The 144,179-nt window shown below is 41.9% G+C and overlaps 1 protein-coding gene across 1 annotated transcript; it reads left to right on the top strand.

Moving 5' to 3' along the window:
- Positions 1-72,176: 72,176 nt before the first annotated feature.
- DET1 (DET1 partner of COP1 E3 ubiquitin ligase) lies at positions 72,177-142,155 on the top strand. The gene is made up of 4 exons (XM_089687667.1): positions 72,177-73,277; positions 97,036-97,226; positions 100,164-100,355; positions 139,410-142,155. The coding sequence occupies exons 1-4, from the start codon at positions 72,180-72,182 to the stop codon at positions 139,597-139,599; spliced, it is 1,671 nt and encodes a 556-aa protein (XP_089543793.1). The 5' UTR covers positions 72,177-72,179; the 3' UTR covers positions 139,600-142,155.
- Positions 142,156-144,179: the final 2,024 nt, after the last annotated feature.

The following is a 144,179-nucleotide window of genomic DNA, read 5'->3' as shown; positions in this document are numbered from 1 at the left end:
CTGTACCTAGTGTAGTTCCCAGCCAACCTGTACCTAGTGTACCTTCCAGCCAACCTGTACCTAGTGTACCTCTAAGCCTACCTGTACTTAGTGTACTTCCAGCCAACCTGTACCTAGTGTAACTCCCAGCCAACCTGTACCTAGTGTATCTTCCAGCCTACCTGTACCTAGTAAATCTTCCAGCCTACCTGTACCTAGTGTACTTCCCAGCCAACCTGTACCTAGTGTACCTTCCAGCCAACCTGTACCAGTGTACCTCTAAGCCAACCTGTACCCAGTGTACCTCTAAGCCAACCTGTACCCAGTGTACCTCTAAGCCAACCTGTACCTAGTGTACCTCTAAGCCAACCTGTACCTAGTGTAACTCCCAGCCAACCTGTACCTAGTGTACCTCTAAGACAACCTGTACCTAGTGTACCTCTAAGCCAACCTGTACCTAGTGTAGTTCCCAGCCAACCTGTACCTAGTGTACCTTCCAGCCAACCTGTACCTAGTGTAACTCCCAGCCAACCTGTACCTAGTGTACCTCTAAGCCAACCTGTACCTAGTGTAGTTCCCAGCCAACCTGTACCTAGTGTACCTTCCAGCCAACCTGTACCTAGTGTACCTCTAAGCCAACCTGTACCCAGTGTACCTTTAAGCCAACCTGTACCTAGTGTACCTCTAAGCCAACCTGTACCTAGTGTAGCTCCAAGCCAACCTGTAACTAGTGTACCTCTAAGCCAACCTGTACCTAGTGTACCTCCCAGCCAACCTCTACCTATTGTACCTCCCAGCCAACCTGTACCTAGTGTACCTCCCAACCAACCTGTACCTAGTGTACTTCCAGCCAACCTGTACCTAGTGTAACTCCCAGCCAACCTGTACCTAGTGTATCTTCCAGTCTACATGTACCTAGTAAATCTTCCAGCCATCCTGTACCTAGTGTACTTCCCAGCCAACCTGTACCTAGTGTACTTCCAGCCAACCTGTATCTAGTGTACTTCCAGCCAACCTGTACCTAGTGTTCCTTCCAGCCAACCTGTACCCAGTGTACCTCTAAGCCAACCTGTACCCAGTGTACCTCTAAGCCAACCTGTACCTAGTGTACCTCTAAGCCAACCTGTACGTAGTGTAGCTCCCAGCCAACCTGTACCTAGTGTACCTTCTAGCCAACCTGTACCTAGTGTAGTTCCCAGCCAAACTGTACCTAGTGTTCCTTCCAGCCAACCTGTACCTAGTGTACCTCCCAGCCAACCTGTACCTAGTGTACCTCCCAGCCAACCTGTACCTAGTGTAGCTCCCAGCCAACCTGTACCTAGTGTAGCTCCCAGCCAACCTGTAGCTATTGTACCTTCCTGCCAACCTGTACCTAGTGTACCTCCCAGCCAACCTGTACCTAGTGTACTTCCAGCCAACTTGTACCTAGTGTAACTCCCAACCAACCTGTACCTAGTGTACCTCCCAGCCAACCTGTACCTAGTGTACCTTCCAACCAACCTGTACCTAGTGTACTTCCAGCCAACCTGTACCTAGTGTAACTCCCAGCCAACCTGTACCTAGTGTATCTTCCAGTCTACATGTACCTAGTAAATCTTCCAGCCAACCTGTACCTAGTGTACTTCCAGCCAACCTGTACCTAGTGTACTTCCAGCCAACCTGTACCTAGTGTTCCTTCCAGCCAACCTGTACCCAGTGTACCTCTAAGCCAACCTGTACCCAGTGTACCTTTAAGCCAACCTGTACCTAGTGTACCTCTAAGCCAACCTGTACCTAGTGTAGCTCCAAGCCAACCTGTACCTAGTGTACCTCTAAGCCAACCTGTACCTAGTGTACCTCCCAGCCAACCTCTACCTATTGTACCTCCCAGCCAACCTCTACCTATTGTACCTCCCAACCAACCTGTACCTAGTGTACTTCCAGCCAACCTGTACCTAGTGTAACTCCCAGCCAACCTGTACCTAGTGTATCTTCCAGTCTACATGTACCTAGTAAATCTTCCAGCCAACCTGTACCTAGTGTACTTCCCAGCCAACCTGTACCTAGTGTACTTCCAGCCAACCTGTATCTAGTGTACTTCCAGCCAACCTGTACCTAGTGTTCCTTCCAGCCAACCTGTACCCAGTGTACCTCTAAGCCAACCTGTACCCAGTGTACCTCTAAGCCAACCTGTACCTAGTGTACCTCTAAGCCAACCTGTACGTAGTGTAGCTCCCAGCCAACCTGTACCTAGTGTACCTTCTAGCCAACCTGTACCTAGTGTAGTTCCCAGCCAAACTGTACCTAGTGTTCCTTCCAGCCAACCTGTACCCAGTGTACCTCTAAGCCAACCTGTACCTAGTGTACCTCTAAGCCAACCTGTACCTAGTGTACCTCTAAGCCAACCTGTACCTAGTGTACCTTCTAGCCAACCTGTACCTAGTGTAGTTCCCAGCCAACCTGTACGTAGTGTAACTCCCAGCCAACCTGTACCTAGTGTACCTCTAAGCCAGTGTTTCTCAACTCCAGTCCTCATGGACCCCCAACATGTCATGTTTTCAGGATTTCCATTATTTTGCACAGGTGATTTGATCAGTTTCACTGCCTTAGTAATTACCACAGCTGTTTCATCTGAGGGAAATCCTGAAAACATGACCTGTTGGGGGTCCATGAGGACTGGAGTTGAGAAACACTGCTCTAAGCCAACCTGTACCTAGTGTAGTTCCCAGCCAACCTGTACCTAGTGTACTTCCCAGCCAACCTGTACCTAGTGTACCTTCCAGCCAACCTGTACCTAGTGTACCTCTAAGCCTACCTGTACCTAGTGTACTTCCAGCCAACCTGTACCTAGTGTAACTCCCAGCCAACCTGTACCTAGTGTATCTTCCAGCCTACCTGTACCTAGTAAATCTTCCAGCCAACCTGTACCTAGTGTACTTCCCAGCCAACCTGTACCTAGTGTACTTCCAGCCAACCTGTACCTAGTGTACCTTCCAGCCAACCTGTACCCAGTGTACCTCTAAGCCAACCTGTACCTAGTGTACCTCTAAGCCAACCTGTACCTAGTGTACCTCTAAGCCAACCTGTACCTAGTGTAGTTCCCAGCCAACCTGTACCTAGTGTAGTTCCCAGCCAACCTGTACCTAGTGTACCTTACAGCCAACCTGTACCTAGTGTAACTCCCAGCCAACCTGTACCTAGTGTACCTCTAAGCCAACCTGTACCTAGTGTAGTTCCCAGCCAACCTGTACCTAGTGTACCTTCCAGCCAACCTGTACCTAGTGTACCTCTAAGCCTACCTGTACCTAGTGTACTTCCAGCCAACCTGTACCTAGTGTAACTCCCAGCCAACCTGTACCTAGTGTACCTTCCAGCCTACCTGTACCTAGTATATCTTCCAGCCAACCTGTACCTAGTGTATCTTCCAGCCAACCTGTACCTAGTGTACTTCCCAGCCAACCTGTACCTAGTGTACTTCCCAGCCAACCTGTACCTAGTGTACTTCCAGCCAACCTGTACCTAGTGTACCTTCCAGCCAACCTGTACCCAGTGTACCTCTAAGCCAACCTGTACCTAGTGTACTTCCAGCCAACCTGTACCTAGTGTACCTTCCAGCCAACCTGTACCTAGTATATCTTCCAGCCAACCTGTACCTAGTGTATCTTCCAGCCAACCTGTACCTAGTGTACTTCCCAGCCAACCTGTACCTAGTGTACTTCCAGCCAACCTGTACCCAGTGTACCTCTAAGCCAACCTGTACCTAGTGTACTTCCAGCCATCCTGTACCTAGTGTACCTTCTAGCCAACCTGTATCTAGTGTAGTTCCCAACCAACCTGTACCTAGTGTAGCTCCCAGCCAATCTGTACCTAGTGTAGCTCCCAGCCAATCTGTACCTAGTGTAGCTCCCAGCCAATCTGTACCTAGTGTAGTTCCCAGCCAACCTGTACCTAGTGTACTTTCCAGCCAACCTGTACCTAGTGTACATTCCAGCCAACCTGTACCTAGTGTACCTTCCAGTCAACCTGTACCTAGTGTAGTTCCCAGCCAACCTGTACCTAGTGTAGCTCCCAGCCAACCTGTACCTAGTGTACCTTCTAGCCAACCTGCACCTAGTGTAGTTCCCAGCCAACCTGTACCTAGTGTACTTTCCAGCCAACCTGTACCTAGTGTACTTTCCAGCCAACCTGTACCTAGTGTACCTTCCAGCCAACCTGTACCTAGTGTACCTTCCAGTCAACCTGTACCTAGTGTACCTTCCAGCAAACCTGTACCTAGTGTACCTCTAAGCCAACCTGTACCTAGTGTACCTCCCAGCCAACCTGTACCTAGTGTACCTTCCAGCCATCCTGTACCTAGTGTAGCTCCCAGCCAACCTGTACCTAGTGTAGCTCCCAGCCAACCTGTACCTAGTGTTCCTTCCAGCCAACCTGTAACTAGTGTACCTCTAAGCCAACCTGTACCTAGTGTACCTCTAAGCCAACCTGTACCTAGTGTAGCTCCCAGCCAACCTGTACCTAGTGTACCTCTAAGCCAACCTGTACCTAGTGTAGCTCCCAGCCAACCTGTACCTAGTGTACCTTCCAGCCAACCTGTACCTAGTGTACCTCTAAGCCAACCTGTACCTAATGTACCTCCCAGACAGCATCAGTTACTGTCACTACCACAGTCCAACAATCTTGCAGATGGTACTGATTTGAGCAGCAGCATTTTAGACATAATTTCAGACATTTGTTTTGTGCGTATTTGCATGTATTTATGTGCGTATGCACAATCACGCGTATAATACAGTCCCGTGCAAAATCCATTAACATTTCTGCTCATATGCACATACTGGTGCAAAATTCTGATGAAGAACGCAAATGTTTCTATATTTTTTTAAACTCAAGAATACGCAGCACTTGTATATGCACCTGTGTGTACATGCACATTGTAAACAATGGGCTGCATTTTAGAGCAGTAACAAAAACACTATACTGAGCCTTTTCAAGCTGCAGTGTGCAAGAGGCCTAAGTCACTGATCACCATCATTACTAGCATAATAAATAAATACAAATCCAGGATATATACCATAGTTGGTAGACACTGACTTTCACACAAGCTAATTAATGTGCAATTATTAGGTTTTTGTTTACCAAAGACATGTAGCAGAATACATTTTGTTCTAAATTTATTAAGAAATTATTATTTTTTTAAATGTTTTATTGGATATGTTTTATAGGAGAAAGTGGAAAATATTGTTTTTTCCCAAAAATTGTTGTATTTTATTTTTAGTTTATATAATAAAAAACAAACAACCCAGTGGTGATCAAATACCACCAAAAGAAAGCTCTATTTGTGTGAAAAAATGATATAAATTTTATTTGGGTACAGTGTTGCATGACTGAGCAATTACCAGATAAAGTAGCACAGTGCTAAATAGCAAAACATGGCCTGGTCATGAAGAGGTTAAAAGCTTCCAGAGGTCAAGTGGTTAAGGTGCACTTAGCCTTGAAAAGTCGCCCCCTGATGACAAGTGCATTTCTTCTGGAGGATGAAATCTTTGTGTCATGACTCATGAATGAACCCAAAACACTTTAAAATAATGCTATAAACGTTGGTGGTCCGTAGCTCTTTAAACACCCTCCTTCCCAAAAACCTTTCCTATAACCATTGGTGGCCAATGGCAAATACAGAATAAAAACCAATAAACTAAGAAAATATACTGTAATTTTATTTAATTGCATATTTTATTCAGTGTTTTTGTTTATTTGCATTATGGGAATCTGAAATCTTCCTTGCTCTTGCCTACAGGAAACATAGCTAAAAACTACCTACTTGCTGTATTAATGTGTAATGTCCTGTATACTTTTATGCCCTTCAGGTCATGAACAAATACATATTCTCCAGGACTTTTTTGGCGAACTCGATACTCAAAAATGCAATCACAAAAAAATCGATTTGTTTATTATACATTTAAAAAACATTATTGTGGGCAGCACAGTGGCTAAGTGGTTAGCACTTCTGCCTGGCAGTACTAGGGTCATTGGTTCAAATCCCAACCACAGCACCTGGAGCTTGCATGTTCTCCCTGTGCCTGCAGACATGCTGGTAGGGTAGCCTCCTTGGAGGTATTCCCGAGTGTAGCTCGGGGTAAAGTTTCAGTACCAACAGCGGTAACCCCGAGCTACACTCGGGCTTACCATGCGGCGCTGCTCCGGCATCTGTTCTTCTCTTACCTTGTCCTGCGCTTCCGCAATGTCCCTCCTGCAGTGTCCCCTGTAATGTCCTCCGGCGGATGCCGACATCTGTCATCTGGGTTCCGTCCCCTGCGATGTTGGGACGTACGGGGGATGGAACTGGCGGGAAATTTGAAAATGACAAAAAGTGACATTCACTAAATTTACTAAAATCACATAGTATAACATTCCTGTATCAAACCATTTCACATACATTTTGTCCCGAGTGCTTTGTCCTGCGCCCTGCCTGCATTTTACTGTTCTTTCTGCCTGGAAACTGAGAAATGTCCATGGCGTCCAAAAAGCGCCCCTTTAGGTCAAAAGCGGTTTTAGACCGGCTAGAGAACAGTGATAGTAAATCAGAACCACTTGCAGAATTGAGTGATAATGATTCGTGGGGGAAATTTGTCATCAGACACTGAAAACGATTTTGAGACTTTGCTCAGTGATGTGCAAACTTGGCGCTATATTTCAAATTTCAGTGTTTTTGGTTTGATTATATTATTGAATTACATTTATTATTATTATTTTTTATGATTATTTATTAAATTATCATTTATGATTTTGTGTTTCAAATTTTAACATACCCGGGATGTTTACTAGACTCTTGTTTGGACAGATTTCAGTGAGTTATTCCTAAAAATTACAGGCCTACAATAAAAAAAAATACATATTTCCATGCAAAAAAATGTACCGCTTTGAGCACAGAAATATGGACATAATCAGACCGCTAGGGAGGTTAATTGGCTTCCGTCTAAATTGGCCCTAGTATGTGTATGTATGAATGTGAGTTAGGGACCTTAGATTGTACGTCCCTTGAGGGTTAGGGACTGATGTGAATGTACAATATACTGTAGATGTAAAAGCACTGCATAAATTGACAGCACTATAAAAGTACCTGAAATAAATAAAATAAATTATTGTATTAAAAAAAATATAAAGAAGCCCAGCTTGGTATATAGACAAAATATGCATATACCGTACTTAGACATGCTTTTTAAGCAGTATCAACTACGCTTTCCTAGCCATTGGTAAACCATATACATATTCTGAGTACAGAATGATGTAAAATTTCCAGGATTTTTTAAGCCATGCGAAAAAAAAATTTCCGTTTGTATCCAGAAAAAAAAGTTAATTTTCAGAAACATTTTTTAAAAATTCAGTGTGGATTTAGATTTACAAATTAAAAGTAATCTTGTTACACTGGAAAGGTGAAAGGCAGTAAATATAAAAGTATTATGCTTGACAGAAAAGAACAGAATATTCCTTTAATAAACTAAACTTTCTTTTTTAAAATTGTATTTTTTATTACAAAAGGAATAACAAGGATTGTATATGTTAACCACTTGAGCCCCAGAGGATTTACCCCCCTTAATGACCAGGCCTTTTTTTGCTGTTTGGCGCTGCACTAATTCAAATGATAATTGTGCGGTCATGCAATGCTGTACCCAAACAAAATTTACGTCCTTTTTTTCACACAAATAGAGCTTTCTTTTGGTGGTATTTGATCACCTGTGCGCTTTTTATTTTTTGCGCTATAAACAAAAAAAACACGAAAATTTTGAAAAAAAACAATATTTTCTACTTTCAGCTATAAAAAATATATCGTAAACTCAAAGTTAGTCATAAATTTAAGCCAAAATGTATTCTGCTACATGTTTTTGGTAAAAAAAATCCCAATAAGTGTATATTGATTGCTTTGTGTGAAAGTTATAGCGTCTACAAACTATCGTATAGATGCTGTAATTTATGCCTTTTTTTGCTATACAGCGCTGCACTAACTCAAATGATAATTGCGCGGTCATGCAATGCTGCACCCAAACGAAAATTACGTCCTTTTTTTCACACAAATAGAGCTTTCTTTTGGTGGTATTTTATCACCTGTGCGCTTTTTATTTTTTGTGCTATAAACAAAAAAACCACAAAAATTTTGAAAAAAAACAATATTTCTACTTTCAGCTATAAAAAATATATCGTAAACTCAAAGTTAGTCATAAATTTAAGCCAAAATGTATTCTGCTACATGTTTTTGGTAAAAAAAATCCCGTGCATTAGCGGGCAAACTGGCGCTATCTAGGAGGGGCGCTAACACTATCGGAAGTCACCAGTGACACTAATACAGTGATCAGTAAAAATCTGTTCACTGTAATCAATGACACTGGTGACAGGGCAGTGAAGGGGTTAACTGGGGGGGGAGATTAAGGGGTTAAATGGGATTACTGGTGTACTAGCGGGCAATCTGGCGCTATCTGGGATGGGCGCTAACACTATCGGAAGTCGCCAGCGACACTGATGTAGTGATCAGTAAAAATTGGTTCACTGATCAGTGACACTGGTGACAGGGCAGTGAAGGGGTTAACTGGGGGGGCAATCAAGGGGTTATTACTGGTGTACTGGCGGGCAAACTGGCGCTATCTGGGAGGGGCGCTAACTCTATCGGAAGTCGCCAGCGACACTGATACAGTGATCAATAAAAATTGGTTCACTGATCAGTGACACTGGTGATAGGGCAGTGAATGGGTTAACTGGGGGGGGCGATCAAGGGGTTAAACGGGATTACTGGTGTACTGGCGGGCAATCTGGCGCTATCTGGGAGGGGCGCTAACACTATCGGAAGTCGCCAGCGACACTGATACAGTGATCAGTAAAAATTGGTTCACTGATCAGTGACACTGGTGACAGGGCAGTGAAGGGGTTAACTAGGGGGGGCGATCAAGGGGTTAAACAGGATTACTGGTGTACTGGCGGGCAAACTGGCGCTATCTGGGAGGGGCGCTAACTCTATCGGAAGTCGCCAGCGACACTGATACAGTGATCAGTAAAAATTGGTTCACTTATCAGTGACACTGGTGACAGGGCAGTGAAGGGGTTAACTGGAGGGGGGCGATCAAGGGGTTAAACGGGATTACTGGTGTACTGGCGGGCAATCTGGCGCTATCTGGGAGGGGCGCTAACTCTATCGGAAGTCGCCAGCGACACTGATACAGTGATCAGTAAAAATTGGTTCACTGATCAGTGACACTGGGTGACAGGGCAGTGAAGGGTTTAACTGGAGGGGGGGGGGGCGATCAAGGGGTTAAACGGGATTACTGGTGTACTGGCGGGCAATCTGGCGCTATCTGGGAGGGGCGCTAACTCTATCGAAAGTCGCCAGCGACACTGATACAGTGATCAGTAAAAATTGGTTCACTGATCAGTGACACTGGTGACAGGGCAGTGCAGGGGTTAACTGGGGGGGGGGGCGATCAAGGGGTTAAACGGGATTACTGGTGTACTGGCGGGCAAACTGGCACTATCTGGGAGGGGCGCTAACTCTATCGGAAGTCGCCAGCGACACTGATACAGTGATCAGTAAAAATCGCTTCACTGATCAGTGACACTGGTGACAGGGCAGTGAAGGGTTAACTGGGGGGGAGGGGGGGCGATCAGAGGGTTAAATGTGTCCTAGAGTGTTCTAACTGTAGTGTAGTGCTTGTGTACTCACTTTTTGGATGTCTTCTTCTCTGTCTGGAACGGAATGTGTCCAGGCAGAGAAGAATGACATCATATCCTGCCCTGTGTGTATGTCAACACAGGACAGGATAGGACAGGGACCGATCATATGATTTCAGCCAGAAATCACTGGCTGAAATCTAATGATTGATCCCTCCTGGATCAAATCGTGTTGCCCTGCCGGCGAAAGTGTCGGGAGCGCGGAACCCGTTTTTAAACATGGTTTTGCGCTCCACTGCCGCCCTGCACACGTATATACACAGTGGCAGGGCGGCAAGCGGTTAAGGACATTTCACTTTCTGCCAATATGTATTTTCAGCCAATGACAACGATGATCCAGAAGCATATATTGCTCTTGTAAGAGCTTGATCAATGTTCTTCTGATTTCCAAGTGTAATTTGATCTATGAATGAAAGGATTGTGTATTTTTGGCAGGCTGTGGTGTGCAACACTTCCTTACTTGAAGATGCTGCTGGTGAAGAAACACTTTGTGATGACCCAGAAGCAAGAATGAGAACTCTGGAGAGAAAAGCTACTTGCACTTTCATTATGGTTCTCATCGTTGAATTCCATGAAATAATTTTTAATGTCTTTAGGTCAGCTCTGGCAATCCAGGATGTGTTTTGTCATCCTTGTAGCATTTGTAAAATAATTTTTCTTCTCACAATATTTACAAATTGCAGCTTTGTTCTCAGCAGAAATTGCACTGTGGAAATGTTTCCAAACTCTAGATGTTGGCCTCATCATTTTACTGAGAGGAGGAAAAGAAAAACGGATTTACTGAGCAGACTATAAAGAAATACTATGCTGTCATGGAGGAGAACATTAACCGTTTCCACGCTGCCCTATAGCAGAACTACTGCTACAGGGTGGCACGGTTGCGTAAAATCACGTATATTGCGCACTCCCGGCCTCGGCTGTCAGTCACCGGGTCCTGGTCAGTGATTCCCTGCCGGCACCCGGCGATCTCCGAGTATTACTGATGGGGAAGAGACCTGAGCAGGGGTGGACTGACCATTTGGAAACTCAGGCACTGCCCGAGGGCCCGGGGTCAGTAGGGGGCCCCATGAGATGCCCCTGGTACCTTTTCCATAGGCTTTTTTGAGTTTGGGCAAGGACACAGGGGCCCCATGATCCCCTATTGCCCGGGGGCCCCTCGAGTTGTCAGTCCGCCCCTGGACCTGAGTATAAACAACACAGATCTCTCCCCTGTCAGCTCCTGCACACTGCTTTGTATGGCTCTGTATAGCACAGTGTAAAGCACACACAGTGTAAAGCACACAGTAAAACAGCACACAGTTAACTCTTTGATCGCTCCACATGTTAACCCCTTCCTGCCCAGTGCCATTAGTACAGTGTCAGTGCTTTTTATTAGCACTGATCACTGCTGTATTGGTGTCACTGGGGATGTCAGTGACACCAGGTCATTTCTCCCCAGTGTCAGAATGCCCGCCGCAGTCCTGCAGTCCCGCTATAAGTCGCATTACTAGCAAAAAAAACATTCCACTATGTATACCACCATTTGTAAATGCTATAACTTTCACGTAAAACAATTAATGTACACGTATTGGGATTTTTTTTTAGCGAAGACATGGAGCAGAATACATTTTGGCCTAAATTTATGCCGGTATTTGATTTTTAAAACTTTTTTTTACTGGACATGTTTAAAAGCAAAAATATTTTTTGTTTTTCAAAATTGTTGGTTTTTTTTGTTCATAGCGCAAAAAAATAAAAAAACACAGATGTGATCAAATACCACCGAAAGAAATCTCCATTTGTGGGGAAAAAAGGACATACATTTCATTTGGATGCAGTATTACATGACCGCACAATTGTGAGCTACAGTAATGCAACACCGTATCACAAAAAATGGCCTGGTCAGGAAGGGGGGTAAATCATCTGGAGGGCAAGTGGTTAATAGGAATCATTTAAAGGGTTAATTGACAACTTCAATACTGGGCCTCTACTATTACAAGTTTTGGCTGTGGTATACACAGGGTAGTGGGTAACATTTGACATATTGTAAGCAACATTACCATCGAAGGAAGATAGAACCTTCCTGACATTCCTATAGTATGAAGTCATCTAAGGTAAGGTAAAGGTGTATGTTCTTGTACAGCCCTTTAATCGTGTTTAGAATTCATTGTTAGATATTGTGAGCCAATGTTAATAAGGAAATATGAACTTTCCCCATCAGCATCCAGCATCTCTGGCTGTGCAGAGATCTGTGTATAAGTGCATTCACCAGTGACCTGTCATTATAGTGAACAAGGCTGGTGACCACACCTACCCACTGACAGCTGCAGGAAGAACTGCCTGCACAATTTTCGCCAGCCCTAAGCGTTGGTGTGAATGTACTCTTACACATAAATACAACATGTAGGTACAGTATTTAGCTATATTTCATGTAGACCAGAGCAGGGAACATTTCAGGTGCTGATAATGCCCACAAATAACAAAAACACTGAATAAAATATAAAATAGAATTACAATTTATTTTCTTTGCTCTTTGAGATTTTTTTCTGAATATGATTTTTACACCGTAATGTTTTTATACTGTAAATGTATAATAAACAAGGAGTTTTTTTTATGACTGGATTTTTTAGTAATAAGTTCAAATGCGATAACTAAAAAGACCCATAAAATATGTATTTGTTCATGAACCTGTAATAAATAGATTGTAAGCTCGAAAGAGCAGGGCCCTCGATCCCCTCATGTTTTGCATTGTATTGGTATTGTTCTGTTGCATGTTCTGTCCCCCTTTGTAATGTGCAGCGCTGAGGGAACCATTGGCGCTTTATAAATACTGTATAATAATAATAATAATAATAATAAATACATAATAAATAAACTAAAAGGCAAAAACAATTCGGCATTACCAGGGGCGGACTGACCATTTGGAAACTTGGCACTGCCCGAGGGCCTGGGGTCAATAGGGGGCCCCATGAGATGCCCCTGGTCTCTTTTTGATAGGCTTTTTTGAGTTTGGGCAAGGACACAGGGGCCCCATGATCCCCTATTGCCCAGGAGCCCCATGAGTTGTCAGTCCGCCCCTGGGCATTACACATCAATACAACATGTAGGTACAGTATTTAGCTATGCTTTTTAACCACTTCCCGACCGACCGTTGCATATAAACGGCCGGACAGTGGCAGTGCAGGGTTGGGTGGCCGTCTATAAACGGCCTCCCCGCACCCTGCTTGTGCGCGCTCCCTGGGATCCGGTGCCCGCGATCCGGTGCCCGCTGTGTCCTCCGGACACAGTGAAACACCCATCGTCGGACGGGACCTCTGTACGAGGTCCCGATCATGTGATCACTGATTGGCCAATCAGTGATCACATGCAAAGTAGTAAGCAAGATGTCACTTGTGACATCATTGCTTACTATGTGTGAAATCTGTGAATGATCACAGAGGTCACATGGTACAAGGCTATTCACAACAGGCTTGTACCATGTGACAAGCTGTGACCAATCACAGCTCACTCAGTACTTCTCACAGAGAGAAAGAGAAATGATTGCTTTTACATCCTATATGGATGTAAAAGCAATGTGTAAAAAAAAAAAAAATCCTCATCACCCCCCACAAGTAGTACAGTGTCACCATGGTGACACTGTACTGCTAGGGTGACAGTATGTAAAAAAAATAAAAATAAAAAATATTATACAAAAATAAAATAAAAATGTAAAAAAAAAATGTTTAAAAATTATAATTTTTGGTTATAAACTAATTTGGATTTTTTTTTTTACTAAAAAGATAACGGAATAAATTTTGGCAAATATTTATGATGAAATATTATTTATTTACGAAATTTTATTAAAAAAAACACTTTTTTTCAAAATTTTTGGACTTTTCATTTACATAGCAAAAAAAATAAAAATCCCAGCGGTGAATAAATACCACCAAAATAAAGCTTTATCTGTCTCAAAAAAATGGTAAAAAATTCATTTGGGTACAGTGTTGCATGACCGCGCAATTGTCATTCAAAGCGTGATAGCGCTGAAAGCTGAAAATTGCCCTGGTCAGGAAGGGGGTAAAAGTGTCCGGTCTGGAAGTGGTTAACTAATGACATAGCAGAATATTTGGCCTAAACTTATGAACAAATTAGATTTTATTGGATATGTTTTATAGCTGAAAGTAAAAAATGTTGTTTTTTGTTCAACATTTTTGGTATTTTTTCATGTATATAATAAAGAATAAAAAGCCAGTGGAGATCAAATACCACCATAACTTTCTATTAATGTGCTTTGATACAGCACTTTGGGAACATCCAACTTCTTTTGCAATTACCTTTTGAGGCTTTCCCTCCTTATGGACCAAATATCACCATCTATTTGTGTGAAAAACAATTATATAAATTGCATTTGCATGACCGCACAATGGCCAGTTAAAGTAGAGCAGTGCAGAATAGCAAAAAATACCCTGGTCATGAAGAGGGTAAAATCTTAATGGATATTATTCCTATTCCTATTTCTTTTTTTTCTGAATGAACATTTAAGATTGTCAGATCCTTTTATAATTCTGTAGTAGAAAGATGCCGATTATTACACAGCAGACATTATTGCATTGTGTCAGTTCAGCTAACATTACTTCAAGAATATGCTTCCTATGAATTCACATCTCTTTTCAAGACATGCCCTCTTTATTTTCCCAGCTGTTACCAGCTTCGTTCGCTGCCTTATTACGTGGGTGTCAAAGTAACAGTCAAAAATAAGCTTCAAAATGGAAAAAGAATAGTTTTTTTTAATAGCTCCCATTATATGATTATCCTATTTTCAGATTATAGCATTTAATAAGTGCCATATTATATAAAGTGTAATTGTTTGTGATGTTTTTCTTTCATTTTTTTTCAGATACCAATAAACAGGTCACATTATATGAAATCTAACTATTAATATATAAATTAAAAGGTTTGTTGAGTATACAGGAAGACAGATAACATTGAAATCAATGCTGCTGTAAATATGAAAGTGGGTAATACAGACAGACATGTAACACAATGCAGTCATGAATAATACAGGTAAAGCTAAGTTCCCAGTCAAATGTATTCTTTCTTCATGTGTTGCCAGCAATTTATTGTTCCATATTTATATCCTGCTGTGTTCAAAGGCAGTTAAGTTGAGTAACCTGAGAATTATCCCTAAATGCATTTAATATATGTATTTCACCACCGCCTGTTCTAAGAAATTCTGAATATGCTCATGAGCAAACTGACATTATTTTTTTTTCGGGTGCTCAGATGTGGACCAGGTTGTAGCCTTCTGATTGCTTTAGCCCAGCAAAAAACAATTTAGATTTTATGGTGCAGTTCATCGACAGCTATCAAAATGGTGAAAACTTTACAAGAATAATTAAGGCTGGTCACTATATTCATTTGATTTCAGTTCCATGTTATTTCCTACCTGGGATTGTCATAAAGCAGGTTTACCCTAAGTTCACATCTGTGCGGGTGGTGCCGCTGCGGATCCGCACGAAAATCCGTGCAGCCGCACCACCCGCACAGTAAAATGCGGACCCGCGGGCGGGTGCCATTAGTTGTAATGGACGCCGCCCGCACTGGAAAATGCAACCGTACTGGGAGCCGAGGTTCACGTGCGGGTTGCGTTTTCAAAAGAAGTGCAGGCACTTCTTCCCTTCGTGTCACAGGCACGGGAGTCCATTCAAATGAATGGGCTCTCGTGCCGTGCAAAACGCAGCCAATATGACCGCATCAGGGGTGGACTGACAACTCATGGGGCCCCCGGGCAATAGGGGAACATGGGGCCCCTGTGTACTTGCGCAAACTCAAAAAAGCCTATGAAAAAGGTAACAGGGGCATCTCATGGAGCCCCCTACTGACCCCGGGCCCTCGGGCAGTGCCCGAGTTTCCAAATGGTCAGTCCCCCCTGCAGGAGAGGGACCTCCAGTAGACTGACAGTCTCAGCTCTGTTCTTTGGAACTTCATTGGAACTGACTGAGCATTTGGAAACTCGGGCACTGCCCGAGGGCCTGGGGTCAGTAGGGGGCCCCATGAGATGCCCCTGGTACCTTTTTCATAGGCTTTTTGGAGTTTGGGCAAAGACACAGGGGCCCCATGATCCCCTATTGCCCGGGGGCCCCATGAGTTGTCAGTCCGTCCCTGGTCAGAGCACCACAAACCAAAAACTATCTCTAATTTGTGTTTAATATTCAAAGCAAACTCCCCCATCCAACCGTGTCTCCATGTTTTATTTTGCTGAGAAATCACTTAGAAAAATGCCTCTCTTATATTTCTAGCCACGGTCATCTTAAAGCGGAGTTCCACCCGTTTTTTAACCACTTGCTTACCAGACACATTCACCCCCTTCCTGCCCAGGCCAATTTTCAGCTTTCAGTGGTGTCACACTTTGAATGACAATTGCGCGGTCCTGCAACACTGTACCCATATGACATTTTTTATCATTTTTTTGAGACAGATAGAGCTTTCTTTTGGTGGTATTGTGCACAAAAACACATTATATTGGCCAATTGTTTGATAAAATATAAAAGATTATGTTACGCTGAGTAAATAGATACCAAACATGGCATGCTTTAAAATTGTGCATGCCCGTGCAATGGCAACAAAGTACATACATTTTTATTATCGATAGGTGATGCTTTACAAGCCTTTACAGGTCATCAATTTATATTTACACAGGAGGTCTAGTGCAAGAATTACTGCCCTCAATCTGACGTTCGCGCTGATACCTCACATGCATGGTGCAACTGCTGTTCACATACCGACACGGGGTCAACGCTTGCGCATGCAGGGGGACCAGGGTGCCTTTTTTTCTTTTTTTTAGTTCTTTTGATTTTTTTAATTATTTTTCCATTGTCCCTTTCATTTTTTGGATCACTTTTAATGCTATCACAGAGAATGCAAATATCTCCTATAACTTCAATGGGCATTGTCAGATTTTTTGAGAAATCTGGGGTCTGTCAGACTCTAGATATCTCCTCTGCCCTTATCTATTCTCACCAAGATTGGTGTGATCAGATGCTTTCCCAATTTACAAATGGAGCTGTTTATATCCTGCGAAACTGAAGTGATGAAATGCTTATAGCTTCTGATTTCTTAGACCATAGAGATGATTGGAGCCATTCTGGTCTCTGACCAGCTCTATGGTAAGCTAGTGGAACTGTCTGCTGCATTCTTGGATTCCCCAGCAGAAGAGAGGGGGGGTGTCCCTTCCCGCTGCTCGTAAAAACAATTCAGCAGCTAATTGGCCACTAGGATTCCTTTACATGAAAGCCGACCACCAGCTGAAAAAAACGATACCAGGATAATGCCTTTAGCTGCAGACATCATCCCGGTATAACCACTCAAAGTTTAGCAACATACCAGTACATTGCTGGTCCATGTTGGTCATATATGTACAGTAACAGCAGAGAACACGGCATATGATGAATTGGCTCTGTGGATCAATATGACCGCTATTCATTCTTTTCTGTAATGCCCATGTTGACGGTTAGGCCCAAAAGAGTTTTCAATTCAGAAACCGTGATAGATTTCCATGTGAATTGTCTGGCAAGAGCGAAATTTGGGTGGGCCGCCATGTATTATTGTGTGTATAAATTGCCTTGGTCCACAATCAATTGGTACAAATCTTTCGTGAAGAACAGCGGAGAGGCTAAACGCTAGTGCTGGCAGTGAACGGGGCCAATCCTGCCAACACTGCGATTCTGGGGACACTATACAAAGGAGGCACTAGTATAGTTCTGTACGTGATCAATATTTTGATCCGTACAAACACTGTACTAGTAATGGCGGTGATCAGCGACCTATAACGTGAGTGCAATAGTGTGCGGGCAAACTAACACTAGCTGACCCTGGCTGGGAGAGACTCTTACTGACCCTGACGTTATCTGTCGCTAGCATCAGGAATACAATGATCAGTGAAAAATTCTAAATTTACTGACACTGTACTAATGGCACTGGCTGGGTGATCAAAGGGTTAAATGTACTAATCTAACGTGTGTGTGTAAAATGTAGAGCTTTTACTCGGTGCCGTGTTCTCTCTTCTTTCCCTGGACGGACCGGGGGGGCGCAGGTGCGTCTCCACCCCAAAATAAGAAGTGACACAAGATTACGCCAAGAGCTGCTGCTCGCCCGCACAATGTGGGTAAGTGGTTGGCAAGTAGTTAAAAAAAAAGAAAAAACTCTTAAAAAATATTTTAAAAAAAATTCTCAATATGGTATTTTTTTTTTTACTTTTTTTTTAAATAATTTTATCAGAATAGTACAATGTAATAGTACCACAGTAATTACATGATCACCGGGTTCCGTTCACTGGGATCTTCATTCTGCTGTGTCCGCTGGACACAGCAGTTGTAAGGGGGAGCGTCTCCTGTGTTAGTACAGCCAGAGCAACGTATGGGTACATTGTATGCAGTACATAGTGGGCAGGAAGCGGTTAATCTGAAGCCACTGCGATTTTCTGTAAAATTCAGTGCAAGCATACTCCTCCCATTGATGTATCGAACACCCCCCAGAAATGTCATTTCCTGCTTGTGTGATTGGCTCACTGATATTCTTTCACTTGATAGTAGAAGTCAAATTTTAGGCATCCTCTGCAGTAGGAATTTCAGTTTTTGTGAGATACTTCCCAAGTGTTAAACTTCCCAAGGGATACAGACACTGTAGTTTTTTCTCATCAGAACACTGAAAGCACACCAGCTTATTATCGTGAACCAGACCGTCCCATTCAGAATCAGTCTGCAAAGAACATGTTGAAGATAGCTATTTCTTCAGAGTAGCAACAGGTAGGACCTGCAATAAAGTTTGTTATAAGTCCTGTAATGTGCATTGATTATCCAGAGGGGATTGTTTCATAACAAAATGGAATTCCATTTTAAAGTGTTACTAAACCCAGGACCCTGCATTCACTATATCTGGTCTCCCTGGACCCTTCATTCACTACATCTGATCTCCCTGGACCCTGCATTCACTTTATCTGGTCTCCCAGGACCCTGCATTCACTATATCTGGTCTCCCCGGACCCTGCATTCACTATATCTGGTCTCCCCGGACCCTGCATTCACTATATCTGATCTCCCTGGACCCTGTATTCACTATATCTGGTCTCCCAGGAATCTGCATTCACTTTATCTGGTCTCCCAGGACCCTGCATTCCCTATATCTGGTCTCCCAACACCCTGCATTCCCTATATCTGGTCTCCCAAGACCCTGCATTTACTACATCTGGTCTCCCAGGAACCTGCATTCACTTTATCTGGTCTCCCAGGACCCTGCATTCCCTATATCTGGTCTCCCAAGACCCTGCATTCCCTATATCTGGTCTCCCATTACCCTGCATTCCCTATATCTGGTCTCCCCGGACCCTGCATTCACTATATCCGGTCTCTGCGGAAACTGCATTCACTATATTTGGTCTCCCTGGGCCCTGCATTCACTATATCTGGTCTCCCACAGTACACAGAACATGGAAATGCAATTATTTTAGTAAATATAAACTGCTAAATACCTTTTCTCATCAGCAGTTAGAGCAGTCTTGTCACTTCTATCAGTGTCCAGCAGAGCACATATTAAAGCTTGTAGGAGGAGTTTTCTCTAGGAGGATGCAGAGCCCCTGACCTCTGTCTGGACAGCGCTGATTGGCCCTGTGCTGATCACATGCACTTTCCCAGAAAAAAAAAAATCTTTCTAGCAATACACACCAAACTGAGCATGTGCAGTGTCTTCACACGATATGTTTTATCAGGAAATAAGAGGGGTGCACTGGAAGAAGGGGAGGATCAGAGAAGTCAGGGTCAAACATCCTTTTTCCACAATGCAGAGGATTATCCCCTTAGGTTCCGCAGTGAGTATAACAAGCATGCTCTACTGTATAGACAAATTGGTTTTACTGCTGTGGGTTTTGTAACACTTTAAGTGTCAAGCTCCATTACTTTCAAGTCTTCTAGCACACTGCTTTTTTTGGTGCTTCTGGTGTAAGAGATGGTTCACATCACAATTTTTGCATTCCAGGTGCACTTTCTGATGCTTTTATGATGCATTTAGTGTGTTTTCTCCCCTCTTTTATCATCATCTCAACTCTGGACATATGCGTTCTGGTGTGATTTTGATATGTTCCAGTGTGGTCTTTATGCATTTTGCTGCACTCTAGATGCATTCCATACAGAAAAAATGCAGCATGTTCTAATTTTGTCTACCATTCTGGAACACACTGAACTGGTATACAATTGGAATACATGGAAAACACTGTGCATGCATTTGTTGATGCAGATTAAAATGCACTGGACTGCATCTAGTGTGAACTGACTCTTAAATGTTTGAGGGCAGGTCCACAATGGAAATCACACATATTATTGAACAGAATGAAATTACAATTTGATAGACACAAAGTTTGATATAAATCAGATGTATAGCAGAGATGTAAAGTGTTCTATTTGCATGCCGGGCATTGTAGTATAGGAGTGTTTGGTGTCTGATTTGCCATCTTCACCTACCTCAGTGTAATTATTTTTTAAGAATGTAACTACCTCACAGTATAATTTATGAAACATGAATAGAGCTGGGTGTTGAGCTGTATGAAAGTGCTGCTTTTTGTAAAAAAAACTGGACTTACAGATGTGTATGCTACTAGATAGTTCTACGGCATGGCTGTGTCAAAGGATATGTTTACGTTATAAAAAGGACATCCATACTCACCTCTGTGCTGTAGCACTGGTATAATGCTGCAGCTGTCCCACATCATCTCTAAGCCTGAGAACTGAGTGATTACATGACTACTGACCACTCAGTGCCCGGTCTTCTGGGATTGGAGAGCAGTTACTGTCATTCAGTGCTCTCCGTGCTCACTCCAGAGCACTAAACAGGAGAGGGGATTGGTGGAGCTAACTCTGGCTCTCAGCTGTTCACTGACAACCAACTGTCAATTGGGCAGCTGGGTGAATCCCAACAATATGATCATGATCCTTTCACAGCCTGGACCAATTCTGTGACTTCAGATGACAGCAGTCTTTAGCCTGTTGTTGGCTGATTCTATGGAAGACCAGGATGCTTCAATAGCGGCCTTAAGCTCTTTTGCATTGTTCATGTCTCTCATCTTTCTCTTGGCAATGCCCATAGATTCTCTATGGGGTGCAGATCAGGCGAGTTTGCTGGCCAATCAAGCACAATATTCCCACGGTCATTGAACCAGGTTTTGGTGCTTTTGGCAGTGTGGACAGGTGCCAAGTCCTGCTGGAAAATGAAGTCAGCATCCCCATAAAGCTCATCTGCGGAAGGAAGCATGAAGTGCTCCAAAATCTCCTGGTAGACGGCTGCGTTGACCCTGAACTTAATGAAGCACAGTGGACCAACACCAGCAGATGACATGGCTCCGCAAATCAACACAGACTGTGGAAACTTCACACTGGACTTCAAGCACCTTGCAGTGTGTGCCTCTCCATTCTTCCTCCATACTCTGGATCCTTGGTTTCCAAATGAGATGCAGAAGTTGCTCTCATTAGAAAAGAGGACTTTGGACCACTGAGCAACAGACCAGGTCTGTTTTTCTTTAGCCCAGGTAAGACGCTTCTGACGTTGTTTGTTGTTCAGGAGCGGCTTGACAAGAGGAATACGACATTTGAAGCCCATGTCCAAGATCCATCTGTGTGGTGGCTCTTGATGCACTGACTCCAGCCTCAGTCCACTCCTTGTGAAAGTCCCCAACACTTTTGAATGGCCTTTTCCTGACCATCCTCTCCAGGCTGCGGTCATCCCTGCTGCTTGTGCACCTTTTTCTTCCACACTTTTCCCTTCCACATAACTTTCTATTAATGTGCTTTGATACAGCACTTTGGGAACATCCAACTTCTTCTGCAATTACCTTTTGAGTCTTTCCCTCCTTATGGAGGGTGTCAATGATGGTTTTCTGCACAACTGTCAGGTCAGTAGTCTTTCCCATGATTGTGATTCCTATTGAACCAGACTGAGAGACCATTTAAAGGCTCAGGAACCCTTTGCAGGTGTTATGGCTTAATTCGCTGATTAGAGTGGGACACTTTGAGCCGAGAATATTGCACCTTTTCACAATATTCTCATTTTCTGAGATTGTGGATTTGGGGTTTTCATGAGCTGTAAGCCATAATCATCACAACTATGACAAATCACAGCTTGAACTATCTTGCTTTGCATGTAATGAGTCTATCTCATACTGTATATTATTTTCACCTTTTAAGTTGCATTACTGAAATAAATGAACTTTTGCATGATATTCTAATTTTCCGAGTTTCACCTGTAAGTGCATTCCTTTGCCCCAGAAGAGAAGTGTGGCCAAAGCAGTTTTGTCCATACTTGTCTTTTAAGAGTCTCTGGCTGAATGGAGGTTTATGACAGCCATTTATGACTAAGTTCAGGCTTTTGAAGATCCTGGCTAAGAAGTTTATACATTCCATTTAAGCGTATCTACCTTGTGCCAATGTACCTTCTCAATATGTACCTTCTCTGCTTCCCAACACAGACATGAGATTTAAATCTTAACTTCCCTGCCACTGACTTGTGTATTTTGGAAAACATGAGGGTGGCATCGTGTGCAATATGACTTCCCTATTCGCTCCACACAATGAAGAGTTCATCAGACCTAATTAAAATTATACGTGGTTTCCCATAGCAATACATTGAAAACCAATTAATCCGTTCTGGAGATTAAAAAAAATATTTTATCTGTTCAAAACCCTTTATAAGGTGCACTTTAAAGGCATAAATACTGTACAGGGACATGATCAAAAATTAATTCATAAATGCATTGAAAACCAATTAATCCGTTCTGGAGGTCAGAAAAAAATAAAAAAAAATGTATCTGTTCAAAACTCTTTTTAAAGTGCACTTTAAAGGCATAAATACTGTACAGGGACATGATAAAAAAATGAATAAATGCACTGAAAACCAATTAATCCATTTCGGAGGTCAGAAAAAAAGTAAAAAATAGTGTTATCTGTTTATAACTCTCTATAAAGGCATAGTACTATACAGGGACATGATTAAAAAACAATTAATCAATGCACTGAAAACCAATTAATCCGTTCGTATTGAGAAAAAAATTTGTAAACCGAGGCATTATTTTCAATGGATTTTTATTCGTAAACCGAAAATTATGTTAACCGAGGCATTCGTAAACAGGTATGCCTGTATGGGCTTTAGAAAAAATAAAAACATTGTACTCATCTAGGAGGATGCAGCATCGATCTGACCTGAGAACAGAGCAAACAAACACCGCTGATCACTCAGTTCTCTCCCTCCGCTCTAAGCAGAGGGTCATAACTGTCAGTCTTCTGCTCTCTGCTCCTCCGGCTCTCACTGGAGTGCTGGGCTGCGGAGGGGGTGGGAGGGTTTGACTCAGGCTCTCAGTGGGAGGCTTCAGTCCCACCAAAGGCTTCAGGGTGGATCACGACCATATAGTTGGGATCTTTTCAGAGCCTGGACCAGCTCTATGATGTCAGCCCACAGCGGGCTTCGGCTGTCGGCTGTGTATGCTAGGTACATTTAGTACTTGAGCGTTAATTAATTTCAACGGCCAGAATAAATTATTGTTCTGGAAAATTAAATGAATTAAAGTGGTTGTGAACGTTAGAAATTAAAAATAAACAAAACATATCCCTCTATAGTGTGTACTTGTGTCAATTAAGAGCACTAAGTGCCATTTCTGTCTGCTGCTTCGTTCCTCTGCTATCAGCATGATAGCAAGTTTTCCTGACACCAAGAGAAAAAAGTTGACAGGGGAGGGAACTCCAACAGATTGACAGGCTCAGCTCTGTTCCTGTGTGCTGTGTTCAGGGAGTGTGTCTCTTTCTTCCAATCAGCTCTCAAAGCTCTCCTCACTGAGCTCTGCAGTGTGTAATTACAGCTCTCCACCCCCCTTTTTTTCTTAACTCTCAGAAACGCTTTATAAATTCAGCATTTTGAGCAGATGTAGAGAAGAGAATACTACAGATAAACAGGTACAATATATGTAGGAGGATTTGTTTCATCTCTGTGTATCACCTGAGGCCAGTCACTTCACTGGGTAAAGGTAAGGGTTTGCAACCACTTTAACCTCTTTAAAACCCACGCACTTGATGTACCTAAATGCAATATACACATTTACAAGCGTCAAGTGTTTTTTTTTGCCAAAACGCTGCTGCCAGGAGGGAAGGCATGTAGGAGAGAAGGTCAAAGCATCCAGTCTGCATGAAGCCTAAAATTAAAAAAATGTAGCTCACATATTACTGCCTCTGATATAGAACATAGTACAGGTGTACCTCGGTTTACGAACACCTCAGTTAACATAATTTTCGGTTTACGAATGAAAATCCATTGAAAGTAATGCCTTGGTTTACAAATTTTTTTCACAACACGAAGCATTTATAGCGCCGACCCCGTGCCTTTAAAGTGCACTTTATAAAGGTTTTGAACAGATAAGACTTTTTTTGCCTTTTTTCTGACCGTTTTTACTTTTTTTTTATTTTTTGACCTCTGGAACGGATTAATTGGTTTTCAATGCATATACAATTTTTTTTTAATCATGTCCCTGTACAGTATTTATGCTTTTAAAGTGCACATTATAAAGAGTTTTGAACAGATAAAATACATCTTTTTTTCATTTTTCTGACCTTCGGAAAGGACTAATTGGTTTTCGATGCATTTACAAATTGTTTTTAATCATGTCCCTGTACAGTATTTATGCCTTTAACCGCTAGCCTACAGGGCACTTATACCCCCTTCCTGCCAAGGCCAATTTCCAGCTTTCAGCGCTGTCGCACTTTAATGACAATTGCGCGGTCAAACAACCCATATGAAATTTGGATCATTTTTTTGTGACAGATAGAGCTTTATTTTTGTCGTATTTAATCACCTCTGGGATTTTTATTTTTTCTTAAACAAACCAAAAACCACTGAAAATGTTGAAAAAAAAATGTTTTTTCTTAGTTTTTGTTATAAGATTTTGTAAATAAGTTATTTCTCTCCTTCACTGATGTGAGCTAATGAGGCTGCAGTGATGGGCACTGGTAGGCTGCACTGATGGACACTGATAGGTGGCACTGGTGGGCACTGATGAGGAGGCACTGGTAGGTGGCACTGATGGGCATTGACAGGCATCGCTGATGGGCACTGAAAGGCAGCACTGATACATGGCACTGATATATGGCACTGATAGGCAGCACTGATAGGCGGCACTGACTGGCACTAATAGGCGGCAGTGACTGGCACTGAAAGGTGGCACTGACTGGCACTGTTAGGCGGGACTGACTGGCGCTGATGGGCGGCACTGATGCGCACTGATAGGCAGCACTGACTGGCACTGATAGGTGGCACTGATTGGCAGCACTGATAGGTGGCACTGATAGGTGGCACTGAAAGGCAGCTCAGGTGGACACTGATATGTGACATTGATGTGCACTGGTAGGCACTGAGATGTGGTATTGATGTGGCACTGATGGGCACTGGCATGAGGCACTGATGAGCACTGACATAAGGCACTGATGGACACTGACAGGTGGCACTGCTGGGGCTACACTGATCATCAGGGCACACTGATCATCAGTGCCCTGATGATCAGTGTACATGTCCCCTAAGCGGAAAGCCGATTACCGGCTCTCCTCTCCTCTGTTCTCCTCTGTCAGCGTGACAGCTCGAGAGGAGAGAAATGCCGATACCCGCATTTCTCTGTTTACATGTGATCAGCTGTGATTGGACACAGCTGATCACATGACTGAGCCGACATCTTCAGCTCTTTCCGTGATCGGTGATCCGCTGTGTGCTCCCTGAGCCATGCATGCACAGTGAGAATGGGAGGACGTCATATGACGTCCTCCCAGAACGAGAGAACCACCTTGCGCTCATCATATTACTATATGGTGGGTGGGAGGTGGTTAAAGTGCACTTTATAAAGAGTTTTGAACAGATAAAGACATCTTTTTTTCTTTTTTCTGACCTCTCCTCTCCTCTGTCAGCGTGATAGCTCGAGAGGAGAGAAATGCCGATAACCGACATTTCCCTGTTTACATGTGATCAGCTGTGATTGGACACAGCTGATCACATGACCGAGCCAACATCTTCGGCTCTTTCCGTGGATCGGTGATCCGCCGATCACCACGCTGCACGCTCCGGGAGGACGTTGTATGACATCCTCCCAGAACGAGAGAACCACCTTGCGCCCGTTGTATTACTATATGGCGGGTGGGAGGTGGTAAAGTGCACTTTATAAAGAGTTTTGAACAGATAAAGACATCTTTTTTTCTTTTTTCTGACCTTCGGAATGGATTAAGTGATTTTCAATGCATTTCATTTTTTTTATAATCATGTCCCTGTACAGTATTTATGCCTTTAAAGTGCACTTTATAAAGAGTTTTGAACAGATAAAATACTTTTTTTAAACTTTTTTGTGACCTAAGGAACGGATTAATTGGTTTTCAATGCATTCCTATGGGAAACTGCATTTCAGTTTTCGATTTTTTCACAATACGAAACGTCCCGCAGAATGCATTAAATTTGTACACCAAGGTACGCCTGTACCTCAGTTATCCCTCACTTAGCAAGCCACCAAGATAACTCCAACATCTGTGTCATCCGCTCAAAGTTCAGTACTCTGGGAAGCTTGCACTTCCTTCATAGCAATTACTAACACGCAAAAAGAAATGTGATGTAATAGAGATGGTCATATTGCCCAATTATCACAGCTGCAACTAAAAAGGTATTACAAAAATAGCAGCATGATGTCAATACGAAGTCACCCGCTTTCCATGTAAAATTGGCTATATATACTATATATACACATTGAACGACCGCTTGACAGCTGTTCCAGAAGAGCTGGAAAATCTTTGTGAGCGACATAATATAGGTAGCAGAAGAATGACACAGTGAAGATTAAATTTGTAGCAACAGCTTGGAAAGAAAATACAATATAATTGCGTATGTAATAAAAATATAATTGGCATATACCTGCACCCCCTCAAGCTGCTCTATAGAGATCTCATGAAACATGACCTGCAGCCAACACCATCATGTATCTCTATGCCCAATTAGATCTGTATTAAAGCCAAAAGCAAACATTTATTATATTGCAGCTTTCCAGTTCTTAGATGTGATGGCTGCATTAGTTTTCTTTTTTTAGGCTTTCTTTCTTCTATTTTCATCTGGTGATCCAGACAGTGCGTCTGTTGTTTTTCAAAAAACAAGGTTTCCAGCGGGATGTATCAGTTACAGAGATCAGACAAACCATTTAAAGCGATTCTATAGGTTCTTTTTTTTTGGGGGGGTGGCCAACTCAATAGGGGATCATGGTGCCCCTGTGTCCTTGCCCAAACTCAAAAAAGCCTATGAAAAAGGTACCAGGGGCATCTCATGGGGCCCCTGACTGACCCCAGGCCCTCGGGCAGTGCCCGAGTTTCCAAATGATCAGTCCACCCCTGGGGGTGGCGAATAACAAACATGTTATACTTACCTACTGTGTACTGTGGTTCTGCACAGACCAGCCTGGATCCTCCTCTTCTTGGGTCCCCCACAGGCTCTCCTCCCTCCTCCCTCCTGTCAGGTGCCCCCACAGTCAGGGCTTCTAGGTAAAACAGGCAGCCGCCTAGAGCGCACTACCACCTAGGCGGGCCAGCACCCTCTATGCGTAGGACGCCGCAACATCTTCAGTTGAGGGAAGGGGCAGCAGAGGGGGGAAGACAGGACAGAGGAAGATGCCGGGTGTCTGGAGCCAGCGTAGCAGCTGAGCTGCGGCTCCTTCCAGTGTTCCTCTCAGACCCAGTCCCTTACTGCAAGCCGGCTGGCGGCTCTTGATCACTATAGATTTCCAGCCCTTTTCTTTCCATTCATCAGTGGAGGCGGAGCTGTGCCTGCGGAGGAAGGTAATGTCTGATGTCTTGTGTCTGTGAGTGTGACCCGGCCGGCCATCCATCACTTGTACAATGTGTCAGTGAGTGATGACATCATCACGATCCCACAGCCTACTCTTCTAGTGCCTGCTGGGCCTGCTGGTCTGAGTCAGTGTTGGTGGTGGTGTGTTGTGTCAGATCTGTCAGCTCAGTTCAGCTGCCTGCTTTCATAGCATTTTATCTCCCCCATTGCTTGGGGAATTCCAGCCTGGGATCTGTCAGAGTGTGGATCCATCCTCCTCCACTCACTGCAACTGTCACTCAGCCACTGCCAGCCACAGATACAGTCCGTCCGTAACACTAACTTTGTCTTTAACATTGGTGGTGGTGGCATCTTATGGCACTTATTTTTGCAAATTAAAAGAAATTTGGCAATTTCATGTTTTATTGATTTAATAGTTTCTGCTGGTAATTTTTTTTTTGGGGGGAGGGGGCACAAGTAGCTGGTCTTGCCTTGGGCCCAGAGCAGGGGTGGACTGACAACTCATGGGGTCCCTGGGCAATAGGGGATCATGGGGCCCCTGTGTCCTTGCCCAAACTCAAAAGAGTCTATGAAAAAGGTACCAGGGGCATCTCATGGGGCCCCCTACTGACCCCGGCCCTTGGGCAGTGCCCGAGTTTCCAAATGGTCAGTCCGCCCCTGGACCAGAGTAGTCTATCACTGGCCCTGCCCACAGCAAGCAGCTTGCTATGATGGCACCCATTGCTCCATGTGTTCATTCACACACGGAGATGCAGCTTGGCTCTGCCCCCTCTCTCTCCTCATTGGGGTGTTTGTGGCGTTTCCTTATATACGAATGGGTTATGTTTGGCAGGCTTGCTACCCACCAAATGCAACAGGATGTAAGAACATGTTCCTCCTTGCTGTGTACATCTCAGGCTAGACAGAAACACAAAAATACCTCCCTTGAACACCTGCCTACAGGGCACTTACTGTATACCCCCTTCCTGCCCAGGCCAATTTTCAGCTTTCAGTGCTGTCACACTTTGAATGACAATTGCGCAGTCATGCAACACTGTACCCATATGACATTTTTATCATTTTGTTCACACAAATAGAGCTTTCTTTTGGTGGTATTTAATCACCACTGGGTGTTTTATTTTTTGCACTATAAACTAAAAAATAGAAAAACACTTGAAGAAAAACATTTTTTTCTTTGTTTCTATTATAAAATTTTTTAAACAGGTAATTTTACTCCTTCATTGATGTCTGTTGATGAGGCTGCACTGATAAGCAGCACTGATGAAGTGGCATGGATAGGCAGCACTGATGAGGTGGCATGGATAGGCAGCACTGATGAGCACTGATAGGCAGCACTGATGAGGTGGCACAGATAGGCAGCACTGATGAGCACTGATAGGTAGCACTGATGAGACGGCACTGATGATGCTGCACTGATATGGAGCAGTGATGGGCACTGATAGGCGGCACTGATGGGCACTGATAGGTGGCACTGATGGGAGACATTGATGGGCACTGATGGGAGACACTGACTGGTGCCACTGACTGACGACACTGATGGGCAGCACTGATGGGGGCATTGATGGGTTGCACTGCTGGGCACTGATGGGGGGGGCACTGCTGGGCACTGATGGATGGCACTTCTGGGCACTGGTGGGAGGTACTGCTGGGCACTGGTGAGAGACACTGCTGGGCACTGGTGGGTGATGATCAGTGCCGATCTGTTGTCTGATAATTGTTGGTTACACTGTTCAACAAATTTTTATTTTTTGCCAGTTTTGGAAACAAAAGGATCCATTTCTTAATGAATTTCACATTCTGAGTTCAAATATAACAATGAAATTTGTCAATTGGCTCTAGTTTTTCTGTAAACGGAAAGTTTTCTACTATAGGCGTAATGACTACATAATGCACAATAATTATATAGATAGATGTCTTTCCACAAATATAAAGCAAGTGATATTGACTACATAACAAAGCCTAAATGGCATAATATATTGCATAGGATTACCAAGAAAAATTATAGCCATAAGCTAAGTTGAATCATTTTAATACTTAGGATTCTCACTAGTTTTGTCTTCAGTTTGTGTCGGTTTTGCTTCTCTTGGCTTTTCTCTTGTATTCGAGGAAAGGGCTATCTCTTACAACTGTCCAGCAATAGTCAGCAAGCATTGATGGGCTCCATTTACCTTGATATCTTCTTTCCATAGCTGCAATGTCTTGATGGAAGCTCTCTCCGTGTTCATCACTCACTGCTCCACAGTTTGGTGGGAAAAAATCCAGATGCGAATATAGAAAATGAATTTTTAGAGACATGTTGCAACCCAGATTTCTGTAAGTCTGGATGAGTTTTTCTACCACTTTCTTGTAGTCTGGTGTTTTATTGTTTCCAAGAAAATTTGATGTCACTGATACAAATGCTGTCCAGGCAGCCTTTTCCTTTCCACGCAACAGAGAAAGAAACTCATCATCATGAATAAGTTTACGAATCTGTGGCCCAACAAAGACTCCTTCATTTATTTTTGCAGCACTAAGTGCTGGAAATTTGCTAATCAGGTACTTGAAACCTGCTTTATTCTTGTCCATTGCCTTAACAAAATTTTTCATTAATCCCAACTTGATGTGTAATGGAGGTAATAAGATCTTATTGCTGTCTACAAGTGCTGGATAGTTAACATTTTTTTCTCCAGGCTGCATTGACTGGCGTAATGGCCAGTCTCTTTTGGCATAGTGCATTTCTCTCGCACGACTGTCCCACTCACAGAGGAAGCAGCAGTACTTAGTATATCCACCTTGAAGTCCAAGTAGAATAGCAATCACCTTCAGGTCACCACAAATCGACCATTGATGTTCATCATAGTTGATGCACCTTAAAAGCTCTTTCAAGTTTTCATACGTTTCTGTCATTGAAACTGCGTAAGCAACTGGAACTGACGGCAGCTGATTGCCATTATGGAGCAAAACAGCTTTAAGACTCGCCTTTGAAGCATCAATGAACAGCCTCCACTCATCAGGATCATAGCATACGCCGATGGCTGAGATTAAACCATGAACATTGTTACATACAGCAATATCACCTTCCTGGATGAAGAATGGGATCAGATCTTTCTGACGATGACGGTAGAAAGACGTACGAACATCACTTGCTAGGAGATTCCACTGTTGTAGTCTTGACCCCAAAAGCTCTGCCTTGTTCTTCGGAAGATCCAGGTCTCTGATAAGATCGCTCAATTCCACTTGTGTAATGAGGTGTGGTTCAGTGGGTGTGGATGGAAGAAAGTCTGGGTCATGTGAGGTTGACGGTTGATGACTACACGCTTCAGGTTCTTCCTCACTTGACTCAACCACGAAGGATTCTGGTGCTTTAGGAATTGGTAGCCCCTCTCCATGAGGAACTGGACGTATTGCCGATGAAATATTTGGATAGTGCACAGATAACTTTTTCTTCTTATTTAGCCCTTTTGTTGGAGGCACCATACAAAATAAACAATTACTAACATGATCTGTTGGCTCTCTCCAAATCATTGGCACAGCGAAAGGCATAGATGCCTTTTTTCCATTCAACCATTGCTCCAGTGCCGTCCCACAAGAATTGCAGCATATATGTGGTGCCCAGCTCTTGTCCTGGTCTCCTATCTTGCAGCCAAAATGCAAGTTGTAGGCTTTCTTAATCATTCCTGTTATCCTCCTTTTTTGTGAGATAAAAGTTTTATTTCACCGCAGATATAGCAGAAATTATCTGCTTTATTCACACAAGTTCGAGGCATTACTGAGTAGCCTATATAAGCATAAAACGAAATGTAAAGACGCTGTCGAACTACAATCAGCTACAGATACTGCAGCTTTTATGCAGTGAAGTGATGCAATTAAAGGCTAATATTGCATCATCTCAGTATACATGCAATTTTCTATTGGTCACCAGTATCAATTGCGCAATATGCAGCTGAAGTTGCATCATAATTTTGAATGGCTTACGTCATTAGATGGGTGAATATATCATGGAAACTAGAGCCAATCAACATTTTTTAGGGTCATTTTCGTTTTCAGCACCCCAAAATTATGTAAGATTAGCTAATTTTATGCCCAAAACTTTTTACCTGTTGAACAGTGTTATCAGCAGTACTTTCCTCATGCTGTGACAGTGTGAGGAAAGTGCTGCCGATAACCAGCAACTGTATTTACATTGTGATCTGCTGTGTCATTGGACATTTCGTGTGATTGGCCTTTTACCACATTATGTGATCAGCTGTGTCTGTAGAACACAGCGGTCACAGAGAACGTCAGGTGTGTGCCGCTGGGGGCGAGCAGGAGGGCGTGTTCTGGGAGGACATCATATGACGCCCTCCCAGAACTGGACAGCTGCGATGTAGCCATCATTCAGCGATAGTGCGGTTGCCAAGTGGTTACACTGATACTAAACACACACTGTTTAATTTACATTGTCCCTTCCATTTCTGTATGTGGATGATGGACTGTAATTATTTTAATACAGAAAAAAAAAATCTAAGTACCTTTTTCCTAATCGATATACAGATGTCACCTGACCCAGCTCTCTCCCAGCCTATCTGCAGGGAAACATAAGCAGGAAGAGCTTCTAGTCCTCTGCTGCTGGTCACATGTTAAAAAAACAAACAAAAAAAAAACAACTTTTGGAATACAGACTAAAAATAAATAATATCAATAACATTTTTAAAAGTGTCATACATATATATATATTTGAAATCAAATCGTTATTATTTTTGTCAATAACATGGCATGAGCAGATTTCTGCTAGTTACAGGCCGTGTCACCCCCTCCAGCCTGTGTCTTAGAATAACATGGAGGCAAAGCCTCCAGCAATCAAGATTTAATATCCCATCCCCATTGTGTTTAGCTAGTTAGTGGGCATGGAGGGAGGGAGTGGGCTGCCATTTACCACTCTGTATACGCTCACATGTGTGACTCTATAGTCACATGGGCTGCTCAGATGTGTTAGGCAGGAAATGCTCAGCATAGAAACTCATTAAAAACTGAGCATGTGCACTACCTGCCAACACTGCTCTGCTAAATCCCCAACTGCATTGGGGACATGGACAGAAGGGGGAGACAGAGAACAACAGGATCAACCAGGTTTTTCATAGAATACAGAAAACGAATCCCATAGTGACTGATTGAGTATGAACAGCATGTAATACAACATTTATTTATAGTTTATTATGATGTGGGTTTAATAACATTTTAAATGTATTCCGTGCAATTAATGTACATTAGTTGTGGTCATGTACTCTGCTCTATCACACAACAAATCTCATAGTCCATCTCAGGAGGGAGCGAGAGAGGATGGCTACATTCCTACATACAGTGGGACCATGGAGAATGAATATAGCCACCCTCTAGGCTGAGGAGGCTGAGAATAATAGAAGGGACTTTTTTGAGTTAAAGGGGAAATAAACCCCAAACCAAAAACATAATATATTGCAGCTTAACAATCATTAAATTAGAGATGTGCCCAACAGAAAAATGTTTTTTGGTTTGGATTTCTTTGTTAACTTAATCATTTTGTTTTAGAAGGATTCATTTTCGGAATTCATTTCATATATTAATTATTTTTAATTCGATTCATAGTTACAGTGGTGACAATAATTATTTGATCCCCTGCAGATTTTGTACGTTTGTCAACTTGCAAAGAAATGAAGGGTTTATAATTTTTATCATAGGTGTATTTCAAATGATAAAGACAGAATATCAAGCAAAAATCCAGAAAAAACACGATACAAATGTTATCAATTGAGTTGCAGTTCAGTGAGTAAAATAAGTATTTGATCCCCAAGCAAAACATTGTACTTGGTGGAGTAATCCTTGTTGGCAAGCACAGAGGTAAAACGTTTGTTGCCAGGTTTACACACAACTCAGGAGGGATTTTAGTCCACTCTTCTTTACAGATCTTCTCTAAATCCTTAAGGTTCCTTGACTGTTGCTTGGCAACTCAAAGTTTCATCTGCCTCCACAAATTTTCTATGGATTAAGGTCTGAAGACTGGCTAGGTCACTCCATGACTTTAATGTGCTTCTTCTTGAGCCAGCCCTTTGTTGCCTTGGCGGTATGTTTTGGATCATTGTCATATTGGAAGAATCATCCAAGACCCATCTTCAGTGTTCTGGCTGAGGGAAGAAGGTTCTCATCCAAGATTTTACAATACATGGCCCTGTCCATTGGCCCCTAAATGCGGCAAAGTCGGCCTGTACCTTTAGCAGAGAAACAGCCCCAAAGCATAATGTTTCCACCTCCATGTTTGACTGAAGGGATGGTGTTCTTATGGTCATAGTCAGCATTTTTCTTCCTCCAAACACGGCACGTCGAGCTAATGCCAAAGAGCTCGATTTTGGTCTCATCTGACCACAACACTTTCTCATAATCCTTCACTGAATCATTTAGATGTTCATTGGCAAACTTCAGACAAGGCTGTACATGTTCCTTCTTGGAGAGGGGGACCTTGTGGGCGCTGCAGGCTTTCAATTCATGGCTGCGTATTGTATTACCAATGGTTTGTTTGGTGATTGTGGTCCCAACGGCCTTGAGATCATTCACAAGCTCCTCCCATGTAGTTATAAGCTGATCCCTCACTTTTCTCATGATCATCCTTACCCCATGAGGTGAAATATTGCATGGAGTTCCAGGCCGAGGGCAATTGATGGGTATTTCTTCCATTTGCAAACAATCACTCCAGCAGTTGTCTCCTTCTCACCAAGCTTCTTGCTGATGGTCTTGTAACTCATTCCAGCCTTGTGTAGGTCTACAATCTTGTCTGCGATGTCCTTTGACAGCTCTTTGGTCTTGCCCATGGTGGTGAGGTTTAAATGGAAGAAAGATTCTGTGGACAAGTGTCTTTTATACAGATAACGAGTTGTCATTAGGAGCACCTTCTTAAATTGACAGGACTAATCTGTGTACCACATGAGCCAGACTCTGGGAGCCAGAATTATTGTTGGTTGGTAGGGGATCAAATGCTTATTTTACTGAACTGAAATTCAATTTATAACATTTGTATCGTGTTTTTTTCTGGATTTCAGGTTGATATCCTGTCTCTATCATTTAAAATACACCTATGATGGCTCTGTGAGGCTGCATGTAGCAGGAGCTGCAGGCGCCTGCTGATGGATGGAGTGAATGCTGCCTAGGTCCCATGCTATATGGATTCAGTGCAGATAGACTCTTACCTTTGAAGTTGGTGGGCTTCCATGGCTCCTTGCATGGTTCCTCCTGGGATTGCAGGATCGCACTGAGAGGGATGGAGGCAGCAGACCCTGGCTAGAGGAGTGAGGCACCGGGGTGCCGGTGATGGAGCTTAGCCAGGGGCCAGAGCTGACCTAGTGGTGGACTGGAGGGTTGGCGGTAGGAGATGAAACCCTGAGACCAGTGGACTGGAAGCAGGAGGCAGCGGTGTACGAGGAGAGTGCTGGGATGCCCAGGTGACCTCCCATGTGACAGTACCAGGAAGCCTGGGAGAGCAGTGGGGCCCTGTGGACGAGGAGGGAGCTGAGCATTAGAGGATAGTCTCCTTTCCACCCCAGGACAGCATTACTGGGAGACCTGAGACCCTAAATGTACCCACAGAGACCCAATTAAAAGCCCCCCACAATAATAATTACAAATATCATGAAGCTGAAACTGAGACCCTGGTGAGGACAGGAGAGCTTACTGAGATGGACGTCTCTGTACCTGGAGCTCGGTTGGGGATGGTGAGTTGCCGTGGATCACAGTGGGACATTTGAAGTTTGTGTTGGAGCTTAGGATCCCGGTTTGAAATATTGAATATTGGAGCAGTGGGGGGTCAGGAAAATGATATACAGTTAGGTCCATATATATTTGGACACAGGCGCAATTTTAGTTTTTTTTCAGGTATTTACCAAAATATATTCAAGCTATAGTTATATAATGATTATGGGCTGAAAATGCACATTCTCAGGTTTAATTGGAGGGTATGTACTGTACATCCAAACTGGAGGAAGGGTTTAGGAAATACAGCTCTTAAGAGTAGCCTTCCCCTTTTCCAAGGGACCAAAAGTAATTGGACAATTGAATATAATCATAAAAAAAATGTTCATTTGTAATATTGTGTTGAGAATCCTTTACTGGCAATGACTGCCTGAAGTCTGGAATCCATGGACATTACCATAGACTGTAATAAATCAATTGATGCAGCGCTGGACAAGAGATATGAATAAATAGATAAAAACAAATAGTTCATATGGTGATATCAAGGTGACTTCAGGTGCTCTCATCTATTCCTATTCTCCAGGTGACAAGATACTGTGCGATATAGTGCAGAAGGAATGCACACTCACCAGAACGCACAGTTTAATGAGCGTTTGTATATATATATATACTCTGATCCCTTGAGGTCATCAGCTGGTCAAGGTGGGGTTTAAAATCCAATGATCTCCCTCCAGTACTACTGAGTATTGCTGTTAAAACATCAGGATGATCCCTCGGATATTTGCCTGTGTATTCCTCCTCAGGTGATAAGGACACTCCTTCACCAGCAGTGAACGGATGGCTGTAAATTAATACTCCCCAAGGGAGTCAAAGCAGAGACATCTCCATAGTGTAGTAATTTGGTATTTATTTGTATAAAACGAAGATGAACATCGATGTGTGAATCAAATAAAAACAAGAGAAATCATGGACTGACCGTCCAATGTTAAAGATGGCCGCCGGAGCTCCACGATGCTCCGGCGGCGTGACGTCACGGCGTTCCTGGCTCCTCCTACGCGTTTCGTGCACACGCACGTCGTCTGGGGGGATTTGCCAATAACGCCGAGCCGTGTGACGCCAATATATATGCTAGGCGCATGCGCATTAGGAAGGCGCCATTTTTTAGAAGTCTGACCCTTAGGCGACCGAACGTTCGTGCGGGCGCCATTTTCCATTGGTTTATTTTATATATACATTGTTGTAATATGTTTTACTGACCAGCATACGTTATCTAATAGACATACTGGAAGCCTCTAGCATTCTTAATCCAGATTTATCTCTTAAGAACTACTCAATTTGTAGTTTCTTAATGCTAATAAGAGGAAAAAGGATCTTAAAACGATATGATAAGATCATATTACGATCAGCCAAATTAAAAAAAGCCAATTCATCCCAAATAGAATGTAGCACTAGCATATAGACTAGGTATACTAATGAGGATATATATAGGGATACATTACAGTATATTAGCATAGGTTACAATCAATATTATCTATGTCAAGTTAATAATCCCAATACTTAAAATATTTAAAATATGCTTAATGTTATCCATGATTAGTGTCATAAAGATACAATTAAGATTATGAATAGCTCATATAAATTACTAACATGATTTTCACCAATATCAATAGATTTCAAATAAAAGTATATTAAAACTAACGCAAAACTAAGCACAAAAATAAAGCACAAAAATAAACATGAAACATAAAATTAGATGAGACAAGAGAACAGCAAAAATAGCACCATCTAATTCCCTGTTCTATTCTCTTAAGGTTACAACTGGAACATATGGCCAAAATTTGTGTTAGCTATTATTGATGAAACAATTCAAATCTATATCTATATTGTGGCCTTTTGGATGCAAGGTCTGAAGCTCATGTATCCAGCGTGTTTCGAGTTGTGAGACTGCTCGCAATTTGTTGATCCCTCTCCAATGGGGTTGCACCACATCTACTCCAACAAATTGTAAGGATGATGGGTCATTATTATGTTTCCGTTTAAAATGATAGGACAAAGAGTGATCCTTATAGCCCTTTTTGATGTTATTGATATGTTCTCTCAATCTATCACGTAAACGTCTAGTAGTACGTCCCACATACTGGAGTTTGCATGAGCATTCGAGGAGATATACCACGTTTTTACTATAACAAGTTATACATTTATCTATATTATATATTCTACCCGTAGTGCATGAGGTAAAAGAATATTGTTTATGTTTTCTTACGTTGTTAACTGTGCAAATAATGCACTTATTACAGGGAAAAAATCCTTTTATATTTGGTGCAAAAGAAATTATCTCTGGGGGGTTAATAACATTTGGAGCTAGTCGGTGTCTTAGAGCCATAGCCTTTTTATATATGACTTCTGGTTTATCTGGTAAGATCTTGGAAAGGATAGGATCCGTCATCAGGACATTCCAATTTTTATTGATTATACGTTTAATTGCTTTATGTTGTGTCGAATATGTAGTTATAAAAGGACAGATTAATGATTTCTTTTCCATTTTTTTTATTTTTTTGTTCTCTAATAACGTGCTTCTGTTAGTATTCGCTACTTGTTGAATTGTGTCATCAATATTTTGTTGGGAATATCCTTTCTCCAGGAATTTCTTCTTTAGAGTTTCTGATTGTGTATAGTATGTTTCAAGTTTAGTGCAGTTCCTGCGAATTCTTAAAAATTGGCCTTTCGGAATATTTGCCAACCATGTAGGGTGGTGGCAGCTTTCAAGCGGGATGAAACTAGATGTAGATGGGATGGAAGCAACTAAATATTTCTTGGACACTCATAGCACTTTATCCCCTCCACATATTGAATATATTTTATCATTGTTACAGTTTGCTATGCAAAACAACTATTTTTGGTTTGATCGTAATTACTTTTTGCAGACCAAAGGTGTAGCGATGGGGGCAAAGTTTGCCCCCAGTCTAGCAAATCTTTTTATGGCTTATTGGGAGGAGTTTTTAATCTATGCCAGAGAGTGGCCGGAATTAATATTTTACAAAAGGTTTATAGATGATGTGTTTTTATTATGGAACGGAGAGGAGGACTCCTTAAAAAACTTTTTTAAAACATTAAATGACAATAAACTTAACATAGAATTAAGTTATTCATATAGCACCACAGAAATACATTTTTTAGATTTAACATTACTAAATGCTAATGGTATGATCGTCACTAAGTCCTTTTTTAAAAAAACTGATAGGAATAGTTTCATCCCGCTTGAAAGCTGCCACCACCCTACATGGTTGGCAAATATTCCGAAAGGCCAATTTTTAAGAATTCGCAGGAACTGCACTAAACTTGAAACATACTATACACAATCAGAAACTCTAAAGAAGAAATTCCTGGAGAAAGGATATTCCCAACAAAATATTGATGACACAATTCAACAAGTAGCGAATACTAACAGAAGCACGTTATTAGAGAACAAAAAAATAAAAAAAATGGAAAAGAAATCATTAATCTGTCCTTTTATAACTACATATTCGACACAACATAAAGCAATTAAACGTATAATCAATAAAAATTGGAATGTCCTGATGACGGATCCTATCCTTTCCAAGATCTTACCAGATAAACCAGAAGTCATATATAAAAAGGCTATGGCTCTAAGACACCGACTAGCTCCAAATGTTATTAACCCCCCAGAGATAATTTCTTTTGCACCAAATATAAAAGGATTTTTTCCCTGTAATAAGTGCATTATTTGCACAGTTAACAACGTAAGAAAACATAAACAATATTCTTTTACCTCATGCACTACGGGTAGAATATATAATATAGATAAATGTATAACTTGTTATAGTAAAAACGTGGTATATCTCCTCGAATGCTCATGCAAACTCCAGTATGTGGGACGTACTACTAGACGTTTACGTGATAGATTGAGAGAACATATCAATAACATCAAAAAGGGCTATAAGGATCACTCTTTGTCCTATCATTTTAAACGGAAACATAATAATGACCCATCATCCTTACAATTTGTTGGAGTAGATGTGGTGCAACCCCATTGGAGAGGGATCAACAAATTGCGAGCAGTCTCACAACTCGAAACACGCTGGATACATGAGCTTCAGACCTTGCATCCAAAAGGCCACAATATAGATATAGATTTGAATTGTTTCATCAATAATAGCTAACACAAATTTTGGCCATATGTTCCAGTTGTAACCTTAAGAGAATAGAACAGGGAATTAGATGGTGCTATTTTTGCTGTTCTCTTGTCTCATCTAATTTTATGTTTCATGTTTATTTTTGTGCTTTATTTTTGTGCTTAGTTTTGCGTTAGTTTTAATATACTTTTATTTGAAATCTATTGATATTGGTGAAAATCATGTTAGTAATTTATATGAGCTATTCATAATCTTAATTGTATCTTTATGACACTAATCATGGATAACATTAAGCATATTTTAAATATTTTAAGTATTGGGATTATTAACTTGACATAGATAATATTGATTGTAACCTATGCTAATATACTGTAATGTATCCCTATATATATCCTCATTAGTATACCTAGTCTATATGCTAGTGCTACATTCTATTTGGGATGAATTGGCTTTTTTTAATTTGGCTGATCGTAATATGATCTTATCATATCGTTTTAAGATCCTTTTTCCTCTTATTAGCATTAAGAAACTACAAATTGAGTAGTTCTTAAGAGATAAATCTGGATTAAGAATGCTAGAGGCTTCCAGTATGTCTATTAGATAACGTATGCTGGTCAGTAAAACATATTACAACAATGAATATATAAAATAAACCAATGGAAAATGGCGCCCGCACGAATGTTCGGTCGCCTAAGGGTCAGACTTCTAAAAAATGGCGCCTTCCTAATGCGCATGCGCCTAGCATATATATTGGCGTCACACGGCTCGGCGTTATTGGCAAATCCCCCCAGACGACGTGCGTGTGCACGAAACGCGTAGGAGGAGCCAGGAACGCCGTGACGTCACGCCGCCGGAGCATCGTGGAGCTCCGGCGGCCATCTTTAACATTGGACGGTCAGTCCATGATTTCTCTTGTTTTTATTTGATTCACACATCGATGTTCATCTTCGTTTTATACAAATAAATACCAAATTACTACACTATGGAGATGTCTCTGCTTTGACTCCCTTGGGGAGTATTAATTTACAGCCATCCGTTCACTGCTGGTGAAGGAGTGTCCTTATCACCTGAGGAGGAATACACAGGCAAATATCCGAGGGATCATCCTGATGTTTTAACAGCAATACTCAGTACTACTGGAGGGAGATCATTGGATTTTAAACCCCACCTTGACCAGCTGATGACCTCAAGGGATCAGAGTATATATATATATACAAACGCTCATTAAACTGTGCGTTCTGGTGAGTGTGCATTCCTTCTGCACTATATCGCACAGTATCTTGTCACCTGGAGAATAGGAATAGATGAGAGCACCTGAAGTCACCTTGATATCACCATATGAACTATTTGTTTTTATCTATTTATTCATATCTCTTGTCCAGCGCTGCATCAATTGATTTATTATTGTTTTATTGGGTTTATGGTTACCTGGTGTACAGCTGCTATATTACATTTGTAGGTGCGCTCGTATACATTATTTCCATTACCATAGACTGGGTTTCCTCCTTTCTGATGCTTTGCCAGGCTCTAACTGCAGCTGTCTTCAGTTTTTATTTGTTTTTGGGTCTTTCTGCATTTAGTGTTGCCTTCAGCAAGTGAAATGCTTGCTCAATTGGGTTGAGATCAGGTGATTGACTCAGCCATTGCAGAATATTCCACTTCTTTTCCTTCAAAAGTTACTGGGTTGCTTTTGCAGTGTGTTTTGGATCATTGTCCATCTGTACTGTGAAGCAACGTCCAATCAACTTTGCTGCATTTGGCTGAGTCTGGGCTGACAGTATATCTCTAAACACTGCAGAATTCATCCGCCTGCTTCTGTCTTCTGTCACATCATCAATAAACACCAATGACCCAGCGCCGCTGGAAGCCATGCATGCCCATGCCATCACACTGCCTCCACCATGTTTTACAGATGACGTTGTGTGCTTTGGATAATGAGCTGTTCCAAGCCTTCTCCACACTTTTATCTTTCCGTCATTCTGGTACAGATTAATCTTACTTTCATCCGTCCAAAGTATGCTTTTCCAGGACTGCTCTGGCTTTTTTAGATTTTTTTTGTCAAAGTCTAATCTGGCTTTTCTATTCTTCAGGCTTATGAATGGTTTGCACCTTGTGGTGAAACCTCTGTATTTGCCCTCGTGACGTCTTCTCTTGATTGTAGACTTTGACAATGATACACCCACCACCTGGAGAGTGTTCTTCACTTGTATGGATGTTGTGAATGGGTTCTACTTTACCTTAGAGAGGATCCTGCGATCATCCACCACCGTTGCCTTCCATGGAGATCCATGCCTTTTTATGTTGCTGAGCTCACCAATGCGATCTTCCTTCCTCAGAATGTACCAAACTGTCGATTTGGTCAATCCTAATGTTGCTGCTATCTCTCTGATGGATTTGTTTAATTTTTGAAGCCTTACCATGGCCTGTTTCACTTGCATGGACAGCTCCTTTAAACGCATGATGTAGGTTCACAGCGATAGATTCCAAATGCAAATACCACACTTAGAATCAACTCCAGAACTTTTACCTGCTTAACTGATGAAGAAATAATGAAGGAGTAGCCCACAGTTGTTTCATTCTCCAAGTGTCAGTCAATTGACATTAATATAATATCCTCTTCAACAATTTTAATTTCCTAACGCCCTCTCTCTGCATAGATTAAAATATCCTGCTACAACCAGGCTGCCCTTTTTAAATTCAGTAAGTTTTCTTAACACCCCCTCAAAAAATGTTATTGGGTATTTATTTGGACTATAGATATTAACTAGTGTATATTTAGATTTTTGTAATTTTCCCTCAGGGATAGAAACCGACCCTCTTGGTCCTCCAGTCTCCCCTCCAGGGTGAAATTTACATTTTTTTGAAAACTTGATTGCTACCAGGGCTCCGACTGACACCTCCGGCCCCCCACTGGTCAAGCCGAGGATTGATTTAATATGCTTAATATACTCCTTTCTTTGTGAGTAGCTACTAACTATTGCATTTTAACCACCTCCCACTCGCCATATAGTAATATGACGGACGCAAGGGGGTTCTCTCATTCTGGGAGGATGTCATACAACGTCCTCCCATTCTAACCGCGCATGCGTGGCTCCCGCAGCGCGCAGCGCGGCGATCGGCGGTGCGCTGTGTCCCTCAGACACAGTAGATCACTGATCCACGGAAATAGCCGAAGATGTCGGCTCGGTCATGTGATCAGCTGTGTCCAATCACAGCTGATCACATATAAACAGGGAAATGTCAGTTATCGGCATTTCTCTCCTCTCAATTTTCAGATCTATACCATAGTTTGTGAACTCTATAACTTTCCTACAAACTAAATAATACATCCTAATTTGGGTTATTTTCACCAAAGACATGTAGCAGAATACATCTTGGCCTACATTTATGAAGAACAATTATTTATTTGTAAACGTTTATAACAGAAACAAAGAAAAACATGTTTTTTTTTCAAATTTTTTTTTTTTTTTTGTTAATTTAGCAAAAAATAAAAACCCCAGCGGTGATTAAATACCACCAAAAGAAAGCTCTAGTTGTGTGAAGAAAATAATACAATTTTAGTTTGGGTACAATGTTGTATGACCGCACAATTGTCATTCAAAGTGTGAGAGCGCTGAAACGTGAAAAATGGCCTGGGCAGGAAGGTGTATAATTGCACGGTATTGAAATGGTTAAGTAAGGCACAATTTCGTACTTTAGATGTGAATACTAGTTCTTTGACAAGGAAAGTTTTAAGAGTCTGGGATATAATAAACAAGCAAAAGGGATGGAAATATAACTCAATATTAACTCCTTTGGAGGGTACGGAGTATTTTCCTCCAGGGAAGGATAATATTTCCGGGAAATGAATTAAAGATAAAAATGCACGTTTGAAGGATATATTGGAAGGGGAAATTGCACACTTTCCAAGATTTAAAGAGGAAAAAAGATTTATTTTTCACATTAGATGAGTGGCGGTATTGTCAATTAGGTCATTTTGTCTCAACGTTTCCACAACCACTGAGGACATCGAAGGACCTGTACCCATTTGAAAAATTGTTGAATGTAAAAACAGTTCAAAAACAGGTTACCTCCAGAATTTATAAGATCCTTATTGATATGGATTGAACTGATCCTCCCTTGTTCTTGTAGAAATGGGAAAAAGAGCTGGGAACAGAATTGAATGAGCAATAAAAGAATAAAATATTTAAATGAACACATGAGGTGATGAATATGAGCACAGTTGAAATGAATTACAAATGTTTGGTGAGAAGGTATACTACACCGAGTGTGGCACATAAACAACAATTAGGTGTTTCACCTTTATGTTGGAGAGGTTGTGGGAAAAAGGGGACAATGGGACATATATGGTGGGAATGCCCTAAAATACAGGAGTATTGGCTGGAAATAATCCAACATATTCAAGAGATATTTGGGATCACCATACAGAAAGACCCATGGGTGTTTATTTTACAATTTTGAGTTTTCAAAGAAATTATATAAAAATAGGGTATTATACCATTTAAATAGCACAGCTAAGGGTTTGATTCCTAAGTTCTGGCAAGTTCCAGAGCCCCCAAAAATAGAAGATTGTATAAACAGAATTGAATATATAAACAGGATGGAGGAGTTATATCATATGGAGGAGGATAAAATGGAAAATTTTAGGAAAATGTGGAGAAGACAGTCAGACTTTAAAACATCTAAAAGATTTTTGGAAGTGGTTTGAGTATAAGGTGAAAAGTTTTGGAGAGAGTATGATGCAGTATTTGAGGGGGGTGTGCGAAGGAAAGAGAGAGTGGAGGTATGAAGGAAGGGACATGGATATAGACAGAAACATTATGGGAGGAATTAGAAGTTAGGAATAAGGATATGGACAGGGCTAATCTAGATGGGGGGAGGGCTGGAGGGTTGGTGGAGCAGGGGATAGGATAATTTAAGTGGAATTTGTGTATATGTGAACTGTGTGGGTATAAGCTTGTTTTTCTTTTTGTAATGGAAAAGTTCAATAAAAGATACAATAATTAAAAAAATACAACTGTGATAAAAAGTGTAAACCCTTAATTTTTTCATAAGTGGGCAAACTTACAAAGTCTTCAGGGGATCAAATAATTATTTCCCCATTGTAGACAGTTATTCTGGCTGAAAATTACAAATTTGGAAGATGGCTATATTCTTTTTAATTTATTTTATTCCATTCTATTTCTTTATTTTTTTCTATGCTTTTTAATTCTATGCTGTTTGATTCTACTCTATTCTGTTTTACTCCATTGTATTCCTTTCTATTCTATTCTTTTCTATTCTGTTTTATTCTATGCCAACATTTTCTATTCTATTTTGTTTTTATTAATTCTATTTTTTTGTTCCATTCTAGTCTATTCCTTTGTATTCTATTCTATTTTATTCTTTTTTGTTTTGATCTGTTTTATTCTATGCCAATCTTTTTTATTCTATTTTGTCTTATTCTATTCTATTCTGTTTTATTCTATTCTGCTCTTTCATTTTTGTTTCTATTCTTTTTCATTCTGTTTCATTATATTGTGTAATATTCTTTTCTTTAATATCCTATTCTATAAAGCAGCCTAATGCTGGCCCTACATGTTTAGGTTTTTGGACAGGAATATTTCTACAAACATTCGTATAAAAAATATTTTTACATTCGATGAATGGATGAATGTTGTTTGAAAAACTTTACTTGCTTTTAACATTCAATTTTAAAATGAATGTCATTTCTGAGTTCAATTTTAGTTTATTGAAAAAAATAGATTTTCAATATACCGAATAAAAAAAGTTACAAGAAGTATCCCCACAATCTGGGGAAGGGGGAAATAAAACAATATGACAATCCAGATAGAAACTAATAGTGCAAAAAAATTAAAAATAAAATGGACAAAAAAAAAGAATAGAAAACCTAAATAAATAAACAAACACTACCCTAATATAGTTGTAAGCCATTGGGGCCATAATGGTTGACACATGAAACTACTTTCAGACCAGTGAAATACTTGTACGTCGCTGGACTTCCCGTGGTTGTACCGGAATGATGCAGGCATCACCACAGTACCATTTTTTTAGAGCCAATGGCCAGTTCTCTTGTACAACCAATTGGAGTGGCTACTAGCAGCTCAACTGCTTGTACAAGCAATGGGAAGGGATGTCCCCCCCTGCTGAGCTCTCTCGGTATCTCCCACCCCACCGGGACTCCCAAGCGACCAGCTGGAGCTTCCGCCGGCTGGCCGTACAACCGAACAAAGCCGGAATCAGATTTGATCGGCTCTCCTTTATTGTAAACTGAAAGCAATGATGTGGCATCACTTCCGGTTTACTCTGAAACTTTTGCGCCACTTTTAAAAATCTGAAAGCATTCAAAAACACTGACCTTGGTGTTTTGAATGTTTTCAAGTGCAGAGGAGGGATCTGAGGTCTCATAGACGCCAGATCCCTCCATAAAAATACCTGTCACATGTCTATTGTTGTCACAGGGGATGTTTAGATTCCTTGTGACAGCAATTAAAACGGTAAAAAAAAAAAAATAATTGAAGTGACAGTGTAAAAATGAAAAATAAAAAATGTAATAATTAAAAAAAATGTAAGTGCCTCCGCCCCCCGTGCGTATGCGCAAAGGCAAATGCACACATTGGTCCCACATGCAAACAATGATCACCAGATCAAGGGCAGTAATTCTAGCACTAGACCCCTCTGTAAATCTAAAGTGGTAACCTATAAAGGCTTTTAAAGCGTTGCCTATGAACAGCAAAATGTATACTGTCTGTCGCCGTAGCACGCGCGTGCGCAATTTTAAAGCATGACATGTTTGGTATCTATTTACGCGGTGTAATATCATATTTTATATTTTAATACAAAAATTGGGTTATGTGTTGTGTTTTTTTGCTATTAAAAAAACCTATAAAATTAGATTTTTCCCAAATGTTGCATAAATACCATGTGACGTAAAAAAAATGCAAAAACCACCAATTAATTCTCTAGGGCCTCTGCTTTAAAAAATAAATGGCTTTTGAGCTAAATGTAGGGGTTACATGATTGACAAAGAGACATGGGGAGAATACAACCCGTACATTCTTATCTTGAATCATAATTGCTACTTGCCATATAGAAGAAGTGCAGCCCCAGACCATCCAACCTACAATAATCTGTTGACTGAAGCCGCTTGATGGCATTAAATCAACCACAACCCCAATAAAGTGAAAAGAGAGGAAAAAAAAGGCAGTGCCAACACCGGTTGGAGACTATGGGGTAAATACTGTGAAGCATAGTGGGGCACCTGTACCACCCTGAGAGTACCTTGAAATTAGTCTCCTGCACCTTACTAGCCAGCGACAATCGATGGGTAAAAGCAAATGATTTCTCCCAGTCCTCATTGTAGAGCTGTGCATCAAGGCCAGAGGTCCATTTAGGCTCCGTTCACACCTATGCAGTTTGCTTTTTCTCCATTTTGCAGTGCTTTTCACGGTTTGTTTTGCATTTTTCTACACACGTTTTGACACATTTTTGATGTGTTTTTAGCGCGTTTCGCGTTTTTTCAGCTCTTTTTTATTGTTAAAGTGGAATTTTTTTTGCTGCTGGGCAGAATAAAAATGCAAGATGCAAAACACGGCAAAAACGCACTACCATGCATTTCAGCAGCTTCTCCATTACACTCAATTATAGCAAAAACACTGCTTTTTGCTTTTAAAAAGTCCCTGAAGGTGCAGATGGACCCATGAATGCCATTTCTGAACAAAAACCACAAACACTGTTTGAAAATTAATTTAATCGAGAAAAAATTTTCCTTCCTGCTTCTTTGAATTTTCCAGTCACTATGGTCGAAAAAGAATAGAAATTTGATCCCACTAACGATTAGAAAATCAAAAAATCGTATTTCACTTTTATACCTTATTGTATTTATTGCATTGTTTTCATTTCCAATAATTTGTTTTGTTAGCATCTATTTTTGGATTCTTTGAATTTATTTACTATTGTGAATAGGATATTCGGATACATCCAAACCTCCAAATAATGAAAATTTCGACAGAATTTTGATTCACAGCGAAAGGAATCGCATGTTTACATTAGATGTGGTGGGTGTATTAATTTTGTTTTTTTTTGGATGGGGCTGTATTCGTTTCTTTTTGGATGGGGCCACCTATTTAGATGCCAGGTCTGCTTTAAAGGATAAGCTCACCTTTCGTAACATGTTACATGTTACACCCATATTCAGGATGTAACATGTTACGATCATATAAAAATAGTAACGTGCAGCGCTCATAAAACCAATGATCATATAAAAAAGCATGAGATAAATCAAGTGCTCACATAAATGAATGTGCTAAAATCAAACCCCAAATAAAATAGGTGAAAAATAAGTGTAGTAGTAATATAATCAAAGTGCTTCAGAAATAAACAAATAGTCCTTATGGAAATGAGCAAACTAATTAATGTCCATAAATCTGTGACATTGAGTGAAAATCTGCATTCAAGTGATCATAAATCATATTCCATGTGCCAATTAAATATTCCGTGATGTGCCAGGGATATAGTAATAATACGCACTCACAAGATGCGCATTTTAAATATGCATATATGTGTTTGGTGTGTTTAGCCAAAGGTCCCCTTTAAGGTGGAACGGATGATGTTGCCCGGAAAGGAATCTCCCTCCTCTGGATCCTGAGCTGCTCTGCAGCCATCCTCCATACTGGGCTCTGTAAATTATTTAGCTCGATGTGGAGCCAAAAAAGAGGTTGCCCATACTGTAGTAATTAAAGTATTCATAAAGTAAATAGATATGTAGCCATCCACGTGGGTAATACAGGTATAAAAGCAGTATAAAAGCAGTGTAAAAATCGGTATCAGTTGTATGGAAACACACTGATCATCCAAGAAGCAAGATGGCCGCCGGACCTTAACGAGGCTTCAGCAGCGTGACGTCACGGTGTATGGCTCCTGCTTGACGCGTTTCATGCCATGCAATTCATCAAAAGGGGTGTGCCTATACCGCCAGGCAATCTCCTTATATAATCTAAATGGCGCATGCGCATTTCACGCGTGCCATTTTGCACGGGCGCCATCTTCCCACAGACTAAACAACCACATTGAGATTTATGGGGAACAACATCGCTGGGCATAATGGAGACTGCGAATCTTGCAGATCTATTCAAAAGATATAATGGATAATAGTGATAATTAAGATCACAATTAATGATCGTCTAAATTGTGGGAAATACCTTTTTTTCTGAATTCTTAAATATGCACGCACATGCGCGGCATATTTCTGTAGGTTCAATAACATCCGCATTGCAGCTAATAGAAAAAAACAAAGATATGAATAATGGGGACTGTGAATTCAGCAAAACAGTTCCAAAAAATTGAATGATAGTAATATTTAAGATCTTTAACCCTATCAATGATCATCTTAAACATAGAAAAATCAGATCAAATCTGGTCAAATAATTGACCAAGATAAAGTAATCAAATGACCAATAACTATCTAGGGGTGACCTAATAGAACTTGTCTGCAAGTTGACCAATGTGGCTACTGATATCAATCTGTTACAAGATATAATCAAATAAATGTGCAATCAACAAAAACGTATGCGTAAAAAAAATGATATATATAAAATAATATATATATAAAAGGTAAGTATATATAAAGAGATAAAAAAATATATCGATAAAAAAGAATCATAAAATTACCAAATTGACCAGATGGATTAAGAACACCATAGAGGTAAAACATTAAGATCTACTGAGAACAATCTGAGTAAAATATCATAGGTAAAAATTCCGATAATAAATATAGAATAAGATACCTATGAAAAGTGCACTAGTGTGACTATAAAAATATGGAACATATGCGAATATAAGGGATGTAAGTACACACTCAGGGATATTAAATAAAAAATAAGATAAATGAAATCCAGAGATAATGAATATAGAATAAAATAACTTTGGAAAGTACATTAGTGCAACATAAAATGGGGATCAAATGTCCATACAGGGGATATGTGTGCACATCCAGGGAAACTATAAAAACATATTGTGACAATATACGCAGAAATGGATCTAGAATAGAATAGACAAGAATTATCATTTTCAGTCTATTATCTCTGTGGATTAAATTATTCTTAAAAATTATGTAGATAAATACAAGATACATATCTAGGCATATAAAAGAACTTCTTCAAAAAAGTTCTGTGGACGGGAATCTAAAATGATATAAGTATAAATATCTGTTGGTTTAATAAAAAACAATATGGGATTTTGATCTGCTTGTTCTTAGCTATTATCAATGAAGCAGTTAATGTCAATGTCCACATTATGTTCTGCTGGAAAAAGTGTGCCCATCTCAAAGATCCATTTAGTTTCAAGTTGAGAAACTGATCTGCGTTTATTTGTCCCTCTCCAATTGGCTTGAATTATGTCTACACCCACAAATTTTAAGGTGGTAGGATCTCTATTATGACAGTATCTATAGTGCTTAGAGAGGGAATGTTCTTTAAAACCTCTTTTGATATTATAAACATGCTCGCGTAGCCTGTCTCTAAGTCTTCTAGTGGTGCGGCCTATCTACTGTTTATATACCGTTTCCCCTAAAATAAGACCTACCCCGAAAATAAGACCTATTGCTATTTTTGGGAATTGCTAAAGTATAAGACCTACCCCAAAAATAAGACCTAGTTGTGATCAGGGCTTTTTTTCAGCTGGAACATGGCGGAACGCCATTCCACCACCTCCGACACTGGCCTTGCGCACACCCATATCTACTGTCTCTTATAAACACAGAAGCGTGGCTGAAGTGACAACACCATCCACTCCCACAGAACCTCCCTACCTCTGTACTCACCATCCGCTCCCACAGAACCTCCCTACCTCTGTACTCACCATCAGCTCCCACAGAACCCCCTACCTCTGTACTCACCATCCGCTCCCACAGAACCTCCCTACCTCTGTGCTCACCATCCGCTCCCACAGAACCTCCCTACCTCTGTACTCACCATCCGCTCCCACAGAACCTCCCTACCTATGTGCTCACCATCCGCTCCCACAGATCCTCCCTACCTCTGTACTCACCATCCGCTCCCACAGATCCTCCCTACCTCTGTACTCACCATCCGCTCCCACAGAACCTCCCTACCTCTGTACTCACCATCCGCTCCCACAGAACCTCCCTACCTCTGTGCTCACCATCCGCTCCCACAGAACCTCCCTACCTCTGTGCTCACCATCCGCTCCCACAGAACCTCCCTACCTCTGTGCTCACCATCAGCTCCCACAGATCCTCCCTACCTCTGTGCTCACCATCCGCTCCCACAGAACCTCCCTACCTCTGTGCTCACCATCCGCTCCCACGGAACCTCCCTACTTCTGTGCTCACCATCCGCTCCCACAGAACCTCCCTACCTCTGTGCTCACCATCCGCTCCCACAGAACCTCCCTACCTCTGTACTCACCATCCGCTCCCACAGAAACTCCCTACCTCTGTACCCACCATCCGCTCCCACAGAACCTCCCAACCTCTGTACCCACCATCCGCTCCCACAGAACCTCCCTACCTCTGTACTCACCATCCGCTCCCACAGAACCTCCCTACCTCTGTACTCACCATCCGCTCCCACAGAACCTCCCTACCTCTGTACTCACCATCCGCTCCCACAGAACCTCCCTACCTCTGTACTCACCATCCGCTCCCACAGAACCTCCCAACCTCTGTACTCACCATCCACTCCCACAGAACCTCCCTACCACTGTACTCACCATCCGCTCCCACAGAACCTCCCTACCTCTGTACTCACCATCCGCTCCCACAGAACCTCCCTACCTCTGTACTCACCATCCGCTCCCACAGAACCTCCCTACCTCTGTACTCACCATCCGCTCCCACAGAACCTCCTACCTCTGTACTCACCATTCTCTCCCACAGAACCCCCCTACCTCTGTACTCACCATCCGCTCCCACAGAACCTCCCTACCTCTGTACTCACCATCCGCTCCCACAGAACCTCCTACCTCTGTACTCACCATCCGCTCCCACAGAACCTCCCTACCTCTGTACTCACCATCCGCTCCCACAGAACCTCCCTACCTCTGTACTCACTGTGGGACAGGGAAGGAACAGATATCTGCGGGTGCAGTATGCAGTGTGTTTAGGGGTGGGGCATCTCCTTCTGCAGCCTAATGCATGGAAGCTGATGCCCCAGGGGTGATCACTGGTCAGTGAGGAAGAGGCGGAGCGGTGAGTAAGTGCGCTTGGTGCACTGTGTGGGAAGATAAGACCCGAAACGGGAGTTACTATAGAGAAGGGCCGGCTGCTGACAGCTGTGTTTTGCAAAGCTAGCTAACCATATGAGGGCAGTGGAGGAGGAGGGGGGGATGTGCAAAGGTGAGCTGCAGTCAGGTGTTGCAGAGGTAAAATGAGTCAGGTGAGTGGCAGACAGGGTGCATAGATGAGCTGCGGCTGGGGGGGGTGAAGAGGTGAGCTGAGTTGCAACCCACCTCTGCACCCCCAGGCAACAGCTCAGCTCAGCTCTGCACCCCCCAGCCGCAACTCACCTTTGCATCCCACGTTTGCAACTCACCCCTGCACCCTGTCTGTGGCTCATATCTGCACCCTGTCTGAAACTCAGCTGTCAAGTCACCCCTGCAACACCTGACTGCAGCTCACAACTGTCATCAGCCGGCCCCCTCTATAGTAACCCTCATCCACAACTGCCTACAGCTCACCTCTGCACCCCCTGTCCACACCTGGACATTTAAAAAAATAAGACCTACCCCGAAAATAAGACCTAGTGTGTTTTTTTGAGCCAAAAAAAAAAATATAAGACAGTGTCTTATTTTGGGGGAAACACGGTATATATGTTAATGTGTTTAAAGAGATGGTTCTAAAAGACTTTGGAACAATGAAAGTTAAGCATCCATATAACCATCAATTTTTGGAAAAAGGAGTCAAATCACTCCTGGATAAAAAGGACTTGGTGATCCGACCAGCAGACAAAGGAGGGGGTGTGGTGATCCTTAACCAATTGCCGTCTGGCCGCTGTATATAAACGGCCGGACGGTGGCAGTCCAGGGGCGGGTTGCCGTTCATGAATGGCGCCTGCCATTTTGGATTTTGCGCACTCCCTAGGAGCGCGCGGCACCGCGATTCGGTGCCAGCTGTAACCAATCGCTGTACGGGACCTCTGTGTGAGGTCCTGATGATGTGATCACTGATTGGCCAATCAGTGATCACATGAATAGGTGTAAGCAAGATGTCACTTCTGCATACATAAATTAGTGAAGCGCTAAAAATAACTAAATAAATTCGTACTATAGTGCCATTAACCACTTCCAGTCTGGACACTTTTACCCCCTTCCTGACCAGGGCAATTTTCAGCTTTCAGCGCTATCACACTTTAAATGACAATTGCACGGTCATGCAACACTGTACCCAAATGAATTTTTTACCATTTTTTGAGACAGATAAAGCTTTATTTTGGTGGTATTTATTCACCGCTTGGATTTGTATTTTTTTTGCTACGTAAATGGAAAAGTCCAAAATTTTGAAAAAAAGTGTTTTTTTTATAAAATTTTGCAAATAAATAATATTTCATCATAAATCTTGGCCAAAATTTATTCCGTTATCTTTTTAGCAAAAAAAAAAATCCAAATTAGTTTATAACCAAAAATTATAATTTTTAAATTTTTTTTTACATTTTTATTTTATTTTTTTATATTATTGTTTTTTCTTTATTTTTTTTTTCTTTACATACTGTCACCCTAGCAGTACAGTGTCACCATGGTGACACTGTACTACTTGTGGGGGGTAATGAAGATTTTTTTTTTTTTTTTTTACACTGATTGCTTTTACAACCATATACGATGTAAAAGCAATCATTTCTCTTTCTCTCTGTCTGCATTCTTGCACTCATTGAGAAGTACTGAGTGAGCTGTGATTGGTCACAGCTTGTCACATGGTACAAGGCTGTTGTGAATAGCCTTGTACCATGTGACCTCTGTGATCATTCACAGATTTCACACGTAGTAAAGCAATGATGTCACAAGTGACATCTTGCTTACTACTTTGCATGTGATCACTGATTGGCCAATCAGTGATCACATGATCGGGACCTCGTACAGAGGTCCCGTCCCACGATCGGTGTTTCACTGTGTCCGGAGGTGTCATTACTGCTGCGTGCTTCCAGGGAGCGTGCACAAGCAGGGTGCGGGGAGGCCGTTTATAAACAGCCACCCGACCCTGCAGTGCCACCATCCGGCCATTTATATGCAACGGCCAGTCAGGAAGTGGTTAATAACCGCATAATAGTGCTCTGTGATAAATGACTCATAAACATAAGTGTATCCTTATAGTGAAATGAATACACAAACGTAAAGTGAATAGTGATAACAACTATACCATGTGTATAAATAATATTCAATCTAAATAATTATTCAATAAACTAACATACAGCTGTGAATCACAAATATAAAAAAACATCCATGAGTAATCAATATATAAGAGCAAGTCCATGCAAGTGAAAACTGTGTGAAAAGGTGATCTTCACTTCTAGTGCATAAATCCTCAAATGGCAGCAGTGCCTGCTCACCTCCACAAACTGACCCACACAGGGCCAAAAGGCTATTAATCTCCTTTATACCAGATCCTCATAAGTATGCTGCTCATCCAGAGACCACAGGGTAAATGGAGACTCCTCCCCCAGCGTTTCTATTCCACTCCACCTCCACTCAATAGTATATAGATAAGACACAAAGAAAATCCTTCCATAGTGCAACAATGTTTAATGTGAAAACAAATACAAAACAAGAATTGCAATCACATGTATCTCCCTAGTACATCAGCCTGTCACCCCATCCCATGGGTGTAATGCATGAAGCCTGGGGAAACCAATATGGCCGCTGTGTCCGGACATGCGTCACCTCGTGACTGGAAATGACGTACTTCGTGACCGGAAATGGCGTACTGACGCGTTGTGTCATGTGCGTCGTGACTTCATCAGGGTTAACCCATTTACCCTGTGGTCTCTGGATCTATTTTGTATCTCTGTATATATACTTACCTTTTATATATACAGTTGCAAGAAAAAGTATGTGAACCCCTTGGGATTACGTGGAGTTTTGCATGAATTGGGCATAAAATGTGCTCTGAACGTCATCTAAGTCACAACAATAGAAGAACACAGTCTGCTGAACATAATACTACACAAACATTAGATGTTGCCATGGTTTAATTGCACATAACATGTAAACATTCACAGTGCAGGGAGGAAAAAGTATGTGAGGCCCTAGCTTAATGACTTCTCCCAGAGCTAATTGGAGGCAGGAGTGAGCCAACCTTGACTCCAATCAATGTGATAATATTGGATGTGTTGCTGACAGCTGTCCTGCCCTTAAAAAACACACACCTGTTTTGGGTTTACTGGTTTCAAGAAGCACTGTCTGATGTGAACCATGCCTCACAGAAAAGAGCTCTCAGAAGACCTACGATCAAGAATTGTTGACTTGCATGAAGCTGGAAAGGGTTACAAAAGTATCTCCAAAAGCCTTGATGTTCATGTGTCCACGGTAAGACAGACTGTCCACAAATGGAGAAAGTTTAGCACTGTTGCTATTCTCCCTAGGCGTGGTCGTCCTGTAAAAATGACAGCAAGAGCACAGCGCAGAATGCTGCATGAGGTAAAGAAGAATACCAGAGTGTCAGCTAAAGACCTACAGAAATTTCTGGCACATGCTAACATTTTTGTTGACACATCTACAATAAGGAAAACATTGAACAAGAATGGAGTACATGGGAGGACACCACGGAGGAAGCCATTGCTGTCCAAAAAGAATATTGCAGCACGTCTGAAGTTTGCAAAAGAGCACCTGGATGTTCCACAGCACTACTGGCAAAATATACTGTGGACAGATGAAACCAAGATTGAGTTGTTTGGGAAGAATACACAACACTATGTGTGGAGAAAAAAAGGCACAGCACACCAACATCAAAACCTCATCCCCATTGTAAAACATGGCGGAGGGAGCATCATGGTTTGGGGCTGCTTTGCTGCCTCAGGGCCTGGACGGATTGTTGTCATTGATGGGAAAATGAATTCCAGAGTTTATCAAGACATTTTGCAGGAAAACGTACGACCATCTGTCCGCCAACTGAAGCTCCGCAGAGGATGGGTGATGCAACAGGACAATGACCCAAAGCATACAAGTAATTCAACAAAACAATGACTGCAACAGCACAGAATACGCCTTCTGGAGTGGCCCAGAGTCCTGACCTCAACCCGATTGAAATGCTGTGGCATGACCTTAAGAGAGCGATTCACACCAGACATCCCAAGAATATTGCTACACTGAAACAGTTTTGTGAAGAGGAGTGGTCCAAAATTACTCCAGATCGTTGTGCAGGTCTGATCTGCAACTACAGGAAACGTTTGGTTGAGGTTATTGCTGCCAAAGGATGGTCTACCAGTTATTAAGTCCAAAGGTTCACATACTTTTTCCTCCCTGCACTGTGAATGTTTACATGTTATGTGCAATTAAACCATGGCAACATCTAATGTTTGTGTAGCATTATGTTCAGCAGACTGTGTTCTTCTATTGTTGTGACTTAGATGACATTCAGAGCACATTTTATGCCCAATTCATGCAAAACTCCAAGTAATCCCAAGGGGTTCACATACTTTTTCTTGTAACTGTATATTAGTATCCCCGTACATCCCATACACCCCGTACATCCCATACACTCTGTACACCCCGTACATCCCATACACTCTGTACACCCCATACATCACATACACTCGGTACACCCCGTACATCCCATACACCCTATACACTCTGTTACCCTTTACACCCCGTACATCCATTACATCCTGTACACCCCATATACCCCCTTACATCCCGTACACCCCATACGTCCGTACAACCTTACATCCCGTACTCCCCCTTACATTCTGTACACTCCATACACTCCGTACATTCCATACACCTATACATCCTGTACATCTCGTACTCCCCCTTACATCCTGTACACCCCATACACTCTGTACACCCCATACATCCCGTACATTCTGTTACCCATTATATCCCGTACATCCCATACACCCTGTACATCCATTACATTCCGTATACCCCGTACATCCCATACACCCCCTTACATCTCGTACACCCCATACACTCTGTACACCCCATACATCCCGTACATTCTGTTACCCATTATATCCCGTACATCCCATACACCCTGTACATCCATTACATTCCGTACACCCCGTACATCCCATACACCCCCTTACATCTTGTACACCCCGTACACTCTGTACACCCGGTACACTCCGTTACCGCTTACACCCCATACATCCCATACACCCCCTTACATCTCGTACACCCCATACATCCCGTACATTCTGTTACCCATTATATACCGTACATCCCATACACCCTGTATTTCCATTACATTCCGTACACCCCGTACATCCCATACACCCCCTTACATCTCATACACCCCATACATCCCGTACATTCTGTTACCCATTATATACCGTACATCCCATACACCCTGTACATCCATTACATTCCGTACATCCCATACACCCCCTTACATCTCGTACACCCCATACACTCTGTACACCCGGTACACTCCGTTACCGCTTACACCCCATACATCCTGTACACCCTGTACGACAAGCAGATATTCTGAAAGGTCTGCGGGAGACCTTCATGGCATCAGCGATTTACTGATTGCTGGTGCAATGCTTTGCAGACTCCTGCAGACAAAAATAATAAATGGATTTATTATTTTTGTGAAAAAGGTGAACTTACCCTTTATTAAATCGGTATTGAACCCATAACAAAAAATGTGTTATGCATTCTACCAGTCATTAGATGCGGCGGCTGCATTCGTTTTCTTTTTAGGCTTTTCCCCCCTCTGTGTTCACACAGTGATCTGGCCAGTAACACACCTCTTGCACTAGAGCGCCCCCACTCTGGATGAAGGAGCACTGGAGGCACCTTTGGACAGCAGCATTGTCACTCTGGGGGGGGGGGGGGGGGGGGAGAGGATTGTTAGATGTACTAGCAGATTTACATAACAAATTGAAGCCAAACTCCAGCTCACACTTTATAATCAGTTACAGCAGTTTTTTTCCCATTTGGGATAAAGGTTTTATATAAATAAGTTGATCACTGTATGCACCCCCGTCAGTGGTAAATGCTTTGTCTCACTCCTGTAATGGATACATTTATAGGGGAGCTTGTTCTTATGAAAAACAACAGACTTACTGGCTGGATCATCAGAGGAAAGTAAAGAAAAAAAAAGCCTAAAAAAGAAAACTAAGACAGCCATCACGTTCTAGAACTGGTAAGCTGCAATATCATAAAACTTTGTTTTGGGGTTCAAGATCACATATGTCTATAATATTTTTTTTTTTATCAAAATTTAGTGGCACTTTAAACTATACATCTATAGACTGTGTTTGGGTATAAATGAAATGACAATCTCCGGGGCACAGGATAAGGAGCTTAGAAGTGACTCTACACGGCACACTGCGCACTTCTACTCAACGGTTGTCACTGTGCTCTCGTCTATATCTGCTGCGCAAGCGCAGCTGGACCGGCCGCCAGTACGCTGCACGGATGTACACATTGCGCATGCGCCGGAAGCATGTTTGCTACCAATGAAGAGCTTTGGTTGGTTTAGGCATGGTCAGAGGTCATTGCGCATGCGTGTTGTGCAGAGTTGCCGGTGTCCCGGGTGAAGCTGATCTAAGTGAGTGCGGAGCGGGGTTCTCTGAGGGTGTATGAAGGTCTGTGTGTTTATATGGGAAGGATGTGAGAGTTCTTTGTTAGAGTGACCGGCAGTCTTCATCCTACAGAGGTCTTCTCCCCTCCCCCACATAGCAGGCACCTTACTGACCCCCAGAATGCTACAGGAGGGACAGCAAAGTGTGCCTGGGGTCTCCTGGACTGGGGAGAGTTTCCGGGGTCTCCTGGACTGGGGAGAGTTTCCGGGGTCTCCTGGACTGGGGAGAGTTCCCGGGGTCTCCTGGGTTGGGGAGAGTTCCCGGGGTCTCCTGGACTGGGGAGAGTTCCCGGGGTCTCCTGGACTGGGGAGAGTTCCCGGGGTCTCCTGGACTGGGGAGAGTTCCCGGGGTCTCCTTGACTGGGGAGAGTTCCCGGGGTCTCCTGGACTGGGGAGAGTTCCCGGGGTCTCCTGGACTGGGGAGAGTTTCCGGGGTCTCCTGGACTGGGGAGAGTTTCCGGGGTCTCCTGGACTGGGGAGAGTTTCCGGGGTCTCCTGGACTGGGGAGAGTTCCCGGGGTCTCCTGGGTTGGGGAGAGTTCCCGGGGTCTCCTGGGTTGGGGAGAGTTCCCGGGGTCTCCTGGGTTGGGGAGAGTTCCCGGGGTCTCCTGGACTGGGGAGAGTTCCCGGGGTCTCCTGGACTGTGGCGAGTGCCCGGGGTCTCCTGGACTGTGGCGAGTTCCGGGGGTCTCCTGGACTGTGGCGAGTGCCCGGGGTCTCCTGGACTGTGGCGAGTGCCCGGGGGTCTCCTGGACTGTGGCGAGTGCCCGGGGGTCTCCTGGACTGTGGCGAGTTCCGGGGGTCTCCTGGACTGGGGGGGACTAACATCCTCTCATGTGACAGTGATTGGTCCAGTGCTGTCACATGGGGCAAGGATGTACTTCCATGTAAGGAGGATGTACTCACTCTGATCATCTCTTCTCACAGGGATTGACCCAGCACTGTCACATGGGGGACAACACCCAGTACTTCCAGGTAAGGAGTATGCAGCTCTCCCCCATTCTCCGACATGGACAGGCCCCAAACTCCCCTCATACTGTACAGTGATGGGGAGAGAGAACCTGAGTTCTATGACCCCGGGCACACCCCCCCCAGCCCAGGACTGGGGGGATGTGCCCGGGGTCTCCTGGACTGATGCGAGTTCCCGGGGTCTCCTGGACTGGGGAGAGCGCCCGGGGTCTCCTGGGCTGGGGGGGGGGGGGTGTGCTCGGGGTCATAGAACTCAGGTTCTCTCTCCCCATCACTGCACAGTATGAGGGGAGTTTGGGGTCTGTCCATGTCCACTGTGAGAGATCAGAGCTAACACCAAGTTGATTACTGTCTCCCTGACCCCATGGGACCGTTCTGGGCCAATCACATCACAGGAGAGGACCAGAGTGAGTCACACGCTCCTGACCTGGAGGTACTGGACATTTTCCCCATGTGGCAGGGATTGGCCCAGCACTGTCAGAGATGATCAGTGTACAAACATCCTCCTCACCTGGAAGTACATGTTTGCCCCCATGTGACAAAACAGAACTAGTCCATATCACATGAGAGAAGAAGAGTGATTCACACCCTCTTTACCTAGAAGTTCAGGTATGTTATTTCATCGGAGAATGGGGGAGAGTGGCATACTCCTTACCTGGAAGTACTGGGTGTTGTCCCCCATGTGACAGTGCTGGGTCAATTCCTGTGAGAAGAAATGATCAGAGTGAGTACATCCTCCTTACATGGAAGTACATCATTGCCCCATGTGACAGCACTGGACCAATCACTGTCACATGAGAGGATGTTAGTGAGCCAGATACTCCACCTGTAAGTACTGTGTATTTTCCTCCATGTCACAGCACTGGGATAGTCCCTGTCACACAAGGGGACAAGTGTGAGTCACATTCTTCAGACCTGGAAGTACTAGGAATGTTTCCTATGTGACAGTTAAGGACCAATCCCTGTCACAAGAGATGATCAGTCCTTACCCGGAAGTACATATTTACCCCATGCGACAGCACTTGGCTAGTCCCTGCCACATGAGAGGACAGTAGTGAGACACATACTTCGTACCTGGAAGTACAGAGTATTTTTCCATAGTGCTGGGCCAATTCCTGCCACAGAAGAGGAAGAGGCTGAATTGCATCCTCCTTACCTGGAAGTACATGTGTGTCCGTCAGAGGATGGGACTGAGTTGCATCCTCCTTACCTGGAAGTATATGTGTGTCCATCAGAGGATGGGACTGAGTTGCATCCTCCTTACCTGGAAGTATATGTGTGTCCAATTAGAGGATGGGACTGAGTTGCATCCTCCTTACCTGGAAGTACATGTGTGTCCATCAGAAGATAGGATGGAGTTGCATCCTCCTTACCTTGAAGTACATGTGTGTCCGTCAGAAGATGGGACTGAGTTGCATCCTCTTTACCTGGAAGTACATGTGTGTCCATCAGAGGATGGGACTGAGTTGCATTCTCCTTACATGGAAGTACATGTGTGTCCATCAGAGGATGGGACTAAGTTGCATCCTCTTTGCCTGGAAGTACGTGTGTCAATCAGAGGATGAGACGGAGTTGCATCCTCCTTACCTAGAAGTACATGTGTGGCCATCAGAGGATGGGACTGAGTTGCATCCTCCTTACGTGGAAGTACTTGTGTCCATCAGAGGATGGGACTGAGTTGCATCCTCTTTACCTGGAAGTACATGTGTGGCCATCAGAGGATGGGACTGCGTTGCATCCTCTTTGCATGGAAATACATGTGTGTCCATCAGAGGTTGGGACTGCATTGCATCCTTTTTACCTGGAAGTACATGTGTGTCCATCAGAGGATGGGACTGAGTTGCATCCTCCTTACCTGGAAATATTGGGTATTTGCTTCCATGTGATAGCACTGGGCCAGTCACTGTTGCATGAGACGATGAGTGATTCACATCCTTCTTACCTGGAAGAACTGGGTATTTGCCCATGAGTGGATGGTGGTGAGTTGCATACTCCTTACCTGGAAGTACTGGTTATTTCCCCCGTGTGACAGTGCTTGTCCAATCCCTGTCACAAGGGATGATTACTGTGAGTGTGTACTCTTTACCTGGAAGTACATATTTGCCCCATGTCATATGGGAGGATGACAATGATCTACATGCTCCTAACCTGGAAGTACTGGGTATTTTCCCTCATGTGACACTTCTGGGCCAATCCCTTCCACATGATCAGAATGAGTGCATCCTCCTTATCTTGAATGCACAGGCTTGTCCATCTGAGGATGGGAATCAGTTGCATCCTGCTTACATGGAAGTACATGTGTCCATCAGAGGATCAGACTGAGTTGCATACGCCTTACCTGGAAGTACTGGTTATTTGCCCATGAGTGGATGGTGGTGCGTTGCATACTCCTTACCTGGAAGTACTGGTTATTTCCTCCCGTGTGACAGTGCTTGGCCAATCCCTGTCACAAGGGATGATTACTGTGAGTGTGTACTCTTTACCTGGAAGTACATATTTGCCCCCATGTCCTATGGGAGGATGACAATGATCTACATTCTCCTAACCTGGAAGTACTGGGTGTTTTCCCTCATGTGACATTTCTGGGCCAATCCCTTCCACAAGAGATGATCAGAATGAGTGCATCCTCCTTATCTTGGATGCACAGGCTTGTCCATCCGAGGATGGGAATCAGTTGCATCCTGCTTACCTGGAAGTACATGTGTCCATCAGAGGATCAGACTGAGTTGCATACGCCTTACCTGGAAGTACTGGGTATTTGCCTCCATGTGACAGCTCTGGGCTTGTCCTTATCACATGAGAGAACCGGGTGTAAGTCGCATCCTCTTTTCTGTCAGTACTGGGTATTTGCTCTGCCAGTCCCTGTCATGTGAGAGTATACGAGTGAGGTGCAGCCTGCCGACCTGGTTGTACATGTGATAGAGAGCTAAACTAGTCCATATCAGATTGATTTGCGCCCTCCTAACCTGAAAGTAGTGGTATTTTCCCGTTAGAGGATGGGTCTAAAGCCGGCCATACATGGATCGAAATTTAGAGGGTTCAGCAGGGACTGGCCGAATTTTGATCTGTGTATGGGCAGGGAGGTTGTACAGAAGTTGATCTACTAATCGACTTCTGTGCAACCACCCTGTAAGATTTTTGCTGCTTGATCAGCACTGCCGGTTATAGCCTGCAACACTGATCAGTGTATTCTGGCATTTGGAAAGTCTACTTGCTGTCAGAACATAAAGGCTCAGCGGGAGGATTCCCCCATCCACACACTCGATTTCCTTTTATTGTATTCAGTCCGGTGGTTGAACAAAGAACTAAAATAGACTAACGTATGGGCTGCTGTAGTTTCATACACATTTACCTGGAAGTACTGAGTACCTTCCCATGAGAGGAAGGGAGTGAGTCCCATACCTGGAAGTACTGAGTATTTTACCATGAGAGGAAGGGAGTGAGTCCCATACCTGGAAGTACTGAGTGTTTTCCCATGAGAGGAAGGGAGTGAGTCTTATTCCCATACCTGGAAGTACTGAGTGTTTTCCCATGAGAGGGAGTGAGTCCCATTCCCATACCTGGAAGTACTGAGTGTTTTCCCATGAGAGGGAGTGAGTCCCATTCCCATACCTGAAAGTACTGAGTATTTTCCCATGAGAGGAAGGGAGTGAGTCCCATTCACATACCTGGAAGTACTGAGTACCTTCCCATGAGAGGAAGGGCGTGAGTCCCATTCCCATACATGGAAGTACTGAGTATTTTCCCATAGGGAAGGGAGTGAGTCCCATACCTGGAAGTACTGGGTATTTTCCCCCAGTACTGAATCAGTCCCTGTCACATGAGAGGAAAGGACTGAGTTGCATACTTCTTATCTGGAAGTACTGGATATTTCCCCCATGTGACAGCACTGGGTCAATCCATGTCACATGGGAGGACTGATGTGGGTATTTTCCTATGAGAGGATAGAGGGAGTCTCATTGTCCCTGAAAGTACTAGATGTTTTCACTTCTTGTGGGGAGGGGGTGGGGTATTAATGCAGACCTGTTGCTCTGCCCACACTTTGTGTTCACCATGGCGTACCTTGTTGCCGACAGAGTTTTTGTTTTTGTGCAGCACCATATCATCATCGGACATTACTTCTGTGTTCAGTATTTCTCTAGGAGAGGACACCAATAGGTACGGGGATTCTGCCATTGTTGACCTCTTTCTAAGAATGGAATGAATCTGGATTCAGCACTTTGGGACTCTGACCTGGGACAGGCCTACAGATCTGGAAGGTCGGTGTGCAGTCGAAACACCTACACTGTACATTTGTTTCAGGTGAGTGCCTCAGAATATATTATAAGTCTTGGATGAGCATGACAGTCTGGTAATTTGTGTTTTTAGGACAAGTCAGCAATTGTGTCCTCCATACTCCTATGTACAGGACTGCTATAATCCTTTGGGCTTCAAAATGTGGCATTGGACATGCTTTTTTAACCACTTCATGCCGGCGCCTCCCGGTCCTTTAAGTGTTTCAGAAGCCGGGAGGCGGGCAGGGTTTTAGGGTCATGTCACCGCTGTGATTCGCCGTGACGGCGGTCACATGATCAGAAACAGTCCCAATCGAAAGGGGAGATCGGGTCCTTTCCATGAGTCTCGGACATATGTGATGGACACGCCCTCTCAGCATATATGTATTTTATAATTGCACGCAAATATGCGGCCGCTCGGCGTCAAAGCCCAGACGCTGAGAGGCCGCATATTTGCGTGCGCTTGTCGGCATCAAGAGGTTAAAGCACTTTGAATGCCAATCAAAACACCTGTCACCAAATAAAATGGTAAGCTTACAGTCCCGTTTACACGTTGTGTTTGCTTTGCTTCAAAAATTATACCCCATGTCCCTTTCTTGGTGCTTCAAAACGTTTCCAAAGCCTGCTTAGAAGTCTAGAACAAAGCTAGCTAACAGCACCTGAAGCTTTTGAGGGGCTTTATCAGGGGTGTGGGAATTAAAAAAAAAAAACAAAAAAAAAAAAACTTGTCCAAGGGATTAAATCGGGGTCCCATTCTACTTGCCTTTCATGACAATATACTTGTCTTGATAAAAAAAAAAAAAATTCTAACCAAGTCATATTTAAATCTGAGGTGCTTTTAGGAATGTCTGGGGCTTTATAAAACAAAAGGGGCTTTATGGCGACTTAAACTTTTACTGTTTTTAACATTGCGCTGTTTATCTCTTCCACACCTCCCTGCCTGTCTCCAGCACGGCACCCGGGGACTAGCAGGGAGGGGAGAGACCTTGCAGAGGAAAGGGGAGTGTCTGCTTCTCTTAATTCTCAGGAGAAGCGCATTTGCTTAGTGTTTTTTTTCTTTTTTTTAATAGGAGCCTGTAAAGCATTGCACCAGTGAACAGCAGATCACTGGTGCCATGCAGGACTCCAGCAGACTGTCAGTGTAATCTGTCAGTCCGTACATCGTACAGGCAGGCAGTTTCACACTGAAAGGAAGAATCGGTGAACTACCAGAGGACTCCACAGCACCGTAGTAGTCAACCTCCCTAACGGTATTCCCGAGTGTAGCTCGGGGTAGAGTTTCAGTACCAAAAGCGGTAACCCCGAGTTACACTCGGGCTTACCATGCAGCGTTGCATAGGGAGTCCCTTCAGCACTTACCTTGTCCTTCGCTCCCACGATGCGTCTCCTGCAGCATCCCCAGCCATCTCCTCCGGCCGATGCCGGCATCTGGCTTCCGTGTTCCGGTCCCTGTGATGACGGGACGTACGGGCGCCGGAACCGGTGGCAAATTTGACATTTTTAAAAAAATTTCATTTTTTAAAAAATGATTATTACATAGTAAAACATTGCTATTTCACATACATTTTGTCCCTACTGCTTTGTCCTGCGCCCTGCCTGCATTTTGACTGTTCTTTCTGCCTGGAAACTTAGAAAAGTCCATGGCGTCCAAAAAGTGTCCCTTTATGTCAAAAGTGGTTTTAGACCGGCTAGAGAACAGCGATAGTAAATCAGAACCACTTGCAGAATTGAGTGATGATTTGTGGGGGAAATTCCTCATCAGACACTGAAAACGATTCTGCGACTTTGCTCAGCGATGTGCGAACTTGGCGCTCTATTTCAAATTTCAGTGTTTTGGTTTGATTATATTAATTAAATTTATTATTATATTATTTTTTATGATTATTTATTAAATTATAATTTTATGATTTTGTGTTTCAAGTTTTATCATATCTGGAATGTTTACTAAACTCTTGTTCGGACAGATTTCAGTGAGTTATTCCTAAATTACAGGTCTACAATAAAAAAATGACATATTTCCATGCAAAAAAATGGTACCGCTTTCAGCACCAAAAATCTGAAATAAACATACTGCCAGGGAGGTTAATTGAGAACTACAAGTTGACATTCACAAAGAATGGTGGAACTTATATTTGATTCATTAACAGAAATCTGTGAATGGATGATGCAGCCATGTTGGCGGAGCCCCGCACAGCTGCGCTCTTTTCAAAAAGTGTCAGCTTGTATGGTGAACTTCTCCCCATACTGCTGTCACACAGAGGGCTCAGATCGCCGAGTCACTGCAGGAGTGGGAACATGTTACATGTTCCACCCTAAAAACGGGTAGAACATGTAACATTTTCCCAAAGGTGAACTTGTCCTTTATCCCTTTCTCTGCCGGACCCATTTTTGTGTTTTTTGCACATGTTTAAAAAAAATAATTTTAGGCTTGAAGATTACCCAAAACATATATTTTCTGAAAGTAGACTCTGTAGAGATATAGTTCCAATTTTTAAATAGATACCCAACATGGCAAACCTTAAATTTGCGTGCTCTTGAGAAATTGCGACAAACGTTAGTACCCTATATTTTTTTTATAGGCAAAGCTTTTAAAGCCCCTTTATAGGTTAGCAGTTTAGTGTTATGGAGGAGTTCTAGTGCTAGAATTATTGCTCTCATTCCATCGTGCGAGGCGATGTGTATCGCAATTGAGGTTTCCATGTGTAGGTGCCCGGTGTGCGTTTATGTTCGTATGTGCTTATATTTTGGGGAGCCTCAAAACTTTTGGGGAGAAGGGGGTTTTGTGCTTGGGTGTAACTTTAATTTTTTTACAATTTAAAAAAACAAACTTTTATTGCCCATCACATAGGGGACAAAAGTCTCCTATGTGATGATTTTTTTGGTGACAGGTTCTCTTTTATGAGACATGCAGGGTCTAAAAGACCCTGCATGTCTCCTCTGGGCTCCATGTAATGCCACACATATTGCATTGCATTACATGATTTCCTGCCCTTGATGGCCAGGAATCTGTCAATGGAGACCTGGAAGTGATGCCATACACATCACTTCCGGGTCAGGACAAGAAGGGAAGGAGAGCGCTCAACTCTTTCCCCACCGTCCAATGATCCCGGGCCTGCAGATGGGCAAGCAGAGCCCGGGATGCATGCAGGGGAGCAAAAAAAACAAAAAAATCCTACTGCAGGGCTAAACAAAAAAAAAGAAAATCCACCTGCTTGGTGCCCCGGAACTACATGTCCCAGGCGTCGAGCATTATAAATCACGCACCCCTGTTTTATTCAGCGTGACCTGTGCTTTGTTTTGGAGGTCATGCAGGTATGCGATATCCCAGGATGCACTGGGAAACCAACAAGCGAACCGGAAAGACATCATCAGCAGTCACTTCCGGTTCGTGTTTATATATTCTGGAAGTGTCTGATGAAGACATAACATCTGGTGTGCAGCGGAAGGTAAGTGAGGACCAGGGAAAGAGGACTGAGTGGCAGAGGATCAGCAGAGCTGGGGGACTTGAGCAGAAAAACTAGAAATTACACATGTGGTGTGCAGCATGGGAGCTACTACTGAGCAGGGAGTTCAGCAGAGCTGGGGGCTATTACTGAGCGGGGGGATTAGCAGAGCTGGGGGCTCCTACTGAGCGGGGATCAACAGAGTTAGGGGCTACTACTGAGCAAGGGGTCTGCTGAACAGGGGTACTACTCCGCTGCGGTTTTACTGGGCTGCTTTAAAACAAATAGAAAATCAACACATACACAGGGCATTTGCCAGGTTCCATTAACCTCCCTAGCGGTATGATTATATCAGAATTTTGGTGCTGAAAGCGGTACCATTATTTTGCATGGAAATATGTAGTTTTTTTATTGTAGGCTGTAATTTTTAGGAATAACTCACTGAAATCTGTCCGAACAAGAGTCTAGTAAACATCCCAGGTATGATAAAACTTGAAACACGAAATCATAAATTATAATTTAATAAATAATAATATAATAATAATAAATTTAATTCAATAATATAATCAAACCGAAAACACTGAAATTTGAAATAGAGTGCCAAGTTCGCACATTGCTGAGCAAAGTCGCAAAATCGTTTTCAGTGTCTGATGACGAATTTCCCCCACGAATCATTATCACTCAATTCTGCAAGTGGTTCTGATTTACTATCGCTGTTCTCTAGCTGGTCTAAAACCGCTTTTGACCTAAAGGGACACTTTTTGGATGCCATGGACGTTTCTCAGTTTCCAGGCAGAAAGAACAGTCAAAATGCAGGCAGGGCGCAGGACAAAGCACTCAGGACAATATGTATGTGAAATGGGGTGAAACAGCAATGTTTTACTATGTAAAATTTGTTTGGAAAAAAATGACATTTTTTAAAATTTTCAAATTTCCCGCCGCCGCCGGCGCCCGTACGTCCCGACGTCACAGGGACCGGAACACAGAAGCTGGATGCCGGCATCAGCCGGAGGAGATGGCCGGGGACACTGCAGGGGACACATCGCGGGAGTGAAGGACAAGGTAAGTGCTGCAGGGACTCCCTATGCAGCGCTGCATGGTAAGCCCGAGTGTAGCTCGGGGTTACCGCTTTTGGTACTGACATTTTACCCCGAGCTACACTCAGGAATACCACCAGGGAGGTTAAAGAAAACAAATCACTGTAGCATCAAAAACACATTAAAAAAGCACACTGAAGCTGTGGGCATTTAACCACTTCCTGTCCGGACACTTTACCCCTTCCTGTCCAGGGCAATTTTTAGCTTTCAGCGCTATCACACTTTGAATGACAATTGCACGGTCATGCAATACTGTACCCATATGAATTTTTTACCATTTTTTTGAGACAGATAAAGCTTTATTTTGGTGGTATTTATTCACCGCTGGGATTTTTATTTTTTTTACTATGTAAATTAAAAAGTTCAAAAATTTTGAAAAAAAGTGTTTTTTTAAATAAAATTTTGCAAATAAATAATATTTCATCATAAATCTTAGCCAAAATTTATTCCGTTATTTTTTTAGTAAAAAAAAAAAATCCAAATTAGTTTATAACCAAAAATTATAATTTTTAAACTTTTTTTTTTACATTTTTATTTTATTTTTTTTATATTATTATTTTTTATTTTTATTTTTTTTTTACATACTGTCACCCTAGCAGTACACTGTCACCATGGTGACACTGTACTACTTGTGGAGGGTGATGAAGATTTTTTTTTTTTTTTTTTTTTTACACTGATTGCTTTTACACCCATATAGGATGTAAAAGCAATCATTTCTCTTTCTCTCTGTCTGCATTCTTGCAGTCATTGAGAATTACTGAGTGAGCTGTGAGTGGTCACAGCTTGTCACATGGTACAAGGCTGTTGTGAATAGCCTTGTACCATGTGACCTCTGTGATCATTCACAGATTTCACACATAGTAAGCAATGATGTCACAAGTGACATCTTGCTTACTACTTTGCATGTGATCACTGATTGGCCAATCAGTGATCACATGATCGGGACCTCGTACAGAGGTCCCGTCCGACGATCGGTGTTTCACTGTGTCTGGAGGACACAGCGGGCACCGGATCGCGGTGGTGCGCGCTCCCAGGGAGCGCGCACAGCTAGAAAAGGCGGGTGCCGTTTATGGACGGCAACCCGACCCTGGACTGCCACCGCCCTGCCGTTTATAAACAGCAGGCGGACGGCAAGAGGTTAATGTGTGTTAAAGTCGAAGCAAGTGTAAAAGAGCCCTTTGTCTGCCAGAGCTATTTTTGCTGTTTTTTGTTTTGCATTTAGGACTGAAGATTACTTAAAACCCCCAAACAGTATATATTTTCTGAAGGCTCTGGAGAATAAATTGGTGGTAATTCCAATTTTTTTATGTCACACAATAGTAGTTCAGAATTTCTGTAAACTATACACTAAAGTTAAAGTGGTTGGAAATCTTTGCACCCAAATTGTCCCATGCAAACATTAATGTAATATAATGTGATTGATGTGCCCCAAAATAGAAATAAACTGTATTTCTACCTTTATTTTGGGTGATTTGTTCCCTGTTCTGTGGACGCAATCCTCCTCCCCTCTGAGGGTGTGTCTTACTGCTCTGTCACTTCCACAAGCCAAAGCAAGGCTAGGATGATGAGGAGCAGCTTCCCCTATCAGAACATTCATGAGAACGCATGTGACATCACAGCTGGGGTTGAGATGGGGCAGGGCTGGGAGAACAAAGACCGACAACCGAATGAGGAAGTTCCTGTGTGCAGCCGAATGTCTGGATTGGACAGTTTCCAATCAGACAGACAGCAATCAAAAAAGTGGTCAGTATAAAAGTTAAATAAATAAAGCAGATATTTTTATTTTTGGCTGGAATTCCACTTCAGTTTTCAAAATGCAATATATTACCCAATGTTTTTATAAATATAAAAGATGAGGTTGCACCGAGTAAATAGATACCCAACATGTCAAGCCATAAAATTGCACATATCTAATGTCTCATATCTCAGTGAGACGATGACAAACTTCAGTACCTTAAATTTTCCATAGGCGACTCTTTAAAAGCCTATACAGATGATCAGTTTGGCGTTAACCGTGAATTATTGCTCACATTGCAGCGTGTGCAGTTTTATGGAGCATGCAACGCAATTGCAGTCTTTACAAATACTGTAATTTGCTTAAACCTCTCACTGGGCAAGTCTAAGTGAATGAAATATGATACTGATGACAGCTGCAGCTTTAGGCTTTGTTTCCATCACCCAGCTGTGCTTTTTCTTTATTAATCCGGTTTTTGTCTGATTTAATTAAAATAAACATACTGCGATTGAACCTAGCATTTAAAACAACATATTTCAATTAATATATTTATGTACTAAATGGAGTTTTTTTCAATTATTTTGTTTTTCAAATGAATGACATAATACTATATAATAAGGTGGATTTACTAAAGGCAAATAGTCTGGGCACTTTGCAAGTGCAGTTGCTTCAGAGCTTCGTAAATGAGGTAAAGCTTCATTTTACAAAGAATAGCCAATCACATGCAAGGGGAATTAAAAAACAACAGCATTTTTGCTTGCACATGATTGGATGATGAGCATTTCCTCATTTACTAAGCTCTGGAGCAACTGCATTATAGAGTGCAAAGTGTGTTTGCCTTTAGTAAAGCCAGCCATATAGACGGTTCAAATCTCATCCAGTTCAGCAGGGACCAGAAGAGATTTGATCCATGTATGGGCAGGCTGAATGTACCCAAGTTGATCTATCAACTTGGATACAATTGGTCTGTCGGATTCTACATGTGTTTATTGCCAGCGGCTCCTTAAGTAATCACTGTGTTCTCCCCCCGGGAGAACACAATGGCTCTGCGGGAAGGATTCCCCCACCAACACTGACTGTGTTGATAGAGGAATCAAGCGATTTTTCTGTCCTTATAAAAAAAATGTAAAAGGCGAGCGCTATCCAGTCAGCAGCTGTGCACTCAAGGTAACCAACATAAACCTTACAATAGACTAAATAAAATAGTGCAGCGCTAAAGTAATGATTCAGAATAACTAATAAAATAGATGTAAATAAGCAATATATATGGGCGTACTTCAAAATTCAGATGCAGACTAGTTGACAGCTTAGCACTGAGGCAACCAGATGAAACAAAGTGCAATGCTCACAATTGATAAAAATATGCTCAAAGATCATATAAATAAATAGATGAATAAATTAATAAATATAACATATAATTCATATCAGTGACTAAAGATATACAATTATACGGGGCAAATAGTGTCAGTGACTAGATGGTGCCCATAAAGTCCCAATAGCTTCAATCGGTGCTTGTGATAATGGAAGAAATGCGCACTCACCGGACGCGCAATATTAATGCGCGTTATATATAATATCCTGGTGTCATCAAGGTAGTCATCTGGGCCAGAGTTCCCCTTAAGGAATAGGTGGGTGAAGCTCACAAGGTTTAACTGGAGGCACCCTCTCTGGAGGCAGTGGACTGTCTTGAGACAGACATCTCGTGCGATATGCATGCTTTTTGTGGGTTTTGGGAAATACTGCATGTGATAATAAAGGAGTCAGTTCGTCTGAGGAAATCATCAAAGGTGAGTATTTAATCTTTTAGACGCCCAGTACCAGTCCACTGCCTCCGGAGAGGGAGCCTCCAGTTAAACCTTGTGAGCTGCACCCATCTATCCCTTAAGGGGAACTCTGGACACCCCTGGATCATCAGCATTTAAAGTCCCGGGACCCATTCATCTTGAGAGGGAGCCTTTTCTACAAACTGGCCCAGATGACTACCTTGATGACACCAGGATATTATATATAACACGCATTAATATTACGCGTCCAGTGAGTGCTCATTTCTTCCATAAGCACAAGCACCGATTGAAGCTATTGGGACTTTATGGGCACTATCTAGTCACTGACACTAGCTATTTGTCCCGTATAATTGTATATCTTTAGTCACTGATATGAATTATATGTTATATTTATTAATTCATCTATTTATTTGTATGCTCTTTGAGCATATTTTTATCAATTGTGAGCATTGCACTTTGTTTCATCTGGTTGGCTCAGTGCTAAGCTGTCAACTAGTCTGCATTTGAATGTTGAAGTACGCTCATATATATTGCTTATTTACATCTATTTTATTAGTTATTCTGAATCATTACTTTAGCGCTGCACTATTTTATTCTATTTTTCTGTCCTGAAGACTGTGGTTTCAGAAAAGAAATTTGCTCCACCTATGGCCAGCTTAAATCAACCCCAATCTTCATTATTCTGGTACTGTTTCGTCACCAAAAATCCTTGAACCTTTGTCTTGTTATTGTTGGTGCTCACGGTCTTAAAACCCCATTTGTTCTTCTTTGCAGTAAGATGAAGTTATGTTTATGATGGATCATGAAGTTCCTACAATAAGACCTAGGAGAATACAGAACCAAAATGTAATTCACCGCCTGGAGCGCAGGAAAATAAGTTCGGGGAAGCCCGGGTCTCACTGGCACCAAGTTCGTATTTTCCACCAGAATGTCTTTCCCAATTTTACAGTCGTCAATGTGGAAAAACCGCCTTGTTTCCTCCGTAAATTCTCCCCCGATGGCAGATATTTTATTGCGTTTTCTTCAGACCAGACCTCCTTAGAGATCTACGAGTACCAAGGCTGCCAGGCAGCAGAAGATCTTTTGAATGGGTACGAAGGAGAAATTTTGGCAAATTCTAATGATCAGAGGTCAGTGAACATCAGAGGACGCTTGTTTGAGCGGTTTTTTGTACTTCTCCATATCACTAATGTGGCTTCCAATGGGGAGCACTTGAATCGAGAGTGCAGTTTATTTACGGACGACTGTCGCTATGTCATTGTGGGATCGGCGGCCTATCTTCCCGAAGAGCCATATCCGCCTTTTTATGAAATCTATCGTAACAGTGAGTCCGTAACTCCCAACCCTAGATCTCCACTGGAGGACTATTCTCTTCATATAATAGACCTTCACACTGGCAAACTTTGTGACTCAAGGACCTTTAAATGTGATAAAATCATTCTGTCACACAATCAAGGCCTTTATTTGTACAAAAACATATTGGCAATTCTGTCTGTGCAACAGCAAACAATTCATGTTTTTCAGGTGACCTCAGAGGGGACTTTCATTGATGTACGAACAATAGGTCGCTTCTGCTATGAGGATGACCTTTTAATATTGTCAGCTGTTTACCCTGAAGTGCAACGCGAAACTCAAACTGGAATGGCAAACTTGTACAAAGAGCCGTTTATTAATTCACTGAAACACAGACTGCTGGTGTATTTATGGAGAAGAGCAGAACAAGATGGCAGCGCTATGGCTAAGAGACGTTTCTTCCAGTACTTTGATCAGTTGCGGCAACTCCGTATGTGGAAAATGCAGCTACTGGATGAAAGTCACTTGTTTATCAAATATACAAGTGAAGATGTGGTCACGCTGAGAGTCAACGACCCATCACAGGTACAGGTATAAAGAAATTTCTTCATTATTTCAATTTGGTGGCATTAAAGTGATTTGTAAATCTTCTTCCCTTTTTTAGCATTAAAATAAGAAATATGTCATATTCACCTGCTCTGTGTAAGGAGTTTGCACAGAGTAGCATCAATCATTATCTTCTTGCCCCCCACCAAGTGCCCACCGTAGGAAGCTGCTTCCTAAGGGGACACTGGTGCATGCTCGCTCCCAAGTCGGGCTGTTTTTGTCTATTCAGACACATGGCCTGGCTCAGCCTTGCCCCCTGCTCTCTGCAAACAGGTTTTCACCTGCAGCAACAGGAGCCAGTGGCTCCCACTGCTCTCAGCCAAGACTGTGAGCATCGGGGGAAGGGAGAGGAGCTGCTGCAGCCATGCACAGCACTGGATCTAGATCGGTCTCAGGTAAGTATAAGGGAGGCTTTGGGAGGAGCTGCACTTAAAAAGTTTTTACCTTTTATACAGAGAATGCATTAAGGTTAAAAAAAAAAAAAAATTTACATTTTTTTATAAGCACTTTAATGGAAGTTAATGTAAGCATAGCAAAATAATATCTTACAGTTTGTCCATGGATGTGGTTGAAAATATACAGCAGTGGTCTCCAGACTGCGGCCCTTTGCTTACCTTTATCCAGCCCTCGAGGCACTATTTTTCTCCCACTGACCCCGACGATGGGCCGCTGTTCCTCCCACTGACCCCGACGATGGGCCGCTGTTCCTCCCACTGACCCCGACGATGGGCCGCTGTTCCTCCCACTGACCCCGACGATGGGCCGCTGTTCCTCCCACTGACCCCGACGATGGGCCGCTGTTCCTCCCACTGACCCCGACGATGGGCCGCTGTTCCTCCCACTGACCCCGACGATGGGCCGCTGTTCCTCCCACTGACCCCGACGATGGGCCGCTGTTCCTCCCACTGACCCCGACGATGGGCCGCTGTTCCTCCCACTGACCCCGACGATGGGCCGCTGTTCCTCCCACTGACCCCGACGATGGGCCGCTGTTCCTCCCACTGACCCCGACGATGGGCCGCTGTTCCTCCCACTGACCCCGACGATGGGCCGCTGTTCCTCCCACTGACCCCGACGATGGGCCGCTGTTCCTGCCACTGACCCCGACGATGGGCCGCTGTTCCTGCCACTGACCCCGACGATGGGCCGCTGTTCCTGCCACTGACCCCGACGATGGGCCGCTGTTCCTGCCACGGACCCCGACGATGGGGCGCTGTTCCTGCCACGGACCGCGACGATGGGGCGCTGTTCCTGCCACGGACCGCGACGATGGGGCGCTGTTCCTGCCACGGACCGCGACGATGGGGCGCTGTTCCTGCCACGGACCGCGACGATGGGGCGCTGTTCCTGCCACGGACCGCGACGATGGGGCGCTGTTCCTGCCACGGACCGCGACGATGGGGCGCTGTTCCTGCCACGGACCGCGACGATGGGGCGCTGTTCCTCCCACGGACCGCGACGATGGGGCGCTGTTCCTCCCACGGACCGCGACGATGGGGCACTGCGGTCCGTGTCCAGACCGAATCCATGTCCTATCCGGACTGCCACCGTACCGCCATTTAGGAGCTGTTCTGCCAAGAAATGGCACCGCCACCACTGTCCTTCTCTTAGAACCAACAGCGGAAGGTCAGACAGCCCCAGAAGGAGGTTGGGGGCCACCCCAGTTAACAAGCAGGTGATTGGTTGCTAGAATGCAAGGCAGTCTCTGCCTGCTGGCCAAAACCCATCCTGTATCTCCCTTCCTCCTCCCTGTCTGTGTAATGTAGGACAGGAATAAGGGTGGGGGCTGAGGACATTATTGGGATCGCTGAAAACTGTAACGGATGGGCTCAAGACAGTTAAGGAGGGAAACTCAGGGCAGTAATGGGGGAAACAGGATTGTATTGGGGGGAGCTGAGGACTGTGAGGGGGATGGGGACAGTAATGTGAAGGGGGGACTGAGTAAGAAAAGGCTCGATCCAGATCTGCGCATGTACACCACAGGTAGGTAAGCCATTCATTTTAAAGGCCTGCCTTACTCGTGAGAAATGTAGGGAAATAATTGCCAACCCCATGCAGTGCCATGTGGTTTGGTGCGTGCGAAAATGTGCTGTAGGAATTAATGCCACCCCCACACATCTGCTAAAGTGCAGCTCATTTCTCTGGGGGTGGGGAACGCTTGCGAATTTTGCACATGTTCCCTAGCCACAGAGATGATAACCTAGCCAAGGAGGAGACGGGGACTGAGATGTATGGGATCCGAATTATACCACAAACTTGCGATTCGGACCTCTGCTGGAAGAAAATTTTGCTGACTGGACCTCCGTGAATTTTAATTTGAATACCCCTGATATACAGTATATCAGGGGAAAATGGAGACAGGTGTCTTAAAGCGGTAATAAACCCAACCTCGGAACTTTGCCTAAAGTGTTACTATTTGAAGTTGAAGCCGTTTTGGAAATATTCATGTCCGCTCCGGCAGGTGACATAACTTGCACAGTTGCCGTGATTGCAGAGAGCGCCGTGCCGCTATGGTGACTCCTGTGCACATGCGTGGGAATGACATCATAACGGTCTGGCCATTTTTAGCTTCCCGAAAGCACAAACCTGGAAGGAAGACTGGGCGAAGATGGAAGCACAAGGGCCATCGACAGCTCAGTGCTGGAGGGCTTTTGTTTTGCAATCAGCTTCCAGGTTTTATTGCCAAAGCTTATTTGAAGAAGCTGATTGGCTACCATGAACAGCTGCACCAGATTTTGCACTCTCCGAATTTAGTAAATCAACCCTAGCTTGCTAATATGTTGTGCATACTAACCACATTATGGCATCAACCTGGGGTCCATTAAAAAAAATAAATAAATAAAATACCGTTTTAAGAGCAATTGAGATCCCCATGCATAAATATTTATTTATTCCAGGTAGCAAACATGGTCTTGGTTCTCTCATATATTTGGTCCGTGTATAAGATACAAAAGAAATTTTCACAAGAGCACTCTTGGCTTCATGCACTCTGTTATTTAATCTGTAGCACATAGACAGCATATTTTACTGGCCAAATGCATTTTAGCTGTTTTTAAATTACGCTGTTGGAAGAGTGTGGGTGAAGCAGAGCGTGCCCTTGTGAGATTTTCTTTTGTGTTCTAAACAGTGTAGATCAGGGGTGGGCAAACTTTTTGACTTGAGGGCCGCAATGGGTTCATATATTGGACCCGGGGGCCGGACCAAGAGTAGATGAATGATGTGTATGTGTCATCCATAGTAAGTATAGTAATATTCCCCCATAGTAAGCATAGTAATTAATCCCCCATATAGTAATTCATCCCCCCTATAGTAATTCATCCCCCATATAGTAATTCATCCCCCATATAGTAATTCATCCCCCATATAGTAATTCATCCCCCATAGTAATTCATCCCCCATATAGTAATTAATCCCCCATATAGTAATTAATCCCCCATATAGTAATTAATCCCCCATATAGTAATTAATCCCCCATATAGTAATTCATCCCCCATATAGTAATTCATCCCCCATAGTAATTCATCCCCCATATAGTAATTCATCCCCCCTATAGTAATTGATTCCCCATATTAATTCATCCCCCATAGTACTATTCCCCCCCAAGTAGTAAGCCAAGTCCCCCCTGTGTCAATTCACTTACCTTTGCTCCGCGCGTTCCTCTCGCCGTGCTCCCGTGCCGTTCCGGTCTTCAGGGCGGACTGTGAGAGGAGCCTAGCTCCCCTCCCCTCACGTTCGTCACGCTGCCCCGCCTACACACATCCTGACAGCCACATCCGCAGGCCGGATTAAAAGGTCCGCCGGGCCGTAGTTTGCCCATTGCTGGTGTAGATAGATAACATGTCTATAAAAAATAAAAAATTGCCCCATCTATTGGGCAGAATGTAAGGACAGAATACCTGCAAGAGTGTGCATTTGCAGCCAATGTGTATGTGTTTGGGGCAGATGATCAGTAAAGCCTAAGTTGTTTTTTTTTTTTTGTTAAGCTAAAAAGTACAAAATAAGCACAAGGGTCTTTACTTACCTTCAGTTGTATTCCTTGTGCTTTTTGTCTTCTAGTTCAGCAGCAGTCTTCCTGCTCCGCTGCCCCTTAGGGCCATAGAAACAGGATCTATGAATGAAGAAACAGGCAGATGACTGCAAGATTGGCCACTTGCATTCATAGATCTGGCTTCATAGAACTTTTATTATGGTTTCTATGAACGGAGGAGCTCGGTGGAAAGGGTGGGCATGGTTGGGTACTCTTCATGAATGCTTGTAAGAGCGCCTCAATTCTAGTAACCCCCGCCACACCAGAAGGTCATGCCAGCGGGAGCATCGAAGGAGGAAAATTGCTACTGACCTAGAAGACAAAAGCACAAGGGACACAGCCGCTTATTTTGCTTTTCTTTTTTTTTTTAACCACTTCCCGACCGGCCGTTGCATATAAACGGCCGGACGGTGGCACTGCAGGGTCGGGTGGCCGTTTATATATACGGCCTCCCCGCACCCTGCTTGTGCGCGCTCCTTGGGAGCGCCCAGCACCGCAATCCGGTGCCTGCTGTGTCCTCCGGACACAGTGAAACACCAATCGTCGGACGGGACCTCTGTACGAGGTCCCGATCATGTGATCACTGATTGGCCAATCAGTGATCACATGCAAAGTAGTAAGCAAGATGTCACTTGTGACATCATTGCTTACTACGTGTGAAATCTGTGAATGATCACAGAGGTCACATGGTACAAGGCTATTCACAACAGCCTTGTAACATGTGACAAGCTGTGACCAATCACAGCTCACTCAGTACTTCTCAATGAGTGCAAGAATGCAGACAGAGAAATGATTGCTTTTACATCCTATATGGGTGTAAAAGCAATCACCCCCCACAAGTAGTACAGTGTCACCCTGGTGACACTGTACTGCTAGGGTGACAGTATGTAAAAAAAAATTAAAATAAAAAATAATATAAAAAAAATAAAATAATGTAAAAAAAAAATGTTTAAAAATTATACTTTTTGGTTATAAACTAATTTGGATTTTTTTTTTTTTTTTACTAAACAGATAACGGAATAAATTTTGGCCAAGATTTATGATGAAATATTATTTATTTGCAAAATTTTATAAAAAAAAAAAACACTTTTTTTCAAAATTTTTGGACTTTTTCATTTACATAGCAAAAAAAATAAAAATCCCAGCGGTGAATAAATACCACCAAAATAAAGCTTTATCTGTATTAAAAAAATGGTAAAAAATTCATTTGGGTACAGTGTTGCATGACCGCGCAATTGTCATTCAAAGTGTGATAGCATTGAAAGCTGAAAATTGCCCTGGTCAGGAAGGGGGTAAAAGTGTCCGGTCTGGAAGTGGTTAAGTGTAACTATAGGCAACAATTTTTTTTTCTTTTTTTCAGTGTTGGATAGTGTGGAGAGGGATTACAACACCTGTCAGTTTTTATTGCTGTTTGTACCCCCTTTAAGAAGATTCCTCCTCTCCATTTTGTCTTGTTTACCATTCTCATTGAAAGTAAAAGTTTTTGGGCTGTCCACAGAAAAGTAATAGAGAGGAAATCTTTCAATGTGGATCCTAGTTCTGGTGACCTGGGGGGCCCAAGGAATTCCCTTAACCGATTCCCAGCTGCCGTATAGTGGATATACTGCTACAGGGTGGCACGGGGGCGCAAAATCACGTGTGTGTGTGTATATGTACATGATTTTGTATTTCCATCATTCGCAGCTGTCAATCACCAGGTCCGGGCCCGTGATCACTCACTGGCGCCCAGTGATTTTTGACAGGGAGGAGAACTGTTTTGTTTACTAACAGTTCTCCTCCCTGTCAGCTCGGGCACACTGCTTTTGGATGGCTGTGCACAGCCATCCAAAACAGTGTGCTTACAGTGAAGCACACTGACACAGCCCCCTATGTAAAACACTCTCAGAACACAGTTAACCCTTTGATCGCTTCTCATGTTAACCCCTTCCTACTCAGTGCTATTAGTATAGTGTCAGTGCATTTTTTTTAGCACTAATCACTGTATTGGTGTCACTGGGGATGTCAGTAACACCAAGTCAGTTCCCCCCAGTGTCAGAATGCCCGCCACAGTCCTACTATAAGTCTCTGATCATCGCCATTACTAGTAAAAAAAATTTAAAAATTCCAGTGTCTATATCGCCATTTGTAAATGCTAAAACTTTCACGCAAACTAATTAATTTACACGTATTTTTAGCAAAGACATATAGCAGAATACATTTTGGCCTAAATTTATGATTAGATTTTTTTACATTTTCTTACTGGACATGTTCAATAGCAAAAAGTCAAAAATATTGTTTTTTGTGGGTCTTTTTTTTTGTAGCGCAAAAAATAAAAACCACACAGGCAATCAAATACCACCGAAAGAAAGCTCAATTCATTGGAAAAAAAAGGATGTAAATTTCATTTGGGTTCAGCTTTTCATGACCGCGCAATTGTCAGTTAAAGTAACACAGCGCCATAACGCAAAAAATGGCCTAATCAGGAAGGGGGGTAAATCCTCTGGAGGGCAAGTGGTTAATTTGCAGGGATTTCCTCTCACTTCCAGTTTGGCTATGGAACAGGAAGTGAAGGTAAATCTCCCCAATGGGACACAGATGACAAAAAAAAAAAAAATCTGACGGGTTATAATCTTCCCTTACTCTATACAAAATGAAAAAAATACCTACCGTATTTTTCGCCGTATAAGACGCACTTTTTCTTCCCCAAAACTGGGGGGGAAATGTCAGTGCGTCTTATAAGGCGAATATGGAGTGGCCGGTCCGGTATTTCCACCGCGGCCGTGTCAGAATACCGGGGCGGCCGCTCAGCTCTGCAGCGGGACCTTACCTGTTCCTCTATCCAGCGGCACGCTGTCTTCCCGGCTTCTGTAGTGTGGGCACTGGGCATGACAGCCGGGTGCCAAGTGCGCATGCGCAAGAAGCGGTGCTTTTTGTGAATGATAAGGCGGTACCTGGGACACATGACAGATCCCAGAAGCCGCCAGACCAATCACAAAGCGCAAGTGCTTCTCGCTCATGCGCACTGGGCACCCGGCTGTCATGCCTAGCGCCATTACAGAAGCCGGGAAGACAGCGCGCGGCTGGATCGAGGAACAGGTAAGATCAAACAAAAACTCTGCGGAAGTAAGAGCGGGTACATGTCAAATTCAGGTACCCGCTCCCCACCTCCCCAAAGGTCAGCAGTCATCTGTACTGTCCGCAGTCTCTGGTCATCCCTGTGCTGTCCGCAGTCTCTGGTCATCCCTGTGCTGTCCGCAGTCTCTGGTCATCCCTGTGCTGTCCGCAGTCTCTGGTCATCCCTGTGCTGTCCGCAGTCTCTGGTCATCCCTGTGCTGTCCGCAGTCTCTGGTCATCCCTGTGCTGTCCGCAGTCTCTGGTCATCTCCTGTACTATGTCCGCAGTCTCTGGTCATCTCCTGTACTATGTCCGCAGTCTCTGGTCATCTCCTGTACTATGTCCGCAGTCTCTGGTCATCTCCTGTACTATGTCCGCAGTCTCTGGTCATCTCCTGTACTATGTCCGCAGTCTCTGGTCATCTCCTGTACTATGTCCGCAGTCTCTGGTCATCTCCTGTACTATGTCCGCAGTCTCTGGTCATCTCCTGTACTATGTCTGCAGTCTCTGGTCATCTCCTGTACTGTGTCCGCAGTCTCTGGTCATCCCTGTGCTGTCCGCAGTCTCTGGTCATCTCCTGTACTGTGTCTGCAGTCCATTAGTTCAGAATTTTTTTTTTTTCCGGTTTTCTGCCTCTAAAACCTCGGTGCATCTTATGGTCAGGTGCGTCTTATATGGCGAAAAATACGGTATAGTTCTACTTTAAGGTAAACTTAGTCCATAAGGAGTTGAAGTTTTTTGTTCGCTCTAAGGCAGTAAACAATATTGCCTGATTCACTTCTGTGGTGAGATATAATTCCCCGCTATTATATCCGTGGCAGCTGCACAAATTATATTCCAAATATCTAATTACAAAAAGAAAATATGAAAACATGGATGACATCTACAGGACTTATCCACACATTCCTAATACAATTTCTGTTGGATATTTAACTTTGTTTGTAACAAGTTTGTTTATGCTGTCTAGCTGGGCTTGCAGGGAACGTTATCAATTATTGGACTTTTTACGAATGCTTTGGTGGTACCACTTTTGAAGCTATTAATTTTTTTACTCCCTCGCTGCCTTTTTGCGCCTCAATCATACCATGTGAAGTATACATTATAAGCTCTTAGCAACTTTTAACATTTTCTAAAAGGGCGTGAATGCTAGGGGTTAGCAGATTTGGTAAGTGGAAATCTGTAAAGCTGGAAGTGTGTAATCAAAATGAGTGTCGGAATACAAATGGGGAAATGGAAAGGAAATATGGATGTAGTTTTACGTCAGCATTTTGGTTGCAAATTAGATACAAAACTGGAATATTACTGACTATATAGCAGTGTGGTGTCGTGTGTTAGCATGTTTTATGACATATTACTGACTATATAGCAGTTTGGTGTCATGTGTTAGCATGTTTTATGGAATATTACTGACTATATAGCAGTGTGGTGTCATGTAGTAGCGTGTTTTATGGAATAATACTGACTATATAGCAGTGTGGTGTCATGTGTTAGCATGTTTTATGGAATATTACTGACTATATAGCAGTGTGGTGTCGTGTGTTAGCATGTTTTATGACATATTACTGACTATATAGCAGTGCGGTGTCATGTGTTAGCATGTTTTATGACATATTACTGACTATATAGCAGTGCGGTGTCATGTGTTAGCATGTTTTATGACATATTACTGACTATATAGCAGTGCGGTGTCATGTGTTAGCATGTTTTATGACATATTACTGACTATATAGCAGTGCGGTGTCATGTGTTAGCATGTTTTATGACATATTACTGACTATATAGCAGTGCGGTGTCATGTGTTAGCATGTTTTATGACATATTACTGACTATATAGCAGTGCGGTGTCATGTGTTAGCATGTTTTATGGAATATTACTGACTATATAGCAGTGCGGTGTCATGTTTTAGCATGTTTTATGGAATATTACTGACTATATAGCAGTGCGGTGTCATGTATTAGCATGTTTTGTGGAATATTGCTGACTATATAGCAGTGCGGTGTCATGTTTTAGCATGTTTTATGACCTATTACTGACTATATAGCAGTGTGGTGTCATGTATTAGCATGTTTTATGACATATTACTGACTATATAGCAGTGTGGTGTCATGTAGTAGCGTGTTTTATGGAATAATACTGACTATATAGCAGTGTGGTATCATGTGTTAGCATGTTTTATGGAATATTACTGACTATATAGCAGTGTGGTGTCGTGTGTTAGCATGTTTTATGACATATTACTGACTATATAGCAGTTTGGTGTCATGTGTTAGCATGTTTTATGGAATATTACTGACTATATAGCAGTGTGGTGTCATGTAGTAGCGTGTTTTATGGAATAATACTGACTATATAGCAGTGTGGTGTCATGTTTTAGCATGTTTTATGACCTATTACTGACTATATAGCAGTGTGGTGTCATGTATTAGCATGTTTTATGACATATTACTGACTATATAGCAGTGTGGTGTCATGTAGTAGCGTGTTTTATGGAATAATACTGACTATATAGCAGTGTGGTATCATGTGTTAGCATGTTTTATGGAATATTACTGACTATATAGCAGTGTGGTGTCGTGTGTTAGCATGTTTTATGACATATTACTGACTATATAGCAGTTTGGTGTCATGTGTTAGCATGTTTTATGGAATATTACTGACTATATAGCAGTGTGGTGTCATGTAGTAGCGTGTTTTATGGAATAATACTGACTATATAGCAGTGTGGTGTCATGTGTTAGCATGTTTTATGACATATTACTGACTATATAGCAGTGCGGTGTCATGTGTTAGCATGTTTTATGACATATTACTGACTATATAGCAGTGCGGTGTCATGTGTTAGCATGTTTTATGACATATTACTGACTATATAGCAGTGCGGTGTCATGTGTTAGCATGTTTTATGACATATTACTGACTATATAGCAGTGCGGTGTCATGTGTTAGCATGTTTTATGACATATTACTGACTATATAGCAGTGTGGTGTCATGTATTAGCATGTTTTATGACATATTACTGACTATATAGCAGTGTGGTGTCATGTAGTAGCGTGTTTTATGGAATAATACTGACTATATAGCAGTGTGGTATCATGTGTTAGCATGTTTTATGGAATATTACTGACTATATAGCAGTGTGGTGTCGTGTGTTAGCATGTTTTATGACATATTACTGACTATATAGCAGTTTGGTGTCATGTGTTAGCATGTTTTATGGAATATTACTGACTATATAGCAGTGTGGTGTCATGTAGTAGCGTGTTTTATGGAATAATACTGACTATATAGCAGTGTGGTGTCATGTTTTAGCATGTTTTATGACCTATTACTGACTATATAGCAGTGTGGTGTCATGTATTAGCATGTTTTATGACATATTACTGACTATATAGCAGTGTGGTGTCATGTAGTAGCGTGTTTTATGGAATAATACTGACTATATAGCAGTGTGGTATCATGTGTTAGCATGTTTTATGGAATATTACTGACTATATAGCAGTGTGGTGTCGTGTGTTAGCATGTTTTATGACATATTACTGACTATATAGCAGTTTGGTGTCATGTGTTAGCATGTTTTATGGAATATTACTGACTATATAGCAGTGTGGTGTCATGTAGTAGCGTGTTTTATGGAATAATACTGACTATATAGCAGTGTGGTGTCATGTGTTAGCATGTTTTATGACATATTACTGACTATATAGCAGTGCGGTGTCATGTGTTAGCATGTTTTATGACATATTACTGACTATATAGCAGTGCGGTGTCATGTGTTAGCATGTTTTATGACATATTACTGACTATATAGCAGTGCGGTGTCATGTGTTAGCATGTTTTATGACATATTACTGACTATATAGCAGTGCGGTGTCATGTGTTAGCATGTTTTATGACATATTACTGACTATATAGCAGTGTGGTGTCATGTATTAGCGTGTTTTATGGAATATTACTGACTATATAGCAGTGCGGTGTCATGTTTTAGCATGTTTTATGGAATATTACTGACTATATAGCAGTGCGGTGTCATGTATTAGCATGTTTTGTGGAATATTGCTGACTATATAGCAGTGCGGTGTCATGTATTAGCATGTTTTATGACCTATTACTGACTATATAGCAGTGTGGTGTCATGTATTAGCGTGTTTTATGGAATATTACTGATTATATAGCAGTGCGGTGTCATGTATTAGCATGTTTTGTGGAATATTGCTGACTATATAGCAGTGCGGTGTCATGTAGTAGCGTGTTTTATGGAATAATATTGACTATATAGCAGTGTGGTGTCATGTATTAGCGTGTTTTATGACCTATTACTGACTATATAGCAGTGTGGTGTCATGTATTAGCATGTTTTATGACATATTACTGACTATATAGCAGTGTGGTGTCATGTATTAGCATGTTTTATGACATATTACTGACTATATAGCAGTGTGGTGTCATGTATTAGCATGTTTTATGACATATTACTGACTATATAGCAGTGTGGTGTCATGTATTAACATGTTTTATTTAGTTGTGGGGTGATATTAGGCAGGAATTGTCATTTTCATTTGTGCATTCTTGACCTCTCTTGAGCTCTTTCTCCTACTGCTGAGATCAAAGAAATTAGCTATGGGTTACCTACACTTCATGTTGATCGTAAAGGAGACGTAACTTTTGGAATGTATAAATCCACCCTCCCTACCCCTCCTCACCATACTTTCTTCAAGTGATTGCAAAGCTTAGAATTTTTTTGCATTAAAGGATAAGTTCACTTAAAAAAAAAAAAAAAAAAAAAAGCCCCTTTTGAGAGCTGGGCATGCCTGTGCAATGAGCTCCCTTATTATTATTTATTTCAGGTACTTATATAGTGCTGTCAATTTACGCAGCACTTTACATATATATTGTACATTCACATCAGTCCCTAACCCTCAAGGGGTGTACAATCTAAGGTCCCTAACTCACATTCATATACTAGGGCCAATTTAGACAGGAGCCAATTACCTACCTGCATGTCTTTGGAGTGTGGGAGGAAACCGGAGTACCCGGAGGAAACCCATGCAGGCACAGGGAGAACATGCAAACTCCAGGCAGGTGGTGCCATGGCTGGGATTCAAACCAACAACCATAGTACTGCCAGGTGGAAGTGCTAACCATTTAGCCACTGTGCTACCCCATTGAATGAAGTGGTGTTCTGGGCATTTCTAGTCTGAGTACTACTGTGGACAAATTTGTTGTTACCCTTCCATGAAAACAAGAACCGCCCACAATTTCCTATGACTGGCAAAAGTAATTGGCATCCATTATTGTTCATTCCACATAACAAACTATTTTAAATAATAAACACATGCAAATTGACATTGGCAAAAATAATAGGACACTTAGTCCTCATGCACAGTGGACGTTTTTACAGTGGCTGTTTTTGGATTTTGCCATTTTTTTCTATAGATAGTAACCCCCCCCCCCCCCAGCATGTTATCCTATGTGTCCATGTACACATAGACCATAATCAACGTTTTTTGGCTGGAAAAAAAAAACCCAGGACTAGTGGGTTTCTAGAGGAGTTTTTTATAGCTGTAAAAACACTCTAATGCTGAAAAACGCTGCAAACCGGTATTTTCGCATGATTTTTTGACAAAAAAAATATTTTTTTGGTTCAAAAATAAACCACAAATGTGGAAAAATACGGCAAAACACCACTAAACGCTAAAAAAACCCAAGTTTTTAAAGCGACTTTACACAGCTAACGTTACCAGCGTTATCAAAACACCCCGTGTGCATGGAGCCTTCTAATATGTTCTTTCACAACCTTTTCGAAGCAATCACTGCAAACAAGCGATTTCTGTAGCTCTCCGTGAGATTTCTGCACGTGCCAGCAGGTAGTTGGGCTCACTCTTCTTCAGTAAACTGCTCCAGCTCTCTCGGGTTTGAAGGGTGCCTTCTCCAGACAGCATGTTTGAGCTGTTTCCACAGATGTGCAGATCAGGGCTCTTGGAAGCCCACTTCAGAATAGTCCGATGGTTTCTTCTTAGCCTATCTGCAGTGCTATTGGCTACGGGCAGGGTGGATTTGATTTAAATCACTAGTCAGTAAGGCTTGATTTAAATCCTAGTTTTCTACATAGACTAATTCTTGCTGGTATAACTTTAATATGCAAGTAGATGAAGATTTTTAGAATAACAACTTTTCATATTAGTTTTTTTATCCCCAGTTTAACCACTTGAGCTCCAGAGGATTTACCCCCCTTAATGACCAGGCCTTTTTTTGCTGTTTGGCGCTGCACTAATTCAAATGATAATTGCGCGGTCATGCAATGCTGTACCCAAACGAAATTTACGTCCTTTTTTTCACACAAATAGAGCTTTCTTTTGGTGGTATTTGATCACCTCTGCGTTTTTTTATTTTCTGTGCTATAAACAAAAAAAACACGAAAATTTTGAAAAAAAACAATATTTTCTACTTTCAGCTATAAAAAATATATTGTAAACTCAAAGTTAGTCATAAATTTAAGCCAAAACGTATTCTGCTACATGTTTTTGGTAAAAAAATCCCAATAAGTGTATATTGATTGCTTTGTGTGAACGTTATAGCGTCTACAAATTATGGTATGGATACTGCAATTTATGCCTTTTTTTGCTATACAGCGCTGCACTAATTCAAATGATAATTGCACGGTCATGCAATGCTGTACCCAAACGAAATTTACGTCCTTTTTTTCACACAAATAGAGCTTTCTTTTGGTGGTATTTGATCACGTGCTTGAACCGCTACAAAATAATTACCGCCAAGTGCTAACAGAGATCAGGCCTGATTCTGTGAACACTGCGGTTTTGAGTGTAATATGTATCAAGTGACAGTTATCTACTGACACTGCACTTGCTGGGGGAGAAGGGGGGGGGGGCGTAGGGGCTAAACGCAGGTGCTGGCAGGTGTTGGGGCTGATCCCGCTACCACTGCGTTTTTGGGGATACTATAGTAATGTGAATGCTGGTATAGCGCTGATGTGATCAAAGATATTGATCCAATCAGACACTATATACTAGCAATGGAGGTTTAGCGTGCAAGTAAGCGTGTTCCTGGCAATCAAGGGGTCAAATGTGATTATTTGTGTACTAGCGGGCAAACTGGCGCTATCTGGGAGGGGCGCTAAAACTATCGGAAGTCACCAGTGACACTAATACAGTGATCAGTAAAAATCTGTTCACTGTAATCAATGACACTGGTGACACGCCAGTGAAGGGGTTAACTGGGGGGGTGGGTGGGGGGCAATCAAGGGGTTAAATGGGATTACTGATGTACTGGCGGGCAAACTGGCGCTATCTGGGAGGGGCGCTAACACTATCGGAAGTCGCCAGCGACACTGATACAGTGATCAGTAAAAATCGGTTCACTGATCAGTGACACTGGTGACAGGGCAGTGAAGGGGTCAACTCGGGGGGGGGGGGGGGGGGCGATCAAGGGGTTAGACGGGACTACTGGTGTATTAACGGGCAATCTGGTGCTATCTGGGAGGGGCGCTAACACTATCGGAAGTCGACAGCGACACTGATACAGTGATCAGTAAAAATCGCTTCACTGATCAGTGACACTGGTGACAGGGCAGTGGTGAAGGGGTTAAATGGGGGGGCGATCAGGGGGTTAAATGTGTCCTCTAGAGTGTTCTAACTGTCAGTGTGCTGTTTTACTCACATTTAAATGTTTCTTCTTCTCTGTCTGGAACGGAATGTGTCCAGGCAGAGAAGAATGACATCATATCCTGCCCTGTGTAAACGTCAACACAGGACAGGACAGGATAGGACAGGGACCGATCATCTGATTTCAGCCAGAAATCACTGGCTGAAATCTAATGATTGATCCCTCCTGGATCGAATGGTGACACCCGCGGGTCGGCGGGAGCGTGTGCGCGTGCCCCCTACCCGCGAAAGTGTCGGGAGCGCGGAGCCCGTTTTAAAACGTGCTTTTGCGCTCCACTGCTGCCCTGCACACGTATATATACAGTGGCAGGGCGGCAAGCAGTTAATAGGTTAATCATTCATATTTGGACAACTTTTCTGTTGTACTTAGGAAGGAGAAAAATAATCATTACCTTAATAATAACAATGTAAATAGATTTATTCAACTGAAACAATAACATTCCAGCATATGTGATTTGCTTAAACATCCATGTTTGTTAACTAATTTGGCTAAACAAAATATATATATTTTAAGAAACTTAGACTGTCAGCCCCTTCTTCCTCACACTTCGTTTCACTTTCTTCTTGTGCAGATCTATTCCACTCCAAACAATCAGAAAAATATTGTTTCTATTCTATTCACTGAACTTCTTGAAACTTAGCAGTGAAGGGGTTGATTCTGTATTCATAGGTTTGTAGAAGTTAGGATGAAGGTCTTTTTCTTAACTCTGTTCATGTTATAACATTTTTGCTGTGAAGAAGAGGCATGTGATCTCCGCTGAGTCCAATTCAGTTTTGAGAACTGCAAAAGTAAACCAACATCTGTGATAATATCTTGTAGGGAGAGAAACTGCCCAATAATCTTACAAAAACCTCTGGAAGAGCATGACATTGTGAATGGATTCGTGGAATTTATTTACCAAAAAAATTAAACATTTACAGCCTTATTCTACATAATTAAAAAACTAATCTTTATTTCATGATGGAATAACCTTTGGATGGTAATATATTTTCCTCAAAAAGCATTTTATTTTTAAAAATCCGATTTAAATAAAAAAAATCCGATTTAAATCAAACAAAATCCGATTTTTTTTTTTTTTTTTTTTTTTTTTTAAATCATTGATTTTTATCCACCCTGGCGTTTTACCAGCGTTTTTCGTTTGAAACGCTGATCAAATCTACTGCTGAACACAAGTTCAAAAAAACGACTAAACTCAACTGCCTGTAAACAATGATGTGTACATGGACAGGAAAACATTAGGGAGAGTTCAGGGGCTGCTGCAAAAACCTCTGAACATCTCCTAAACGTGAGTTTATCAGCTGCAGTGTACATGGAGCCCTAAGACTTGTGCTCAGTACTGTAGATCCGTGTACAGGTACATGTATACACGCAACCACCATGCTTGTCTCCACTGTGTTGCTACCTTGGAAGTCATTTTGGTTAATTCAGGTTAATTTTCATGCAATGAATGAAAAACAACAGAACTGGAAGAAGTTTAGTGGAGTTCGTTCTTTTTTTATATACATAAACTTTGAAGTGACGGGCCTTTTTTGTCAGGTTAGTGTACATTGGCTGAATAAATTGGAACTTTAGGAATTGGCGGTTAGAAGAAAAGGTGAAGGTGTACAGAAATTGCCCGCAGCATCTTTCTACGTGATCTTCTTATCGTCCTCAGATTCATCCTCTGTGCCTCTTCTTTTTCACCTTTCACACTAACAGCAAAGAATTATGAAATGGTGATGTAGCTGGAATATATATATGTATGTAAAACACTAACTGTATCATTAGGATTCTGCATAGATGGATTGAGCTGCTACAGAATATATTTCTGACCTTTTCCATAAATATTCTTCAAGTTACTCCTCTCTTCTTTTCAACTGACCAACAGATGTCTTTCCTTGCTGTGTGTGTGGCTGCTAACCTGCTCAGAAGCAGCTATGTTTTCCAAAGTTCAGCACCTTCCACCCTTGGTCTTATTTATTTATTACAGGTACTTATATAGCACCGTCAATTTACACAGCATTTTACATATATATTGGGCAGCACAGTGGCTAAATGGTTAGCACTTCCACCTGGCAGTACTAGGGTCGTTGGTTCGAATCCCAGCCACGGCACCACCTGCCTGGAGTTTGCATGTTCTCCCTGTGACTGCGTAGGTTTCCTCCGGGTACTCCGGTTTCCTCCCACACTCCAAAGACATGCTGATAGGTTAATTGGATCCTGTCTAAATTGGCCCTTGTATATGAATATGAGTTAGGGACCTTAGATTGTACACCCCTTGAGGGTTAGGGACTGATGTAAATGTACAATATACTGTAGATGTAAAAGCACTGCATAAATTGACAGCACTATAAAAGTACCTTAAATAAATAAAATAAATTATAAAGACAAAATATGCATATACTTAGCACTGCGTAAATTGACAGCGCTATATAAATACCTGAAATAAATCAAAATAAATATTGTACATTCACATCAGTCCCTAACCCTCATGGGGCGTACAATCTAAGGTCCCTAACTCACATTATACATACACATACTAGGGACAATTTTAGTCAGGAGACAACCTGTCAGCATGTCTTTGGAGTTTGGGAGGAAACTGGAGCACCTGGAGGAAACCCACACAGGCACAGGGAGAACATGCAAACTCCAGGCAGGTGGTGCCGTGGTTGTGATTCGAACCAACGACTCGAGTACTGCCAGGCAGAAGTGCGGTGTGATTTGTAGTTACATAGACTTGAATTGAAACCGGTTATCTGTCCTAAGGTAACATGATTCCAGAGAAAGAGAGAGAGATATCACACTGCAGCTATGTGAACCTAGCGATACTAAATCTAAGTTTAACCAAAAAAATTATAATTACAGGCAAAGGTAGTTGAAGCAGTGTTTCCCAACAGATACATCCCATCCGTGGAGTGCAAACAGGCATCTGGTCTCGGGATGCCTTCTTAACACCTAACACTGTATGTACCTGGTGCTGGTCCTTATGCAGATATACATGCGAGTGTGATGTTATTGTTAGGTTTTATATTATTTAATCGCTTCCCGACCGCCCTATAGCAGAACTACTGCTACAGGGCAGCAGGGTTGCTCAAAATCACGTGTGTGTATATATACTTGATTTTGCATTTCCGGGTAGGGACCACGCGTGGCGCCCTACCTGTGACGCCACCGGTTCCCAGCCTGAGATTCCCCACCGGCACCTGCCGATCGCCAAGGAACAGTGAAAGGGGAGAGGTCTGTGTGTAAACAACACAGATCTCTGCCCTGTCAGCACCAACATTCTGATTTGTATTACTCTGCACATCAGAGCAATACACAGCAGCATGTTTCCCTAGTAAAACACACAGCACACACAGTAAAACAGCACACAGTTAACCCTTTGATCGCCCCACATGTTAGCCCCTTTCTGCCCAATGCCATTAGTACAGTGTCAGTGCTTTTAATTAGCACTGATCATTGTATTGGTGTCACTGGGGATGTCCGTGACACCAAGTCAGTTCCCCCCCCCAGTGTTAGAATGCCCGACACAGTCCCACTATAAGTTTCTGATCGCCGCCATTACTAGTAAAATAAATTCCAGTATATATACCGCCGTTTGCAAAGGCTATAACTTTCACGTAAACAAATTTACATGTATTGGGATTTTTTTTTTTTTTTCTTTTTTAGCAAAGACATGTTGCAGAATACATTCTGGCCTAAATTTATGATGAAATTTGATTTTTAAAAGTTTTTTTACTGGACATGTTTAATAGCAAAAAGTAACAAATATTGTTTTTTTTTCCCTCAAAATTGGCAGTCTTTTTTTTTTTTTTTCATAGCGCAAAAAATAAAAAACGCACAGGCGATCAAATACCATCGAAAGAAAGCTCCACGTGTTTGAAAAAAAGTGTGTAAATTTCATTTAGGTGCAGCGTTGCATGACCGTGCATTTGCCATCTGCTGATCATCGTTACAGTGCTTTCCAGGCTCCAAAAAGTATAGTAAATGCACATTTTTTTTTTTTTTACCTGAAAAAAAAATGGGCATTAATAATTTTCTTTAAAATAGGGAATTTATCCTTTTAAGACCAAAAACTACAAAGATTATTTGCCCTACCAACTGTTATTTTCAGCAATGCTAGGCAATGGGAAGTGATCATACGTTGACTGAGTGGAACCTGAAAGAATGGTCACTTTGGGTGGGGTTGGAACAGTATAACTGGATACTGTAGGATTTAATCTATGATTTGTGGTTGGAGGGTGGGGGCAGAGAACTGTAATTGTGGCTGCTGGGGGAATTGAGAACTGTACACAAGGATCCTGTTTGGCTCCCTGTACAGATGAAAACTGTATGTCGGATCAAATCCGTAATATTTCTGCCACCCAGCTTTTCAGTGCTGGCGCAGATTTTGGGAAATTTTTATCCTGCCCTGTATTAACCTCATGCGGACCAGTGACATACTGATACATGTAAACAAACAGAGGGCTCAGTGGTCTAGTGCATTACCTTCTAAAAATGAGGTATATTGAATAAAAGTAGTATACTCACAAAAGAATAAAATTAAAGGCACATCACAAAAAAGACAGCATGGTCCAATCTCCTTAGATCAGTGTTTCTCAACTCCAGTCCTCATGGACCCCCAACAGGTCATGTTTTCAGGATTTCCATTATTTTGCACAGGTGATTTGATCAGTTTCACTGCCTTAGTAATTACCACAGCTGTTTCATCTGAGGGAAATCCTGAAAACATGACTTGTTGGGGGTCCATGAGGACTGGAGTTGAGAAACACTGCCTTAGATGGTGGCTGTTGGGGGACTGTAGGCCTCCAAATGGTTGACGCGTTTCATGTGGGGTTACTGATATTGTGGAGCTCATCGTCCAGCGCAGGAGTCATTTTCTCATGCTTTTTTTTATTAGACATACCGACACATCACTGGAGTTTGAGTACTTATACCGGGATGTTGCCTGCAGTTGCAGGCATCATTCCGGGGATCATTTTTTCAGCTGGCGGTTAGCTTTCTTGTAAAAGCAATCCTCGTGCCACCTTCCCTGGCTCTCCCGTTCCAATCGGGAGACCCAAGTGTCTAACCGGCGGTTCCACCAGTTGACCATAGAGCTGATCAGGGACCAGAATGGCCCCAATCATCTCTGTGGTCTAAGACGGGCATCTCCAAACTGCTGCCCGAGGGCCAGATGTGGCCCTTTGCTTGCTTTTATCTGGCCCTTCCTTCCACTGATATGAGGTACTATTTCTTCCGATGACACCAAAGACAGGGCACTATTCCTCCCACTGACAACATCAGTGGGAGGAATAGATAGATGGTGTACTAATTCTCCTGCTTACACCAATAATTAATTTAATTTTTTTTTTTTTTTTTTTTTAGTCCCACTGACCACCAAGCCTATGGCATTGTTTGCTCCCACCAATGCCAGGGCATTTTCTACTTCTTCTGGACACAGTCCGGCGCCCCTAATATTTAAATCGCAGAACACTGGCCCTTTGTTTAGAAAGTTTGGAGACCCCTGGTCTAAGAAACTGAAATTGAGCATTTTGTCACTTCCGGATTCATTGGTTGTAAACAAACCATTTGTGGTTTGAAAAGAAGCATTGGATCATACTGATAATCAGAAATAATAGAGCTTTTCCTTTGTGACCATTGAGGTTTCATGTGGGTGCCAAAAACTCCATGTTTTTAGGGTTTTTTGTTTTTTTTATTGATCTGAATCCTGCTCATTGCTTTCAATGGGTCTGTGTATACAGGTTCGTAAACTATCAGTAAACTAGCATACTTGTTCAGTCAAAAAAACAAAAACAAAAATCTATGATACTGGTTGGTATTTTACTCGCATAATTCACATTTCTCCTTGAATAACCATGTTATATCTAGAAGGCTTTTTACACACACAATGTATGGACCATACCCAGTTCAGTTCCAGAACAATTTGTTTTTATTTTTTGCATATATGTAAAAATCTAAATTTTTTTGCAAAAAAAAATTCCTAAACCCCCAGAACATTATAAAAAATTTTTAAAGCAAGGGCCCTGTAGAATAAAAAGGTGATAGTTGCAAATTTCTATGTCACATGATATTTGTGTAACTGTTTAATAAACACAAATTTTCAGGAAAAAAAAATTAATTTTAGTGCAAAAACCCACAATAGAATATGCATTTTTGGTTAATATATAAAAGATATGGTTGCATCGAATAAATAGATACCAAACATTCCATGTCTTAAAATTGTGTGGGCCCGCAATATCACCAAAAACTACGGTGCACAAAAATCACCATAGGTGACATAGAGAGAGAACTGTAAGTAAACAATACATTTCTCTGCCCTGTCAGCTCCTGCACACTGCTATGCATGGCTTTACATAGCAGTGTGCTTACAGTGAAGCACATACACACACAGTAAAACAGCGCACAGTTAACCCTCTGATCGCAAATGATTGCACCAACTCACCAAGCTGCTAGGCCATAGTTTTGTAGCCCAGTCCAGCCTTGTGTAGGTCTACAATCTTGTCCCTGACATCCTTGGACAGCTCTTTGGTCTTTGCCATGGTGGAGAGTTTGTAATCTGATTGTTTGATTGCTCCTGTGGACAGGTGTCTTTTATACAGGTAACAAAACGAGATTAGCAGCACTCCCTTTAAGAGACGGCTTCTAATCTCAGCTTGTTACCTGCATGAAAGACACCTGGTAGCCATAAATCCTGCTGAATGATAGGGGATCAAATACTTATTTCCCTCATGAACATGCAAATCAGTGCAGAATTTGTTAGACATGCATTTCTTTTGAATTTTGTGTTACTATTCTGTCTCTCAGTGTTACAATACACCTACATCTACCATTCAATTTTTAGACTGATCGTTTCTTTGCGAGTGGGCAATCATTCAAAATCAGCAGGGGATCAAATACTTATTTCCTTCACTGTAACATCTTTTAATTGCAAAATCGACCTATTCATCACAGCCCATGGGCTAATTCATTGGCAGATGTATTAGTATGAGGCAATGTGACCATAATATACATGCACTGTTCATAGCTCAGTACCTACCAGTGCTTAAGTGGTTGGCAGGGTAAGCCTGGAATCCAGATGCTGATAATAAGGTAGTAAAAGATTTTCCAGTCAATATAGTTTTTGTTTGTTACTTAACCGTTTCAATACCGTGCAATTTTACACCTTCCTGCCCAGGCCATTTTTCAGGTTTCAGCGCTCTCACACTTTGAATGACAATTGCGCAGTCATACAACATTGTACCCAAACTAAAATTTTATCATTTTCTTCACACAACTAGAGCTTTCTTTTGGTGGTATTTAATCACCGCTGGGGTTTTTATTTTTTGCTAAATTAACAAAAAAAGACCAAAAATTTTGAAAAAAAAACACATTTTTCTTTGTTTCTGTTATAAAAGTTTACAAATAAATAATTGTTCTTCATAAATTTAGGCCGAGATGTATTCTGCTACATGTCTTTGGTGAAAATAACCCAAATTAGGATGTATTATTTAGTTTGTAGGAAAGTTATAGAGTTCACAAACTATGGTATAGATCTGAATATTGATCAATCCTGAAGTACTGACAGCCAATCTAATTTCTTGAGGTCCAAGAATGTCAGAATAGTACAGATATCCCCAAATGACCCCTTTTTGCTGAGTAGACAGTTGGACGTACTTCATAAGAGGCATGGCGAGTTTTTTGAAGTTGTATTTTTTTGTCATAATTTTTCCGAAAATGAAAAAATGAAAAATATTATTTTCACTATTTTTTTTTTTACATACTGTCACCAGTGCAGTACAGCGTCATCATATAACTGGCATGGCGGTGAACAGGGACACTGACTGGTGACAGTATGAAAAAAAAAAAAAATTATATTTTTTTTTTATTTTTTTATTATATTTAATTTTTTATTACATTTTTTTTTTATTTTTTTTAAGATTTTTTTTCATATTTTACTATGACCAAAATAGTACAATGTTACCATAGTAACATTGTACTACTTTGGGGAAGTGATCAGTATTTTTTTTTTTTTTTTTTTTTACACAATTTGCTTATAGCAAAGAATTACTTTGCTATAAGCAAGCATTTAGCTGAATGAAATCGATTCATTCAGCTTTTTTTTTTTTTTTTTGTTTTTGTGCTTAGCTGTGATTTGGTCACAGCTAATCACATGACATGTGCATGTGATTAGCTGTGACCATTCACAGCTAGGCACTAGTATACAATGGATGGCATCATGAATGAAGCCATCCATTGTATACAACTGTCATGTGACCTGCTGTGATTGGTCGCGGCAGGTCACATGGTACCGGCAACGGGAGCCGGTACTCGGATCTGTCATCGGCCGTGTCCGAGGTGCACGGGCGGTGACAGATCCCGCTGCTGCGCCGCTCTGCAATAGCGCAAACGGCGCATGTGCGGGAGCACGCCAAATGGCGTGGACCCGGAAAGCTGCAGCGCTTTTCAAGCCGCCAAACGGCTATTGGCCGGGCGGCTAATGGTTAAAGTAGAACTTTTTCACTTTGGATAGAGTAAGGGAGGTTTATAACCCAGCTCTGATTTTTTTTTTTTTTTTTCTACATCTATATGCCATTGGGGGGACTTCCCTTCACTTCCTGTCCCATAGTGATGGGAAATCCCTGCAAATACAGGGAATTCCTTGGGGACCCCCAGGTCACCAGAACTAGTGCCCCATTGAAAGATTTCTGGGGACAACCCATAATTTTGGATAATGGTAAACAGGACAAATAGGGAGGGTGAATTTTCCTAATGGGGTCACAGACAGCATTAAAAACTGACAGGGGTTCTAATCCATCTCCACTCTATCCAAAATTTAAAAAAAAAGTTTTGCCTTTCGTTATACTTTAATATTCAGCTGGATTGGCAGATTGTTTATATGGAGGGTTTAGTGTCACTTTGATAAAGTATATTTCTGAATGTTTAATACTGGATTTGTTTTTGTTTTAATTTTTTTTTTTAGCCGTCATTCTTTGTGGTCTACAACATGGTGACAACAGAAGTCATCGCTGTTTTTGAAAACACATCAAATGAGCTTTTAGAACTATTTGAAAACTTTTGTGACCTGTTCAGGAATGCGACTCTGCACAGCGAAGCCGTTCAGTTCCCATGCTCTGCGTCCAGCAACAACTTTGCCAGGCAGATACAACGGAGGTAAGATTTGCCACTAATAAAGATCCAAAATCCCAAAACCAAAAATGTAATATATTGCAGCTCACCAACCATCAGATGAGGTGGTTACAATAGTTTTTCTTTTTTAGGCTTTCTCCTCTCTGTTTTCACCTGGTGATCTGGCCAGTAACACACCTGTATTAGAGCGCCCCCTCTCTGGATGAAGGAGCATAGGGGCACCTTTTGGATAGCCCAGCATTTTCAGTCTGGGGGGGTGGTGAGTGTTAGATGTACTAGTAAATTTAGATACATTCATAAATTGAAGCCAAACTGCAGCTAAGACTTTATAATCAGTTACAGCAAACATTTTTTTTTCTTTTAACATAACATAACATTTTTTCAACAGACTTACAGGCTGAATCGCCAGATGAAAATAGAAGAAAGAACGCCTAAAAAAGGAAGCTAATGCAGCCATCACATACGGCATCACCACAAGGGACACTTCTCATGACATGTCAATAATGTCCCTTATTGGCTTCAAATAGCATTCTTAAGTGAAATATATTAAAGGTTTAATAGGTTAGAGTAACTATAACATGAACTTGTTTTTAGTGTGAGGCAAATGTTAAAACACACAGCCAAGTCCCTGTCCCATAATCTCAAAAGGGAAAAGTACCAACTGTCGTTTATCTGCCTCGTTTTTCAAAATATGGCCAAAAAAGGCAAGGCTGCATAAAAGTCTAAAATCTAATGCTTTGTGTGGACCTGCCCAATATTAAAAGAGAAATTCATGATTGTAAAAAAATACGAACAATCGTACTCATCTAGGTGGATGCAGCATCTGTCCCCCACCTCCTCTAAGACCAAGAACTGAGTGATCACAGACCACTGATCGCTCAGTTCTCAGTATTCATTGAGCAGAGAGCCGGTTTCTGTCAGTCACTTCTCTTTGCTCTGCTCCTCCAGCACTTACTGGTGTGCTGGGCTGTGGAGGGGGTGGGAGCGGCTGGCTTCGGATCTCTGAGAGGCTGAGACAGCTGCTGGTCCAGGCATCTGGGTGGATCTCAACATTAAAGTCGGGATCTCTCCAGAGTCTGGACCAGCTGAGTGACGTTAAACGACAATGAACGCCCGCTGACGGCTGAGTACGAGTCACAGGAGTGCAGAATGAAGCAGTTACAAAAGAGTTTTGGCACTACCACTCCTTTAAAGTGGTTGTAAAGGCTGAAGGTCTTTTACCTTCATGCATTCTATACGTGAAGGTAAAAAACCTTCAGTGTGCAGCTCCCCCCTCAGCCCCACCTTATACTCACCTGAGCCCGGTCTCGATCCAGCAATGTGCATGAGAGCAGTAGCTCTCCTGGGACTCTCCCTCCTCATTGGTTGAGACACAGCAGCAAGAGCCATTGGCTGCCACTTTTGTCAATCACAGCCAGTGAGGGGGGGAGGGGGCTAGGGCTGTGCTGCACTCTGTGTCTTATGGACACACGGAGGTGGCTCAGGAGCGTGCACAAACTAGTGCATGCTCTGGGGGCACTCAGTAGGGGGCAGGAGCCATAGCTGCTCTGTGCAAAACCCTTGCACAGAGCAGGTAAGTATATCATTTTTGTTTAAAAAAAAAAAAGCGGAACCTTTAGTATCACTTTAACCCATCCACGCCTAAGGGTAAAACAAATGTTAATGCCTAAGCACAATTTTGCAACTTTGACCTGTCTTGGTAAAACCGTACATATCATCACAACTACTTTGTGCATCCAGGTGGATTATACCTTGTTTTTTTTCAGGACAAATTGGACTTTTATTTGGTGGTAAATGGTAATGGATATCTCTTGATTTTTTTTTTCTTTTTTATCAAAGGAAAACCGGCCCAAAATAGTAAAAAAAAAAAAATCACATTTTTTCTGACCAAAATATACTGACCCTGACCTTTTGACTCTTACACTAACCCTGGCACTGATCTAGATCAAACCTTCATCTAGGTATTTTTTTTAATTATTATTATTGTATTTATTTATTGCACACAGTTGTTTACATGCAGAGAGAGATAGATATGCATGCAGTGTATCTCTCCCCTCCATTCACAGAGACAGAAACAGACGGGCGGGCTTCACAGTGACTGATCCCTGTGATAGCCTCGGGAGTTCCGGGTCCTGATTTGTTAGTACAGGACTCGGCGCTCCCGCTGAGACCCTGGTCTCTGTGCTGGGAGTGTGCTGTGCGGCATGCTCCCAGCACAAAGACAGGTACGCATGTGGCCCCAAGGAAAAAAAGCTCAGTCCGGTGGGGCCACATATATGCGTACGCTCGGAGCCAATGCGGTTAAATAGGTTATATACTGTAGCTGAGAGGTTTTTTTGTGCCTTGTTATAACCGATAGTGCCTGTTTAGTAATGCAGTATTATTAAGTTGGAGTACGGTGAATCATTTCCTCCATACATTAAATGGCATTTATTTTACATTGACATAGAAATATATAAGAGTGAGGGCAATAAAAAGAACAAGTGGTCTATTGAGTCTGCCTTTTTCTGTTTGTGTCAGTGGATAGACCTATGTTTTTTCCAAGCAGGATTACATTCACTTACTGTTGATTTACTACCTCTGCTGGAAGTCTGTTCTAAGCATCCATTTACATGCTTGTGGTTCTATTACCGTTCACCTTCTTTTTCAGTTGTTTCTGCAGCATTTCCTGTTTAAACAAATGGCCCATTAATTTAAATTGTTGAGCACCAAGCAAGTTGTCTGTAAGAGATCATAAATCTGCATTGCCCTGCCATTTCATCATTTATTCATCTAACTGGATGTGGGTGCATTGATAAATGATATTGGAACGCGAAGACAACATGTAAACAACTGTTTTAGGAAAGGTTACATTTGTAAAGCACCCTTCCCCGTAATGGTTGGTTTTCTTGCGCGGAATAGCTGGTTTATTGCAATGTTGTTTGATCTTCTGGTTTATTCTTGTGAATCTTTTGTTTTTAGGTTTAAAGACACAATTGTGAATGCCAAGTATGGAGGCCATACAGAAGCAGTGAGGAGGCTTCTCAGTCAGCTGCCTATCAGTGCCCAGTCGTACAGTGGAAGCCCTTACCTTGACCTTTCTCTCTTCAGCTATGATGATAAGTGGGTCTCTGTTATGGAGCGGCCTAAAACATGCGGTGATCACCCTATACGGTATATAAGTCCTTAACACAACCACTGTGTTTCCAATAGGCTTTTGTACATGCCGGGATGTATTGCTTATTATACTTGTGTATGTCTTTCAGTACAAATAAGCCATGTTAAGTATTGTTGAATCTATTCCTCCACTTACAAAAGTAATTCAGTTTGTTTAGTTATATTTCTGTACTAAAGAAGACATGTTTTTCATTAAAGCGGAACTAAACTCACCGTCAATATTAACTGTTTTTGATCCTAATGCTTTTAGCATTAGTAAATAGATAGGAAGGTATATTATATTAACTTGGTTTGGACTTTATTTTTTTAATTTCTTCCGTTGCTTCCTGGTTTCGGACCTAGGCCAAAATGATGTCATATATCCAGTGAGTCCTTTTTTTTTTTTTCAATTTACCGTATTTGCCAGCGTATAAGACGACTTTTTAACCCATGAAAATCTTCTGAAAAGTCGGGGGTCGTCTTATACGCCGGTATACAGCGAGCCGGTGTCAGGGCGGCAGTTTTTCGAGGGGCCGCGCGGTGGCGGAAGGGACACTAAGTACAGGGGCGGGCAGGGGGCTGCTGTACCTTACCTGGCTCCGGTCCCGGTCCCACGACGATCCGGTCCAGGAAGTGCGGCTGCTCCTTCTTTCAGTTTGGTCGCTCGGCTCCACCTCCTCACCGGTGATTGGGCGCCAGCACTGGAAAGGCACACAGGCGACCAATCACCATCGAAGAGGCGAAAATCGAGTGAGGGAGCGGCCAGTAAGTGTGCAGCAGCACCATTCCTCTCCCTCACTGACACTAACGATGGGGCACTGTTCCTCCCCCACTGACATCAACAATGAGGCACTGTTCCTCCCCCACTGACACCAACGATGGGGCACTATTCCTCCTCCCCAATGACACCAACGAAGAGGCACTATTCCTCCCCCCACTGACACCAACGATGAGGCACTATTCCTCCTCCACACTGACACCAACAATGAGGCACTGTTCCTCCCCCACTGACACCAACGATGGGGCACTATTCCTCCTCCCCACTGACACCAACGATGGGGCACTATTCCCCCCCCCCCCACTGACACCAATGATGGGGCACTATTCTCCCCACTGATACCAAAGATGGGGCACTTTTCCCGCCACTGATACCAACGATGGGGCACTATTCTCCCCACTGATACCAATGATGGGGCGCTATTCCTCCCACTGACATCAATGATGGGGCGCAATTCCTGCCACTGATACCAATGATGGGACGCTATTCCTCCCACTGACACCAATGATGGAGCACTATTCCTCCCACTGACACTAATGATGGGACACTATTCCTCCCACTGACACCAATGATGGGGCACAATTCTTCCCACTGACACCAATGATGGGGCACTATTCCTCTCACTGACTAATGATGGAGCACTATTCCTCCCAATGACACTAATGATGGGACACTATTCCTCACACACTGACACTAATGATGGGGCACTATCATTAGTGTCAGTGGGAGGAATAATGCCCCATCATTGGTGTCAGTGGGAGGAATAGTGTCCCATCATTGGTATCAGTGGGAGGAATAGTGCCCCATCATTGGTGTCAGTGGATGAAATATTGCCCCATCATTGGTGTCAGTGGGAGGAGTAGTGCCTCATCATTGGTGTCAGTGGGAGGAATCGTGCCCCATCATTGGTGTCAGTGGAAGGAATAGTGCCCCATCATTGGAATACCATACTGAAATAGCATGCCATATTGAAATCAAATCTGATGTTTTTTCATTTTTATTTGGTGTGCGTTGGAAGAGGGGTAGTCTTATACGGCGAGTATAGCTCATACCCTATATTTTAACAGGAAAAGTAGGGGGTCGTCTTATACGCCGGCAAATACGGTAAATATTTTATTATTTATTTTCCAATTACCATTTTAAATATACAAAAGCTAATAAAACAGACAAAATAAGTTACACAAATTTGTCCAACATTCTCAAAATATAACATTAATCTTAGTAACCTTTTACCCCTCCCTCTTCCCTCCTCCCTCCCCTACCCCGCCTTGATTATGCACTTTTCCCTTCATTCTAAAGATCTTATTTCTAGAATAATACTGATATTATATTGTAATTGTCCCCATGACTTCTTTCCTCTATTTCACATATTCTAGGTATAAATCTGATATTTTAAATTCTACCCACTTTTCCCACCTTGTACGGAAAACCTCCATTTTATCTTCCTCCATATGGCAAAGTTTCTCCGTTCTATACGTCTTCTCCACCCTTTTGTGACACTCCCACCATAAGTGAAACATTGTACCTCTATATCCACATCCTCGCCAACATAACGGTGAATTATCTCCACTTATTCTATGTGCTACATTCGGTGTAATATACCATCTTACCAAACAGTTGTAATTCATTTCTACTTCCTTCATATTTACATTCCTGTGATTTAAACTATACATTTTCTTTTGTTTTCCTTCATCAATTATTACTTCTAAATCCCTTTCCCATTTCTCCAAAGAGTCCTTATAGTCCTTGTCCTTGAATCTATTCCTCCACTTACAAAAGTAATTCAGTTTGTTTAGTTATATTTCTGTACTAAAGAAGACATGTTTTTCATTAAAGCGGAACTAAACTCTCCGTCAATATTAACTGTTTTTGATCCTAATGCTTTTAGCACTAGTAAATAGATAGGAAGGTATATTATATTAACTTGGTTTGGACTTTATTTTTTAAATTTCTTCCGTTGCTACCTGGTTTCTGACCTAGGCCAAAATGATGTCATATATCCAGTGAGTCCTTTTTTTTTCAATTTAAATATTTTATTATTTCTTTTCCAATTACCATTTTTAAATATACAAAAGCTAATAAAACAGACAAAATAAGTTACACAAATTTGTCCGACATTCTCAAAATATAACATTAATCTTAGTAACCTTTTACCCCTCCCTCATCCCTCCTCCCTCCCCTACCCCGCCTTGATTATACACTTTTCCCTTCATTCTAGAGATCTTGTTTCTAAAATAATACTGATATTATATTGTATTTGTCCCCTATGACTTCTTTCCTCTATTTCACATATTCTAGGTATAAATCTGACATTTTAAATTCTACCCACTTTTCCCACCTTGTACGGAAAACCTCCATTTTATCTTCCTCCATATGGCAAAGTTTCTCCGTTCTATACGTCTTCTCCACCCTTTCTACCCAATCCTTTATTTTCGGTGCTTGTTGTTCCCTTCAAAACTTGGGTATCAATCCCTTCACTGCATTCAGATAATACAATAATCCAGTTTTTTTATATTTTTTTTTACCGAGAACTCAGTACCATAAAGAAGACAAGTCTCTGGGTCCTTTGCAATATTGACTTCCTTTATTGCCTGAATTATGTGTTCTATACCCTCCCAGTGTTCTTGGATTTTGTGACACTCCCACCATAAGTGAAACATTGTACCTCTATATCCACATCCTCGCCAACATAACAGTGAATTATCTCCACTTACTCTATGTGCTACATTCGGTGTAATATACCATCTTACCAAACAGTTGTAATTCATTTCTACTTCCTTCATATTTACATTCCCGTGAATTAAACTATACATTTTCTTTTGTATTCCTTCATAAATTATTACTTCTAAATCCCTTTCCCATTTCTCCAAAGAGTCCTTATGAGCATTTCTTTTCTTTCATCTGGTAGAGGGGAAGAGAAGTTTTCTTTTTTTTGTTTTTTTTTTAGCTAAACACACCCTCCTGCCTGCATGCCTGAGCTAAGGACAGATGGATTGTAGGAAGTAAACACTGCATGAATCATCTACCCTTTTACTTAAGATGGCCACAGCTAGAAATACCAGGGGGGCGTTTTTCAAAGTAATTTCTCAACAAAATAAAGCATGGAGACATGGATGGATGGGGGAGTTTGCTTTGAATGGTACAAATTAATTACATATTCAGTTTGTTTTGCTCAGATACAGTTAAAGTGGTTGTAAAGACTCAAAGTTCTTTTACCTTCTTGCATTCTATGCATGAAGGTAAAAAACCATCTGTGTACAGCAGCTCCCCCAGCCCCCCGCCCCCTTAAACTTACCTGAGCCCCCTTTCAATCCAACAATGTGCACTAGAGCCTTGACTCTACTTGGTCTCTGCTTCCTCATTGGCTGAGACAGTAGAGGTAGCCATTGGCTCCTGCTGCTGTCAATCACAGCTGATAAGCCAGTGATGAGAGAATGAGGAGGGAGTGGGGGGCGAGTCACGCTCCAATTGTGAACGGACGCACATAGCAGTGGCTCAGGAGCGAGCCGGCTCAGGTGCACCCATAGCAAGCTGCTTTCTCTGGGGGCAGGAGGGATTGGCCAGGAGCAATGGCAGGGGACCTGAGAAGAGGAGGATCTGGGCTGCTCTGTGCAAAACCACTGCACAGAGCAGGTAAGCCTGACATGTTTGTTATTAAAAAGAATTATTAAAAAAAAAAAAGTTCAATATAATTTTTGGGCTGTTTTAACTGGTATTTGTTTTCATTCACAAAGCTTTACACAGAGAAAAGGCTCTTTATTTTCAGCCATGTGATTTGTAATTTTCAAATATTATCAGACTTATTGGTTGAGAATAACACACACTTTATCTTTTTCCTGATGTTTTAACTTTAATGGAGAAGTACCTCCAAAGCTTTTTTGGCTGTACTTCTGTGGATTACAAGAGTGCAGTTCGTTCTGCACTCCTGTGACCTGTTGATGTCACTCAGCCGGTCCAGGCTGGGGAAAGGGCTCGACTGTAAAGTCGAGATCCACCCCAGAGTCTGGAGCGGCATCTAGCTCAGGCTCTCAATGAAGCGCTGAGAGCCTGAGCCAACCGTTTCCTTCCCCTCCACAGCCCAGCACTCCAGTGAGCCCTGGGGGAGCTGTGAAGACAGTGGTGACTGACAGTCCCACTCTTTGCTCAGAGCAGCTGTGAAAACTCAGTGATCAGCGGTCATGTGATCACTCACCCTTAGAGCTGGCGGGGGACAGATGCAGTATCGGACCGATGCTACATCCACCTAGCTACATATAAATAGGGAGAAAAAAAAGCCCTACTTCTCTTTTAATCACTTGACCTCCTGAGGGTTTTACCCCCTTCATGGCCAGGGCATTTTTTTTCTGTTTAGAACTGTGCTACTTTAACTGACAATGGCTCAGTCACAGGACAGTGTACCCAAATGAGGTTTACATCATTTTTTTTACACAATTAGAGCTTTCTTTTGGTTGTATTTAATTTTATTTATTAATTTTTTTGCTATGTAAAATAAAAAAATACCAAATATTTTGAAAAATTCGATGGGTAAGCTTTGCAGTTGGGTTTAAGGCTAGTGCTTTCTAATTCTTTAGAAATAATGAAATTTAACTGGTTCCCGCCTGGCCTATGGCCGAATGGCGGCTGGCAAAAACCCTCACCGTTCCGGGTGGACTCCATATGGCATCCTTTCAGGCATGCGCAGTTTGCGCGCCTGCAGAGCCGCGCAGTGGCGCGATCTGTCACCGGCCGTGTACCTCGGACACAGCCGATGACAGATCTGAGTACCGGCCCCATTGCCGGTACCATGCCAGTACCATGTGACCTGCTGTGACCAATCACAGCAGGTCACATGACAGTTGTATACAATGGATGGCTTCATTCATACCATCCATTGTATACTAGTGTGTCTAGCTGAATGGTCACAGCGACCACATGCACAAGCTGGGCCAATCACAGCCCAGCTGTGTCATGTGATTAGCCGTGGCCAAATCACAGCTAAGCACATAAAAAAAAAAGAAAAACCTGAATGAATCGATGTCATTCAGGAAATGCTTGCTTATAGCAAAGTAATTCTTTGCTATAAGCAAACTGTGTATAAAAAAAAAAAAATAAATACTGATCACTTCCCCAAAGTAGTGCAATGTTACTATGGTAACACTGTACTACTTTGGTCGTAGTGAAATATGAAAATAAAATCTTAAAAAAAAGAAAAAAAAGTAATACAAAAATTAAAAATAATAAATTTTTAAAAAAAAAATTATATATATTTTTTTCACACTGTCACCAGTCAGTGTCCCTGATCACCGCCATGCCAGCTATATGATGACGCTGTACTGCACTGGTGACAGTATGTAGAAAAGAAATAGTGAAAATATTTTTTTTTTTTTCATTTTCCGAAAAATTATTACAAAAAAAATACAACTTCAAAAAACGCGCCATGACTCCTATGAAGTACGTTGGACTGTCTACTTTGCAAAAAGGGGTCATTTGGGGGATATCTGTACTGTTCTGTTCAGATATATCCCATAGTTTGTGAACTCTATAACTTTCCTACGAACTAAAAAATATATCCTAATTTGGGTTATTTTCACCAAAGACATGTAGCAGAATACATCTCGGCCTAAATTTCTGAAGAACAATTATTTATTTGCAAACTTTTATAACAGAAACAAAGAAAAACGTGTTTTTTTTTTTTTTTTTCACAATTATCTGTACTTTTTTGTTAATTTAGCAACAGATAAAAACCCCAGCGGTGATTAAATACCACCAAAAGAAAGCTCTAGTTGTGTGAAGAAAATGATAAAATTTTAGTTTGGGTACAATGTTGTATGACCGCGCAATTGTCATTCAAAGTGTGAGAGCGCTGAAACCTGAAAAATGGCCTGGGCAGGAAGGGGGTAAAAGTGCCCGGTATTGAATTGGGTAAGAGATTTTGAGAGATCTGAAAAAGTATTTCAGAAGTAATATAGGTAAGGTTGGAGATTCATACAGAGGATTGCCTTGTTAATCCAGATATTGCTCTAAAGTAGAGAAACTATCATATGCAAGATTGCTTTGTTAGGTAAGCCATAGATTATGCAGTTTTCAACCCGTGGTTGAAGGAAAGAAAATTTCTCAATATCCCCTTCAACACAGTCAGTGTAGATGGGGGGGGGGGGGCGGGCGGGCCCACAGCGATATCGTGTTCGCTGGTGGGGAGCGAGGGAAACCTTCCCCACCAGCAGACTACAATGTTCACTGCTGGCGGCAAGGATCGCATGACAAAAATCGACAGGCTGGTTATACTTATATCCATATATAAATGGATAGAAAACTGGCTAAAAGATCATATTCAGTAGTGGTCAATGATTCACACTCTGAATGGTCTGGGGTTGTCAGTGGCGTACCCCAAGGTTCAGTGTTGGGACCTTTTACTTTTTAATATATTTATAAACAATAGAGGGTCTGGAATTAAAAATCCCATTTCAGTCTTTGCAGATGACACCAAGCTGTGCAGTGGAATAATGTCCTTACAGGATGTCTCCAATTTACAAGCCAACCTCAATGCACTGTTTAATTGGGCAACTATGCGGGAAATGAGGATTAATGTTGATAAATCTAAGGTTCTGCACTTGGGGGCTAAGAATATGCATGCATCATACATACTGGGGGGGTACAACTAGGGGAATCAATGGTGGAGAAGGATCTGGGAGTTCTGGTAGATCATAGGCTTAATAATGGCAGCAATGCCAAGCTGCGGGTTCTAAAGCGAGCAAAATCCTCTCTTGTATTAAGAGGTATAGACTCCAGAGAGAGAGAGAGAGATATCATATTACCACGGTACAAATCATTAGTAAGACCTCATCTGGAATATGCAGTTCAGTTTTGGGTACCAATTCACAAAAAGAACATTTGGGAACTGGAGAAAGTGCAGAGAAGGGCAACCAAACTGATAAGAGGCATGGAGGAGCTCAGCTATGAGGAAAGATTAGAGGAACTGAATTTATTCTCTCTTGAGGAGATTAAGGGGGGATATGATCTCCATGTATAATACATAAGGGGGGGATATGATCACCATGTATAATACATAAGGGGGGGATATGATCACCATGTATAATACATAAGGGGGATATGATCACCATGTATAATACATAAGGGGGGATATGATCTCCATGTATAATACATAAGGGGGGATATGATCTCCATGTATAATACATAAGGGGCGGGATATGATCTCCATGTATAATACATAAGGGGGGATATGATCTCCATGTATAATACATAAGGGGGGATATGATCTCCATGTATAATACATAAGGGGGGATATGATCTCCATGTATAATACATAAGGGGGGATATGATCTCCATGTATAATACATAAAGGGGGATATGATCTCCATGTATAATACATAAAGGGGGATATGATCTCCATGTATAATACATAAAGGGGGATATGATCTCCATGTATAATACATAAGGGGGATATGATCTCCATGTATAAATACATCAGTGGTTCATATAGTGAACTCGGTGTAGAGCTATTCACCCTGAGGACATCACAGAGGACAAGGGGGACACTCTTTACGTCACACAACACAAAAAATTATTTTTCCTAACAAATTCATTCAAGACCACGTTGCAAAAATGAATACACCCCAATAAAGGTCTTAGAAACAAAGCTAAATTTTACACAACAAAATACTATTTAACAAGAATTCAACTAAAGATAAGTCTAATTATTCATTAAACAGGTGTCCAGCAGACAGTTGATTATAAAAGGCTGTTACTTAACAAAGAAAATCCCTCCCATTTCATGCTGTCGACAATGACACCACATGGAAGAGAAATGTCACAAGGCCTGAGAAAGAAAATAATTTCTTTAGACAAGAAAGGTGAAGGCTACAAGAAGATCAGCAAAGCTTTACTTATCAGTCAGAATACTGTAGCAAAAGGGATACAAAAATTTAACAAAGATGGAACTGCAACTATCTCACAGAGATGTCCAGGCCGTCCACGGAAGTTAACAATTCGACAGGAGCATCTTCTGATGAGACGGGTTGAAGAAAATCACCATGCAAGTTCACTGCAGTTAGCTAAAGAAGTAGAAAGCCAAACTGGGGTGATTGTTTCATGTGACTCAATACAGCGTACACTGTAGAGGAAAGGCATCCATGAAGGAAGCCTCTTCTAAAGCCCATGTACAAAAAAGCCCACCGAGAATTTGCCAGGGCCCATGCTGAAAAAGATGACTACTGGGACTCTGTACTCTGGAGTGATGAGACCAAAATAAATGTTTTTGGAACTGATGGCTTCAAAACTGTATGGCGTTGCAAAGGTGAGGAGCACAAAGAAAAATGCATGGTGCCTACAGTGAAACATGGTGGTGGCAGTGTCATCCTGTGGGGCTGCATGAATGCTGCTGGTGTCCGGGAGCTGTATTTCATTGAGGGTATCATGAATTCACAGATGTACTGCTCTATATTGAAAGAGAAGATGTTACCATCACTCCGCACCCTTGGTTGTCGTGTACTTTTCCAACATGACAATGATCCAAATCACACTTCTAAACCCACTGTTGCATTTCTGAAGAAGAACAGGGTGAAAGTGATTCAGTGGCCAAGTATGTCTCCTGATCTGAACCCAATCGAACATCTATGGGGGATTCTGAAGAGACAAGTTGAGCATCACTCTCCATCCAGCATCCAGCACCCAGGCTCTAAAAGAGAAGACTTTGTGCTGTCCTTACAAATCATGGAAATCATACAAAATACTAGATGTAGTAGTTTTTGTTGTGGGGTGTATTCATTTTTGCATTAACTAATTTGAGTAAAACTGAAGATTTTGTAATCTAAGTTATATTATTAACTTCACTTTCATGTAATGAGCTGAACAAATGTATAAAACTCAAGTTTTTTGTCAAACTTTTGGAAATTGTCCTTGTGTTTATTGAGATATTGATTAAAATCTTTCTTTTCAAAAGGGGTGTACTCCTTTATTCTGAGCACTGTAAGTTTTTGACGTAAAAATGATAGCGTCTACAAACTATGGTGTGTGTATTTGTGTATGTAAGTATATAATGGGACTGGGATAGTGCGGCGGGCAATCTAACACTGGGGGGGAACTGACTAACTGCCACTGACATCACCAGTTACATTAATACAGTGATCAGTGATGATAGTATACACTGTCGCTGTACTAATGGTACTGGCTGGGAAGGAGTTAACATCTAGGGCGATCAAGGGGTTAAATGTGTGCCTAACAATGTGTAAAGTGTGCTGCTTTTACGAACAGATCTTCACGTTTCTTATCCCTTCTTTGCAGAAATATGAAACGGAGAGATTGTTCCCTCTCTACAGAGCCCTGTGTTATATGTCAACACAGGGCTGTGGGCTGTGATTGGACCCAGCCAATCAACAGGTCCCAGCCATGAATCATTGACCGGGACTTGCTGACAGACTCCTGTCGTGTACAATCACAGCGGGTGTCGGTGGGGGGGTGTGCATGTGCGCACGCTATACCTGGCAGCAGGCAACAACGTACCAGTACATGGCTGTGCCTGAGCAAGCCACCGGCAGCAGTACATTGCGAGCAGCTGGTCCCTAAGTGGGGTAAACTCCATGCAGTGATGTGCAAGTTAAGTCACCTTGCCAAGAAATCTAGTAGCGTTGGCCGGGACACATCAGTACTGGATAAGTTTCAACATTCTCTCACTTTCCCCTTGCAATGTCATTTCATTACATCTGTAGATCCAGATATAATTTTGTGTATTTATAACCTTTTGTTATATTCTTTTTTTCTTTATTCCCTTTTGGCACCTTGAAAAAAAATAGATGCAGTATGCCAACTTGTTATACTTCTATCCACCTGTATTGTAAAAATTCATGTTTTAAGAGAACTTGAGACTCCCCATGCTTGTAAATACATTCTCTGCGTGGTGCACAGTAAATCCTTCTTGTCATGCAGTTACTGGCTTGATACTTCTGTACAGCTTCTGCAGAATGAAAGAAAGCCAGATAGCTTGAGAGTTTTGTGAGCCATAGGTTCCTGTACTTTAATTTTACATAATCTTGCATTTTGGACTGCATATAATGTTGGTAAATGAGAGGAACTGCCTTGAAAGCGGCCCTTGATTCTGAGCTATTTAAGTTACATTTTTAGTTTCAGATAATATTGTCAGAAATTACAGTGAATTTGCCTCGTGTGTGCTAAATTGCTTGCATCTGTTATTTACAAACACCATTGTGGTTATACTTTGAAAAAGAAATACCGTTTGCCTCAGACCTGGAAAAATGAATGCAGTCTATTGTGTGAATTAAAACCAAAACATTTTTCAAGCTGTAGCATCTCGTTCAAATGGGTGATGGTAAAAACTGGCAGTTGAGTCATGGTTTTACTGCCCCCAGACCATCCAGCTAAAAGATTACATGCCGTTGCTCAGGGTTTTGCGCTTGCTGGGGCCACAGTGCTTAGCTTCATGGCTAAGGTTATTATTATTATACAGTATTTATATAGCGCCAAAGGGTTTGCTCAGCGCTGTACAAAGGCAGGGGGACAAGACATGAGACAAGACAGAGACAGTGCGATACACGAGGGGTTAGAGGGACCTGCTCTTTCGAGCTTACAATCTAGGAGGGAGGGGAAAGTGGTACAGGCGGAAGTGGCTGTGGGGGATGAGGTGGTGGGAGGAGTGGAGGTCAGATGTTAGGTAAGGGAGGGGTAGGCCTCCCTGAAGAGGTGGGTCTTCAGGGTGCGCCTGAAGGTGGTTAGGGTGGGTGACAGTCTGATGGATTAGGGTAGGGAATTCCAGAGGATGGGGGAGGTCCTGGAGAAGTCTTGCAGTCGGGCGTGGGAGGAGGAGATCAGGGAGCTAGAGAGTAGGAGGTCCTGAGATCAGCGAAGGGCACGGGTAGGGTAGTATTTGGGTATCAGGTCGGTTACATAGGTTGGGGCAGCATTGTGAATGGCTTTGTAGGTCAGGGTTAGCAGTTTGAATTTGATGCGTTTGGGCAATTGGGAGCCAGTGAAGTGATTGGCAGAGGGGGGTTGCGGATGTGGAGCGGTTAGTGAGGTGGATGAGTCTCGCCGCCGAGTTCATGATCAACTGGAGTGGGGTTAGCGTTCGTTTGGGTAGGCCGGTACCCCAGTGTCATCTTTGGTGGGCCGTGCCAGTTGCAGCATGGCCTTTACTTAGAAAATTCCTGTTCAACAAGCAAAACAAAAATGAGCATTCAGGTGGTGGCACTATCACCTCCATAACCATTTCCATACCGGGCACTTTTACCCCCTTCCTGCCCAGGCCATTTTTCAGGTTTCAGCGCTCTCACACTTTGAATGACAATTGCGCGGTCATACAACATTGTACCCAAACTAAAATTTTATCATTTTCTTCACACAACTAGAGCTTTCTTTTGGTGGTATTTAATCACCGCTGGGGTTTTTATTTTTTGCTAAATTAACAAAAAAAGGCCAAAAATTTTGAAAAAAAAGCACATTTTTCTTTGTTTCTGTTATAAAAGTTTGCAAATAAATAATTGTTCTTCATAAATTTAGGCCGAGATGTATTCTGCTACACGTCTTTGGTGAAAATAACCCAAATTAGGATGTAGTATTTAGTTTGTAGGAAAGTTATAGAGTTCACAAACTATGGTATAGATCTGAAAATTGATCAATCCTGAAGTACTGACAGCCAATCTAATTTCTTGAGGTCCAAGAATGTCAGAACAGTACAGATATCCCCCAAATGACCCCTTTTTGTAAAGTAGACAGTCCGACGTACTTTTTAAGAGGCATGGCGAGTTTTTTTAAGTTGTAATTTTTTTGTCATAATTTTTCGGAAATGAAATAAAAAAAATGATTTTCAGTATTTATTTATTTATTTTTTTTTTTACATACTGTCACCAGTGCAGTACAGCATCATCATATAACTGGCATGGTGGTGATAAGGGACGCTGACTGGTGACAGTATGAAAAAAAAATTGATAATTTTTTTTTTTTTTATTACTTTTTTTTAATTTTAAGATTTTTTTTTCATATTTCACTATGACCAAAGTAGTATAATATTACCATAGTAACATTGTACTACTTTGGGGAAGTGATCAGTATTTTATTTTTTTTTCTTTTTACACAATTTGCTTATAGCAAATAATTACTTTGCTATAAGCAAGCATTTACTTGAATGAAATCGATTCATTCAGGTTTTTTTTTTTTTGTGCTTAGCTGTGATTTGGCCCATCACATGAAACAGCTGGGCTGTGATTGGCCCAGCTTGTGCATATGATCGCTGTGACCATTCACAGCTAGACACACTTGTATACAATGGATGGCATGAAAGGATGCCATCCATTATATACAACTGTCATGTGACCTGCTGCGATTGCTCACAGCAGGTCACATGGTACTGGCAACGGGGCCGGTACACAGATCTGTCATCGCCAGTGTCCGAGGTACACGGCCGGTGACAGATCGTGGCTCTGCAGGCGTGCAAACTGTGCATGCCTGGAAGGACGTCATATGGCGTCCAGCCGGAGGGACGAGGTGCTCGCCCGGCCGCCATCAGGCCATAGGCCGGGCAGGAACCGGTTAAAGTGAAACTTCACTCTGTCAGTCAACATTGACTATTTTGAATCCTTATGCTGCTAGCATTAGTAAATAGATAGGAAAGTATTTCATATTTCCTTATTTTAAACCTTTTTTACATTGAGTGGCTGAGTTTGCGTTGAATTTTAAAAACAAACTAACGTTTCAGGTTTGTGGTGCTCGTATACAGTGTAGTTCTGCTTTTAATGCCTGGCAGCTTCTGCTGTCTGAAAAGCGATTCAAAGTGGATCATTTTTCAAAGGGGTGATAGACTGCTGCAGGTGGGAAAAAGTCCTAAGGCAGGGGTATCCAACCTGTGGGCCACGACGGCTCTGAATGCGGCCCAACACAAAATCATACACTGAAAAAATGTTAAAAACAAAAATTAACAGATGACTTACCAGCCAGCCTACAACAAACCCAAGCTGTCCCTAATAATTCACTCAAAAAAAAAAAAAAACTCTACATGCTATTTCGATTTCTGTGTTTGAGGCAGTATGGAACCCATGGGATATCTTTTATTGCTTCTCAACCTACCCAAAATGTACGGTTCTAACGGCCTCTCCACTGTTATTTTTTGACATTGTATGTCCTGTACCCATGCAGATTTCTAGATCTTTTTTCTCTTGTTTTTCTTTCTAATGTGATATTTGTGTGTGTGTGTATGTGTGTGTGTGTGTGTGTGTGTGTGTGTGTGTGTATATATATATATATATATATATATATATATATATATATACACACACACACACACATACAGTGGGGCAAAAAAGTATTTAGTCAGCCACCAATTGTGCAAGTTCTCCCATGTACAAAGATGAGAGAGGCCTGTAATTGGCATCATAGGTAGACCTCAACTATGAGAGACAAAATGAGAAAACAAATCCAGACAATCACATTGGCTGATTTGGAAAGGATTTATTTGCAAGTTATGGTGGAAAATAAGTATTTGGTCACCTACAAACAAGCAAGATTTCTGGCTCTCACAGACCTGTACCTTCTTCTTTAAGAGGCTCCTCTGTCCTGCACTCATTACCTGTATCAATGGCACCTGTTTGAACTTGTTATCAGTATAAAAGACACCTGTCCACAACCTCAAACTCCACTATGGTGAAGACCAAAGAGCTGTCGAAGGACACCAGAAAAAAAATTGTAGACCTGAACCAGGCTGGGAAGACTGAATCTGCAATAGGCAAGCAGCTTGGTGTGAACAAATCAACTGTGGGAGCAATAATTAGAAAATGGAAGACATACAAGACCACTGATAATCTCCCTCGATCTGGGGCTCCACGCAAGATCTCACCCCGTGGGGTCAAAATGATCACAAGAACGGTGAGCAAAAATCCCAGGACCACATGGGGGGACCTAGGGAATGACCTGCAGAGAGCTGGGACCAACGTAACAAAGGCTACCATCAGTAACACACTACGCCGCCAGGGACTCAGATCCTGCAATGCCAGACGTGTCCCCCTGCTTAAGCCAGTACATGTCCCGTCTGAAGTTTGCTAGAGAGCATTTGGATGATCCAGAAGAGGATTGGGAGAATGTCATATGGTCAGATGAAACCAAAATAGAACTGTTTGGTAGAAACACAACTCGTCGTGTTTGGAGGAGAGAGAATGCTGAGTTGCATCCAAAGAACACCATACCTACTGTGAAGCATGGGGGTGGCAACATCATGCTTTGGGGCTGTTTCTCCGCAAAGGGACCAGGATGACTGATCCATGTACAGGACAGAATGAATGGGGCCATGTATCATGAGATTTTGAGTGCAAACCTCCTTCCATCAGCAAGAGCATTGAAGATGAAACGTGGCTGGGTCTTCCAACATGACAATGATCCCAAACATACCACCCGGTCATCGAAGGAGTGGCTTCGTAAGAAGCATTTCAAGGTCCTGGAGTGGCCTAGCCAGTCTCCAGATCTCAACCCCATAGAAAACCTTTGGAGGGAGTTGAAAGTTCATGTTGCCCAGCGACAGCCCCAAAACATCACTGCTCTAGAGGAGATCTGCATGGAGGAATGGGCCAACATACCGGCACCAGTGTGTGCCAACCTTGTGAAGACTTACAGGAAATGTTTGACCTCTGTCATTGCCAACAAAGGATATATAACAAAGTATTGAACTTTTGATATTGGCCAAATACTTATTTTCCACCATAATTTGCAAATAAATTCTTTCCAAATCAGCCAATGTGATTGTCTGGATTTTTTTTCTCATTTTGTCTCTCATAGTTGAGGTCTTCCTATGATGCCAATTACAGGCCTCTCTCATCTTTTTAAGTGGGAGAACTTGCACAATTGGTGACTGACTAAATACTTTTTTGCCCCACTGTGTGTGTGTGTGTGTGTGTGTGTGTGTGTATATATATATATATATATATATATATATATATGGGCAGCACAGTGGCTAAATGGTTAGCACTTCCGCCTGGCAGTACTAGGGTCGTTGGTTCGAATCCCAGCCACGGCACCTCCTGCCTGGAGTTTGCATGTTCTCCCAGTGCCTGCGTGGATTTCCTCTGGGTACTCCGGTTTCCTCCCACACTCCAAAGACATGCTGGTAGGTTAATTGGCTCCTGTCTAAATTGGCCCTAGTATGTGTATGTATGAATGTGAGGTTAGGGACCTTAGATTGTACGCTCCTTGAGGGTTAGGGACTGATGTGAATGTACAATATATATGTGTAAAGTGCTGCGTAAGTTGACGGCGCTATATAAGTACCTGAAATAAATAAATAAGTGTGTGTGTATGTATGTGTAAAAACCAATAAAAACTGTTAATTATTAAAAAAAAAAAAAAAAAAAAAAAGGGAGGGGGGGTTAGTTGCAAACATTAGGAGGGGTGGCTCCCTCCAGACAGACCTGCCTTTAATCTATCCATTACTAAATATGTGCTCCAGCTTGGAAGGCTCAAAATTAGAGTTAGGTCTGGGGTGCCTTGACATGGCCAATGCAGCTTACAGATATTTGCAAATGTGCGAACTGTTAGACAGGGTCAATTTGGTTCTGTTGCAGGCTGGATGAGTTTTTGTATGTTTTTGACATGCATTGCCCTTCCATGTGCTCCTTGCTGCAAAGGCCAGTTATAGATTGAGGCAGTTGCCATTTGTTTGATCAGACTTGTCCTTACAGCCCCTCCTGCACACCCTTTTACTAGTTAGATCAGTGTGCAGCTGTTTCTCCTCCCCCTATCTCTTAGCAGCTGAGAACAGAGGGTATATGATCTGTTATGAAAAGAGAATTTATAATATTTTTATATCTATATACCAATGTAGGTTGGGGTGGTTGCCATTTGTATACTTTAAAAAAGTAGATTTTTTTTTTTTCTTTGTAAAAATGTGTTCACACTCTAGCAAACACATACAGCCAAAAATGTTACAATGTCTTTGTACTGGACTTTTATAAGTTTTTATCTTCCCAAAGAAAAATCTCCCACTCTTCACAATCACACCTTATTCACATCATCAGTTTTCAGAAACACCTATATTTGTGAGCAACTAATTTCAAGGATGTAGAACACAAAGGGCAAAATTATAGGCAAAATATCTGATGAGAATAATTGCTATTACAAACATCCAACCAGATATTGCTGCATACATTTGATCTGTCTTGTTCCACTGTTGTGCTTAAAGGACCACATGGTAACTCTGTGTGGTTAATACCTTTTTAATGATGTATTCAGTATATGATTTTTTTTTTTTTTTTTTTGAAACGTTCTGTGTAATTTCTCTCTTAAATGCAGCCTAGACTATCTAGCAAAGCTGACAGTAAGGGCTCGTTCACACTTGGCTGTTTTACCAACGCTTGCCAAACGCCCCTATAGCGTTTGGCAAGCGTTGGTCCGGCTTTTGCAGAGCGTTTTTTAACGCTCCGCAAACGTCGCATGCGTTTAGCGGTGGTTGCTAGGCGTTTGCCGAGCGTTAATAACGCCCCACAAACGCCTATAATGCAGTTTGAGTGGTGTTACTGCTCTGCAAACGCGTCGCAACCGCACCGCAAACGCCGGCCGGGCGTTTGCGGAGCGGCACCATAGACGAGACTAGGAGGCTTCAACGCCTCCTGACTCGACCAGAGGCATCCGTTTTGCCGCGACGCAACGCAAACGCTCCCGTTAGAACAGCACCATGTGCTGTAATGTGCAGAATTGGCAGAGGCGTTTGGGAAGCGGTAAAAACGCTTCCCAAACGCCTCTCTGCCGCCTGCACACAACGCTAGTGTGAACGTAGCCTTAGGCTTCATGTACACTGGCAGCTTCTAAACTTTAGTTTAGGAGCTTTTGGTGTTTTTTTTGTTTTTTTTTTGCCTAAGCTCCTTAACTCAGCTCCATAAAAGTTTGTGTCCATGTACACTTAGGCTTTTAGCAGAATTTAGGAGCTGCCGTTTTTTAGGTGATGTTTAACCTCCCTCTCCTCACCTCTCCTGAGGTTTAACCTCCCTCCCACTGCTGTCTTAGCCAATGAGGAGGGAGAGTCCCCAGAGAGCCGAGACTCTTGTGCACATTGCTGGATCGCAGTGGTGCTCGGGTAAGTATTAGAGGGCTGGGGTGGCTGTTGCACACAGAAGTTTTTTTTTTTACCTTTTATGCATAGAATGTATGAAGGTAAAAAGCCTTGAGTCTTTACATCCACTTTAAAGTGATACTAAAGGCTTACATTAAAAAAAAAATGACAAACATGTCTATAGTTACCTGCTTTGTGTAGTGGTTTTGCACAGAGCAGCCTGGATCCTCCTCTTGGTTCCCCTGCTAGCTCTCCTGACCCCTCCCTCCTGTCGGGTGCCCCCACAGCAAGCAACTTGCTATGGGGGCACCTGAGCAGGTGCGTTCCCAAGCCGCTGCTCCATGTGTCCATTCACACGGAGCTGTGGCTCGGTCCCGCCCCCTCTCTTCTCATTGGCTCACTGGCTGTGATTGCCAATGGCTCCTGCTGCTCTCTCAGCTGATGAGGAGATGGAGTAGGGATAGCCGAGACTCCGGTGCACATTGCTAGATCGAGAGGGAGCTTAGGTGAGTATTGGGGGGGATGCTGCACAGAGAAGACTTTTTATCTTCATACATAGAATGCATGAAGGTGAAAAAAACTTGAGCTTTTGTACCCGATTTAGGACTAGGATCCCGTGTCCTACACTGGACTCCAGGAAACTGATTTCACCGGGGAGTCAAAAATCCTATTTTTCTAAATTTATAAGGGGCACTGGGAAATTTTACCTGACACGGTTACATTTTTCTGAAGTCCTCAAGCTGTGTTCCAATAATGTTGATTTGGAAAATACAAAAGTAACCGTCCCAAATGTTTAATTACGTTATCACTGTCTTTTGTAATTAGCAAGGATTATAAAAATGTTATTCATTTATTTGGACGTGCATTAGTAATTGTAAATCTTGATGTTGTTGGATTCCCCAAAAGTGAATTCAAATCCTATTCACACTTGCCAGGAAACCCAGCCTTGTTGCTAGGCAACACATCATATTAAAATCGGCGCTAACACAGGCATGCTAGTTCTCTGTTTGAAAGAATGAAAACAAGGTACATATTTTTATTGAATTTTTCATGGTGAGGAAAGGTTTTTTTTTTCTTTTTTCCTGTTCTAGTATTTCTTTAGATTTAAAAGCATGCCACTGCTAATGAAGATTCAAATAGTTATTATATTGATGGAAACCAAAGTATACACGAGTTGGAATTTCTAAGGTCCATTTTCATGTTTTGTTGACAATATACGGCACCGCTATAAAGATCAAAATTGTTTCTTTCAAATTGGCCTTTTTTGAGCGTTTGAAAAGTCAGGAAAAGCTGCATGGAACACAGTCACAAACATACCTTTTATGTCTGTAGTTCAATGTGGAATTCTAAGCTTCAGGCCAGGTCACAGCTTAAATTACAAAAAGATAAATGAAGAATAATATTTTAAGATTCCATAACTTGGTCCTTTTTATTTCTACAGAAACTGTCCAAAGGTTCTGCCAGTGGGAAATAATTTCAGTTTCTGCCAAATTACTAACTGCTTCAAATTTGAGACTTGACTACATTTTAAATGTTCTGTATACTGAATTTCTGTGTCTGTCTATCATATAAACAGTCTAAATGCAGGCTTTTGAGATGTACAAAAATCAGGCCAAGATAAATCAATTCTAATTTTGTTTCCACCTTTTTAATGTGGCCTATAATCTATGAAAAGTGAAATATTTAACCACTTGCCGTCTCTCCACAGTACATTTACAGCCGCGGGGCGGCACGTGCATGCTCAGTCACGTGTATATATACGTGATTGAGCTACTCCTGTTTAGCAGTGTACAGCACGCCCCTCCTATGACTGTCGTGTCCACTGAACCCAGCAGATCACAGTTACTGGTAAGCAGGTATCATGTGATCGCTATAATTGGTCATAGCAATGACATGATAACAATGTAATCGACCTGTCATGAATGGCTTTCTATTCATGAACAGTTTGAATACTGCTGTGATCTGTGATTGGCCCACAGCAATCACATGGTACCTGGCTACCTGTACCATGTGATTAGTTTAGTCAATCACAGATCACAATCAAAAGCGAGCTGTTTATGAATGGGAAGCCCATTCATGACAGCTGAAGCTATTGTTTGTACAGAGATATTCACTGTATAAGCAATGACAGTGTAAGAAATTTTGAGAAAAACTAATTTTATTTTTTAATTTTCAAAAAAATTGTGACAAAAAATTAAAAATTTAAAAAACTTGCCATGGCTCTTACTAAATACCTCAAGACTGTCTACTCTGCAAAAAAGTGGTCATTTGTGGGGTATTTGTACTGTCCTGGCATTTTAGAGCCTCAAGAAAAGAGATCAGCCATCAGTACATCAGGATTGATCAATTTTTAAATATCTGTACCATAGTTTATAAACGCTATAACTCTCAGGGCTCTTTCACACGGGCGTTCCGTATGTTCGTTTTTCATCTGTTTACAGATGAAAAACGGACACCCATGTATTTCTATGGAATAGTGGATGTAAATGGATGATTATCCGTTTACATCTGTTAATGTCCACCTCTGTTAACCAATTCAATACCGGGCAATTTTACACCTTCCTGCCCAGGCCAGTTTTCAGGTTTCAGCGCTCTCACACTGTGAATGACAATTGCGCGGTCATACAACATTGTACCCAAACTAAAATTTTATCGTTTTCTTCACACAACTAGAGCTTTCTTTTGGTGGTATTTAATCACCGCTGGGGTTTTTATTTTTTGCTAAATTAACAAAAAAAGACCAAAAATTTTGGGAAAAAAAACACATTTTTCTTTGTTTCTGTTATAAAAGTTTGCAAATAAATAATTGTTCTTCATAAATTTAGGCCGAGATGTATTCTGCTACATGTCTTTGGTGAAAATAACTCAAATTAGGATGTATTATTTAGTTTGTAGGAAAGTTAAAGCGTTCACAAACTATGGTATAGATCTGAATATTGATCAATCCTGAAGTACTGATGGCCAATCTAATTTGTTGAGGTCCAAGAATGTCAGAACAGTACAGATATCCCCCAAATGACCCCTTTTTGCAGAGTAGACAGTCCGACGTACTTCATAAGAGGCATGGCGAGTTTTTTGAAGTTGTATTTTTTTTGTCATAATTTTTCGAAAAATGAAAAAATTAAAAAAATTAGTTTCACTATTTTTTTTTTTACTTACATATTGTCACCAGTGCAGTACAGCGTCATCATATAACTGCCATGGCGGTGATCAGGGACACTGCCTGGTGACCGTATGAAAAAGAAAAAATATATATTTTTTTATATTTTTTTATTTTTTATTAAATTTGTTTTCTTTTTTTTAAGATTTTTTTTTTCATATTTCACTATGACCAAAGTAGTACAATGTTACCATAGTAACATGGTGTAACAAAAAAAAAATACTGATCACTTCCCGAAAGTAGTACAATTTGCTTATAGCAAAGAATTATTTTGCTATAAGCAAGCATTTACCTGAACGAAATCTATTCATTCAGGGTTTTTTTTTTTTTTTTTTGTGCTTAGCTGTGATTTGGCCACAGCTAATCACATGACATGTGCATGTGTTTAGCTGTGACCATTCACAGCTAGACACTAGTATACAATGGATGGCATGAATGAAGCATTGCATGAATGAAGCCATCCATTGTATACAACTGTCATGTGACCTGCTGTGATTGGTCACAGCAGCTCACATGGTACCGGCAACGGGGGCCGATACTCAGATCTGTCATCGGCCGTGTCCGAGGTACACGGCTGGTGACAGATTGCGTGGCTCTGCAGGAGCGCAATCTGCGCATGTGCGGGAGGACGCCATATGGCGTCCACCCGGAACGCTGATGACATTTGCCGGCCGCCATTCGGCCATAGGGCGGACGGCAAATGGTTAACATCCGTGTTTTTGAACAGAAAAAAACCCTTTTTTTTTTTCTGTAAAAAAAAAAATGGATGTAAACGGACATACGGTTTGTTTTTGCATTGGTAAAGAATATGAAAAACTGATCTGAAAAGATCCTTTTTTTTTTCCTTGAAAAAAGCGTCACAGAACTGATGAAAAAATACGGAACGCCCATGTGAAAGGACTCTCACACAAAACAATTAATATACACTTATTTGGATTTTTTTTCTACCAAAGACATTTAGCAAAATAAATCTTGGCCTAAATGTTTGATGAAATTAGATTTTTTAATTTTTTTTTATGTTTTATAACAGAAGTAGAAAATATTTTTTTCCCCAAGTTTTTTTTTTTTTTTTTTTTTCTTTATATGATAAAAATAAACCCAGTGGTGATTAAATACCACCAAAAGAAACCTCTATTTTGTGATAAAAAAAAAAAGATATACATTTAATTTGAGTACAGTGTTGCATGACCGCGCAGTTGCCAGAGTAGTACAGTTCTAAATAGCAAAAAAGGTCTTCCACGCATTCAACAGAGGATACTGCCTTTTTGTTTTGTTTTTTTGAGATGAAGGGGGATTTTAAATTGGAATACTTGACATATTATGGGCAGCTTAGTGGCTACATAGTTAGCACTTCTGCCTGGCAGTACTAGGGTCATTAGTTCGAATCCCAACCACGGCACCACCTGCCTGGAGTTTGCATGTTCTCCCTGTGCCTGTGTGGGTTTCCTCCGGGTACTCCAGTTTCCTCCAACACTCCAAAGATATGCTGGGAGGTTAATTGGCTCCTGTCTAAATTGGCCCTAGTAGGTGTATGTATGAATGTAAGTTAGGGACCTTTAGATTGTACATTCCTTGAGAGTTAGGGACACCTAGCTATTTTGAATGAACAAAGCTCTGGAACTTTGCTATGGTGGCATCGTTTTTGCCCCTTCCTGCTCTACACATTCCTATTGGTCAAAGAGGCAGCTCTTCGTATTAATAAGTCAATAGAAATGTGGGGAGGTGAGAGGAGGATGGCAAACTCCAACATTACCCAGAATTGTTGCAACTTTGCCTGTTCTGAACAGCCCCATTTAGCCCCAGCAGAGGGGAATGAAAGCTGCTACAGGGTACTATATATCTGCTTGCAAACATCTTTTTTTACGTGATGGTCTCTTTATTCTTATTTTTGTATTGTATTCTAAGACTCTCCAATGACATTGTGCCTTTAAAGTGATTGTAAACTCTCACATATACCCAGTGAAGTGACTGGCCTCAGGTGATGCAGAGAGATGAAACATTCTCCTACATAAGTTGTATCTGCAGTTTTGTTTTCTCTGTGTCCCTTCAAAGTGCTGCATTTCTGCATTTGTCAAAGTTCAGAAAAAAGTGGGCAGGGAGCTGAAATTACACTCTGCAGAGCTCAGTGAGGAGAGCTCTGAGAGCTGATTGGAGGGAAAAGACACACCCCCTTCCACACAGCACACAGGAACAAAGCTGAGTCTGTGAATCTGATGGAGGTCCCTCCCCGTCACCATTTTTCTCTTGGTGTCAGGAAAACTTGTCATACTGATAGTATAGGAGTGAAGCAGCAGACAGAAATTACACTTAGTGCTCTGGATTGAGACAAGTAGATACTATAGAGCAGGGGTCTCCAAACTATGGCCCTCCAGGTGTTGAGGAACTGCAAGTCCCATGAGGCCTTGCAAGACTCTGACAGCCACAGGCAAGACTCCCAGAGGCCGAGGCATGATGGGACTTGTAGTACTTCAACAGCTGGAGGGCCATAGTTTAGAGACCCCTGCTATAGAGGGATATGCTGTGTTCACATTTCATGTCTGTGATTTACAACCACTGTGGTTCATTGTTGGAACCCAATTTATTACATATATTAATTTGGGGAAGATATTGCCCTTTAGAGGATGGGTTTCTAAGTTTAACCTTCCTAGCGGTAATCCCGAGTGTGGCTCGGGGGTTAATTTACAGTACCAGAAGCGGTAACACCTATCCACACTCGGGATTACAGTATAGTGCTTCTCCTGTGATCCCCTAATCCTTACCTTGTCCTGTGATCCCACGTTGCCCTCATGCTGTGTCCTTCAGCCGATGCTGCATCCGTCTTCTGGGTTCCGTTCCCTGCGAGCGTCGGTATGCAGGGGGTGGAACCGGCGGGAGATTCAAAAAAGTAAAAATATGTCATACACACAATACATTGTAATCTGTTAGGATTATATTATTTCATCAAACCATTTCACATACATTTTGTCCCGAGTGCTTTGTCCTGTTCCCTGCCTGCATTTTTACTGTTCTTTCTGCCTGGAAACTTGAGAACGTCCATGGGGTCCAAAAAGCGTCTCTTTAGTTCGAAAGTAGTTTTAGACCAGCTAGAAAACAGTGACCGTGAATTAGAACCACTTGCAGAATTGAGGGATAAAGATTCGTGGGGGGAATTCGTCATCAGACACTGAAAACGATTCTACGACTTTGCTCAGTGATGTGCGAACTTGGCGCTATATTTCAAATTTAAGTGTTTTTGGTATGACTATATTATTGAATTAAATGTATTATTATTATAGTATTATTTTTTATGATTATTATATTATAATTTATTATCTCGTGTTTCAAACTTTATCATACCCGGGATGTTTACTAGACTCTTGTTTGGAAAGATTTCAGTGAGTTATTCCTAAGAATTACAGGCCTATAAAATAAAACCACAAATTTCCATGCAAAACAATGTACCCCTTTGACATTCAAAAATATTCATTAGTTAGACTGCCAGGGAGGTTAATAAACTGTAATTTTAACAAGCTTGGTGCGTTTCATCTTCATACTTGCTATTACCGTATCTCTATATGAGTCTCCTGTGAGTGTTTAACTGCATCACTCCTTGTAGCATCGCAAGGTAACAGCATACCTGCCCTATGATGTATTTGTTTTTTCTGCATTTTTTACTTTCCAGTAGCCATCCCCACATATGTCCAGAGTCTGTACTGCAAGGGGAAATAACTATAGGCACACAGGACCAGGTATTCTGCTCTTTAGGAGCCCTGCTTTATTCCTCTAAGGCCTCATGTACACGGGACACTTCTGAACGATGGCAACTGACTGATGGAAAACGTAGGTTAAAAAACGTCTGTTTAGCCATATTTGCATAACGTGTTTTTGTGCGTTTTTTAAAGATAAGCACAGGAGAACCTCCCAAATGCCCAGAATGCAGTGAAAAGTGGTAAATTTTTAACTATTTAGAGAAATACAGAGAGTAGTAGCAGAGAGAGCTGTATGTGTTGAAATTAGCTTAGGTGTGAGTTGCTCATTAACATTTCTTTGGTTTCCAAGAGTGGGAAGGTGTCTGGTGGAGGGAGTCATTAAGGTCACCTGGCAGGGGGTCTCCATGAGGAATTTGAGGTGTGAATGGTCATTAACCTCCCTGGCGGTATTCCCGAGTGTAGCTCGGGGTAAAGTTTCAGTACCAAAAGCGGTAACCCCGAGCTACACTCGGGCTTACCATGCAGCGCTGCTCCGGCATCTGTTCTTCACTTACCTTGTCCTGCGCTCCCGCGATGTCCCTCCTGCAGTGTCCCCTGTAATGTACTCTGGCCGATGCCAGCATCTGTGATCTGGGTTCCGTCCCCTGCGAGCGTCGGGACGTACGGGGGACGGAACGGCGGGAAATTTGAAAATGACAAAAAGTGACATTCACTAAATATACTAAAATCACATAGTATAACATTCCTGTATCAAACCATTTCACATACATTTTGTCCCGAGTGCTTTGTCCGGCGCCCTGCCTGCATTTATACTTTTTCTTATTGCCTGGTAATTGAGAAACGTCCATGGCGTCCAAAAAGCGTCCCTTTAGGTCAAAATCGGGTTTAGACCGGCTAGAGAACAGCGATAGTAAATCAGAACCACTTGCAGAATTGAGTGATAATGATTCGTGGGGAAATTCCTCATCAGACACTGAAAACGATTTTGCGACTTTGCTCAGTGATGTGCGAACTTGGCGCTATATTTCAAATTTCAGTGTTTTTGGTTTGATTATATTATTGAATTAAATTTATTATTATATTATTATTTTTTATGATTATTTATTAAATTATAATTTATGATTTCGTGTTTCAAATTTTATCATACCCAGGATGTTTACTAGACTCTTGTTCGGACAGATTTCAGTGAGTTATTCCTAAAAAAATTACAGGCCTACAATAAAAAAAATACATATTTCCATGCAAAAAAGTGTACCGCTTTCAGCACAGAAATATGGACATAATCAGACCGCTAGGGAGGTTAACATATCTTTTGTTTCCAAGGGTGGGAGAGGTCTGAGGTGTGAATTGGTCATTACAATGTGTGACAAGCTTGGTAGAAACATCCTGTGTTCAGTGTTTTGTCCATCTGAGTACCTTGAAAATACTTTGCATGCAGTTTTCATGATGAAAAAAGGCTCTGGACAGCTTTGGGAACTGGAAGAGTTAAAAAAAATTGCAAACGCTTATAAACACGTTTAGCCGCGTTTACAAGCGTTTTGCATTTGAAAGGATGATAAAATCGACTGCTGAACGCAAGTTTTTTGCGTTCAAAAAAACGACTCTAAACTCAAACGACGATGTGTACATGGACACATAGGAAAACATTAGGGAGAGTTCAGGGGCTGCTGAACGTCAGTTTATCAGCTGCAGTGTACATGAGCCCTAAAAGTCTAAGAGGAGTACAGGGGGTTATTTACTATAACTTCTCGGCTCAAAATCTCCAGCAGCACTGCATGGTGACCAATCAGCTTCCAGGTTTTATTGTCAAAAGCTTAATTGAACAAGCTGAAGATAGAAGCTGATTGGCTACCATGCACAGCTGCTACGGATTCACCAGTGCACAGAGCGCACCAGTGAAAAGACATAAAATTGTTCAGCATGTGGGGTTTTTTTTTTGTTTTTTTTTAATGAGAATTACTGAATTTAATTGTTTCTAATCATCAGATTCCTCCATTAAGGCATAACATTGAAGCAACATTTCTGACACAAATATAAAGAGATGTAGTCTATTTTTACAGCTGTTGTAATCCGCCAAAACACCCTTGTCACTGCTGCATGGCTCCTTCACCCGCTATTCTCTTCTCATGAATATAAGGAAACACAGGTTGCCATGGAAACATTTGCTTTTATGGTACTTATGGTGAATAGGCTACACTTCACGCCTGCCTCTCTCATCTAAACAGAATCCTACTTGTAGCCCAGCCTTGCCCATCTGCTCTAGCCTGGCGATGGAAAATAGGAACACGGTCATTGTAATGTACTGTGCGACAAATGTATGCAACTGTACACGGAATATCATGTCATGTCAACACTGTATGCAACTATACACGGAATATCATGTCATGTCAACACTGTATGCAACTATACACGGAATATCATGTCATGTCAACACTGTATGCAACTGTACACGGAATATCATGTCATGTCAACACTGTATGCAACTATACACGGAATATCATGTCATGTCAACACTGTATGCAACTGTACACAGAATATCATGTCATGTCAACACTGTATGCAACTATACACGGAATATCATGTCATGTCAACACTGTATGCAACTGTACACGGAATATCATGTCATGTCAACACTGCATGCAACTGTACATGGAATATCATATGTCAACACTGCAACTGTACACGGAATATCATGTCATGTCAATACTGCATGCAACTGTACATGGAATATCATGTCATGTCAACACTGTATGCAACTGTACCAGGAATATCATGTCATGTCAACACTGTATGCAACTGTACACGGAATATCATGTCATGTCAACACTACATGCAACTGTACATGGAATATCATATGTCAACACTACATGCAACTGTACATGGAATATCATATGTCAACACTGCAACTGTACATGGAATATCATGTCATGTCAACACTGTAGGCAACTGTGCACGGAACATCATGTCATGTCAACACTGTAGGCAACTGTACACGGAATATCATGTCATGTCAACACTGCATGCAACTGTACACGGAATATCATGTCATGTCAACACTGTATGCAACTGTACACGGAATATCATGTCATGTCAACACTGTATGCAACTGTACACGGAATATCATGTCATGTCAACACTGTATGCAACTGTACACGGAATATCATGTCAACACTGTATGCAACTGTACACGGAATACCATGTCATGTCAACACTGTATACAACTGTACACGGAATATCATGTCAACACTGCATGCAACTATACACGGAATATCATGTCATGTCAACACTGTATGCAACTATACACGGAATATCATGTCATGTCAACACTGTATGCAACTGTACACGGAATATCATGTCATGTCAACACTGCATGCAACTGTACATGGAATATCATATGTCAACACTGCAACTGTACACGGAATATCATGTCATGTCAATACTGCATGCAACTGTACATGGAATATCATGTCATGTCAACACTGTATGCAACTGTACCAGGAATATCATGTCATGTCAACACTGTATGCAACTGTACACGGAATATCATGTCATGTCAACACTACATGCAACTGTACATGGAATATCATATGTCAACACTACATGCAACTGTACATGGAATATCATATGTCAACACTGCAACTGTACATGGAATATCATGTCATGTCAACACTGTAGGCAACTGTGCACGGAACATCATGTCATGTCAACACTGTAGGCAACTGTACACGGAATATCATGTCATGTCAACACTGCATGCAACTGTACACGGAATATCATGTCATGTCAACACTGTATGCAACTGTACACGGAATATCATGTCATGTCAACACTGTATGCAACTGTACACGGAATATCATGTCATGTCAACACTGTATGCAACTGTACACGGAATATCATGTCAACACTGTATGCAACTGTACACGGAATACCATGTCATGTCAACACTGTATACAACTGTACTGTAGATCTTTTATAGTGTCTTTTTCTGTTAGTCTCCATGCACACGGGGCATTTTAATAACGCTGGTAATGTTAGCTGTGTAAAGTCACATTAAAAACGTGAGTTTTCCAGCGATTTTTTGTGTTTTTGTATTAGCGTTTAGTGGCGGTTTTGCCACCTTTTTTTTGCATTTTTTAGAGGTTTTTTTTTTTTCTTTTGCCAAAAAAAAAATTTTTTTTTTGGTCAAACGCTGTTTTGCCACGTTTTACCACATTTTGCCTCATTTTTTTTTTGCATGGGCAGCACAGTGGTTAAATGGTTAGCAATTTTGCCTGGCAGTACTAGGTCTGTTGGTTCGAATCCCAACCACGGCACCACCTGCCTGGAGTTTGCATGTTCTCCCTGTGCCTGCGTAGGCTTCCTCCGGGTACTCCGGTTTCCTCCCACACTCCAAAGACATGCTGGTAGGTTAATTGGCTCCTGTCTAAATTGGCCCTAGTATGTGTATGTATGAATGTGAGTTAGGGACCTTAGATTGTACACCCCTTGAGGGTTAGGGACTGATGTGAATGTACAATATATATGTAAAGCACTGCATAAATTGACGGCGCTATATAAGTACCTGAAAAAAATAAAATCTTTCAGCATTGGAGTGTTTTTACAGCTAAAAAACTCCTCTAGAAACCCACTAGTTCTGGATTTTCTTTCCAGCCAAAAAACGTTGATTACAGTCTATGTGTGTATGGACACATAGGGTAACATGCTGGGGGGTTTACTGGCTGTAGAAAAAACGTCAAAAGCCAAAAACAGCCGCTGTAAAAACGTCCCGTGTGCATGAGGACTTATTATGTGTTCCAGATTGTTTGTTTGTTTTTAATTACAACAGATGGAATATATGCACATTTATTTGGTCTGATGAGTTAAAGTATTTTAACCACTTGAGCTCCAGAGGATTTACCCCCCTTAATGACCAGGCCTCTTTTTGCTACTCGGCGCTGCACTAATTCAACTGATAATTGCGCGGTCATGCAATGCTGCACCCAAACAAAATTTACGTCCTTTTTTCACACAAATAGAGCTTTCTTTCGGTGGTATTTGATCACATGTGCGCTTTTTATTTTTCACGCTATAAACAAAAAAAGGCCAAAAATTTTGAAGAAAAACAATATTTTTTACTTTCAGCTATAAAAAATATATAGTAAACTCAAAGTTGGTTATAAATTTAGGCCAAAATGTATTCTGCTACATGTTTTTGGTAGAAAAAAATCCCAATAAGTATATATTATTTGCTTTGTGTGGAAGTTATAGCGTCTACAAACTATGGTATAGATACTGCAATTTCCGCCATTTTTTTGCTATACAGCGCTGCGCTAGTTTAACGGACAATTGCGCGGTCATGCAATACGGTACATAAATGAAATTTACATCCTTTTTTTTTCCCACAAATTGAGCTTTCTTTCGGTGGTATTTGATCGCCTGTGTGGTTTTTATTTTTTGCGCTATAAAAACAAAGGCTGACAATTTTGAGGGAAAAAAAACAATATTTTGGACTTTTTGCTATAAAACATTAAAACAGTAAAAAAAAATTTAAAAATCAAATTTAGTCATAAATTTCTGCCAAAATGCATTCTGCGACATGTCTTTGCTAAAAAAAAAAAAAAAAACCCAAATACGTGTAAATTAATTGGTTTACATGAAAGTTATAGCGGTTTTTTTATACTAATAATGGCGGCGATCAGCGACTTATGGCAGGAGTCCGGGACTGCGGCGGACATTCTGACATTGGGGGGTACTGACTTGGGGTCACTGACATCCTCAGTGACACCAATACAGTGATCATATAGTATATATGAATGTAAATATACCTGGTAATATAACAATAGGCAGTGACAAATCCTCTTAACTGCCCTTAACAGCATCAGATCAGACCAAGATAGTAATAGCTTGTAAACTAAATATTGAAACCGGAAGGGACAAAATACATGTCGCTTCCAGTTTTTAATACCATAGAGATGATTAGGGATGTTCTGGTCCCCGATGAGCTCTATGGTAAGCTGGTCAAATCGCTGGATTCTGTTCTGGGTTCTTCGGCAGGATGGAGAACCCGGAGAGGCACCCAAAGGGACAAAGGCACCACAACCTGTAAAAGTGGTCCAGTGGCTAATTGGCAACTCGGATTACTTTTACAAAACGTATCACCTGCACATATAAAAAAATACTTGCTGGTTAAGATGCGTGTGTGTATGTGTGTGTGTATGTGTATATATATATATATACGTTTATATATATATATATATATATATATATATATGTTTGTTTTTTTGTTTGTTTTTTTTTGGTTTATAGCAAATTTTTTAAAAAAAGTTATCTTTGTGCATTATGTTTTTGCATTCCTGTATTAAAAAAAATAGAAAAACCATGTGCTAAAATCTTGCATGATCTTTACCATGTTAATGTCATTTTGCATTCATTAGAATAATGCTGGATGATTGTGGCATGAATGTCTCTGTCCGTGCTATTACAAAGTGGTAATGCTGTCTCCCTGTGTTCATTTGTGCTCCTGTGTTGTCACCATGTTACATGTGTTTCTGGGGGAGAATGTAAGTGGCCATGTCAAATGCACAGACTTTGCTGCCAATTTTGCAAGCCCACCCTGAGCAATGACATGCCGCCATAGATTGGACACAACTGTTAGAGGCTAAAGGAACTGAAGAAAAAGGTTGTAAATAATTATTTTCTGAAAGAAAATCACGGCAATTGTTTGATGCACGGTGTTTTAGCAAACTGAATGCCATCTAGTTGGGGTTTAGATATTCTCTATTTTCCCATTTTTAAACCCAAAACATTAATTAGATTAAACAATTAAAAATCTGACTGTGTGGCATTAACATCTAAAATTATCTTTTCTTTGAATAAAAAGCTTTTTAAATATATTGTCAAAATAAGGTGCAAAGTTATGGTTTAATAACTTCTGATTGTTTAACAACTCCTGCCATTCTGCATTCATTGGACAAAGATGTCTTACATCTCTCTAGCACATATGTTTATTCTTTTGGTTTGTTCTATACTGGATACTCTAATAAGACCGATTTAATGAATGCATTTTATTCAAAGGCATGTGTCAACATTTTTGGGCTTCACTTTACATTTGTGTTGTAACTTTTATTTCTCAGGACAGCCCCTTGAGACATAGAGCTTCTCCCTCCGGGACAGGAAACATGTAAGCCCAGACCTCCAGGCCTCCCTCTTCAGTATTAGTGTTTGCTCCGGAAAGGATAGGTTACACATTCTAGGAAACTGTATAGGAGCCTAAGGCTCAGGAGCGGCGTTGGTGGCTCCTGTTTAGGTAAGTACCTCCTCCTTGCCCGGTGCAATCCCTCAATTTCAGTAGAGGAGTGGGGCTGCACTTGTTTGCCTTCCAGTCCTCAGAGGAGGAGGACCGCCGAAGGTGTCCAGCCCTAGTGCCAGTAAGACTGGCCGAGTCAACATCCTGACCGCAAGGCGGGCGAGTGGCCACGACTTCTAGGAGGCATTTCAGTCATTTAGATCCTTGCTGGATAGAATGCATACTCCTCTGGGGCCTTGGACCCAGTCTGCGGGTACCGTGGTATTGGAGGAGGAGAACCCGGAAGAGGATCCTAGGTCCCTTACTTCCTCACAAGTGGGGTCAGACTCAGAGGAGGACGATGGAGAAGGTTGCTCCTCAAGGGGTTCCAGGTACAAATTGGCCCTTGATGATGTAGATGACCTCCTTTTAAGGCTATTTATGAAACCTTGGAGATTGAGGAGGAGGACATATGTTTGTCCAAGCATGACCTCATGTATCAGGGCCTACATGCTAAAAAGACTAGGGTCTTTCCAGTCCATAGTTCCCTGGTTGATACCATTAAGCTGGAGTGGGAAAGGAAGCCCTTTTTTCTCTGGTAGTCTTAAAAGGATATTTCCTTTTGAGGAAGATGGATCCCAGCCATGAAATAAAGTTCCAAAGTTGGATGCCCCCTTATCTAAAGTCTCTAAAAAGACAGATCTAGCATTTGAAGATGTGGGGTCTCTAAAGGATCCTATGGATGAGAGAAGAGTCATTTTGCTTCGGAGGGCCTGGGATTCTACCTCTATCTGCTTTAATCTGGCTTTATCGGCCACCTGTGTCGCCAGAAATCTGGAATGCTGGCTTACCCAGTTACAGACACATCTCTCGGCAGGGACTTCCTGCAAATACTAAATCCTTTCGTTTGCTGTTTAGAGTGGTAGGTTTCCTCGCGGATGCCTCGGCCGGATCAGTTAAACTAGCCACGAGAACATCTGCCCTGGTGAATGAAGCTAGAAGTGCGTTATGGTTGAAGACCTTGGCAGGGGTCCAAGCTACGCCTTTGTGCCTTACCCTTTTCAGGTGATAACCTTTTCAGTCCAAGTATTCAGGAGGTCTTCGAGCATACAGCTGATCAAGAGAGGGCATTTCCAGAGAGTAAAAAGAGATCTTACTCCAGGAGGGTTTTTCATCAGAAAAGGCAGGTCCAGCAAAGTAAGGATGTTCAGCCTAAGAAACATTGGACAAAGCAGAAGAACAAGGCTAAGGGGGGGATCTTATGCAATCCTCCTCAGGGCCCTGCCAAGTCTCAATGACTCAACCCAGTGGGAGTAAGACTGTGGACCTTTTCTCCCTCAGTGGGCTTCAAACTCCTTGAACCCGTACATTCTGGACTTGATAGAAAAAGGATGCAGGTTGGAGTTTGACTCCAGTCCCCCCACCAGGTATCTGGTAACTTACCTTCCCAGGGATCAGGAGAAGGCACAGGCTCTGTGTGGTCTAATTGAAGACCTGGTGGATCAACGGGTCCTTACTCCGGTTCCCCGGAATGAGCAGGGGATGGAATTTTATTCCCATGTTTTTGTAGTGAAAAAGCCCATGGGCAAGTTTCGCCTTATCTTAAACCTGCGCCCTCTCAATCAGTCTTTAAGATGCAAGAACTTCAGGATGAAATCGATCTTCTCTGTAAAAAACATCCGTTACCCAGATAGTTTCATGGCTACGCTGGACCTGAGGGATGCATCTCTTCACATCCCCATTCAACATGCGTGTCAGAACTACCTAAGAATAGCGGTAAGGATTGGTACAGAGATCCACCACTGGCAGTGTTGGGCTCTACCTTTTGGTCTGGCCTCAGCATCAAGAATGTTTACGAAAGTGCTTGCGGAGGCCTTGGCCCCCTAAGAATGAGGTCTATTATGATCATTCCCTATCTGGGCAGCACAGTGGCTAAATGGTTAGCACTTCCGCCTGGCAGAACTCGGGTCGTTGGTTTGAATCCCAGCCACGGCACCACCTGCCTGGAGTTTGCATGTTCTCCCTGTGCCTGCGTGGGTTTCCTCCAGGTACTCTGGTTTCCTCCCACACTCCAAAGATTTGCTGGTAGGTTAATTGGATCCTGTCTAAATTGGCCCTAATATGTGTATGTATGAATGTAAGTTAGGGACCTTAGATTGTACGCCCCTTGAGGGTTAGGGACTGATGTGAATGTACAATATATATGTGTAAAGCGCTGAGTAAATTGACGGCGCTATATAAGTACTTGAAATAAATAAATCTGGACGATCTCCTGTTCGTGGCCAGGTCTCACCAACAGTTGACAGAGGATCTGTGGGTTGCCCAGGACTTACTTCAGAGTCTGGGGTGGCTCATAAACAGAGGCAAGTCATGTTTAGCTCCCTCCAAGAGAGTTACCTATCTGGGGTACGAGATTTCCTTTGCAGAAAGAAAGATCTTCCTTCCACGGGAAACAATTCTCAAGATAGATCAGGTGCTGGCAGAACAACTTGTCTATTACAATAAGGGATATCATGAGGGCAGTAGGTCTCATGACATCATACTTCCTGGCTGTTCCCTGGGCGAGATTCCACCAGTGTCCACTGCAGTCTTTTCCACCAGTGTCCACTGCAGGGTTTGGAACGGGGCCAGGTCTGCACTTGATCTTACAGTCCGGCTCCCATCCAGGATCAAGAGATCCCTTTGGTGGTGGCAAATGCAGTACAGTCTAGCCACGGGTCTGGAATGAACCACACCTTATCCGGTTATTACAACTGATGCCAGCAGCTTTGGATGGGGAGTCCATCTAGGCGACAGAGCGACCCAGGGGTTGTGGTCCTTGGGGGGAAGCTCAGAGATCCTCAGATCGGGGAGAGTTTCTAGTAGTCCAGAGAGCGCTGGATGCTTTTCAAGCTGATCTAATAGACCGTCACCTGCAGATCCATTCAGACAATATGGCTATGGTGGCATGCATCAACAAACAGGAGTACAAGAAGCCCTCCTCTCCAAACAATTGCAAACAGCATACTGTCTTGGGCTGAGCAAAACTGTTCGATATCTGCCATTCTTGGGCCTGTAGGGTGAGTGAATTGCAGGCGCTTTCCATTAGGGAACCCTTTTTCTCAGTTTTTGAGAATAGAATTGTGCTCAAAAAGGATCCTGGGTTTCTTCCCAAAGTTTCCTCCTCCTTTCATAGGTCTCAAGATATAATTTTTCCGACCCTCTGTTCTGCTCCCTTAAGCAAGGAGAAGGAAAGATTAAGTTTATTAGATGTTAGAAGGAGCCTTTTTGCCTATCTCGGTAGGTCCAGAGAGTTCAGAAAATCGTATTCTCTTTTTTGTTCTTTTTGCGGGAACGCGGAAGGGTTTCAATGCTTCCAAATTCACCATAGCTAGATGTATTAGGATGAATCGTATAACGTATTAGAGATTCCTCCCCCGTTTGTTAATGCACACTCAACCAGATCATTGTCGGCATCCTGGACCAGAACAAATCTGTAAGGCGGCCACTTGGTCCAGCTTTTCTATTTTCGTAAGACATTATCGCCTGGATTTGCTTTCTAGCAAGGATCAGGCATTTCGGTGCAAAGTCCTCCAGGCAGTAGCCCCACTCTAGTGGGTAGGTTCTTGATTATCATCTGAAGGGGCTGTTCTGGAAGACCTTTTTGAGAAAACCAGAGTTAGACTTACTGGTAACTCCTTTTCTATAAGTCTTCCAGGACAGTCGGTATTTCCCACCCTAAGTATTGTACAGTAATGCATGCTTATGCATAAACGGTTATGTCTTTTAGTGCCTTCTTGTGGTTCTTGGGGAAAACTGAAGAGGGAGGCCTGGAGGTCCGCCTTTTAAGGTTCTGGGCTTACGTGTTTCCTGTCCTACAGGAAGGAGCTCCACGTCTCAAGGGGCTGTCCTGGAAGACTTCTAGAAAAGGAGTTACCGGTAAGTCTTGACTGTTTTTTTTTTTATCTTCAAGCTATAAAACTGAAATTGATGAAATCATATGAAATATTTTAAAGAGTAACTCCACTTTCGTGGGAAAAAAATGAGCAAATGAAAAAAAAAATAATATAGTGTATACAATTACAATACAAGGCCTATTATAATTGAATGCTATTAAAAATTGCCTTTCCTTTTTCAATCTGCAGCTCTGTAATTTTTCAGTGAAATGATTTTTAATATGGCTACCCGGAGGTGTTCTGTGCACAGATGGTATACAGACCACCCCCCGATATGCCATTTCCTGCTTGTGTGATTGCATACTGATTTCCCAAATGTCTGCATTAAGATACAAGTCAGATTTTGAGCATCCCTGCAACAAAAATGTCATTTTTGGTGAGATACTCCCAAAAGGAGAAAACATTTAAAGGGATGCAGACCCTGACACTTTCCTTATTAAAGCTCTGCAAGTGCAGCAGCTGATTGATAATTATAAAACCTCTCCCATACAGATTCACTCTGCACATGGACACAGACAAACTACTATTTCTTCAGAATAGCAAAAGATCGGAATCTGCGACAAAGTTTGTTAAAATCCCTGCAATGTACATAGATCACCCAGATGGGAATTTTTTATTTGTTTGTCAGAAAAAGTGGAGTTAATCTTTATGTAACCTTCTTTAAGGGACAGCTATTGTTAAGTGATTTGTTTAGTAGACCTATATATAGTGAAAGGGACAAAACAAGAACAGTGTGGTTTTTGTTTTTTGTTTTTTTGGTTATTTTTCTTCTTTTTCAAAACGGATATGGTATGCAGATTCAACCTGGACTATTCCCCACAAAAGAAAACAGTTAAATATAATTACAGGATGCCTGAGCTGATCTGTTGGAAGTGGAGTAAATGTATCACAGACTTGTGAAATACAAGGTTCCTTTTTTTCTGGCCAGCAGCCAAGAAGGGATTTACACTACCATGGCACTGTTAGAACAGAGTATTGTGTTTGACTCACTTTCACAAAAATAAAATCCGTATAATCCCATGGTGAAGTATGGTTAAGTATTTAAAAATTTTGTTTATTAAATCATACTTCACCATGGGATTATATTTGTTTTATTATGGTATATCTCAAATGGCGGTGGAGTGATATAAAAGGAGAGTGCATCCTGAGTTTGAAGTGTTTCTAGGATTTGGATGGTATAGAGTGCTGCTTGACCATTTATAAATGGTCCAATACATCTGGTAAGAGGCTCCTTTTAATTGTGGCACATGGTGGTGGATAGGAACAAGAAGCACGGGGACTTGGTGGCAAACAGTCGTTTCACATTCATCCTTTATTGGACTTCTTTTGTTGTGTAATTTACTTTTGTGGACTTTTCACTGGATTTTCCCTTGTACGATTCTGAACTTACTAGTAATGATTTTTGTACAATAGTTGATATTAATTGGTTTTGTAAAAACCAAATTGTTTGTATTACCATTATATTTGCTTTACTGCACATTATTGTTGTGCTTGTTACGTATATATCATTCATTTGTATTAAGGATTGGGATTCATTTTAGTCAGTAATTTAGTGCCGCTTTTTTCATGGCCAAAAATATTGGCACCCTTGTATTTCTGTCAGATAATGCACCACTTTGCCTAGAAAAAAATTGTTGCAATTACAAATGTTTGGACATTCTCATGTTTATTTTTTTGTTTGTATTGGTATGAAACAAAAAAGTGGAGAAACAAAAAGCCAAATCCTGACATTTAACGAAAACCCCCAAAAATGGACTGGACAATATTACTGGCACCCCCAATTTATTATTTGGTGGAACACCCCTTGGAAAAAAATAACTGAAATCAATTGTTTCCTGTAACAATCAGTGAGTTTTTTACGCCTCTCTACTGGAATGTTGGACCACTCTTCGTTCTCCAACTGCTCCGGGTCTCTCAGATTGGAAGGGTTCCTTTTCCCAACTGTTATTTTGAGATCTCTCCACAGGAGCTCTATTGGATTGAGATCTGGGCTCATTGCTGGCCAGTTCAGTACTCTCCAGCACTTTGTCTGAAACCATTTCTAGGGGCTTTTTGACATGCACGTTGGGCCATTGTCCTGCTGTAAGACCCATGACCTCTGACAGAGACCCACCTTTCTGACACTGGGCCCTACATTGCACCCCAGTATTGTTTGGTGGTCTTCAGATTTTGTGATACCATGCACACGGTCAAGACATCCAGTGCCTGAAGCAACAAAGCAACCCCAAAACATCATTGAACCTCCACCATGTTTTACTGTAGGGACTTTGTTCTTTTCTTTAAAGGCCTCATTTCTTTTTCTGAAAACAGCAGAATGATGGGCTTTACCAAAATGCTGTAATTTTGTTTCGTCTGTCCACAGCACATTCTCCCAAAAGGATTTTGGATTTCTCAGGTAAGTTTTGGCAAACTCCAATCTGGCTCTTTTCTGTTTTTGTGTCAGCAGTGGGGTCCTTCTGGGTCTTCTACCATAGCGTCCCTTTTCATTCAGATGGAGACGTATATTGCGAGCTGACACAGATGTACCCTGTGCCTGAAGATGAGCTTGAATTTGTCTAGAAGTTGATCGAGGTTCTTTATCTACCATTGAAACAATTCTTCATTGCAATCTTTGATCCAGTTTTTCACTTTCGTCCACGTTCATGGAGATTAGCTACAGTGCCATGGGCTGTAAATTTCTTGACAATGTTGCACACAGTGGACCCAGGAACATTAAGATCTGTTAACTGATACAGGTGAATTTAATTACAAATTACAGGATCACAAACTTGGAATGCAATTATTTCTTACAATTTTGAGAAGGTGCCAATAATTTTGTCCAGTCCATTTTTGGGGTTTTGCATGGAATGTGTCAGGTTTGGCTTTTTCTTTCTTCACTGTTTTGTGTCATACCAATACAGACAAAAGAAATAAACACGAGAATGCCGAAACATTTGCAGTTGCAACAATTTTCTGGGTGAAGTGGTGCATTTTCTGATGGAAACGCAGGGGTGCCAATATTTTTGGCCATGACTGTATGGTTTATCATTTCTTGCGTTTTGGTATCACAATTGTAAGGTGGCAGTTTTATTCCAATTTTGTTAGTACCTAAGCGCAGATTTTAAGTTTTTTTAGCTTTTATACTTGTTCTATGCCTACATGAACGGATTACTGAAAATCTAAAAAATTAACTTTACAATTTTCATAACATATTTTTCTTATTTATTCTTAGATTCTATGCCAGAGATTCTGGACTTCTGAAGTTTAAAATCCAGGCTGGCCTTCTTGGACGACCCATCAACCACACAGTGCGCAGGCTTGTGGCTTTTACCTTTCATCCATTTGAACCATTTGCAATATCTGTACAGAGGACTAATGCAGAATATGTAGTGAACTTTCACATGAGACATATATGTACATAGCAAAAGTACAGACTCTAAGCCTTTCTGCCTTAACTTATCCTTTTTATCACTTTTGTTAATAATTAAGTGAGACTATGTAGCTCCAAAACATTGCATTGCCGCAATACCGCAAGGTTTCCAGATTTACCAAGGTGATCTGCATAAAAACATACTCTGGTAACCTGCATAATGTTTACGTAAAACTTAATGCCCCTTCGGAATCCGCTTGCTCAGTGGGGGATCTGTCAGCTCAGCAGTCCGATGGCTGGTCCATGTTTGCTCCGCTTATGCCAGGGGCGTCCAAACTATGGCCCTCCAGGTGTTGAGGAACCTCAAGTCCCATGAGGCCTTGCAAGACTCTGACATCCACAGGCAAGGCACCCAGAGGCAGAGGCATGATGGGACTTGTAGTACTTCAACAGCTGGAGGGCCATAGTTTGGACACCCCTGGCTTATGCAGACACAGACACAGCCCGCTGTCCTCTATGGGTTGTCTGATGTAAACGAACCTCATGTCAGTTTATACCTGACTGCCATCCAATCCACTAGACGGAAGTGGAACAGTTCCCCATTCTTCTATCTTTAGCGTATCGGATTGGCTTTAGGCGAGTATAAATAGCCACGTTTACACCCGTTGCTCCATAGAGGAGAATGGAGGGTCTGATCGGGTCCGCTTGTGTGAAAGGGGCCTTAGAAGACTAATTCAAATTTTGTGTTTTGTAAATAGAAATTGTCCAGCAAAGAAGATGCAGCAAAATGCTGTCATTTGGTTTTATTTTCTAAAAGTCACTGTCATGCACTTTAAAGAAGGCTTCTACCCAAAATAATTTAGTTTAGGATGCATGGTGAGTGAACTCAGGACTTATCGTTACAGCAGCATCTTTGTAAGCACGCTATTGTAGAATTTCCCCAAAGAGTTCATTGATGCTGGCACCATATTCTAACATATGGCAGCATTAACAAAAAAGGGTAAGACTCAAGGATATATTTAGATCTGTTAAGTTACTGGCTTGCACCATTTCTCTTCACCCTAAAGAGGAATTGTTTTCGGTAGAGGTCTTATTTAACAAATAAGTTCTCAGTGTTGTGTATAGTATGTTTAGGCATCCTGTACCCTTGGATGATGCGTAGTGATATAGATTAGCTTGAACAATGGAGCTCAGCCAGCAGTGTTGAGTCTGTGGCGTACTTTATTGTCTTGTCCAGAATGTTCTTTCTTTTTTTAGGTTGCACTACAGGCATATACATTAATAACATTCCCTTTCTGTACTCCAATCCTCAACAGAACACTAAGTTCTTAGTGCAACAGCCATGTAGCCTTTATTTTTTATTAAAAGTTTTATATTTATAAAATGAAAGCTATATATGCAGGACTGACAGATGGGTTGACACTGCATCCTACTAATACTAAATAACTGCTTTGTGCCCAAACACACCTGGGAACTTTTTTAGACACCAAAGTCATTTCTGCTTCATACTTTTATATTTCTGGTATTTAAAAAGATGTCCTTCCTTGTGGAAAAGGAATTGTATTCATATTAAAGTCGTTGTAAACTCTTAGTGTGGATTCACGCATGGGCAGTGCCAATCGAAGCTCAGGTTTCACAGCTAATTGACACAGTCGTTTTTCAGCGATTCAGGTTAGGTTTAGATCAGGTTCAGGTCAGGATTTTTTCCTGTTCACAATTGATGATATGTGCAGTTTAGAAACGGTTCCCATGGAAGCCAAAAGACTGTAATCTGCATCTGAACCGGACCGCACTGCTCAGAAATCATACAGGACTCTTTTTCAATACGCACTGAATCTGCACTGCCAGTGCAACTGACATATGTGAACAGGCACCATAGGAAGAAATGTTACTTCACATGTCATGCTTATTGGATGTGGTTTGAACCACATCCAATCTGCATATATGTGAACTGGCACTTACATAAACCAGTGAAGTGACTGGCCTCAGGTGATACACTGAGATTAAATAAATCCTACATGTTAAACCTGTTTATCTGCTCTTCTCTACATCCATTAAAAGTGCTGAATTTATAAGCTTGCCTGAGAATTCAGAAAAAAGGGGGCAGAGAGCTGAAATTGCACTCTGTGGAGCCCAGTGAGGAGAGTTCTGAGAGCTGATTGGAGGGAAGGGACACACCGTCCTCCACACAGCTCACAGGAACAAAACTGAGGCTGTCAATTTGCTGGAGTTTCCTTCCCGTCACCATTTTTCTCTGTGTCAGGAAAATTTGTCAGAAGTGACCCGTGCTGATAATAGAGGAAGGAGGCAGCAGACAGAAATGACAGTGCTTTTAATTGAGACAATTACACACTATAGAGGGATATGCTTTGTTTATTTTTTATGTCTGAGGTTTACAACCTCTTTATTGGTCTTATTTTAGTGTGTTAATTACCAAGTAAAAATTACAACTTTTTATCAATCTGTTAAATCTATTGTTTGGCACCTCAAAAGTCCCCAGGTGTGCTTGAGCTTAAAGTAGTTCTTTATATTTTTAAGTGACTCCTCCTGTCATTCATTGTATGAAATAGTAATTATATTTGATATTAAACAGATTTTTTTTCTCGTCCATTGAAGGAGACAGTCTTTCTTCTTTGTGTTATACTGCTGCCTACAGGAGGATTGGACACTGGCAAACATAAAAATTGTAGGCCTGCCCAGGATAACCTCTTCTAATACCAGCATGCCTCAGGTTTTTTTTTTTGTCATAGGGATATGGATGTGTTTAAATCAGCTCTGCTGTGAAAGAGACTCTTCTATTTTTAAGAGCACTATTTTTTTTCTTCAATCAAGACGTCATCTCTGCATTTCTGCTGGGCTGGTCTCTTTGATTGCAGCTATTCAGCATGGCCATGTGCTGCGCCTGGACTCCTCTGAGCTGAATTGGACTGGACAGACCCAGGAATAGACAAATCGATCCAGTCTTTGGACAGACCAATTTGTTTGTCGCCACGCACAGTTTGTCCTTAGCTTGGCTCTGGACTTGGGAAGTCCTTCCTATCTTTAACCACTTCCATTCCGGACACTTTTACCCCCTTCCTGTCCAGGCCAATTTTCAGCTTTCAGTACTATCACACTTTGAATGACAATTGCGTGGTCATGCAACACTGTACCCATATGAATTTTTTAGCATTTTTTTTTTAGACAGATTAAGCTTTATTTTGGTGGTATTTATTCACCACTGGGATTTTTTTTTTTTTGCTATGTAAATTAAAAAGTCCACAAATTTTGAAAAAAAGTGTGTTTTCTCATAAAATTTTTCAAATAAATAGTATTTCATCATAAATCTTGGCCAAAATTTATTCCGTTATATTTTTAGTAAAAAACAAAATAACCCAAATTAATTTTATAACCAAAATTATAATTTTTAAACATTTTTTTTTCTTACATTTTTTTTTTTTAATATTTTTTATTAATTTTTTTTTTTTACATACTGTCACCCTAGCAGTACAGTGTCACCATGGTGACACTGTACTACTTGTGGGGGGTGGTGAAGATTTTTTTTTTTTTTACACCGATTGCTTTTACACCCATATAGGATATTAAACCAATCATTTCTCCTCTCTAGCTGCATTCTTGCAGCCATTGAGAACTACTGAGTGAGCTGTGATTGGTCACAGCTTGTCACATGGTACAAGGCTGTCGTGAATAGCCTTGTACCATGTGACCTCTGTGATCATTCACAGATTTCACACGTAGTAAGCAATGATGTCACAAGTGACATCTTGCTTACTACTTTGCATGCATGTGATCACTGATTGGCCAATCAGTGATCACATGATCGGGACCTCGTACAGAGGTCCTATCCGACGATCGGTGTTCCACTGTGTCCGGAGAACACAGCGGGCACCGGATCGCGGTGCTGCACGCTCCCAGGGAGCGCGCACAAGCAGGATGCGGGGAGGCCGTTTATAAATGGCCACCCGACCCTGCAGTGCCACCATCCGGCCGTTTATATACAACGGCCGAACTGGGGGGTGGTTAAGAGAAACCTCACAACGGATGCCAGTCCATCGTTGCCTAGAACTTTGGGCGTCATACGTCTTGTCATCCGATCAACATCCTGTAACTTCTAGCCTACATCAATAATTAGGGAGGAACCAGAAGTTTTGCCACAGGAAAAGGTAGAATGGATCCTGTGCGGGACAAAACGTCACATCCCAGCCTTGTCAGCTGTGTACATTCCAGGTGGAGATCACTGGCAGACATTGTACCTCAGCCAGCAGCTCCTAGATCCAGGACAGTGGTCTTTAGACCTGAAGGTATTCCAGGATCTGAGTAATAGGTGCAGGACACCATATGTTAACCTCCTGATCTTCAGGTCCAAGAGTAAATTGGGCAGGTTTGTCTCCAGGTACAGGAACCGGAATCTGTTGTGATTTTTTTAATTTTTTTTTATTTCTGTGCTTCAGAAACTGCTGTTTGACCCCTTTAGAGACCTTCACCTCTCCACTCCCAGTTATAGGTTGGTATTTCTTGTAGCCATCACCACTGCAATGAGAGAGTTTGAACTGGCAGCCTTATCCCGCAATAACCTTTTGCATAGGTACAAGATGGTGTTGCAGCTCAGGATGTCTCTTGCCTATAGTAGTT

This window comes from Staurois parvus, unplaced genomic scaffold (assembly GCF_062004578.1).
Source record: "Staurois parvus isolate SC_StPar_1 unplaced genomic scaffold, SC_StPar_1.0 ptg000432l, whole genome shotgun sequence".
Taxonomy (NCBI): domain Eukaryota; kingdom Metazoa; phylum Chordata; class Amphibia; order Anura; family Ranidae; genus Staurois; species Staurois parvus.
The sequence above is the reverse complement of the archived record's forward strand: the minus strand, read 5'-3'. Positions and strand labels throughout refer to the sequence as shown.

Coding starts and splice junctions, on each gene's coding strand:
- DET1 (XM_089687667.1), top strand. CDS start 72,180: ATGTTTATGATGGATCATGAAGTTCCTACAATAAGACCTAGGAGAATA. Junction 97,227..100,163: donor GCCAGGCAGATACAACGGAG/GTAAGATTTGCC, acceptor TTTTGTTTTTAG/GTTTAAAGACACAATTGTGA. Junction 100,356..139,409: donor TGCGGTGATCACCCTATACG/GTATATAAGTCC, acceptor ATTTATTCTTAG/ATTCTATGCCAGAGATTCTG.